The sequence below is a fragment of the Amblyomma americanum genome, chromosome 3 (genome assembly GCF_052857255.1).
Source record: "Amblyomma americanum isolate KBUSLIRL-KWMA chromosome 3, ASM5285725v1, whole genome shotgun sequence".
NCBI classification, from domain to species: domain Eukaryota; kingdom Metazoa; phylum Arthropoda; class Arachnida; order Ixodida; family Ixodidae; genus Amblyomma; species Amblyomma americanum.
In genome coordinates, this window is record NC_135499.1 from 141,222,930 (window position 1) to 141,331,062 (window position 108,133).

At 47.8% G+C, this 108,133-nt stretch overlaps 3 protein-coding genes across 7 annotated transcripts in view; 1 reads left to right on the forward strand and 2 right to left on the reverse strand.

The window, feature by feature from the left end:
• The window catches only part of Egfr (epidermal growth factor receptor), a 106,320-nt gene extending 79,506 nt beyond the window's left edge, over positions 1 to 26,814 (forward strand). For 2 of the 5 annotated variants that reach the window (XM_077658085.1, XM_077658084.1), the window contains 23 exons: positions 3,373 to 4,156; positions 5,527 to 5,650; positions 5,778 to 5,945; positions 7,315 to 7,514; positions 9,871 to 10,003; positions 10,574 to 10,643; positions 11,081 to 11,205; positions 11,383 to 11,470; positions 11,567 to 11,668; positions 11,994 to 12,245; positions 12,724 to 12,842; positions 13,901 to 14,036; positions 15,101 to 15,241; positions 15,332 to 15,430; positions 15,800 to 15,985; positions 17,452 to 17,515; positions 17,794 to 17,885; positions 18,005 to 18,080; positions 18,890 to 19,036; positions 19,392 to 19,672; positions 20,377 to 20,578; positions 21,228 to 21,407; positions 23,921 to 26,814. In XM_077658085.1, the coding sequence (XP_077514211.1) occupies positions 3,373 to 4,156; positions 5,527 to 5,650; positions 5,778 to 5,945; positions 7,315 to 7,514; positions 9,871 to 10,003; positions 10,574 to 10,643; positions 11,081 to 11,205; positions 11,383 to 11,470; positions 11,567 to 11,668; positions 11,994 to 12,245; positions 12,724 to 12,842; positions 13,901 to 14,036; positions 15,101 to 15,241; positions 15,332 to 15,430; positions 15,800 to 15,985; positions 17,452 to 17,515; positions 17,794 to 17,885; positions 18,005 to 18,080; positions 18,890 to 19,036; positions 19,392 to 19,672; positions 20,377 to 20,578; positions 21,228 to 21,407; positions 23,921 to 24,285 (4,134 nt within the window). In that variant the 3' untranslated portion in view covers positions 24,286 to 26,814. Of the gene's footprint in view, positions 1 to 3,372; positions 4,157 to 5,526; positions 5,651 to 5,777; positions 5,946 to 6,565; positions 6,626 to 7,314; positions 7,515 to 9,870; positions 10,004 to 10,573; positions 10,644 to 11,080; positions 11,206 to 11,382; positions 11,471 to 11,566; positions 11,669 to 11,993; positions 12,246 to 12,723; positions 12,843 to 13,900; positions 14,037 to 15,100; positions 15,242 to 15,331; positions 15,431 to 15,799; positions 15,986 to 17,451; positions 17,516 to 17,793; positions 17,886 to 18,004; positions 18,081 to 18,889; positions 19,037 to 19,391; positions 19,673 to 20,376; positions 20,579 to 21,227; positions 21,408 to 23,920 lie in introns of all 5 variants that reach the window. The other 3 variants (XM_077658083.1, XM_077658086.1, XM_077658087.1) reach the window with 3 other exon arrangements.
• A 12,387-nt stretch (positions 26,815 to 39,201) lies between these two features.
• LOC144123365 (beta-1,4-mannosyl-glycoprotein 4-beta-N-acetylglucosaminyltransferase-like) lies at positions 39,202 to 78,606 on the reverse strand. The gene is made up of 3 exons (XM_077656208.1): positions 78,454 to 78,606; positions 42,677 to 42,885; positions 39,202 to 42,376 (listed from the first exon to the last, which is right to left on the reverse strand). The coding sequence occupies exons 2-3, from the start codon at positions 42,815 to 42,817 to the stop codon at positions 41,156 to 41,158; spliced, it is 1,362 nt and encodes a 453-aa protein (XP_077512334.1). The 5' UTR covers positions 42,818 to 42,885; positions 78,454 to 78,606; the 3' UTR covers positions 39,202 to 41,155.
• Positions 78,607 to 84,685: 6,079 nt separating this feature from the next.
• On the reverse strand, positions 84,686 to 103,449 carry LOC144124162 (sodium- and chloride-dependent glycine transporter 1-like). Its single transcript, XM_077656820.1, has 14 exons — positions 103,332 to 103,449; positions 102,061 to 102,192; positions 100,667 to 100,836; positions 99,955 to 100,145; positions 97,280 to 97,412; positions 96,398 to 96,532; positions 94,098 to 94,201; positions 92,647 to 92,771; positions 90,422 to 90,534; positions 88,871 to 89,116; positions 87,787 to 87,886; positions 87,487 to 87,587; positions 86,387 to 86,542; positions 84,686 to 85,144 (listed from the first exon to the last, which is right to left on the reverse strand). Exons 1-14 carry the CDS (start codon positions 103,447 to 103,449, stop codon positions 84,686 to 84,688), a joined length of 2,283 nt encoding a protein of 760 aa, XP_077512946.1.
• Between the last annotated feature and the right edge of the window lie 4,684 nt (positions 103,450 to 108,133).

The window sequence follows — 108,133 nt, forward strand, 5'->3', positions numbered from 1 at the left end:
GCCATGGCCGCGGCCTGAAGCTCCGCCCCCCGCGGAGCTTATGGACGGGCCGTGCGGGTGGGGCCAGCGGGGGAGTGGGAGTATTAGTAGTAGTAGTAAGTGGTTTTTATTAAAATAATAATAAAAAGGAAGGAAAAGATGTTTGCTAGCCCCGGCATCTGCCATCGATACAGAAGCACCCGAGCTGGGGCAGCGGAAATAAAGGATAGCAGGCAGAATGGAGAAATGAAATGAAAGAGGTGAGGGGACAGGATAGAGGGAGAGGTAATATACACAAACTATTTACACAATAAGAAATGTGTACAGGTTGCGCGCGTGGTTAGTTCATATTGGAGAAATAAAAACACACGCGCATAGCACTATGTTGACTACAACTGGAGTCGGGCGTCCAGTTGCTAATCGTCCAAGGTAGCACTCGCGGAGCGTTCGGTCACTGCGTGTAACTACCTGGCGGAGAACAGTCGGGACGTCAAGCCCGTCTGTTCGAGGAATGCACAGAGGCTCACCAAGGTTCGCTCACGGGTGCGCGCACTGCACTGCGGCCACAATAGTGTCTTGAGGGAGTCTGGTAATATGCCCAGCGCCCTATAGGCCGTAAGCATATCGCGACGAGCGTCGGAGAACACGGCACAGCGAAGGAGCAGATGCTCTAGTGTTTCCGCTGCACCGCATCCGTCACACACATCACTCGTCGCGATTCCGTGACGCTCCCGTCGTTCACCGGGCCACACGCAGCCAATGCGCGCGCGGAGGATCATTACACGTTGCGACCGCGTAAGTGCGCGACAGACAGTGATGCTGTCGATGCGCTCACCTCCTGCGATGCGTGGGTCGGGGTTCTGCTTTCGGAGATGTACGTGGATGACCGCACGCACGTCCTCCAGCGCAAGTTGAAGATCGCTGGCAGGTAGATGATGTGCGGCAGTCGCGAGGTCGTCAGCTTCTTCGTTGCCGGCGATACCGCAGTGACCGGGCACTCACTGTGCACGCACGGCGCAATCTCTCTGCGCGAGGCGCTCGATGCGCGAGCGAATTTCCCGCACTAGTGGGGTACCGCGGCCGTTGGATTGCAGGCGGCTGAGTGCGGCGCGGGAGTCGCACAGCAGAGCACTCCTGGTCAGAGGGTGAGCAGCAGGTCCATCCCGAGCCGGATCCCCACCAACTCCGCCGTGGTGGAGGAGCCTAGGACGGTTGCGTGTTGCTGACTGTGCAGTCGCAGGGCAGGGATGGTAGCCGCCGCTGCAAGGGAGCAGGTGTCGCGGGCCACTGAGCCGTCGGTGTACACGAGGAGATGGTCCTGGAGCTCCTCGTGTATGACGGCTCTGGCCAGCTGCTGCACAGCACAGAGGGGTGTGCTCCGCTTTCCCGCGATGCCGACGATCTCTCGCTGAACCTCCGAGGCAGCAGGCCAGGGCGCGCAGGAGCCGTAGTGGTGTGGGCCTTGTGTCAATTGCTCATATTCGAGCAGCGCCGCGCCCATTCGTGAGCGCGGGTGCGAGCGCATACGCTGCAGCAGCGAGCCGCCGTCCGGTGCGCGGTAAGCCGGTCGATGTGATTCAGTGCCCTGCGCGCTGCTTGGAGCTTAAGTGGCAACGCTCCTGCCTCGGCCAACGTTGCGGCGCACTGCTAGTTTTTGGGCAGGCCTAGGCACACGCGCAGGGACTTGCGGTGCTGGAGCTCGAGTTTGTTCCAGCACGGCTTGCGCACCGTGACGAGCGGCAGCGCATAGAGCACCGCCTCCAAAGCTGCGGCATTGTATAGCCGCAGCGCGGCTTGCTGGGAGATGCCCCATGGCCTCGAGCGGTGAGCTTGTGCACGGTGGTGGTGATCCTCTTCATCTGCAGACAGGCTTTGGTCGCCGCGGGGCGGAAGGAAAGGCGCCAGTCGATGTCCAGGCCAAGGTACCGCACCGATTTACGCCAAGGAATCGGAGTCCCGTTCAGTGACAGTGGCGCAAGGTGCGAGCGCGAAACGCAGGCCATGGCCACCGATTTATCCACGCAAGCTGGCATCGATTGCGGTCAGATCTCCCTGAAGGCACCCCCGAACGCGGAGCGCCTCGCCCGGTGGTTCCCGGCACAACAGAGCTATGTCGTTTGCATATATGGACATGTACACATGGTGTCGGCCGCTCGTGGGGAGGGGGGCCGGCACCATCGACATGGCCACATTAAACAGAAATGGTGATACGACAGCCCTGCAGTACGCCAAAGTCCACCGGGCGAGGCTCGGAGAGCTTACCGCCTACTCGTACGCGCATGGTGCGCCCGCTCAGGAAGCCGTGTACGTATCGCAAAAGGCGCCAGCTCACATCGGCCCCTTCAAGCACCGCGATAAATGGTGCACAGTGAACGTTGTCAAAAACGCCCGAGACGCCCAGTAGAAGCAGCAGCGCAACCTGGCCTGCCCCCCTGGCGTGCTCCATTGCTGTAACAACGTCCGATATAGGATCAGCCGTGCACCGCATCCTACGGAAACCTGTCTACCGCTCGTCAAACAAATCAGCCTCCGCAGCCCGCTCGTTCAGACGCTGCAACGCCATATGCTGCATGAGCTTACCTGCCGCCGATGTTACCTGCCACTGGCCGGCATCCGCTCAGCTCCGTAGGTGCGTGCCCTGCCTTTCGGTTGGGACAAACGATCGCGGTTCGCCAATCCTCCGGTAGCTCCCCGCGTTCCCACACCAAGTTGATCTGCTGCAGGAGGATCTGTCGTTGCAAGCGCATCCAGGTTTCGCAGCATCTAATATGTCACCCCGTCCGGTCCGGGCGCCGAGCGGCGACGGCAGCGCTGCGGCGCATTTCAGTGCGACATTTCAGTGCGCAAAAGTGACGAGAGAGAGAGAGAAAGGGGCGAAAGTACGGAAATTCAAATTTTAACTAGAGATAACTCAGTTTCCTCAAAAGGAATTAAGGAAATTCTTGCTGGAGGATATGTGTGAAGCGGCGTCCTTTAATGTCTAGTCATACCACCACATTATTGAGAGCCCCTTTCATAGCCCCTTCTCGTTTCTGGTCTTGTCTAGCGTGTGGATCACGGCTAAAGGATTCTGCTTTGGTCATCATCAACAGCCTGACTACACCTACTGCAGGGCAAACGCCTCTCCCATGTATCCCCAATTAACCCTGTCCTTCGCCAGCGGCATCCACCATATGCCTGCAAACTTCTTAATCTCATCCGCCCACCTAACCTTCTGCCGCCCCCTGCTACGCTTACTTTCTCTTGGAATCTAGTCCGTTACCCTTAAGGACCAGCGGTTGTCTTGCCTTCACATTACATGCCCTGCCGAAGCCCATTTCTTCCTCTTGATTTCGACTAGGATATCATTAACCCATCGTGTTTACCAATGAATCTCCTGCTTTGCTTTCGCAGAACAAGAGCCTGGACCTGAGCTTCCTGCGCGACATCCGGGAGGTGACGGGCTACGTGCTCATCTCGCACGTGGACGTGCAGCGCATACTGCTGCCCAGCCTGATGATCATCCGGGGCCGCAGCCTGTTCAAGCTGAATGTGCACGATGAGGAGTTCGCGCTCATCGTCACCCTCTCCAAGATGGAGAACCTCGAGCTGCCTGCGCTGCGCGACATCCTGCGGGGCAACGTGGGCTTCTTCAACAACTACAACCTGTGCCACGTGCGCCACATCCAGTGGGACGAGATCCTGTCAGGCCCGCCGGCGCACATGGTGTACGTGTACAACTTCACGCAGCCTGAGCGCAGCTGTCCGCCGTGTGACGCCACATGTCGGGGCGGCCACTGCTGGGGCGAGGGCCCGCACAACTGCCAGAAGTTCTCCAAGGTCAACTGCTCGCCCCAGTGCCACCAGGGCCGCTGCTTCGGGCCGGAGCCCCGCGAGTGCTGCCACCTGTTCTGCGCTGGTGGCTGCGTGGGTCCCAAGCAGAGCGACTGCCTCGCCTGCCAGAACTTCTATGACGACGGCGTGTGCAAGCAGGAGTGCCCGCCCATGATGCGCTACAACCCCAACACCTACTCGTGGGACTACAACCCGGATGGCAAGTACGCGTATGGTGCCACCTGCGTCAAGGACTGTCCCGAGCACCTGCTGCGCGACAACGGCGCCTGCGTGCGCAACTGCCCGCCCAACAAGAAGGCCCAACAGGGAGAGTGCGTGCCCTGCGATGGACCGTGCCCAAAAAGTGAGTATAGCTTCTTTATGGCCTTCTCCTTGGACCCTCCTCCTCCAACTGGACCCTCACATTTCCTTTCTTCATTGTGTGTAAACATGTGACTTGCTTGACAATTAGTGGAAACTCTTGACATCCACTGAATGTCACAGGCTAAATGAGATCAGAACAGCCGAGAACACCGCTTTCATGGAAAAAAGAAAACCTGCAGGACGCTTACCACTGTGTAGCGTATAATTTACCAACAGCTGTTCGCAGCGGTGAATATAACATTGTTTAGTTCATATTATTTGTCTTCCTCTCAGGAACAGCTCGCAGGACGTCACTGTGTTCTGACCACTCAGCGTGGCGCGTTGCTGTTGCCTCAGGCGTGACGTCACTCCATGCTGAACAATCAGCGTGGTGCGATGTTGGCCTTCACTGATAGGGTACCGCGTACTAATTATGAAGGGACCACTCTCACCGAAAACGGAGTTTTTGTAAGGTATAGACAGATATAATAACGAGTCTGCATTGAAGCCCCACCCACATTCAGGACCGCCATAGAGAGTCCTTCCGTGACAGAAAAGTAGCTCTTTGTTAAATATTTTCTTGTTACCTTAGCAGAATGTAATCGCAAGAGGAAATTATAAGCTCAAAGATTTTTATGCCTCTGGCGTGTTTCATATAGTCGAGCATTAAAAATCTTGTTTCGGAGTAATGCAAGACGCCATGGGCTATGGCCTGGTACTACCAACAGCTGCTCTTTGTGTGTGTGTGTGTCCTACTATATAAAAAGACCAAAAACGAAATAGAGGTGGCACATCCACCGGTCGATTTCACGAGTAAAATGCGTACGTCAACACCGATTTTTATGCATGGATCTTAAGAGTCTGTGCTACGCCGCCATTAGCTTCAAAATGGTGGTAACTCATCCTTTTCAAAAGTAATGACGCCATGAGTTTTAATCGGCTGGCGGGAAGATTTTTAAATCTAATTTTCTTGGAAATAAATACATCTTTTGCTGGTGGACAGACGTCAACATAGCCAGAAGAACCAGAGAACAAATTTTTGCTGAGAACAGTAAAGGGAAGGAGTCTGTCCTCAGCATCTCTTTAACAGCTATCGCTGCAGGGGGGGGGGGTTGCTTTCTTGTGCAAGCAAAAAAAATATGTGGTTGTAGCAAACTATTTATGGGTTGGATAGATCCAGCAGCAAGCATGTGACTTTTGCTAAATCTTTGTGACCATTGCGTAATAAAGGAGTAAATACTCATCCACCTGAGTGCAGCCATATGGCTACAAAGGAAAGCTATACAGCTTTCTAAACATTTGACCATTGCGTAATGCTACACACTAAACAGCTCTGAGTGATGGACAACTTTTCTGTGCTTTGTCATGCAGACTGCCAAGGAGTGAGCGTCGTCAATTCCATCAACATCGAAGCTTTCCGCGGGTGCACGATAATCGAAGGTTCCCTCACCATCTTGGACTCGACGTTCAACGGCTTCCAGGAAGTTTATGCAGAGTACGTAACTTGGCCTTACCGCGGCTGATCCGTACACTAAGTTACAATGTAGTAACGTTGTTGCCGAAACACCTGTCTTATAGTTCCTATTTGTAAAGTTCACGCACTTTCCAAATTCTCTCTGCAGTTTCTCATTCGGTCCGCGCTACGACAAGATGGACCCGAGCAAATTGGAAGTGTTCAGCACACTCAAGGAGGTTACAGGCTACGTCAACATCCAGGCTTCACATCAAAACTTCACGTCATTGTCCTACTTTCGCAACCTGGAAGTCATCGGGGGTCGGACACTGACCGAGTAAGTTTCTTTGCTTCGAAAAATTCCGTGGGAAAACGCATGTGAGTTTGATGCACTGTTTTTTATAGGAGTCAATTTTTAACCGGTAGTTTAACGGTTAGCCGTGGATAATACCAAGTTGAGATTTGTTCCCTCCTTACTTGCACCTTATGCTTGAAACTTGCGTGTGTTTGAAAATGACTGTCTCATGTGTTAGTGATAAAGTACATTCTGAACAATTCAGCTGGCCCGACCACGTCTGGACTTTGTGTATTTGTGTTTATCCACTATAAAATCAGGTTGCGAAGGCCACTTTTGAGGGTCTGCACATGGTCTGTTTAAACGATAAATAAATGGATCTGCAATAGAAATAAAAGAAAGGGCGCGGATGGAAACTATGGTGTTCTTTAGAAAAATAAAGTGATTCACAGGCCTGTATGTATGGAAGTTCCGCTGTGAATAATGCGCCATGCTGCGTTGGGGCACCATCAGCAAATAGGCGGACGGTTTGAATGGAAGTGCACCAGGAACGGATAGTCTGTAGCAGCCTGTATATAGAGACCACCAAACATGTTTTTACGAAGTTCACATTGTGGTGAGACGGGTGTCGTTTGGCCTTCTCCTCTCCTCTCCTTCTGTAGCGGCATCCATGGTCACTTAGTTTCCCACCTCACACACGAGACCAAGGGGCACGTCGGCAGGTAACTCAGCAGTCACGTATAGTGCTGCATGCGTGTCGTCGTCCGCTCTGGTCACCTGTCCGGACTGCCTTTTGCTTGCCTGAGGGGGGCTCGTTAGAAGCCTAGGCTGCGGCATACCGGGAGTCCGTCAGTACTACGCCCGCAGCTTCGTTGCAAGTGCGCATGCGCGGAGCAACCACCGCAGCATTTGCTGTTGTGCCGCAGCGCCATTGGACTTCCTGTCTTGCTGTTTGTGTCGTTGTTCCTGGAGTACTCGGCGCTTGTTCTTTGTTTCCTAGTCTGTGTGTCACGTTTATGTAATGTTGCCAGTTTATTTCTGGCTCACACAGAGCGGTTCACTTGCTGCACTTCCCCACGAGATGTGCATATTTTCTTGTTTGAGTTGAAAACCTGGATCTGACCTTGTCCATTGTCATTATTGCTGGCCTATTGCGCGATTAGTGGCTTGAGTGCGCGATTAGCGCATTGCTGGTGGTGGTGTCATTGTCCGAGTAGGCTGTATAGGCAGGCACGCTTTTTGTCTCTTGATGTGACTTCGTGCCTGCGGCGCTGTTTGGTGGTAGTTGTAGAAATCACATGCCATTTGCTCACGTGATTCGTAGCTGTGGAAGTCGATCATGTCCCGTATTGTCGCACACATGTGCCAATATTGGCAACTATGACACTGGACCGTGGGGTTTTGTGTGCAGGTACTTCGCCGCGTTGTACATCGTCAAGAGTTCGCTGAAGTCGTTGAACCTGCGGAGCCTAAAGAAGATTCGGTCAGGGAGCATTGCCATCTTGGAGAACAAGGACCTGTGCTTCGCCGACAGCGTCGACTGGTACCAGGTCATGAAGTCCAGCGCCCACAATGTGCTGCTCCAGCGGAACGCTGATGAAGACCAATGCAGTGAGTTGTGGTCATGGACGATGGCTGCGCACTATGCTGCTTTTTTTTTTTGCAAGGATAATCTGCGAGAGCTTGTTTGTTTGTACTCTTACCTCATATGTGTTAATCCTGACACGGTTCCCTAGTTTTGTCTGTGGTAAAGAAGGTGAAGAGTGCGCGCCCGGTGAGCAGCTGTCATGCGTGTGGTGGTGCGGGAAATTTTGATGAGCACATCGAGGAGGTCGGGGAGGCCGAGGTCTAGTCAGTGGCATCTTATCGTAGCGAGGAGCGATGTGTGGGCTGAGGAAATGGCACGGTTGTTGCACGATTGAGCAGTGCGGTGTTCAAAATTAAGGCGAAATGAAATGACATACCTTTAGAAGGTGCCTTGAAGCAGGAAGTTTTAACGAAGCACAGTAACTCTGAGTTATACAGTCCTTATGCTTGCTTCTCTTGAGAGAAGCCATTTCTGAGAAAGACGAAAAGTGTGTGCTTTCAGGGGCTTAGCTCCTTGATCCAGTTCTCTAGGTAAAGAAATGCTTTATATGATCCGCATATAGTATTGCACTAAAGGAAGTACACCAGTAGGTGCCTGGAGACTACAGGTTTCATTTTATTAAATGCATATTAATTACAACAGTTTAATTGGAAAGTTTATTGGTATATGTTAGGTAATCAATTTTCCACCTTCTCAGGTACCCAGCATCAAAACTGATGCTGTGTCGATATAGCAGTTTTATTAAAAATGAGTTTGGCTGTGATCTTGACATTTTTGTTCTTGCGCCATCGTGTTTTCTCTATCATTTAACATCATTCTTTAAGAACTTACAGAATGGTTGAGATACTTGGTAAATAAAGCATTATCATAGCACAGCTGTTATGGGCGACTTCTACAGTTCAGTGAAGGTTTTTATGTCAATAGAAGTCTCACAGACATTTTATTAAGACATTGCACTTATTTGCTTGATCGTTTTTTATCTATTCAAGATTTTTCGATTTTCTTTTCAAGATTTGAAGCATGTCTTCTTTTTGAGGAATGTTCTTCAAACTGACTAGACTGCTTTGTGGTCTGTGAAATGGTCACCCACTGTTGTACCACATCCTTTTTTTGACGCTGTCTTGAGGTGGTGTTTGCATTTTCCAATGTCGTAATATTTTGCATTGCTAATGTTCATCGTGACATCAGTGCCAAAGGTCTTGTTCTCTCGGATATTAGCATTGAAATCACCAAGTAGGACTGGGGAGCAGCTGTCAGTGCTATCGTATATACATTTGGTGATGACGTCACAGCTTCTGAGAACCAATCATAAGCGTCTGTGAGGACACGTAAGTGACGACATTGTGATTCTGAGAACAAAACAGAAGCATTGAAGCGGTCATGTTAGTGATGGCATCATGCTTCCGAGAACCAGTTGGAAGCCTTGTATGAGCAACATGAAAGGGTCATGGTCACATGATCTGCGAGTAGTCAAATGATCTGGTTAGATCACCACCAATGCCGCTCTGCCGGCAAACAAGCCATTAATGGCTGCGCCGTAAAATCAAATTCGTGTTACATAAAACACTGCTTACAATTATCAGGTGCTCATAATATGTCATATCTTTCTTTTCTGTTGAACAGTCTGTCTGATCACGTGTTGGATTGCATAAAAAAGGGCAGAAGAAAAGAGAATATTAGCATGTCGAGCGCTTACTTGGGACCTTTTATTTTCCCAACATGGAAAGGGTTAAAAAGAAAAGAATTGGGAAGGGGGCGCCCACACTGACATTTTCTTCCAACAGTCACGTGGGTAATGTGTTGGGCATGTATTCCTTGTTGTCTTGGATGTCTAATTTAAGATACCACAATTTTTTCTTGGGAGTGCGATAACTGGGATATCACATATTCGTTCTTTCATTGCCATCATAAAAAAAGGCTTCGATTATTTCGCACACTTTCATGTTCTCTGATTTTTCGATTGCACTTGTTTTTCTGAACATCGGGTGCAGGACTTGTTTTTACTTTTCTATACACATCACCACGATGCACTATATCTTCGCACACATGTTTGTTCTCGTGCATCCGCTCATTAAGGCATCTATCTGCCTCCTTGTCCCACATAGTCTCTTTGCATATCAGCGGTTAGCAGATGCGTTGCACGCAGTCAGCGAACAGATTCTTGTGCTTCACGCCACACCTGCTTTCATTGTTGTCAGAGTTAGCGCTGTCCAATTAATTGCATGAGGTACCAATTGTCAGCCTGATCACAAATTTTTTTTTATTGTGCCTTTCTGTTTGCAGTTTTGCCATGTGTTCACTTAGGCAGAATATTTGAGAAATTCCTCATTTTGCGTATTCGTTTTAGTGCCAATTTAATTTTTTCATTGTCTCTTGCAGAGACACAAGGCCTAGTATGCCACCCCCAGTGCTCTTCAAGTGGTTGCTGGGGCCCAGCACCAAATGAGTGTCTTTCCTGTAAATCGTATCGACTAGAAGACACCTGCATTGACAAGTGTGACACATCCAAAGGGTAAGGCTATTGAGTAGAAGTTCATTTTTTTTTTTCTGCACCTACACCTGTCATGAACTGACAGTTCTTTGAAGCCAAATGCTGTCATCAAGGGGATTCTTCAGGCTACAATACACTCCAATGCAAATCAGAATAGAAAAAAGCAAGTGTGGGTACCCACCGGAGACATTGCTAGTAGGCAGTGCAACCAAAGAATACAATGTCTGATTGAACAGAGAGTGTTTTGGGTGACCTGTTCAGGGAGTTCATCTTGATGCTAGTAGAGGTGTATACTCGGCCGAGGAAAGGGGGTTAAACCCCTCATGTAAAGACCTCAGCCAAGGGCCCTTGAAGTATCTGTAATACTAAATAAAATAAATAAATAAATAAGCATCGCATTCCCTTGCAGATTTTCATTTCATTGATTTAAGCAGAAAAAGGCTAGTCAAGATACGTAATCATACTAGCTGCATGTTCGCAACAGCACCTTTGAAATGCTGTCAGTTCATTTCTTTTATTGTTGGCTCTTTGGTAGGAAAGTGCACCATACAGAAGTGGTAATTTTTTACATTCTTCCTCTCTGCTTTCCAGAATCTATGACAATGGGAATTATGTTTGCAAGCATTGCCACGAAGAGTGTCTTGGAGAATGCTCTGGCCCTGTGAGTAGTTTGGCTCTCCCTTGAAAGTTTTCATTGTGCTTTTCGAAACATACTTGGCCGTTCTATACGTCTGTTGCCATCCTGTATCAGTATCTCCTTCATTCACAGTTTTTGTGTTGCTCAAGTTCAGGCTGAAAACAACTTTAAACTTTGGAGTCAGTCCTATTTGAACATTTTGCCTCAGTTCGAGCATTTCTGAACTGCATGTGCAACAGCTAACGCTAATGAGACTGCTGCTTGCATCCTGTGAAAACTGACCACATGAACTGACAAGTCATGTGACAAGTCATTTTTACTGCTTTTTTCAGTTATTTTGTTTTCCTATTTAATTTTTTCTTATGTACCCTTTAAGACATTGACAATGGCACTGTTGCGCATCCCTTATGACAGTGGAACACTGTTCATTGCATCTCCTTTTCTCATTTTTACCTTAATAGGGACCCAGTAACTGCAGCAAATGTCGCCATGTTCGTGACGGCCCCTACTGTGTCAAGGAGTGCCCTGAATCAAAGTACAATCAGTCCGGCTACTGTATGCCCTGCCATGAAAACTGTGTTGGCGGGTGAGTACCCTCAAACTGTGATGCCGTTACCAACTATTGATTATCTACCCTTGGTGCGTAAGTGATAAGTTGTGCAGCTTTCCAATTTTTTTTTAAAGTTTTTTTGTGTGCTGTCATCTAAGGCTACAAAAGAGCTGCTTGCTCATTGGTTTTTCCCGTGTGGTTTACCTTGATTAGGTGCACTGGACCAAACAACACCGTTGGGCCTGGTGCTTGCAATTCCTGCGAGAAGGCGATCGTCAGCGCCTATGACCCGAATGTTGTTGTAAGTTGTGTTCTTTTTGAACAGGCAGATATTTAATTGGCTGAGATGAACTGAGCACGATGCCTAACCTTTGTCAATGTCTTTTGACAATTTCAGGAGCAGTGCTTGAAAGCAGATGAATCATGCCCAGAGGGATTCTACCATGAATACTTCGGTCCTCAGGAGGAGGGAGCACTCAAGTCCTTGACTGGAAAATCGGTACTTACTGTTAATATTAACACTGTGGGCTGTGTTGGCAATGAATTTATGCGTGTTTGTGTACTAGCTGATTGAGCTGTGCACTACTACCTGTATGATGTTACTAAAGCTGCTCCTCGTAGAGCGACACATATGTTTGAAGTACTTCTGTGAGAGTGAATTTTTCAGTAAAATTGGGTGGATTAACCTTTCATCGCAGTTGTAATGCAAAAATATTCTTCAAAGAACAAAACTGAACATCATGCATGGAAGGAAGAGCGAATTAGCACAAGCAACATGCTTCCAACTCTTCTTCAAGGTTGTTTTTATCTTTTCTTGCCTGCAGGTATGCCGCAAATGTCATCAGCGCTGCAAGAACTGCACGTCTTACTCGATACACGTTTCTGTGTGCGAGTGCCTGCACTACAGCAGTGGTGAACAGTGCGAAGACCGTTGCCAGCGAGACCACTTCCCCGACGAGGCTAATCGGCGATGCCTGCGCTGTCACGATGAGTGCCGAGGCTGCTATGGACCCACAGCAGCTCACTGCACCAACTGCCGCAACTTCCGCATCTATGACTCTGAAAACCGCACTCAGGTTTGTGCTGACAGGTCTTCATGTACTAACAGAGAGACTTTTATTCCAATTTTTTTTTTCTGTCCCAACATAGCAGTTTTTTTTTTGTTGCACTTGTAATTGTAGAATAATCTGCCTGTTCTAGCTTGTATGCATTGTGCACTAGCTGATTTATTAGTTGCCTAAAGGCTTGCACAACAAGGCTTTGACACTTCTTACCTGCATGATTCTGTCACTAGGTCAGTATGTTTGAGTCACTCATTTTTTTTTTCTCATTTGGAGCAGCTGTGAGTTTTTCATTGTCATCTCTTGCTTCTTTGCTCAGGACTAGGCAGTTGGTATTTTAGTTGGCTGCAACATTGGCCTTGTGAGGCAGATGTATTGACACTGAAAGGACCTTTAGTGGGAATTTGTGCTAAGCAGTGCTTATTTGAAAAAAACTTGGCGTTGTAGTCATCCTCAGTGACTAATACATCCTCTTGCTTGCTTGTCATTGCAGTTCAACTGCACAGCCACCTGTCCTCCTGAGAAGCCTTACAAGGTCTTTGATGACACCACCACCAAGGACCCACACTGTTCAGATGAAGACCCCAACCAGATGGCCTTGCATGGCAGGACGTAAGTCTTCATCCTCATTCTCCATTGCTCAGGCAGACCATTTTCTGGTGTCTGTCTTAGCTGATAAGGTGAGCAAGGAATATGTTTTGAGGAATAGTTTTACTTGCTAAACTCCTCTCTAATTGCCTTTCAAATCCATGCAAAAATGTCTGCTTAATGTGTTGACATACTGAATTTGTTAACAAATAATGCTGCTTGTCACTGCAGTAAAGTAATGGTAATGTTTCATTGATTTCTGGTTGCAGTGAACGGTAAACAGGGCTCTACTATGGCTTGACCGTTTCTACTGTTGCCCGCTTTTTGCCAATGTGTACACAAAGTAACTTGATGATTAAGCAGAAGTAAAGTCAGGGGGAAAAAAATGCCATACCTGCTCCACGGAAGAGCATCTCCCTACTACCACCACCGCAGCACGTCTCCCTTTATTTGCCAAATTTCCGTTATGTTTTACCGACCCAAATGCTTACACCATATTATGGTCAATAGATGGATGCTAGCAGCTATGCGGTGTAGTGGGCTTGACTCCCAACCATTGCCTGTGCATGCCGCCTTCAAGGTTTGATTGTGCATTATCAACAGGCATGATGCTTTTATTTAGATGCATCATACTTCAAAATCGACGCCACAGTTTTTTTTTTTGTAAGAAGTTTTTGAAATTATAAATTGAGCACATTATGTTCACCACACGCCTTGTGTTATTTCTTGTTGCAGCCTCGGAGTTTGGAAGCTGAAGCTGTCACTCTCTGCATTTTTTTCTTTGCATTTATAAGTTTGCAGAATGCTTACTGAAGATCACTTGGTCATAAAAGAGTTGTTTTGCTACATTAGCTCGATTGCACTAATCCCTTTATTCATGGTACTTACTGCATTGATTTGTGCAAAAACACATTTGTGAGGCAGGAATAGTCAGTCTTAAATCAACTATATTAATGATTATACACAATTCTTTGCTTACAACCTTCCATTTTTGACTTCACTTGCTGCCAGTGTAATTATTTGTGTGAGTTACAGTACGAATGTTATTTTACTGCTGTCATTTCTTGGCTTTTTGCTTGCAGGGAGGAGGACCACCTGCCTGCAATCCTCGCTAGTGCCGGTGGCTGCATTCTGCTGCTGGGAATTTTCCTGGCTGTGTTCAGCTACCATTGGTTCCAGAGGGCCAAAACAAAAGAGAATACCGTCAAAATGACAATGGTAAGGGCACTGCTTTGTCTGCATGTGTTGTCATTCCCTTTTCATACATGCATTAAAGTGCTAGCTCTGTTTGTGCTTAGGAAGCTGCAAACAAAAAAGTTTCATGTAACAAGGTTTCAGCATAGCAAAAGCTGGGTATCAAGAGTTCCTTCATAAATTGTACTGGTACTTCTCCTGCAGTACAGTTTTCATGGCTATTGTGGTGCAGTGTGATGTTAAATCTACTTTCCATTGTAATCCTTTAGCAGAGCTGACATCAGAGTGACTTCTATGTCTTAATTAGGATGCCTTCCAGTAAAACAGAACTGCTGCTAACTTCAGCACCTTCTAGGTAGTCTTACTTGTACAAACAACTTGGTCAGAAGCTGCTTACTTTGCAAATTGTGTGTAGTCGGAGCAGGTCAGAGCTTTTTTCTAATGCTTGTTGTTTGACCTGTCCGATGTTAAAACCTTGAATGACATAAAATTCATGGCGGATAGCAGCATACTGAACTGTTTGGCAGCATGTTACTTTTTGTGCAAGAATAAAACTATAGTGAAAGCTTTAAATTGTGCTGACTCTGCCCTTATCTCATGCTCTCTGTTCTTTTTCTCTCTGCTCTTTCCTCTTTCAAGAATTTGTAAGTGAATTCTCATTTTTTATCGTCTTGTTGCTTCTGCCGAGTCTTTCTTTCCATGCTAACTGGCACTTCTTTGTTATTGTGTTGCAGTGTTGCATGCTGAAAGCTTTGACCTAAACATTTGTTGCATTGACTGAAACCTATGTATAATTTTCTCATTGTGGTTTTTGCACACCGTTTTATCATTTTTATTCTTGCAGCATACAAAGTTCTAGTACACATCACGAGCCCATTTGTGACATGTTAACTTTTATGACAATGTGTTAAACATTGCACAGCTTAATTGTACATTTGCTGTTCACATTTTTGCGATTTGCATGTGCTTGAACATGATTTATTTGCAGTGTGACTAACAACGATCGGCGCTCGCGCTGTTTTGTGGACTGTGCATGCTAACTCGTGCTGTTAGATTAATAGCAAATTTTTTTCCCCTCTCCGCGACAGCGCATGAGTGGTTTTGAAGACAATGAACCTCTGAAGCCAACAGACATCAAGCCCAACCTTGCCCAGCTGAGGATTGTCAAAGAAGCAGAACTTCGCAAGGGAGGAATTCTTGGCTATGGAGCATTTGGCACTGTCTACAAGGTTCGTCTCTCTTCCACCCACTCTCCCAATGTGTTCGGTGTTTGACCAACTGGTCAAATGTGTCTTGACAATTTTTCGTGTCTCATCCAGGGTGTGTGGGTGCCTGAAGGTGAGAACGTCAGGATCCCCGTGGCCATCAAGGTTCTTCGCGAGGACACTGCACCCAACACAAACAAGGAATTCCTGGAGGTGAGTGCATTTGCTGGCTCGCATGCACAAACCCCTTCTAGAATTGAAGCCACATGTAGCTAGTCTAGAAACATTTCCTAATATTACCAAATGATTTTCCGAATATCCACAACAACTACAGTATTGCTTCCAGGAATGTCTTGGGTGGTGGTATTGAAGTCATTGGCAGTGATTACAAACAGTGGTATTTTGTTGCGAGTCTGCTTTGCTTAATTGTTCGGATTTTGTTTGTAACCTTCTTTTACGTGAAAAATAAGCTACGTATCATGCTTTTAACAAAGCATATGAGAAAATGTGTATCCGTTGTATTCTGTTTGCATACTTTAATAACGGAGTATAGGCTGGTTCCTGAAAGTGGTTTCTTTGCAGGAGGCTTACATAATGGCCAGTGTAGACCACCCCAATGTTCTGAAGCTGCTGGCAGTGTGCCTGACATCACAGCTGATGCTGGTCACCCAGCTGATGCCCCTTGGCTGCCTGCTCGACTATGTTCGCAACAACCGGGACAAGATCGGCTCCAAGCCATTGCTGAACTGGTGCACCCAGATTGCCAGAGTAAGCTATGTGCACCTTAAAGTTACGTGCAGTTATACTTTGTAGTGAAAATCGACCGTTTGGCTCTTTGTTACTGGTATGTTTGCCCAGCACCAAAAGACAAATTTTTTGGAAAAAAAAAAATTGGGTTTTGGAACTTTTTTTTTCACCCCTAGATTCAAGCTCAAGGTGTCAGTCCTGGATAGGACTCTGTGGTCGCCATTTGAAAGTGAATGGCAATATAGCCTAGCCCTAAAGACCCGCACATAAATATCTGTATTAGCATAATTGCAGTTTGCTTGTGGAAAAAGCTGCCGTGGTGGCGCAGTGGTTATGGTGCTTGGCTACCGACCCGAAAGACGCGGGTTCGATTCTGGCCACAGCAGTCGCATTTCAATGGAGGCGGAATTCTAGAGGCTTATACTGTGTGATGTCATTACACATTAAAGAACCCCAGGTGGTTGAAATCTATCCGAAGCACTTCACTACAGCGTCCATTATAGCCCAAGTTGCTTTGGGACCTTAAACCCCAAAAACCATAAACCAAATGGTCATGGAAGTGACCAGTGGTGACACGTGCATTTCATCTTTTTACCTTTTCGAATTTATGACTTCACCGTTTTCAGTGAAAGTAGCTCCTTTATTATCATACCACAGAAATCTGCAGTAGGTAATCCATAGAGAACCCAAAACAGGCCAGCTACTATTTGTCCTCATGTGTGCCTGAAATGCTATGGAGGTTAACTGCAAGTGTCAAGGAAGGTCTTAGCCTAGTCTTTCACGGGTTTTTGTACACAGGTGTGTGGGGAATGCAAAATTTTTGTGTTAGGCAACTACTGGACCAAGTTCTGTGGAATTTATACTGTTTTATAGAGTAAAGGAATACTTGTGTGACTGATGAGAGTAGGAGCTATATTCAGGACTCAGTTCTTCAGTAGGAAATCCGCTGAAATCTTTGTATTTCAATATTTTAAAACCTAACTTTTGTACCTGTGCAGCACCAACATAAACTGATATAATTCTGCACACTGTGCCCATTGCAGCATTCAGTGTGGGCAAAATTGAATTATGCTCTATGGAATATATGTTCATTGTTTAACCCTTTAACCACCAAATTAATTCCTGAAAAATGTGCCAAAATCATCAAATTTTTGGTGATTTTTGGTGAAAATTACACTTGTCGGGCTTAAAACATGCACTGCCCTGTAGCGTTGAAAATTGCAACCAGCGCAACTGCCAACTGTAGCTCGTCTTTGGCAGTGGAGCAACGAGACATTCGGTCAGACGCGTGTGACTCGTCATTGGCGATATTGCTACAGTCTCCCATGGCAGTACAGTTTGGGGTTGGTGGCTAAAAGGTTAAGATAACTTATCAAAAGTCTTGTATGTGACATGAAGTCAGATTGTGGAAACTAGAAGCTTGCTTCGTTGTCAGACATGCGTGTGGAACATCATTTCTGAACATCTGTTTGTGGTTTTTCCTTCAGGGCATGGCTTACCTGGAGGAAAAACGAATGGTTCACCGTGACCTTGCCCTGAGAAACGTGCTGCGTAAGTTTTTTTGGCTCTTCATGTCTGCCTTTTGAAGGAAGCTCCCTGCCTCCTCTTCAGTATAATAGAATACTCTGCATTGTAGTATTCCATTCCATTTTGATTTGTAGCACAACCAAGCAAAGTATAAGTGAAAGAGAGGAGATATGTTTCGATAGCACAGTGCTTGTGCCATCTCGGTGCTTTTACTGCTTCAATGGTCTATCATGGTGCGATTTTTAATTCTTGTTCATGTGAGATGTAGGATACTTACAGATTTGCACTGTATTTCTTTCCAGTTCAAACACCTGGCTGTGTTAAGATCACCGATTTTGGCTTGGCCAAATTGCTGGATAATAACGAGTTTGAGTACAAGGCAGCTGGCGGCAAGGTACATCATACATATTTTCTGTTGCGTCTTGAAACTTCTTTGCAAAAGCAGGTTGCAAAATGAAGAAGTTCATTTTTTGTTTGCCTTACACTTATTGCCATTCTCTTTATTTACTACAGATGCCTATCAAATGGTTAGCTCTTGAGTGCATACAACACCGCATCTTCACACACAAAAGTGATGTCTGGGCATTTGGTGAGTGCCGATTCCATTGCCTTTCGTGGAAGTTTTTTTACAGAAATCCGTCATGGGTGGGAATGTTCAGTGTGGTGTACTGCCCTGACTGAAGTACAGTTTATTCCTATTGAAAATCAAAACAAGCAAGAACCAACAGAAACCAGATGGGGTGTTGGGGCTGAACGGTCTATTGAGAAAATACTGCTGCTTTGAATGGTCACTTACTTTCTTCCGGGCTGTGTTGTACTCCTGGCTTTCTGTTTTAAGGTCAAGATGGGTGGAGTGGAGCTTTTTCATTATTCCAGAATGACGTTTATGATAACTGACCAGCAACTACTGCAGACACCCAGAACAGCTGTCGTTTGCACTGTATAGTATAGTTCAATATGAAAAAGTACAACCATGTTGTTCCCGTTTCAGGGAACACAGTTTTAACTTCAGTATTTGTTGGATGTCTCATGTCTAGCCCAAACCTATATGATGCATTTAATTACCAGCTGTTGGACGTTTCATGCATGGACAGGGCTTTCCTGGATGCCATTTGCTTGCTTAGCCTGGGAACACTGGTTACACAATTTTTCCCGTATTGGACATTGTTAGGTCCATGACGTTAAATCTTTCACTTGTGTAACTTGGTGCAATTTTGATGCTTTTTGAACATGAAGTATTCTCCCAAATTATTCACATAGTGCTGATGTACACTACTGCACCGTGGTGTTGCTATGATAGCGGGCTGCAAACATAGCATGGTATTGCAAAGAATGTAGCTTAAAGAGACCTACTGGCTACTTTTTCAAAGGTAACCATGGAATGCTCTTCGATTCCAGGTGTGACTGTGTGGGAACTGCTCACGTACGGCATGCGGCCTTATGAACACGTGCCTGCAAGAGATGTGCCTGACCTCCTCGAAAAGGGAGAGAGGCTCAACCAGCCGTCGATTTGTACCATTGACGTTTACATGATAATGATCAAGTGTAAGTGGTAACATTCACCTCCACTTGTTGAAGCATTTAATTTTACTTGGAGTGTTTTTTGCAGACAGTTTTTTGTTTCACTGTCTAACATTATGAATGAGCTCATGGATGTTGTGCCTAATATGAACCACTGTAAACCATGTTTCTAGAGCTATAAAGGGACATTCACTTCTTGATTACCTCTGTCTAGTTGCATAGTTTGCCATATAAATTGATTTTATTGATGTACTGCTGAAGGAAGATGAGGTGTAAACGAGGCTTGGTGCATAATTATTTTGTTTATCACTTCTCAAGTGAACCTGGGTTTTCTTGTTCAGTGTCTAACAAGTTTTGTGTCCATGCATTGTTTTTGCAGGCTGGATGCTTGATGCGGGGTCGCGCCCTTCTTTCAAAGAGTTGGCTGAAGAGTTTGCCAAAATGGCTAGTGACCCAGGCCGGTACTTGGTCGTCCCTGGTGACAAACTGATGCGGCTGCCCAGTTACACACCGCAAGATGAGAAGGAGCTCATCCGAAACCTTAGCATGCCCATGGAAGGCTCGGAGGTCATCATGGATGCTGAAGAATACTTGCAGCCCCGGGCTCAGCCTAGTATGCTCCTAGGTGCAGAGCAGGCCCCACCACCTACTCCTATCAAGGTAACCGAGTCAAATCAGTTAAAAGCTGATGGTGAATTTAATCAGATTAATTTGACATCAAGGATGTCAAGTTTTTAGAATGCAGACAGTAAACCAAAAGGAAAAAGTGGCATGATGAGCTCTGTGCCACTTAAAATAGTTGTTCGAACTTCTGCATGACCAATTAGCACAGGTCTAGTGTGGATAATTTTTTGGTAAACCAAAGTAAAAGTGCTGTAGTTTAGCCATTGTGATTGGGAGGTCATCATTTTTATACCATGAATATTGTTAACTTTAATTGATATTGCTGTGTTACTTCAGACGAAGAACATCTGTGACAATGATGTCACAGATATAGTGGAAGTTTAGTGTAGGACTGGAAAATGTCTGTAAACATTTTTTATGAAGCATATGCAACTCGAGGGTCTTGAGCCCACTGTCATGCATATTGAAAGCAGGCTTTTGTAAATGTATACAAGCATTTTTTTTTCTACGAAGGTACTTCCACCAGCTATCGCACATTCTTTAAAAAAAGTAGATGTCACAAGTGCCTGATGGTGTGAAGAATATCCGTAAAATATTTTCACAGACAGTTTGTCAAGGTTTCAATTTTAATTGATAGCAGACAACCATGCTCAAGTGTGTAATGTGTGATCTGTACTAATTCAGAAACCACTAAGTTGGAATTGCTTGTTGACCTGTGCTGTGCTGGGCTTCATTTGCAGAAATTCATGGATGACCGTGGATTTGAGGAGGATCCCACCGTTGGCGTTCCCAACCCTGCAGAGTTCTTTCCAGCCAACATGGTGCTGCACCCTGACATGAATGGCGGCTGCCACGCCAACGGTATGAACCCCCGCGGCCGAGAGAACAGCCTCAACCAGCGCTACTGCTCTGACCCATTAAAGCTCCTGGGAAAAGATGCCGGTGTGTCTCGCGCTCTTCCTAATTGCTTCAAAGGCATGCGTTGCTTGCATGCCACAACAACTGGGCCCACTCTGCAGTACTATTAGTGCTGCAGTCCTGTGAAAATGTTCCCGCACTGAGTGCACTTTGCTTTCGCATTAAATGGGAGCTGCCAATATACCACCAGCCCTGGCAAAGAAAGTGTAGATGGTAGTTTAAACTGCTTTCCCCTCCAAACTGCTCTGCATGGTGCTTTTTCCCTGCATGAAAGTACCTCTCTGACAGCAGGTGGAAGACACATGTATCAGCTGTAATCAGCATAAACTGGCGTTCACATGCAAAATGGACAGTCATGTTTCCAGCTTTTCCAGCCATCTAAACACTGCTTGTACTTAGTGCATTGAATGTGTTGAAACATGTTTCATTGCCGTTTGCCTGTCAGTTTGCTTGTTTGCTGCACAACCATGACAAGCAGCAGGACTAGATTATTAACAGGTCACTGTGCTATGCTTTTGCTGATTTTTGCCTAATGTGTGGTTCTTGGCTTCTTTGAAAACGGACCTTAATGATAACCATGATGCTTTCTTGTTACAATGGTGAACATTTGTCACAAGAAAGGTGAAATGCCTGCTCCGGTGACATTTTTCAATGGTGCTTAATTGTGTTGCAGAGGAAGGAGATGATGACGCCTTCATGCACAATGCGGCCACGCTTCCCAAGGGTGTCAAGCCAAGTGACATGCGCATGTCCCTACCTGTCGATGAGGATGACTACCTGATGCCCTCGCCTCGGTCCAAGGGCTTGTCAACTACCTACATGGACCTGATAGGGGACAGCCGCTACTCAAATGGTCAGTGCTTTTCATGATCTCAGAAAACGAAAGAAAATGAAATACAAGGTCAACGATGGCGTGTTCAGAGAGCAGTGGACATTGTGCCATTCATGTCTGTTTTCAAATTACAGTAAACCCGGCTACAATGAACGCCACGACAGCGAAATTTCCGCCACAACGAAGTATTTCCGATTCTCCGTCAGCATACCATACAAGGCAATGCAATTATTTTCCCCCATGACGGACAGTTTTCGGAGCGAGGTTCCCCTTCAACGAAATTTTTCTGTGGAAGCGGCCGATTTTCTTTTTTTTTTGGCACGTCCATACGTGCCGTATCGCGTTAGGTTTCAGCAAACACAGCTTCCAAAGACACTTTGCACTTTCAATAGCGCAGCTGACGTTCCGTGGAGAATCGGAATTAATGGGCAGCCATGGATGCATAAAGATGCAATGCGGCACGCGACTGCCTGCGATGGTTTTGCCGACGGCCTGGACTCCGCGCTTGTGAACCGTGATAGCATTTATTTTTTTTTCCCGCCTGGTGCACTCTGGCACTGACCGAATACAGCCACTGCGAGTGTCAGTGGTTCTTGGCAGATGTCTCAACAGAACGTCACTCCGCCGGTATGTTCGTGCCATGCATTGCAAAACGTAAAACGTCTTCGAAGAATTGGAGCAGCTGCATTTCTAGCACGTCATCGAAAGGATCGATTTCGACGTGCATGCGACCACTACTCAACACGCAGTGACCCGGGCACACGCGCGCATGGTTCACACTGAAATGCCTCCAGGCAGCATGGTCTAAGTATGGGTTCTCGCACGATGAAAGCAAGGGCGCTTTTAAAACGCGTTCAGAAAAAAAAAATTAGTTTTAATAGCAAATGTAGCGGATGTGTTTATTACGCGATTCCAAGATTTTAGAGTGCCAAGAAAATCGCCACAATGCCGATTTTGAAACAGCGAAAGACCAGAACAGACAAATTTTTGTCAAATAAGTGTTGCTAATGAACTATCCAGGCCAATCTGTCAATTTCTGGCCTGATTTCACGACAACAAAGCTTCTGCCTCTACAAAGTTTTTCACAGGTCCCGTGAATTTCGTTGAAGCGGGAATCAATTGTATTAAAGCTTTTTCCGCCTAATGTTGCTGTTCTGGCACTGCAGCTGGATCTTGCTACTGCTAAGTCCGCTTTGTTAGGGCCTTCTAACCTATAGAAATTTGAGCCATAACACAGTACTCTTGATTGTTGTTAGTTCCCCCAGCTTTTGTTACAAAAACTAGGTTTTCAAATTTTTTGTTTTAGTAAATTGTTCCCAGTATAAGTGATGTAAAAAATGTCCTCTTGTCCGTTTGAAAATGAAGCAAGTATGAACAATTTTGCAACCTAAAAGGAGCTCGTCGCGGTGACTCAAGATGACCTTGGATGTCCAGGAGCGGCCACTTGGGACCCACTCATGCATTGAATGGCGCCATTTTATTTAATGACCATCGCAATGGCAGCAGCTGATACTACGATGTCATGTGATATGAACTCATCCAGAGCACGTGTGTTTAAACAGTGTCATTACATGTGCACTTGGACCGACCCGAACGTCTATTTGACTTGAAGTGTGAGCGTAACAAGCAGCCAAATGCTGGCAGCATAATAAGTACACAGGGAAGGGCATTGTACAGTACCCATGAACTCAGCCAGCCATGCTTAATGTTTTGCAGATCAGACATTTGTGCTGATAGACTTGATTGTTGTGCACGATTGTTCTTTGGAGCTAGGTGGAACACTTGGAGTTCGTATCTTTTTGGTAGTGCGGCCGGATCTTAAAGAGGCATCGAATATTTTTTCGTATATGGAGAAAGTGACGTTCACGCACTCTATGCGGCTCTTCCGGTACTGACGATTTGTATGCACTCGGTCTTATATGTTTAAGATGGGCCACGAATAGTCACCCAAAGACTGAATTCTTGTGTGGTATGAAGAAAAGGGCCTTAAATCCTAGCCAGAGATGTCATCTAGAATTTCCAAACCTGCGTGTATGGGTGCTTCATTGCCAGCAGTCTTCTTCTCCGGCGCAGTAATAAGGATGACGCAAAAAATTTAGCATTATGTCTGTGAATCACCATGGAAGAGGGAAGCAGCAAACAAAGCTAACAAAAATAATGACAGTGCTACTGATTCTAAAACACTGACACTGCTCCCACACAACAAGGTAGCATGCGCTTCATTGTTGCCCATCAAGGCCAGGCTATTCCTTCAGCATCATGTTTTAAAAAGGCAAGCTGTTTTTCCAGTAACAGCACCAGTGACACGCTCGAGGCCAGCAAAAACAACAAAAAGAAAGGAATATGTAAGCATAATGGATCTTGAAGCTCGTTCGAAAGTTTTAAGACGTGCCTCTACATATTGTTGTTTGATACACTGATTAATTGTTTGTAGTATTGAAACAGCCTGTAAATTAAGCAGAGTCAGCAGGGTGTGAAAAGGCTTTGCGGGCTACGCTTTACTCATTGCTGTTACTTGTTTCCAATGCATGCAGGTGTTGATGGCCTCGACCCCCGTCTCCAAGGCTACGGAAGCTTTGTGCCCGACTTTGTTCCCCCAAATGGTCAGCCTCCGCTACAGGGTGTCGACAACATCGAGTACCACCTCATGAACCGCAACGGGCCGACGCATCCAGTAGCAATGCAGGTACCGCGCGATCCCGGTCCCCAGTATGTCAACACCTGCCCTCTGGGCTCTCCTACCGCTGTGCCACCCCAGCAGCCTGGTGTGGTGCCCGGCCGCAAACAGCACAGCTCGGACGAAGACACTGATGACCATGAGTATTACAATGACTACGACCGGCTCAAGCGGGAACTGCAACCGCTCAACCATCGTAGCCGGAGTGAGACAACGGTCTAGGGACAGTGCTTCTAGCTGTGCGTGTGGCTTAAGCGCATTGCGGCGGTCATCGTGGATTCCACCAGGCAGGCTGCTGGGAGCAGCCTTGCTTTCCTCGGTGGTGAGAGTGGATCCTACCAAGTCAAGCTGTCTGTTGGCACGGCATTCAGCTGCGTAGTAGACCAAAGTGGCGCAGAGGACAGCTAAAAAGTTTCTAGTTTTTAAAACTCGTCTTGAGATTCCCTATTAGGTCATTCATTGCGATTCATTTACACTTTGAACATTTAAAAGCGTGATTCTAAATATAGAGGTTTCTAGTGCAAAACTATTTATTTGGAAACATAATGGTAGATTTGTTAATCGTTTTCACAAAAGTTCTACAAAAGTAATGTGACAACCTGTATTGTGCAACTCTTCTGAAAAGCCATGAAGGCTGCAGAAAGCTAAATGCATAATGATCTTTGGCCAACAGTGGTGAACATGCTTGCCCCGGCATAACTGGGAAAAAAGAATATAAAGAATACTACTGTTTGCAAAGGCTGTGCTAAGGCAGCAAAATGTTGGGAAAGCAAAAGAAAAAAGTTTGTCATGAAGAAAAAAAAAATGCTTTTTGGAACTGAAACTGTCAGCAGAACACAAAAATGTGTTCATGCAAACGATTGAGTGATCTCAATTATGTCGCCTGTTAAAAAAATAATAGCAGCTGGCTCTCTGAAAGCGGGCAACAGCATGCAACTAGGAACTCTGCACCCGAGTGAATGTTTCGCTTTGTTCGATGGCAACTCCTTCACAACTGCCACCTTTGTCTGGTCTCTTCAAGTCGCCCTGTGAAGGCTTCAGTGGTCAGTGTGGACTGTGACCAGTGCGGACTATGTGCGGTAGCGCAGAACTCTGGCGAAGCATATGAAGAGATGTCGCCGTGGGACCAGTTATCACTCCCGGGAACTTGGAAGTTTTCCACGTGCTATTTATTTTTGTAAAACACAGAACACTGTGTGAAAGCAGAGCCAAGTGTCTTCCCCAAGAACTGTGCTTCTTTTCTTTTTGTTTTCAGAAAGGTCACGAAATTTCAATGCCATTTGGTGATGTATATAGTATACATAACTTTGGTGCATTTTTTTTGTTGCCCATTTTCTTGAGAAACGTGCATTTTATGTGTGAGCTGTGCCTAGAACATTGCTACTCTTCTTCTTCTGTCCTGACTTGCCACACTGCGCTGCTGACAAGCTGTTTGTCCTTCCTGCTGCCATCCTGAAATTGTTGAGCTGTCCTTGTCTCTTGTTGCTTGATTAGCATTTTTGTCTTCAATGCCTAATGACATGAAATGCTGCATGTAATGCGTAAGCTTTCAGTATTACAACTCATCCGAGTGCCATAAGACATTGCTGTGACTTCACTAACTCATGCAACAACAATTGGTTTAACTACTCATTGGATGTTTATCTGCATGACAATTGTTGAAGCGTTTTCTCGGTTTTATACACTGCTTTTAGTGAAGTAACATTAATTAAAGGTTGCCTATACAAGGACTTGAAATGTGTGTATGCAGGACAGATGTGTGAGATATAGATTGTCCAGTTTTATTCCAAATTATGAGTGACATATTTTTGTTCAAAAGTTTTGACTTGGAGCAGGGTTTGGTTTTCCTGTTTCTCCTTCTGTGGGGCATACCTGGATATTGCTACTCAAGCAGCTAGATGGCATGCTTGAATCACTCCAGCGGTTGTGACTATTGTGTAAAGACTGCACTCCGAAAGGATAGAGTGCAAAAGACGACTCATTTTTGTTTTTGAAGTTCACTCAGCATGATTGTGGAATTTTTTAGAAAATTTGGTAGGAAGGCATGTTTTGCCTCATTTTTTAGCATTTTTAACACATACATGTTATGTGGAACTTGCTGTTTATGTGCCTTACAGAAATTGTAGGCAAAGTTTTACAAACGACGTTTTATATTAGTTTGGGTGTAAAGATGCTGCTTTGAGACTTCTCCAGTGTGGACTAAATTTTAACAAAGAACTGAAGGCAAGATTTTCAGGGCAGTAGTTAAAAGACTACGTATGAGTCCTGTGAAGTAAACTTGGGTGCTTTTGGTGGCATCTACAAAGTAGCGCCGCTATTTCTCCTCTCTAGCTGTGAGCTACACTCATTAAAACCTGAAAAACTTGTTCCACACTGCCTCATGACTACTGTAACAGCATGTGCAATGCTACAATGCTGTGACATTTTACCTGTATATACGTACATTTTGCAAGTTTTCTACCAGTTTCAGCAGGAAAGCTTTGCTGGATAAACTCGCCTCATTAGGCTCAGCTAGCTGCATGTGACTGCATGTTGTGTATGTATATGTACAAAGTGTGTTTTACTGTTGCCTGTCAACCCTGCAGGCGTTGGAATTTCAGTTTATACATAGTCGTGCATAGAATGCTTGGGAGTACACGCCTAAGGCTCCACATGTGGTTATACCCACGAAGAAGAGAGTGGAAAATTTTAAAGATGAGAGATGTATTTGCTATATGGTGCATTAATAAAACTACTGGTCCAAAAAAATAAGGGTTTGCTGTTTTACTACGAGCTGTCAGTCTGCTGTGGATCAGTGCTTCTAGCTGTAGTAGGCACCGTGCATTTTGGCCGGAAAAATTCTATAATGTACACTTAAGCTCCACCTTAAGGGTATGATGCAATAGCATTATAATGGGTGAATTTACATATATGAAGAATTGGTCATTCTCTAATTTATATTCATAGATCGCTGAGAGTCCTCATACCATGCCTGGTGCAGCGGTTAAGCTATGCGCCACTACCCTGGCAGGTGGTTGTTTCAAACACGGCCACTGGTGGGGCTCGTGAGGCACTGATTGCTCTTCCCGAGCCTCTTGGGACCAGTCATTCATTTAGCTGCCATCTGCCAAGGCAGGAAGTTTGCTCACAATCCAGTAAGTAGGTTGCCACCTTCAGTGATGAGCAGTTTGTGATGAGGTAGCAAGGTCATTTGACCTAGGTGGCAGGTAAGCCTCCTGCTCTTTTTCTTACGCCACCACCGTGTTTTCCACTGAATGGGACCCTTAACACTGTTGCTTTATGATTGAAAATGCTACTCTACAAAGCTCATTGCTTGCATAGAAATCGGTATGTCACTGCATCGAAACAGAACGTTTGGCTTAAAATGATGCATTGGTGGGTTGCAATATGCCATTAACTATATACTCTCATCAGTCGGGTAGCTCACCCTTGTTTCAAACTATATTTGTGCTGTGCCTAACTACACAATTGGGTTTGTCGATGAGTAATTACTCCCTAGTCCACTATGCAGTTCCTAGTTCCTACCTTGAGTACAGAGAACATACTATCGTGATCAAAAGAAACGCGAACAATGCAGCGCCTACATGCTCCACTGCCCGAATTTCTTTTCATTGCGCTTTTACTTCGATGGTATTAAAAGGAGGCTAGAGTCATCCGTGATACATTCCAGGATGACTCCAACGTCTTCTTCATACCACCCAGAAAAAAGTGCGGAGAAAAAAAATTCGAACAGCGGAGCATGTAGGCGCGGCATTGTTCACATTTCTTTTGATCGTGATAGTACCTTCACTTTGTAGTGCAGAACTGCCATGCGAAATAAAAGGGGGGTCCCAGACTTTGCTCACTGCCCACAGGTGTACCTTGTCTGCTCTTCCTGTTAAAGCCCTGGAAGAACATCCATACAGATCTCAGTGGAGGTTCTGATCTATGCATTGGTGTTGTTGCATGGTAGTGAACCTGCATAGACAGGCTCTAGTGCCTTAAGTTAGTCGAGTTTAAATATGCTGGCAAAAATGTGTGTGCAGCGAAATATTTTATTTTTCGTAATTATCTGTTCATGGAGCATGTAATTTTAGCTTCAATGTAACGACAAAAATTTGGCCGCACTTCCAATGTAACGAAATCGCACTGCTGGCTCGAAATGAACCTAAAGTTGTACCGCGAGCACGAGTGGTTGAACGGAGCGCACACCAAAGCGGTCACATGAAATTTAAAGTAGGCACCGCCGGCAGAAGTAGTACTACAACTACAATAAAGGATTGTTGGGCGAGTTGGTGCATGATGCAAGAGAACAGCGGCGCAACTGTGCAGCACAACAAAGAACACAACTCATGCACACGCTAACAACTGTTTGACAGCAAAGAGGCATATTTGTAACACCAAACTCACGCACGGGATAGATTGTATGATCGCTTTACACACAGCCATACAGCAACACGGCTTGCAAACCTATGAATAACCCTTCTGATCGCTTGAGTATCAAAGCACTGCTATGGCTTTCTTAAAGAGAATATAAATCTCAGCAAAAGCAGTGTCAAACTAGCGAAGTAAAAGCAGTCAGAATACTAAAAAGCCAAAATGAAAATGAAAATTCCAGTAACAAAGGCAACGACAATAACAAATGGAACAACAATCAACACGTACCCATGTTTTTTGGCCTTGCAAGCCGAATAACTGCAAAGGAAGCTTTTTTAATGAGGCCATGTCATCGGAAAAAGGTTTCGAGGAATGCAATTTCATTGCTTCGCAGAGGTACCGTCTTCGCCAAAAGTAACCGAGCAGCCGCGGCGGCGCTGCGGTCCTCGGCGCTGGCCGCTGCGAGTGTAAACTGGGTAACGTAAGCCTGCGCTCTCGTCCTCCTTCTAGGATGATAAGAAGCATAATAAGTAAGCAGGTAGTATGTGCGGCGAGAAATTTCGTGCCTTTGGAGTGCTGTCATACTGAGCGAGGGCGCAGGCTGCCAGCGCCGAAGTTAGCGCCGTCGCTCGATCGGCTGAAAGCCCGTTCTGCCGCCGGCGCGGCTGCTCTGTTACTTTTGGCAAATACGGTCCATAAGTGTTACGAACACGTGCTGCCTTCCTTTTTAATAAAAAAAAAACGAGGGGACACCTAAGCTCCTGTAAACTGCTCGTGCAGCGGTTAAGACGTAGTTCAGAGAGGCGCCCTTGCCCCAAGGTTACTAGACTCCCCTGCCCTGCGATGGCAAGTGCTGCCATCGGTGGGGCTTGTGAAACCCTGGTTGCTCTTCCCGAGCAATCTCTCGCGAGCAATCATTAATTTAATTGCCACCTGCCGTGGTGGCCAGTTTGCTCACAATCCGGTGGGCAGAAACTTCGTTAACACAGGTTGCGATGACGCCGCAAGGTCACGTGATCTAGGTGGCCCACCTGGGTTGCCGGAGCGGCTGGTTCAAGACTTCAAATGGTCAACGCCGCCGACTGTTGCGTTGCAATACACTGCTGGCCTGTGGCGAGCTCCGGAAACTTTGTGCCGCGAACGCTCCTGTCCACCCTCGGCGCCGCAGGGTGCCGGCCTCGCCGCGGACGCGGGGCTCATGTTCGGCCGAAGACGCGCCCCTCTCGGACTTGACATGTTTATGAGGGTCGCGAAGCGCGGCTGTCCCCCACTCCTCTCGCGTCGGAACTCGGGTTGGTCTGGATTCGGCCACCAAGGACGCTTCCTTCATAGAACTCGCTGCTTGGTCACGTGACCACGCCGTTCGAAAACGCGACCGTCAACGGACATAGGGAGTCTTCCTCCGGCAGCGGAAGAGAGCAGCTGCTCGGGGAGCCAGTCTGTATCTTCCAAGGGCCTGGGGCCCTCTTTTCTTCTTTTGGGGCAAAATCTCTAAATAAAGACCCAATTCCTAACCTTCACGGAGTTCGCAGCCCGTACCTCACAACACGACGCCGGACAATTTTTTTCCGAAATGGGGGTACTTCAGCTCTCGCGTTAAAAGGCCTCCGCTATTTTCGTGCGCTACCTGATCGTGACTCATGCATGTCACCTAGCTCTGGCTCACACTTGCATTCCTTGCAGGGAGGTGGCAAATTTTACCCACCCGTGTTTTCTAGCGATTTCTCGTGCTCCCGCATCTGGCCCATGTAGACACCTCCACTTGTCGATGGGATTTCGTACACCACCCTGACCGCACAGCGAACGAAAGGCTTATTGCCGTGCCTTTTTTCGCACTGGGGTTTCTTTTGTCCGATCCGCGAGCATAGCCCGCTCAGCATATTTTTGGTGCGGAATACACGGCAGATACAGTCTTTGTCAAAAGTATACAGCCCAAGGTGTCTGCTTCTGAGCCCTGGCAGCACGGCTCCTCTTTTCTACTCAGGGACCCTAATCTCACGAAGGTGGGAGTCCCAAGCTTAGGACTGTCAAATGTGCTTAACAGCCGTGCTTACACGGCTTGAAAGCAAATCACTTGGGCTGTATACTTTTGACAAAAATTCTATCTCGTACCTGCTTGCAACCTTTTTCAGGCAATGTGACACTCGCCTGTATATATTTCCCAGCTTGACATTTGGCATTTCTTTTCATGTTTTTTTTTGAAGGAAGGTCTCTGCTACTATACTTATACGGAGCATGAGAGGCCATCTGATGTCTTTCAGTCCAGATGATTAGAGAAGCTAGCCTCTGCCATATGAGCACAGGACTTCAGCAGCGCAGATTCCAGGCAAAGTGAAACGGTAGCCCTTCCTACCGTCTTGGAATGCGCTGACACGTAAGAAAGCAACTGTTTTTTTTTTTTGCTTGGCGTGAGTACATCCTGCCCACTCGCCCTTCTACAAGCTTGATGTTAATATCTAAAAATTTCAGGCTCATATTGTCAGGTAACCCATGGGTGAAGGTAAGTCCTTTTCCTTGTTGTCTGAAGACGGATAAGGTGGATAAGATTATTTCCACTGTACTGTAGTGCGTCCTCTCCGGGTTAATTTTTAGTATCGTCAAGAAATCGTCGACGTATTCGCACGACTGAGCCACTGTCAAGGAACAAGCTAGGGGATGGCTGCATCGAAGGGGAGTCTCTAGTGATTAGAGCACAGGTGGAAAGGGAAATAGAGAGGGAAAGAAAGAAAGCAGCTGACGGCCAGTTTTACACATCGCTTTTTACAAAGGGGAGAAATCATTTTTAAAGGTCGTGGTTCGCTCAATTTATGTCGCAGACCTGACACAAACGATCCCCACATTCTGCCAGTGTGCTCGTTGTTACTGTGTAGCCTTGGAGCTTAGTGGCCAGCTCTGGACTGACTCGTGGAGTGAGGGAGGGCACGGCTTTCACCTTTTCATCCACCCTTTGTGTAGTGCTGCATACATTGCGTTTTTCTCCGTCTCGGTTTTCTAACTAAAAATCACAGCGAAATTTTTGAAACGATACACAAACGTTCCACCTACCACTGAGAAGAATAAAAAATGGTTGCTTGCTTCGGATTCATGCAGGGATCGGAGATGGGGGTGTCTCAGATCCCTTGTCAATACTGGTACAGGGTTTTGAGACCCCCCCTCCCCCCCCCCCCCCCCCGGCCCACCTGACTTTAAGCACTGAGCATGGTCAATAGATAAAAATATGTTACACAGCACTAGGGTAACGCAGGAGCTGATACAAATTACTGTTTTTCGAATATACATTTCTGATTCAAAAGAGACCTCTGCGGACCTGTGGTAGATTTAGAGAAGCGGCAGTTCCATTAGATTCAATACACTCCCGTACGGATTTCAACACGTCTGCACGCGGAACTGAATAGAATAAATGTTCGACATCCACAGAAAATAAATAGCCAATCGAAGCCTGCTCTTTTAAAAATGCTGTCACCTCTGTCGAATTCTTGGCGCGCCACCAAGAATTCGACGGAGGTGACTCGATCCAGGCGCGCGGTTTTCGAATGGCGTGAGAAATAGCCCAAATTAATCGATTCACAACGGCGAAATGGTGATGGTGGTTACAACTTTATTGCCAAAAAAGGGAAGGGATTAGATGAGGCTGGGGCGAGTCCAGAGTCCTCCAGTCAGTGGCGACCTCTTGAGCTCGCGCGATGTGAGCCAGCTGCGTTGTTTTTCTTGAACTGGCCAATACATGGTTTTCATAATATACGGGCATGCAGAGTCGTATTCACTGTTCGTAATTAAACATAATCGGCTGGGGCTAAGAATGGCCTTTGTTTGTAGGTGTCGGAGTTTGCGCCCTGTCCAGGTCGGGGAGTGGGGGGGGGGGGGGGGGGGGAACGTGCATCTTAGCTTGCGATGAAAGTGTAATTTCCGCGTACGAGCGAGGCTCCTTGGCGGGGGCGTCTGTTTCCGAGTGGTCTCCCGTCCCCCGTTTGGTTAAACCTCGGGCTTGACGGTCGACCCCCTCGTTTTCAGAGTTATCCGCCTGAGCCGGAACCACTGTGTAAGAATATTTTAAGGCGAAAGGTGGTGGTGGTGAAAACTTTAATGGACACAGGGGAGTTTAGGACGCGCATGTCCTTGGGCCCCCGCACGGCCCCACTGCACTCAAACGTTCATGTCCCGGAGGCTCATGACGCTGGCAGCCCGGCCTGTGGCGATGGCTTGCTTGGCCGGGCCCTCGGAGCGCAGTAGGGTCTCACAAGCTTTCCAAGTGGTAAGGTGTTCCAGGCCCCGCGGGGGAGGATCCGCCGGGCAGTGGAAAAGAATATGGTCGAGAGTGGCATTGAGGTGGTGGCAGAGGGAACAGGAGGGGTTTGTGTGGACTTGGTGATAGCGCGAGCGTATATAAGGGGAGGGTAAGGTGCGTGTTTGGAGCCGCCTCCAAAGTGTCTGGTAATTGTCGACGGAGATCCGGATGGGGTGGGGGGTAGAGCCGACGCTCGGCTTTGCAGGCCTGCGTCAGTTCACTGAAGGAATGGATGCGCTCCCGTGAGAACCCCAGATCGGAGGCCGCCGGTGCCCGGTTGAGAGAACCTCGGGCTAAAGCGTTGGCAGCCTCGTTTCCGGGATTCCCGGAGTGGGCAGGCACCCATATGAGCTCCATGTGGCGGGGCGACTTTGCGGCGAGGGAGTTCAGTATGCGAAATGCAGGGACGTGAACTCTCCAGCGAGCAAAATTTAGTATGGTAGCTTTAGTCTGACAGTATATACCGGGCCTCCGTGCGCGTGTTGGCTAGGACAATGGCGTCCTCTTGAGCCTCTTCCGAAGTGGCTGTGGGGGATATGTGAAGGGTGGCAATCGGTGGTAGGGAGGGGTTCGTGATGGCTACAACCGCGTCCTCGCCTGTGCATGCGGCGGCATCCACCCACACGGCATACGGTTCCGTGCCGCAGTGTTTGTGGAGCGACCGTGCGCGAGATCTGCGGCGGGGTTCATGGTAGGTGGGATGCATGTTTTGGGGGAGAGGTTTAATCAGTAGTTCGAAGTGAATGTAGTGGAGGACCTGGAGCTGTGTGGAATCCGTGGCTGGTATATCCTGATACCGAGGGTGTGTAGGATGTGTCTGCCGGTAGTGGTTCTCGCGAGACGTATGTATTGTGTCTGTCGGTGGGCCTCGATAAGCTCACCTATCGTGTTGTGTAGGCCTAGCTGGAGGAGTTTTTCGGTTGAGGTATTAAGGGTAGGTGTAGTGCTGTCTTAAATGCTGTTCTGATCAGGGCATCCTGGTGGAGATTTCTGTGCCCTGGAGTTTCAGGTAGGGGAGCGTGTAGAGAAAGCGGCTGAGGACGAAGGCATGAATGAGACGACATAGGTCATGCTCCTTCATGCCCCGGTGGTGTCCAGAAACTCGGCGGTCTGCTTAAGTTAGTGGATAGTGAGATTGTTTTTCCCGTTGTTCTGGATGTGGAGGCCCAGTACCCGGAGAGTGTGTACCTCCGCTATGTACCGGTTTTCCAGTGTCACGGTTATGGGGGCTGTGAGGCAGTTTCGGGTTGCGGGGCGGATTAGGAGGAGCTCCGACTTCTCCGGAGAGCATGAGATTCCGATACTCCGCGCATGTGATTGGGTTAGGGTAGCTGCCGACTGCAGAGTATTCTCTGTCTCCATCACTGCCATGGGTGGTCCATAGCGTTATATCAGCAGCATAGAGTGTGTGCCGAAGGTGATGGATGGTTTGCAGTTTGCGGGCAAGGGGGATGAGGGTGACATTGAAGAGAAAAGGGGAGAGGACAGATTCTTGGGGGGGGGGGGGGTGCCAACCCCACTAAGGGTGTAGGGGCGAGATGTGTGGGGACCGAACTTCGAAGCCTTTAAGCGCTCATACTCGCGATGACGGTGTCCGTCCGGTTCATCTTGGCGCAGTGCCAGCTGCTACCCTCCCCTCACCGGCGCGCATCCTCCTCGCACCCCCAGCAGCAGGCGGCGCATGCGTGCATAGCAACAGCATAGCACAAGCAGCCGAAACTGTAACAGTTGAAGTAGCAGAGTAACACAGGAAGGGGCAGTCGAGGTGACACAGTAATCAGGGAGGCTATCGCCATGCACACTTTAGGCCCACAAAGTGTCCCCGTATAGTTTTGTAGCGATAGCTACATTACGGTAGCATTTCGAGCCTTCAGCGTGGTGGCGCCGCCACCCTGTGGCTGCCCGCCACGCCGTGGCTGATCACGTGGTTCGTCACGTGACCAGCCACCTGACCAGCGGCGCGCCGGTGAAACCGAGCTGCCACAGATGTGCGCATGCGCCGTGTCAAGTGGGACGAAGTTGAAGAAGGAACGCCCAGCGAAACGGAGCGGCGAAAGACTGGCTTTGCAATTCAACTGAGCAAGTTCCACCCGGCCATCTGTAGCTATCGCGTCACTCCAGGTTTAACCAGAGCTAAACCACCGACATTCTTTTTTAGGTGTTGACACTGTCTGCCCACCGCGGCGGAGAGCGCGCACAGATTATGTTCGCCCTCTAGTACATGCGCCGACCACAGCAGCGCGGGGGCGCTGCGGAGAAGAGGCCATTCGCATGCGGAGTGACGGACGCGACTAAACACTTTGCACGACTTTTGATGCTGTTTAGGCTGTGTTTGTCGGTGTTTTTAGTTGCCACAGTGCGTAACAAGGTGCGGACGTGAGGTTCTCGGCTTCCATTGTGTGTCGTGCACGAAAAAAGTTTTCTAGAACTAGCTTTTTGCGTCGCGGTTTGGGACCAGCCGCAGTGATAGTTGTGCAAACGCACATGGTGACGCGGGCCGACGCCATGCATGGTCGTCGTGGCCTATATATGTACTACATAGTGGTTGTAATGTGTTGGCTGTTGCGGTGGCACACCTGATGGATCCAGCCGGTTCCAGAAGCCAATTAGACGCGATTATGGGTAAGAAGTGCTTCGTAACCAACTGCACATCGGCCTGACAGAGTTGTCCGCACCAAGCGTCACTTTTAAAGCTCCGTCAGAGCCTGATCGCCTAGAACATTGGCGCCAGGTAGTCACCGGAGCAGTTAGAATATTGCAACCGAGCGACCACGTCTGCGTGAAGCACTTTCCGGAGCATACGATATAAAATCGCACTACGCCAAGTTCAATAGCACGGCGCTTTTAAATTCACCCAAGAAACCGGTGCTGTCTTGGAATTTTGTGCCCAGTATTTTTACCGAGTGTCCCAAATCTCCGACAAAAGAGGTAAGTTCAAGAAAGCCTCCTAGAAAACGACAGTCTGCGACCACGTGTGCCAAGCAGGCAAGCTAGCGGTCCGCACCCGCCGCTGCCGCAATGCCCTCGGGGACAGCCTGTGAAAAAAATTGGTAGTGGTTTAGCGTTGGTTAAACCTGGAGTGACGCGATAGCTACAGCTGGCCGAGTGGAACTCACCCAGTTGAATTGCAAAGTCAGTCTTTCGTCATAGTGTGGCGCCATCTGTTCGCGTTCGAGAGAAGCACAAGGAGCAGCGAACAAGATCCGGTCGCGTGGCCGGGCACAGTGTCAGCGCATAAATATATTCTTACGCCGTGGCCGGAACCCATACGAGGCTGATGTTGTGACCGAGAGTTCGGTTGCGCGGAATTCGCACTGCGGGTGCGCTTACCGAGTTTTTGGCGAAATTTTGGTGCGTGGATCTGCGATGGCCAGTGCGATAACTACGTCCTCTGCCTCGCGTATAGAGCTAGCGTGAAAGGTCGTACCGTTAACAAGGGCTGACTTTGGAGTGGCCATACATGCCACGACAATGGCGAGGGTGATCGCGTTTTCGAAATTCTAAGAACTGATATGGCTGTTACTAGCGGCCGGCTACAAATCTCTAATTGCACTGGTTAGCTTCATTCGCCTGTTTTTTGACGTCCGCCAGCACTGGCATTACTATGCCGCTAATAGATGCTCTTTACCTCAAAAACTTTATTTTTTTTTATAAATGAGTGGCGGGCTTCCCTGAAACACCTGGTATACTTACCACTTGAAGGATATTGCTAAACTGCTATTCGTCACCCGAGAGTGCCTGCCAAATGCACTCCATCCGATTCTTGTTCTCTTATACTCTGTTTCATACATCAGATACAACGCTGTCAAAGCTAGCGCTCTTGTTTGCGCTGCCTGCATCCGCGACCAGAAAGTAGTGCGCTCCTTGAGGTAAGCGCAATATAGTAAATCCCTTGCCTGCAGGCTTACTACATGACACATTTGTCATAAGGTTGATTGAATGCACTCTTATTGCTAACGACACGCCGTCGCTTTCTCATGCCTTAGACCACTCGGCCACAGAACAAGCGCGGAGTAACACGCCGCCCTTTATTTTCCCGTTCGGACTACTTGCGTACCTTTCACAGCGTTGCATGCACCTGATGTATGAAACGGAGTATAGTTATTTCACTCTCGTGGTCCGAATCTGCGGTCTAAATGTATTCCCTTACCACTTAATTATGCTTCGCTGCCTAACGTGAACTGTTATTTCTTTCCCAGACCGTTGAACATTACTTTAAATTCATTCATAAACATTTTTATACCCACCGCTCAGCATGCTTTGCCTCTCTAGGTCCTATAGATCATGCTTCGAAATTCCGTCCCTTAGTTCTTTATCGAGGCAATGTCAACCTCCCTGCCTTTCCTCTTCCTCCTCCACCTCCTCAATGTCATCAGCAAATTGGAGATTGTTAAGGTATTCGCCATCAGCTTTAATCCTTATAGCTCTTTCCAATCCATTCTTTGGATACCTGCTCTAAACACGCGGTGACTAGTACCTATAGAGACCGTGCCTCTGTGCTTGACACCCGTCGTGATTGATGTTTTATCACTTTCCCCGTGAAGGACTATGGTCGCGGTGCAACCGCTCTGGATAATTTCCGGTACCTTTACATATGCCTCTTCTACACCATGGTTGCGCATTTCTTGCATGACTTGAGGTTTATACTGAGTCAATTCGTGCAAAAAAAAAAGCCCTTAGATCTTTATACAGCAGCTCAATGGACCGCTGCCATGGAGTCGCCGCAGTGTATAGTTCTCTGCAACTGTCTACGTTGCACTTATTGGCGCAGTAAAATTCATTGCCGGATTAATTCTGTTTAACTGCCATCTGGCGTCTACCAACCTCCACATTCCCGATTTTTTAAAGCCACAGAAGACGGTCGGCACGCGCAAACACGAACATTTCACCTAGAACATGAAGCACGCTGCGTTCGAAACCACTGCGCGCAAAATTTCCAGCAGCTGCCACGCGCAGTAGCTAAGCCTAAGCCTAATGTGCTAAATATATATATCTTCATCAGAAAGAAAGGTTAGACAAGAAATTATCCAATATTTCTTCCATTCCGACGGCACTAATACGGCTTAATGTTGGCATAAATATGATAGCATATGAGCGTAATAAAGAGCTTCGACCGTCTTTCAGGAGAATCTAACTGAATTGAACGCTTCAAACGACTCCCATCTTCATGCCTTTTCGTGAAACATCTGTGTTTATTACTGAAAGTCACAAAAAGGAAGACATTCCCTGAGTCGTATTTCACCACGCTGACGAACTGCGAGCAACCATTTCGTTTTCTCGACATCGTCAAAAATGCTACATTCTGATTCCAACAAGCCTCTGCCATCGTTTAGGCAAGGCCGCTCGAGTTCCTATTCTACATCACGTGGGCCTGCCCTATCACCCGCTTCCACTTAATCACCACTGAGGAGCAATGGAAGACTGCGCTGCGCAGCTCGGAGCCGGGCCTTCGGGCTCGGATCGTCCAATGGGCTGACTAGGTCGCCGAGGCTCATGAGCTCTTCTTGGCCATCCGGCGCGGTTGACCTGCTGCGTTATAAGGGGCTCCGCCCTTCTCACTCAGCTAATGAAGTTATCTGTCCCATAGTTTAGAGGTGCGAGATAGGAGTATGCAGTTAACAGAGACGCCTTCCTGACTTTATGGCTTACTTTCCCTGCGACGACTGAATATCGGCACCCCACCAAACACAGGCGAAAACTCTTATCTTTGAAGGGGCTCTGAAACATCTTCTGACTAGGAGAGCACATAAACTCGCCCAATCACTGCACTGTGTCGTCATAAACACGTGAGTTAAATTATACACTTTCACACGCACCATAGAACCCATATTCACGCGCGAAAATCGGCGAGTCCTTTCCGGTGTCATTTTCATGCTCGCATCCTCCTCCATCGCACGATCCTGCGTAATTGTGTTTATAGGTGGCTATTGGTCAGATTCTTTCAGGCGTCGCGCAGTTACCGTGGCCGCGGCCAGTCAGCAGCGTCGCTCAGGAAGCTTCGCCCCCAAAGGAACTCTCGCGCCCGTCGGCGGTTTGAGCGTGCAAAAAGTGGCGAGAGGAGAGGGAAAGGAGTGAACCACGCTGAAATTCAAATTTTCACTGCAAATATCTCAGCTTCTGCAAAACGTATTTAAAAATTCTTGCTGAAGGATATTCTTGAAGTGGTGTTCTTTAACACTCCAGGAATATCGAGCCCTTATTGAGAGCCCCTTCCTGAACCCCTTTAACCCACTTCAACTAGGTTTCCTGGAGAGCTTGCGCAGGTACTAAGCCTCCCCCCGCCCCACTCCAACTCCGAACAGGGGAATTTTTCCTAATTGGTTTCAATTTTTTTACAACAAAAAAAGCAAAAATAATGCATTGCGCAATAAAATCCCCTTGTGCCACTGTCAAGAGCATTTAGTCCCGAGTATGCAGCTCTTTGAACCTGCAACATACAGCAAGAATGACAACAGCGCGAGTCGGACTTGAAAGACAAAATGAAACGTAGCCATTAGAAACCCGTTTTCGGAATTTATTCGACCGTTGATGAGTGATTACAATGCGTACAATACATCGAGAAAATTATAAGGCTTTTCATCACCGGCTCACAGCTTTGGGTGGCAAAAATCAAACATCGATGACACTATAGCTTCCTTTTTTCGGACTCGGTGCGTTTGATTATATTATCTGGCCCAACCTGCATATGCTCTTTTCTGAATTCGGCACATGGCTTGAGATTCGCTTGCTTGACCTCCGCTTTGGGTACAACATTGGTCGGCCATACCTTTCTAGGACGGTGTCAGCAAGTGGCTCAATTCGCGTGCGTCCATGATTCCATTTCATCTTGCAAGACAATCGCTGGCGCATTAATGGCAAGTGCGGCGATTGCAGTTTTTTATTTTCACGACAACGATATTTTGTGCAGTCGTAACATCGATACCTTCACGCTGCAAAGCTTTCACATGAGGCAGATATAATGAGAATATCAGTAGGGTGGGGATTGTAGTATGACATGACATGCCGCGAGTTTTTTTTTCTGTTTTTATTGCTATCAATACTTTATTCTTGAAAGCAAAGGCTGCGTACAAAAAACTACTGGTTCACTCAGCTCAGATATGTTATAAGTCGTTCCCCAACCGACGTAACTGTTTCACTAGTCATTTTCGCTGGTCGTTTGATATGATTAACAATGCTCAAAGGACACATGCATCCCGATAGCTGTGATCGCGATGACGCGACTGTCCTTAAATGTTTTCGAACAGTGCGTCGATAGCGCTTTTAAAATTCAATAAATTTGTTTTGACGACAGGAAAGACGTACAGTAACTCTCTCACTTCTCGTTGTATACGTCAACCATGCAGTGAGGGAAGCGAGGAAGAAGGAAATGAAAGAATGGGAGAAGGAGACACGCCGTATTGGTGGTGGTGAACCGTCGTGGTGGGGTGCCCTGATGGATCGTCAGATCAATTTCGGCCCCTTGGGGTTGTTCACCGTGCGCACGGGCGCCGTTTGCATTGTTCTATATGTAAACAACGTACAGCTCTCCAATTTTTTATTAATATCATGGGAGCGTCGATCAAAGGGTCGTTCAGCGCCTCATGCAAAACCGCAGTGGCGAAACGGACGAGAGCACGCGCATGCGCACACATTTCCAGCGCCGTCTGCTTGGCTGTTCTGTTGACGTAACACAACCCCTACTAGCCACCTTCTCGCGACGTCAATATGGTCCCGCATAGGATGCTGAACGACCGCCTAGTCGACGCTTCCGTGATATTAACAAAACAATTAGAGAGCTGTACTAGAGAGATACACAGAGAAAGAACTAAGTAAAGGCAGGTAGGGCTAAGCAGGCATATTCTTTGATTGGCGATTGACGCTCGGGGAGCTCGGGTGTAAAGGCAGAGAAAGAGAAGAGAGAGATAAGGAAAACTCTGTCAACGTAAATAAATTCAGTAGGCAACTGAGAAAGTGTGCATATAGGTATACCTTACCACCTTGTTAAAGTGTGAGCGCACTAAGTTTCAAACAACCACACACCCATACCACAGCACGTATATCGAGATGCGAGTTGACAGAAATATAAACAAGCGTGGTTGATGAAGCGTGTGGTGTTGTGGTAGTGGCGCAGCGTGCCAGCGCTTGCGTAAGATAAAAAACTGGTACAAGATACCAGCGTTTGAAGACTATGCTTGCAATATTTATACATGATATGAAAACGGCGGCGCCTTCCGTGTCCAGCACGGAGATGAATACTTTCTTCATGTTTGTTGTTAGCAGGTAACAGCTAGTAGACATCGGCTCCAGAGACTTGTTAGCGGCGCTCTTAGAAACAACCATAGAAAAGTGAACAAAAAATGTGAGACAACACGCGTTGGCGAAGCATGACTTCTGCAGTCCAACTCTACAAACACTCTTAACGATGTGCTCCCGGGTAGTTAAGCCTCACAAAACCAGCGATGTGACCGCAAACTATTGCAACTCCGGCCTAGACGCCGTCGTGTTTTCTGGCGACAGGAGATAACGATATTTCTCGTCGTCCATCACGCAGGAAGGCACAGTGCCTCCGCGGGTCATCGCGCTCGGCTTAGTCACTTTCTTCCCATCGAACCACAGGCCACGTCGAACAAGCGCACTCAAGAAGCGGGACGAGGTCTTTTCGGGGAAGTCTCCCCACCGGATGCCGTCGTCCTTCTGCGCCGACTTGAGCTTCACTCGTAGCCCTTCCACGTCGAAGCACCACGAGCAGTGCCAGCCGGCGTTGAAGTCGGCGTTCTGGCCCAACGTCCAGTCCTCGAGCTCCCCTCCGTACAGCTCCTCGGAGTTGGCCGGGATGTCCTCCCGGCGCAGGCGTGACGCGTCGTTGCGGAGCACTCGCGACAGAAAGCGCATCGTGCACACAGAGAGCACTTGCACGTGCTCTTGCACGTGCTGCCAAAAGAAGCCGTACAGAGTCCAGCGCAGCCTCAGAAACATGGGTTCGCCGAAGCCCTCGTGCGTCTTCAGGTACGCCAGCGGTCCCGCCCTCGGTATCTCGTCGGCGTCCGTCAGAACGAAGAGGTCGTCGTCCCTGAGTCCCGAAAGCTGTTTCTTGGCCTGTCGCCAGAGGAAGCTCCGCTGGTAGCCGTCGGCGAACCAGCCGTCTTCTCGACCTTTCTTCGGAAAGTGGTCGAGGAAGACGTGCACCATCTTATCCTGGTACGGCGCTAGGAAACCCCTCTGCAGTTCGGGAAGAAGGTGCAATGGCTTGGGTTCGCCCCTAGCGCTGTAGTTGGACTCGCAGACGACAAACACGTCGACAACGTCGTACAGTTCTCTCAACCGCACTTCCAAGAGTTCAAGCTCGTGGTTTATGTTGATCGCGTTAACGAGGCGCCGCGCAAGGTTGCTTCTGCGATGCACTTTCTTGTTGGTCCAACGCCGCCGGAAACGCTTGGATGAACTGATGGCTTCAGGTAAACTGCAGTCGTCCGAGGACCACCCTGGCCTGCAGGTGCACGAACCTTGGCTTGCGCGAAGATCGGTGCCCAGTGCAAAACAGGTTCTGTTGCCTACGGTCTCGAAGTACGAGAACGAGTCTCTGTTTCTGACTTTGTGCCTGGGAGGCATCTGGGGATCATAGTGTTTGAAACGGTACTTTGAACGTGGTTGCTGAGATGCAGGTCTCTGGGACAGCTCTAATGGAATCGTCACCTGGAACGACAAGAAGGCAGCGATTATGTTAGGACCGTTTTTTAATTTATTAAAATACCTCCGCAGTTCTAGCATTGTACGTAGCTTTCGTTCTGATCGTCACTAATGACTATAGAAAAAATCGTCATATCAATGAAAAACTATAGAAGATACTAGAAAACACAGCAAGTGTGGGAGTGAAATGTAAGCCATACAGCTATAAAGGATTGGTAACGTGGCGTGACAGGCGCAAGAAAGGCCGAGATATTGTTTTTGCGTACGCGCACTATGATGATCGCAGAGAGGGCGATGTTACTATACCTGCAGCGCCTGCTGTCCCGTTCGGACGACGGGCGCTGCCCCGCCTCCGAGCTGCGCCCGGTGGATGCGGGCCACGAGGAATCCGCTGGCGAGCAGGGCCAGCACCAGCAGCCGGGCCCGGCGGTACGAGGCGGCCGCCATGGTGTGCACGGGTGGCCATGCCACGAGTCCGCCCACTGCTCCAGCACCACGCTGCCGCCACTCTCCTCCTGCGTCGATGCGTGTGCAAGGTTACCCAGGAGGAGTCACTGCGTCAGGTGAAAAACTTCCCTCGCGGTCAGATACGGCTACCACGGGGAGCGTGTGCTAAATTAAAATGCTCTGTGGTACAAGAACAAAAGCTTCCCTGCTATCCTCGGAGAGTAATACTGAAAGATGCATTCTTGTGTACTACTTGAGCATTAAGGAAATAAAAGAACAGCACAGTTCATAAGAATTTTGCATTCGAGGACTTGAAATTGGGGCCCTGTTTTAAAACAGCATTGTGTTGTGTTGGGGTTTAATGGCGCATAAGCAGCTAAGGTTATCATGTGCCAAGCTCATGTTTACAGCAGCATCTCAAAAAAGTTCCAGCGCTATGCATGGTACGAAGGATGTATTTTTCGGAAGAGGCAACCAAATAAGCTGTATTAGAAAATAGAAAAATTAGTGACAAAATAAATAAATAAATAAATAGCCCATATAAACGTGTTTCTGGCCGCTTTGTGGGCGAATAAAATTTTCCTGCCTCTGCTAACACCGCTATCCCTATTGTACAATAAACAGGCCAGTGTTATGTGCTTTCTTCAACGACAATTAAGGTCAGCGAGTAAAAGAGACAAGGTCCAGGTGCTATCGGCCACAAAGTGTAAATCACAGGAGATGCCCTCCTGCGGCGTTTCTTCTTTTAAAGTATTGAGTGCTTTTAGCTCCCTCTGTCAGGAGACTATGGCGAACACCGTGCGGAAACGCGGCGAGTCAGAAGTCGCGAACACGAACTTAGAAACCGAACGTGAAGCCGAACCTTCCAGAAACATTCCGAAGTTTTCGATCCGAAGTCACAGCGGGGGCTGATGATTATGCCGAATCGATGCCAAATTAGATCCGGGTATATCCAGTGGCACCGCGCGAATGTGCTATAGGTCAACTGAAGGGCCGAGATGAAAGCCCGCGGGAATACGAATTTGCACCTGCGTGGCAGAAATGAGCGGGAAACAGTTAGCACGGGGGTCACTGAAACAAAACTAAGACGCTTCCTCGTTCCGCACTCGTCACGCTTCAAAGGCGTCCGGTCACCATGACGACTTTTCTTTCACGAAAGAAAGCGCGCATTTCTCTCCATCGCTCGGGCCCCCTTACGGTACTGTCTTGTCACCTCTGTGCCTCTTCCGCATTCGCAGCGAACTGCTACCGCCTCTGATACGACGCCGTTTCCTGGACACACACTTGCGCCGAGATGTGACCCGCAGACAAGGGGCAGCCGAGGTGCTCGGCGGGAAACGCGGTAGTAGCTGCGTGAAGCGATATTTCAAAGGCCACGCATATTCGCGCCGCTGCAGTACGCGCGTACGCGCGAGAAAGTGGCTAGTGCGTGAACGCAGTACAAACAAGCCAAAAAGATCGAAACAACGATAGGAAGTCAGAAGAAACGAAAGGTGGAAGTGAAGAAATAAGCGTGGAAGAAAAGAGAGATGGAGAGATAAAAAGAAGAAACGATAGAAACAAAGAAAGAAAGGAGAGACGAGGGCCTGTCCGCGGCATACGCCGGGAGCTCATTCGCGCCCCGGGGCGCTTGAAAAGCCCCGAGGCGACGCTCAGCAGATGAAGGGTCGGGGCATTGTGGACGTCGTCTGCACCGCGCGAGCTCCGCTCAGAAAAAAGAGCGACCCTGGTTAGCGTGGGAGGCCATGCGTGTCGCGTGCTCTGACAGGGCGCGTCTCCGCTGCTGCTACTGCTACGAAGGAGAGCGTCGGACCAGGCAGGCTCAGAGGCCCCGTGCATCGGACGTCCGGTCGCTTCCTGGCATCTGGGCCGCACACAGGGGCGAGCGCCATACGGACCGGGCAGGCGCGGAAGGAGCGACCGCGTGTGGCCCCGTTTTGTTTCTACCTTCCTCTCAATGGCAAGATCAGCGAGGACCGGAAAGATCTCCGACGGATGCTAGTACACAACAACGTAAGCCCTTGTAACGTTGTCGCAAAGTCTGTCTTGAGGAGCGCCGCTTAAATGTTTCTAAATAATTTATCGAAGTATGCGTCGGGGTAAAGAAACAAGACAGACGCGAAGTTTTCACGGTTGTCAACGCAAAAAAATAAAGAAAATAAAAGAAGGGACAACAGCGCAACTTTCAAAGTTTTGTACATGTCCACCCGATGCGTCATCAGAGGACGCATGTTTTTTCTTCGCACTCTTTCGCAGTTTCACCTTTATGATTGCTGTTTTGCCCGCCGTACTCTGGACATAATCTAAGCAGCTCCTGCGCTGTGGTGCTACAAACTAAGAGAGGCTCTAGCTCTCTCAGCAAGAAAGCTGTGCTGCTGGTCGTGGAAGCAAGGGCATGGCGTGGGCCGCTGCCTGTGCTCAAGCCTGCCCCGCTTTCCCCCTCGCCCATGAAAGCGCTAATCCCCGCATAAACATAACGTTTTCCATTCAGACTGCGTCTTCCACAAATGCCAGACCGGTGCCAGGTTCCTCCTCATAAAAATTTCTGCCCACGCGCCACTGTGCGGAGGCCATTGTCATGCAGTATGGTGCCTTGCACTCCTGAACCAAGGCACTTTCCTAAAAGCCGTGCGGCTCCTCTCGTGAGCAGCAGCGCCTCAGTAACATCTGTAGTAATAAATTATCTTTCTGGCTTCAACGTGTTATGCAGCATTGAATATTTGTCTTCAAAAGCGAGCGCACATCACGAACTCCCCAAGAGTCCGCGGCCATCGGGGTGCTGGCACAGAACCTGCCGGACCTCTTCCCAAAGTAGGGGGAGTGGAGGTGGAAACACGTTACGACGCCGTCTTCCGAGCGGCGCCGCTTTGTTTCGCACTGTGGGAGGGCGCGAAAAGGGAACAGCTGAGCGATGTGCCGCCTTGTGCCACGGCGAAGGTCGTCCGGTGTGCAAGCCGGTCGCGACGGCGTTGAACTCGCTGACCCGCGAAGAAGCCTTTCTTCTTCGCGATATTGCTGCACGCGTGCCCATCCGGTACCCTCAGCCCGCGCGTGGTCAGCTCGTGGTCGGCGCGCGCGCACGTGCGCGTCATGTCTGATGTTCCCATTGTCCGCTAAGTGGCCCCACTGCCGCGGCTGCCACCGGCGAAGCCTTTGTCGCCGCACCCGCACCACGCACACACGTACTCACGCACACATGCATGCGCAGAGAGAGATATATGGAGGGACAATGTTCATTACGCGTAATGAGCTGGAAAACCTCACAAGCCCCGCTTTGTCCTGCTTGGCTGAGTTATGCACCAGATGCCAACGCGCGTTCTGACATTTAAAGTATCCGTTCGTTGAAAGGCGCAAAGCATGTTTGCCGTCCCCCGCCGCGGTGGCTCAGTGGTTAGGGCGCTCGACTACTGATCCGGAGTTCCCGGGTTCGAACTCGACCGCGGCGGCTGCGTTTTTATGGAGGAAAAACGCTAAGGCGCCCGTGTGCTGTGCGATGTCAGTGCACGTTAAAGATCCCCAGGTGGTGGAAATTATTCCGGAGCCCTCCACTACAGCACCTCTCTCTTCCTTTCTTCTTTCACTCCCTCATTTACCCTTCCCTTACGGCGTGGTTCAGGTGTCCAACGATATATGAGACAGATACTGCGCCATTTCCTTTCCCCCCAAAAACGAATTATAAAGGGGGCTCAACACGCCGGTTGACTCTGAAGGAGTGTGCAGGCAAACGAGCTAGAAGGCTTGTTGGATGAATTAGAAAGAACGAGATAGCTATTTATTCGGAAATTGAATCGCTGACTTCTGTACGCAACAAGTTGCTGACGCAACGAACACGCAGATGATTACGGAGGTAACGAAAGGCAGTTTCATTGGCTGCTTTGTGATTGACTGATTCTGACGTTGCTGATGATCAGTATAAAGACCATTTCTGACCTGAAGGGAAAGTCATCTGGTCACAATATTTCTTTTTCGTTGTAATTATTGAATACGAATTATTATTGCAGAAGACAGCCAGAAATTGTGAACAAACGCATTTTTTTTTCAACGACCAGCTGTTTATGAACGCAATTTTTGTCGCATATCATAAGATTGAACCATAACAATCAATTATATGTCCGCAGATCCCTTCCCGGGACGGGACACCACCGCAGCGGTGGCCGAGTGGTTGCGCATCCGCCTCGCATGCGGGAGGTGCGGGGTTCGATCCCCAGTGCCGCCGGGTACCCACCGCTGGTACAATGGGTACAAGCTTTCCCCTGGCCTGTTGCTCGGCTAGTAAGGGCTGAAATGCTTGGAAAATGGGTCTTTGACCCCACCTTGAGTAATCGAAAAATACCTTGTGCCATGGCGCTCTTTGGCCATAGACGCCCTTGCGCCATAAAAATCCATCATCATCATCATCACCCTTCCCGGGACACTTATTATTTTCTGGTATTTAAACGCACCCTATTGGCTTTCTATGGCACTCTTAACTGCTTGGTGCGATCGCTGGATAAACTTAGAGCAAGAATTTTCTTCGCATAAGAACGTTAGACCATTGCCATCAATATGTCCATAGCAGTATCTTACAATATTTCACACTTGCCTTACAGTTACAGTCAAAATCGCATCTCATTGATTTTTAATGGCAGTCTTAACTACTCGGTGAGAGCGCAGGACAAACTTTGAAGAAAGGTATTGCTACGCGTCGGAACGTTATACAATTGCCATCAATATCTTCATAAAAGTATCTTACAAATATTCCACAGTTGTCTTGGAATTAAAAGTGACGTCCAAGAAAGATGGAATTGTAACTTCGTAGCATTTTTAGCGTGAACACAGAAGAAATACCAGAAATGACGTGATATCAATCATGTGGTACCCCCTGACAAGCGTGCATATTATTTGTTCGTCAAGCCAAGGAACACAGAGTGTCTTTGAAGTTACACAGTGCATTTATTGGCTTCTTGGCTTACTCCGCGGCGTTGCTACACAACACTACTGACGATGAAAAAAAGAAAGAAACAGACATTGTCTGTTAGTTCACCCCTTTCATCGTCAGTATATATATATATATATATATATATATATATATATATATATATATATATATATATATATATATATATATATATATATATATATATATATATATATATATATATATTTGCAGTATAGAGAGCATGGCAGTGCGGCGACGGAGTAACCGCTACATCTTGCTCTACACCTTTGCTATTATTAAAGAGGTCGAGGAAGCATTCCACTACTGCAGTCTCCCACGAACACACGAACGGAGGCGTTTCACTGACATCCGAATGCTACAACATTCCGTGCCCGGGAGCATCGGTCCCGGAACTTTTGCAAGAAATTGCACGTCATCTATTGGCGATACAGTTTAAATGCCATATTCAGAGGTGACTTTTTGAAGTTTTGCGGTGCTGTAAAGGGTGAAACGCGGGAATATTGACACAGTCAGCCCGTGACACGAATGTACGGCGCGTATCGACACCGAAGGTCATTTTTTCTCGGCCACTTGACATTCCTTACCGTTGAGGTCATCTTTTCATTAACTTGCTGGCAGGCGATGACAGGAACAAAATCAGCAAAACTGGGTGGAAATTTGAGTCTCGCTCTTGCAGCTGCTGGGATCGTTTTTTTTTATGAGCCGCTGCCCCTTGCACCCCTTAAGAGTGGGATGGAGGGGGGATAGCCTATAATCACGCTGGGTCTGTTCGCACGTGAAACTTTCCGTTAATCCTTGACTGTTAACGACAAAATGGACGATCTTAGGGACAACGTAGAAGTGAGTTTTCTAGCCGTGCAATATAACTTACCTGCGTCTTTCTGCCCCATAAGGATGCAACATAGCATCTATAAAAGGCACACCTACAGCTTCGTGTATATGCGCAAGACTGTTATCGATCCAGGTGGCGGAGTGTGTACATTCTTTGCACATAAATAGCGCAAGTAAAATCGTTGCCACTTAATATGCACCCATGCATGCGTGTGGGATATGAAGCCAGTTTGGCAGAGATGAATGGGCGCGAAACAGTCGACATGCTGGCTTCTGGGCGCGGTACTACATGTATGCAGAGATCTACACCCACAGGCTTCCTGAATATCGATTTGCTTTCAACAAAAAGAAGGCATCCTAATGGTGCCGTTTTTTCATGCACCAGCTATTCTTGTAGTTTACATAATAAGGCTTGGTATATGAAAACAGCGCTGTTTTGTAAACGTGCAAACATATTTTGTAAACATATTTTCAAAGCATTAACTTTTAAACATATACGTGCATGTTTCACCTATTAAAAATGCCACGTTTGCAATCATTTTCTTGAACTGCCAGAGTACGATTAGTAAATAAAGCCGATTTTAAATGAAAACACGCTCTATATAAATGTTTGACATGTAACTTCAACTAATATATCAGGTATGAGAGTTATCAAAGTTCTAGAGGAGAACAGTTAACTAGAATCCTTCAGTTTAGGATTTCATGACCAATTTCACGTCTGTACAAGGAAGAAAGCTTGACTTAAAACCTATACCTTAGGTTAGAACCTCAATCTCTGCCGATGTAGCTACCAATATGCAGACGGATGCCGCAAACCGTACTTGCCTGCTTTTCAAGTTTATCGTGAATTTCTCTTTGGAAAAGTAATATAATACCCCTGTCACACAGCATTCCTCGAAGGCCTTTCCAGCAAAGTCACACTATTTCACCAAAAGAGCGAAACCTTAAAGGAGCAGCGACGCAGCTACACGGTGCATCCCAAAAGTGAAGCAGTCGTTGAGGCTTATCACCCGCTGCTGTGCTCGAGCCGGCTCTAGTGAGCGTTTTAAAATTAATGTGGGAAATTCTGTTCATTCGTTGAACTCAGACATTTTTTTTTAAATTCTGATTGCTTCCTTAAAAGTACTGTAACAGCTACTCTCATCAGCAGCAGCAGGTTTTGTGTGCTGCCGTAGCCACCAGGGGCACTCAGTGTTGCTGCAACACTTTCACTGTCTTGAAATCTGGGCATAAAATATAAACACCCGTAAAAAAAAAAGCAAAGCCAGACACACCTCTCGTATTTTAAAGAATGTTTTCGAAGATTGTTGACTATATCTATTTTTTTATTGCTTTTACCTTTTGACGTTGGATGGCACTGTTATCGCAGGTTCTCGAAGGCCGCGCCTCTTGGGCTCCAAAGGTCTCTGACGAGAGCCTAAATCTCTAATACAGGTTCCTACTCTCGAGCAGTGGGAGGCCGTGTTGGTCAGCTCAGACTTGGGAGTTCAAACCCGGGTCATTGAATGGGCTACCCAGGTCGCTGTCAGCCGTGGACTGATAGCCACCTAGCACAGATCGTCTGCATTCTGCCTTTTCTGACGAATTAAATGTTTTCCAATCCAATCGCCTCCAAGGCCCTTAGCGGCAAAGGCGCCACAATTGTGCCGTGTACCTACACTCGTTACGCCTTTGGATATAGGACCTGATTCTCAAAGGCCTTTGCGGTGCCCGTGTGACAAGGGTATAAGTTTCTCTTCTTTTCCTTCACGCTAACAGCGCACCCCTGACAAATTTAGCTGCAACGCCACTATCTCCAGACTTTCCTCTTTGACGCAGGACACCACCGCTCCCCTTCACCCCACCTCATGGGCGAGATTACAGGGTGCCTGTCTTCGCGTGGCTTCCGCTTAACGTGCAAACCTGTAATAAGGAAGAGTGGCGACGCGCGAGCAGCGCTGCTATATCGCAATCCAGCGGATCTGTACAATGCAGTTACAAGCCACTACCGCGTGCTCCGCCGCGCGCCCAGTGTATCAGTGTATCCCAAATATACGGCCTCTGACTTCCTCGAAGCACTCTATACATTATGCGCGACCGTACAGGAGCCCAGTTCGCTCCCCCGCGCTTGTTCGTCTCCCTGCAGTTAACGTGAGACGTGATGCACACAACGCCGTTGAACGTGTGTACATTGTAACGAAGCTGGGAGACAGTCTTATTTTGACATCTTTGCTTCCGTCAGGGGAATCACGATTTTTCCTCGCTCCATTCTCTTATGCCCGCGGCATTCCAATGTACGCGTCCTTTCGGTTAGAAGTTAGCATCTGGAGAGCAGAATCCGACGGGTCGCTCGGCGACGTCCCACAAGGGGAACCGAACGATGGGAAATCCCAAAGTGCACCTTACTAACCACGGACCATACATGCTTCAAAATAGTTTACTCCGACTTCTGAATGATTAAAGCCGGTTAGGAATCGATCCTTCTCAATAAATTATCTCTCAATTTAAAGAATTGTTAAAAATGTAATGCACAATTTTTTTTCATGAAATTTTTATTTTCATGAATAAATTACACGTTGGCATGCACGTGTAGTAATATATTTTTAAAAGTGCTTTCTTTGAAAAGCATAAAGATGTTTTATTTGTATAGCATAAGGCAGTAACCAATAAACGTTCCTTCGTGCCATCGCTGCCACAGTGGACCAAGGACTCCTAAAGGCGTCGTGGAACGGCTATCTGCTTGTCTTCCTGTACGTGTTCGTTCACGAAATAAAAGGGATTGAATGAATGAATGAATGAATTAATTAATGAATGATATTAGCTTTCACGAATCCACGTGGAGCTTTCAACAATGTCCCTCTTCAGATATAAAGCGCTTGCTTGTGCACTCACCCTGACTAGGTTACCGCGGCCTGCAGCTTTGTTTTACGCTCAGGGCACTTCCCGGGTTCCAACCCGACCGCGGCGGCTGCGTTTTTATGGAGGCAAAACGCTAAGGCGCCCGTGTGCTGTGCGATGTCAGTGCACGTTAAAGATCCCCAGGTGGTCGAAATTATCCCGGAGCCCTCCACTACGGCACCCCTTTCTTCTTTCACTCCCTCTTTTATCCCATCCCTTACGGCGCGGTTCAGGTGTCCAACGATATATGAGACAGATACTGCGCCATTTCCTTTCCACAAAAAAATAATTATTATATACTTCCCGCGGTAATAAGCGCTCTGGAACGCGCTGTAGTGTATACAGCGCGAGCTACTCGCGCTCTATTCGCCGTTACGCGAACAATGGACGCGCACAGGCGGCCTTCCACGTGACCACTCGCGCGTGCTGGCAGGCAGGCAGCGTTCTGTCCGGGCAAAGGACGCAGCCCGCAGGCTTGAAATTACGTATACAGGGGGACGCTGTCTGTCGCACTCTGACAGCGAGCGAATTAAGGGGCCGTGCTGCCTCCTTTAATTTGCGGCCGCGCTGTTTCGCTCCTCGCGTAGGCACACAGCACGCGTGCACGCGATGGCAAGCAAATATGATTCCGTGACTGCGCGGTGCTTGCCTTGCGTCCCGTCGTTGTCTCGACATGGCCCTCGAATAAAGAATTCACAGGCCATTCGGTGTTTAGCTCTCGCTCGCTGCTCTTACCAGCGCTGCGTGTTTTGATTCATTCTACGCTTAAACAGAAAGGAGTAAAAATGGGGTAAGCTTTCCACTAGCCCATTCCCTTCTATAAAAAGGTGTGCGCTATAGACGACAGCTTACCCCCTTTCTACTCCCATATAGACGTATTTATCTTCAGAGTGTATTCGAAACTGAATCAGTAATAAAGAAAGAAACGTAGGAATTCAACAGACGTACCGGTATACCCAGATACCATCGCTTGTGTGTATTTTTGAGCTCAGTTTATGTAAGAAGGGCCTGTGGTCGTCGCAGTTTAGCCACTAATCACGCTCTTTGTTAATCAACCTTTCAAGCAATGACGTCGTGGCAGCGTGGCAAATGCAGTTTTAGAGGCAGCGATCGTGGAAGGGTGATTTTTTTACACACACACACACACACACACACACACACACACACACACACACACACACACACACACACACACACACACACACACACACACACACACACACACACACACACACACACACACACACACACACACACACACACACACACACACACACACACACACACACACACACAACACACACACACACACACACACACACACACGCACACACGCACACACACACACACACACACACACACACGCACACACGCACGCACGCACGCACGCGCACACACGCACGCACACACACACGCACACACACACACACACACACACACACACACACACACACACACACACACACACACACACACACACACACGCGCGCGCGCGCACACACGCGCACGCACGCACGCACGCACGCACACACACACACACACACACACACACACACACACACACACACACACACACACACACACACACACACACACACACACACACACACACACACACGCACGCACGCACGCACGCACGCACACGCACGCACGCGCGCACACACACACACACACACACACACACACACACACACACACACACACACACACACACACACACACACACACACACACACACACACACACACACACACACACACACACACACAGGTCGATTGATTGATTGAACCCAGGACTGTCATATTCCGAGTATGCATGCAACCCATGGGCCTGAAAACCGCTTTTTTAACATGATATTTATTACACTGTAAATATGTTGTATTTACATGAACTAGTCACAAACGTTTTATGAAACGCCACGAAAAACATCTGAAAAAGATAGAGCAACAGAGCACTAGAAATGAAGTAAGGTTAAGCACATCACCGAGACGAAGTACCACTCCGGTTGTAAGTCGGTCTGCTCATGCACTTCCTTCGGATGAACAATCATTTGGTAGTAATGGGATTTCGTCGAAACAACTGACTCACAGTTCCGGTCCATAATTGTAGTTATCCATAAGTAGTTTAGTCCAATCAGAGGTTCATCAAGAGGTTCATCAACATATATTACACTGTGGTCAGGCATTGAATGGTATGAGAAGTCAATAATTTCGCTTTTTCAAGGTCCGTTACAAGACATCCCTGAACAGAATTGCGTCCTTACAATCGATGGAGTTGCTTTTGGCCTTTGGCCAGCAAAGGAGAACCTAGTATATGCGGTGCCTTACGGCTGTATGCTAATGAGTAGGTTTGTCATCAGGAAGAGGAAATCGTTAAAGATACCTAGAAATAAAATAGTGAGAAATAAACAAACAATGATTTCGCATTCAAAGCGCGTAAGTAGTCATAAGCGCCCTCCGTAATTTTTATTTATTTCGCCTTGTTTAATGGTGGACGCCTTCTCGCCAGAAGGAAGTTGAACTCAGTGGTGTTCGTCTGTTCTGTAACCTGCAGCACGTGTCTCGTGTCAGGATTTTAACCTACACTTCTGGTCTTCATGACCCATTTTTCGTTTTCTTCTTCATGGCTATTCACATCCTGGAGCCGTGCGAAGATCGCCTGCTTACTTTTACTTCTATTTACTACTTGAGACTGGCCTATTTTCATCAAAGGTAATAAGATAAGAAAATTTTTGCAAAAACAAAAACAGGAGAATGCCGCGACCTGGAGCCTGCACGTCTGAAAGACGTGCTTGAAACGATAGACGCAGGCACTTAACCCGGCGGCCAGTTATCGTCCTTGCTCCCAAGCGGTTATAGTTTCCCTACGCTACTAAACTGATAGGTGCAGTGAAATTGCTTTAGACCTTTTCTGTCTTGTGAAACAGGGTCCCCAGTTAAATAGGGCGGTGTTGAATAGGAATGAACAAAATACGCGCCGGCTGCACTCAGTTTTAGAGAATAAAAACAGCAACCGGAAAATCGGAGGATTGTGAATAATTGTACCCAATCAAAACATTTATTTATTTATTTATTTATTTATTTATTTATTCAATACTTCAAACGTTGTACACGTCCAAGCAGGGTTGCTAAAACTATAAACAAAGCAAATATAAACAAAGTTAATCAAGTATCGTAGTATTAAAGAGTGGCGAAAGGCAATAAAGAATCGTTCCAATTGGTTACTGTGCGAGGAAAAAATGAAAATTCGAATTAATTTTTTGGTGCAAAATACGGCACCAGCGAATTAGGATGATGCTGGCGAGTGTGCCTCGACGTTGAAGGAGGCAGATAGGCAGATGGGTTGGTTGCTAGATTCCGGTTCCAAAGCAAGAAAAGAAACTGCAAACGTAATTTTTCCTTCATTGTTCGAGACATTGAGTGTGATTAGCCTGCATTATTTCAGAGGGTGAGTCATATACGGTGAAAATTTTGAGTAAACAAACCTTACAGCTTTCCTCTGTACCTTTTCGAGACGGGTAAAATTGTTTTTAGTAAACGGGTCCCAAACAACCCATATGTAAATTACAAGGTGAAGTATTAATAAATGACACCTAAGTACTTATATATCCCGACCGCGGCGGTCGAATTTCGATGGAGGCGAAATTCCAGAGGCACGTGTGCTGTGCGATGTCAGTGCACGTTAAAGAACTCCAGGTGGTCTAAATTTCCGGAGCCCTTCACTACGGCGTCCCTCATAGCCCGAGTCGCTTTGAGACGTTAAGCCCCCATAAACCAAACCAAACCTACGTACTTATATACAGTGTATTCCAGAAATGGCGACGAACCTAGCGTGCATATGTAAAGGGAAGTGAAGCTTATGGCGAGAGAAATGAAGAAAGACGGTCTTATCGTTATTAAGCTTCATATCCCATCGTTTCGTACCATTAACATTTTTTTGCAAGAGCGGAGTTAAAATATTTTCGATAGTTAGTGTGAGTGATTTCCTGAAACAACACACAGTCATCCGCAAACAACCTGATTTGTACGTTAGGATCAAGTACTGTGGCGATATCCTTGACATACAGCAAAAACAATAATGGTCCCAGCACACTCCCTTGAGCGAGCCCGGAGCCGACCCGAAGACAGCCTGAGTGTCGCTCATTAACTGCTACAAATTGATAGCGATTGATTAAATAGCTGGGTTATCTATATGATCAAATTCCGGAAAGTCAATGGGTCTGAGTTTTAGTATTAGTTTGTCGTGTGGAACTCTATCGAAAGCTTTGCTGAAATCTAGAAATATTGCATCAATCTGATCATTCTTATCAAGGCATGAAGAGAGTAATGAATTACTGTCACTAATGTGTGATTTTTGCGTAGCTTTTTCTGAACCCATGCTGGAAATTAGAGAGGACTCACTGTTCACCCAAAAATTCATTAATCTGATTGTTAATAATGTGTTCGATTAGATTACAACATGCTGATGTAAGATATATTGGACGGTAGTTTTGTAACAAGGTCCGGTCACCTTTTTTGTGTACTGGCACAACTCTGGCTATTTTCCAGTAAATCGGTAATTCCTCTTGAGCTAATGAGATAAGATTTATAGTGACGAGAAACTTTGAAATGAATTCAGCACATCGCTTCAGAAACACGTTAGGAAGGTTGTCAGGACCACATGACGATTTAGTTTTTAAATTTAATAGCATAGAATTTGCGCCAGGGTATGGAATAAAATTCACATCCGAGGGGTGAAATACTTTGTCACTGTATGGACCAATACCAAAATTAGAAAACACACTGTGAAAATTGTCATTGAAATGACGCGCAATGTCACCGTGATCAGGTAGCTATCAAACCATCAACATAAATTTGAAACACTACTTTCGTTTTTCGCTCACATAATACCAAAACTTTTTGGTTCCCCTACAATGAACTTTGGCAGCACTGTATTAAAGTAGTGTTATTTCTAAGAGTGCACTGTGCAAGGATTTATTTTAATTCATTTAGATGACCGGAATGGCAGCACCGTTTCTTTAACCTTTTTATATTTCGCTTCAGGTGGATTATTTCACCCCTTTTCCACGGTGTCTGTTTGTGAACTAGTTTACGTTTGCTCAGCAAAGACTTGCCTATAGAGTAGTGGCCCATTTCTCTAAAACGGCATCAAAGTCTGTTCACATCATTATCTGCGAAATCATAAGGCATGTTTCCAAATGGTCTATAATGGATGCACCGTCGGCACGTGGTCTTTGAAAGAACGCTTCACAGGGTTATTCAACTGGACAAAAGCGACAATGGGTAAGTAAATACTGACAATGAGGCCATCCGAGATACCTACCCCTACTTCAACAGGATATCCAAGTAACACTCCAAGCAAAAACACCAAATGCAGCAGAGATTTGCATGTTCCTTGCATACGTGTCGGTTCCTGAACTATTTGCATTAGTTTGAGCGTTAACATTATGTTAAGTATTCTGCTTAAATGACTGCTGTTGCGGGGAGGTGATTCATGGCGTTCCCAATTAAGACTTGGTAAGTTAAGGTCACCGGTCAGTAGGTGTTTGTTTCTCTGGAATTGAGACATGTGCTCTTCGAGCTTGAGTAGACAGATACTCAGGTGCGGCATTAGGAAGTTTCTAAATGGCGCACAGTACAATGTTATGGCTCCAGCACGAAATTCTTATGCAAAAAATTCTTGTCGTGAATGTCTTCCAGGAGAACAGCCACCATTTTGTATTTAATAAGGACGGCCACGCCACCTCCCATGAAAGGCCAATCCTAACGGAAAACTTTATAAAAAGTGAGAAAACATCCTCGTCACCTATTCCAGACAGCGGCCCGCAGCAGTTGTGTCGGCTATGTGCGGGTCTAGATTGCTCTAGTAAGGAAATCTCAAGAGGTTCTGTTTCGTCGATTATGCCACAAGTGTTTATGTTGATTATACGCAAGCGCTTGCCACAATCTTAGGAAAGACCTGATGGAGATTGCTGATCATTTTAAAAATATATATATAGACAATTATCGCACTCCATTCACCCCGAACTGCGAATCAGCAGGAAATCTTGGCAGGTAAAGTGCGCGGTGTGGATATCGACATTTTTGTGCAAATTTAATTTCCCAGAGTTTGACATAAGTGGGCCGTATGTATACCTTACAGATTTAACTTTAAGCACTGCCACTAAACTCTAATCACTCGCAACATGAATATGTAGTAATGTATACATTTCCCACTTTGTGACCTGTTTGACCTTATTTTAGTTCGTCATATTATATTCGTCATATTATCGTGAAGAAAAAAAAAAACTTGAGACGCGAGAGGACAGAGGCGGCTTTATCATTCTGCCGCAAAACTTTTGATCTAGCGCTGACGCGTTGTTGCAATCATTGCTGCTAAGGAATTCGGCCGCGTCGAAACAAGGGCGTTTTCCGTGGAAGATTATCAACATCGATAACAGTTTCACACGGTGGAAAGACCCCTACTAGGTCTGAAGTTGAGCGTTGCAGTTCTTCGATTCAGTCTACTAAAAGCGAAATAAATCTCTGATCTCTGTTGCTCTGAGGCGTATTCTGACGGTCCTTGAATGACCGGCTCAGTCTCCAGAGCAAGCTTAATGATTTCAACATGAATGAAGGTTTCTGCTTTCTGTTCCCCTTTTCATTTTTTCCCCTTTAGCGAACACCGCTTGGCATCGCCCCTATCTGATCTTTCAACCACATTAGCACTTCGTCTTGGCTCAGAAATCCGCAAATGCGCAAAGCGTCGCGCTTACGTTTGCTGAGTGGGTGTTTCTCTCATTAAGCTGCTGGAAGCTCGAAGGCGAGTGCGCAGAGCCAGACTTGATAGCCGCACGTATAAGAAGTTTCATTCCAGCACATTGTATAGAGCTCTTATTGGGGCTTTAATCCTAGATATTCGGATTAATACGAGAAGGCGAGCTATCGTTAAAAAATAAAATTCAACCGCCCTAAGGGTATACACTCACTGGTCGCAGCCAAGAAAAACGAATTTCTGCTCGGGCTTTAACATTCAGCGCACATTCGTGTGTGGCGCTAAACGCACTACGCATATATTATTACTGAAGATTGATACGGCATTCTGTGCACATGAGCGTTTGCGTGCGTGCGTGAAGGGTGCATGCACTCTTCGTAGGCGCTTGCGCTGGCATGTGCGGCCGCTCTCTTCCGAGACAGAGCACACTTGAAAGTCGTTTCCGGGCCGCCTATAAAGTAGGGCGCGGCCGCTCGGACCGCTGGGAACTGAGCTCTCGCGGTGTAGAGGCTAATTTGGGCCTAGCCCCTGCCCGCGCGCTGCGGCCGCTTTTTCAATGGCCTCCGGCTTGCAAACGAGGCCGCTTCTTTCTCGTTCTTCATTCGCTCCTGGCTGTGATTTATAGCGGCGCCCGCGGGAGAACTGCGCAAGCCAATCATGCGCGCGCCTGTATATCGGCTCCTATCAACTCCATACAGGCCGGCTAATGACGCGGAAGGGTGTATATACACGAAGCGGAGATGATGACGGAGCCGGAGGACTTGTATACGTGTGTATACTTACCTATAAGGTGGTTCTTTGTTCTTTTTCGTCTATAGCGAAGTGATCGCTCATGCGAACAGGCTCTTGTATATGCATAGGTGGAGCTATCTTCTCCTTTTGCATCTGTAGTGATCTGCTCACTTATGCTAACTAGCCGGCCAAGCAAGACATACATCTCGTTAACGTTAACGTGAGGTATATGCATGGGGCACTAAAAGAAAAGCCTTGCGTCGTTCGAAGAAGTTTAAGAGAAAAGAAGAGGGAAAGGGCCCCTGTTATCGAGAGGTGTTACCACTGCACTGTGGAAAAGAGAGAAGTTGTCACACATTGCAACACTGTCGCTTGGTACAGGCCAGGTCATATTGTTCGGCTCTGAGGAGCAGAAAAAAAAAAGTAGCTGAAATGCGCGTGTACACGAACGTCTCCCGTGCTTTTGAAGCGAGTTTTCGACCCAGCTGTATAGCTATACCCGCGTGGGCTCACACTCTATCGCTGTGAGAGAACGTGGGTGCCTTTACGAGGCCCATGAAGACTGGTACAATGTCGATGTCGCGTGGCGACTGTGTAAACACGGCTGAACGCGAGCTGGCAGTAAAAGCGCATTCCCGGATATGCGTACGCCTTTCTCATTGCTATATTTCTTTATCGTTTCGCTCTCGTTGTCCGCTGCTATTTCAATCTGGACAAAGAGGAAACGGAGAGTGGACGCCGCCCACTCCCCCCCCTCTCTCTCTCAACGTTTCCGAGCTCGGTGAACCGTGCGGTACCGATTCCGCGTGCTCTGCTGGCTGCCGGCGAATTTGCACACAATGAGTCGTCGACGCCGTTCGCCGCGACGAAGCAAGGAGCAACGTCCTTGCCTTTGTCCTTGCGGCCGCAGCTTTCCTGCCGCTCAGGACTTCGAGCACGTTCGCCCGAAACGTCGCGCACCGTCTTTCCTCTCCGCTGTGAGCCGTTATTATGAACTGGGGCAGCTCATGAACGGTGTGTGCCAACCGCGAGTCGCCGCCAAGCGAGACCTTTTTCGGCTCCACGGCTGTCCGCTGCCGGCTGTTAGCACCTCGGCCACATATACTTCCTGCATCTGCATGCTTCCTCTCTGTATACTGGCCAGCAACCGGCAGTTCCGGAAGGGTCAGCTGACGAAGAACGTCTTCGATACGTTGTGCCGTATCGCTATAACAAATGTGATCTCTTTGTTTAAATAGTCCCGGTGGTCGGAGTTGTTGCTGGCTATTGCGAGGCTAGCATATAAAAATATATATTGACTGCAATTGATCTAGGCACACAGAACAAGAATGGGCATTTGCTCCAGGAACAAGCAACGCACATGAAACAGCAGTCGTTCCAGGCACCGGCATCATGAAGCGGCAACTGCTCCCGACACAGACATCATGAGAGGCAACTGCTCCAGACACAGGGAACACGAAGCGGCGACTGCTCCAGACGCAGACATGAAGCAACACTTGCTCCAAACACGCACACCACGAAGAGCAAAATTTATCGACACAGACGGCATGAAACGCGTCTTGCATAGCTCCCCCATTCTGTTGTCTAATTCGTGGTGTAATCATTAGCTCAAATGTTTCTATTCGTCTCACCAGCTATTCCACTGCCAGCTGTTCTGCCTGGTCCACAAAAGGGCCATACAGGGAGCATATACGCCACCGAAAGTCGTGACAAAGCCACTGCGTGCACCGGATGTCTGTCGCAGGCACCCGGCTGTCACTGAGCGCCCAAGTCTCCATCGTCCGTGGACTCTGAAGACAATTACTCCTGTATGAGTGTAAAAAGGGAGTAATCTGTCCTCTAGCACACACCCTTTTATAAAAGGAGGGGCGCTAGAAGAGAGCTACTCCCTTTTTTACTCCTTTGTGTTTAAGGTGTTCGGAGAAAGCGCAAGGCGCATGAAGATCACCTGGTGTCTCTGATTCCACGATCATGTCCCGTGCGTATGTGCTCTGTGTATATAGACAGAATTGAATAGCCGAAGCAAAAAAACCAGTCGTGAGCGTTCAATAATAATTGCGGTTCTCCTTCACTTTGTCTGCGTGGGCAGCAATTTGGCCCCACAGCTCGTTGCATCTCGGCTTCGACTACACCAGCTGCGCGACCTTGCTCCCCGGAAAAATGCAGCCATACACGAACGAGCGCTGAGATTGCAGCCTTCCGGTACGAGTGGCCCTGAGGTTCAGCGGCTGCATAGAATCCTGCCTCTCCGGTGTTTTTCCCCGCGCGCCCTGTGAGAGACGGTCTGAATGCACAAAGGTTAAGGTTGCAAAGAGCGTGCAGGCGTCTTTCGCTACATTATCTGTCCCTATTGCCCTGCTCTCGTGTCAGAGAGCACTGTGCAAAGACAAATATACGTGAACCGCTGTCTCGGTGTAATCTAGCAATCGCATCTCGTATTGCGCTGGCCTAACAACCAGCACAGTTTGATCCCCCCCGTAATTCGTATTCGTTCGTGGAGGCACATTGCAGTTTTGTATTTTGTAGTTTCTTGCCTCCTGTTGCTATGACGCATTCGTAAACAGCTGTCCTGTTTTCAACCGCCAGAGCAGCTCAGCCCAGCGGCTATGACGTTTCGCTACTGACCATGAGGCCGCGAGTTCGATTCCCTGTACTTCGGCACGACGGGCACAATTTAGTGGAGTATAAATAACGAGTTTCTGTACTTGTTAAAGAATCTCAGTTTGTCCATACGTTGTGCTTCATAACTTTGACACGTGAAAATGCAAAAAAAAAAATGTTTCAAGACAAGTAAAAAAATTGTAAAACTGCAGCGAGCTGGTGTTTCTACAATATCTCGACAGAGTGTGAACGCGGAAAGCTCTGTATTGACAGCTCTGTCATCGCGGCTTAGTATCTCTCTTGTTGGGTGCACCTTGTTTTTGTTATTTCTTTTTATAGCCTAGAATTTAATTCGCCCAATTTCTCGCATAAGAACGTGACGTGAGGGGCTCGGACAGGAGCGCTATCGTTTTAATCGCCAATGAGATAATCGCTAAAATATGGGAGCTGAAAAAAATTCACAGGGACACGTACCTAATTTCACTATTTGTTGGTAGTGCGGTAGCATTAACAGCTATTGATGCCTTGACAGGAAGTGACACCACTTCCGGTCTGGTGACGTCACAATTCCCTTCAGCCAATGGTAATCCTCTCGTCGGGTGACGTCACCTCTCCAGTCAATGGAAATGCTCCGGTCTGGTGACGCCACTTCCCTCCAGCCAATGGGCGAATTTTAAGACCGGAAACGCATTTCGGCCGCCTAAGCTCCTAATTCTATCGCATTAAAAGACGCCAGCAACACGGTAGTGGTTTGAGCAAGTTGGTAAAACATGGTGCACTGTTACCGCGTCTTGTTTGTTCCGCGCTGTGTAGCTCTTACGGGGCCTGCAAGCCAAGAACCACACTCACGTAAAATAGTGCAGCTACGCGAATCTGGCCCCTGTTTCGCTTAGAAACAATAGAAGTATGCGGATGGCGGGGAACTGAACTAAACATTGTGCATCAATATCTTCAAAAGAACCGGCTCTGAGGCTACCAAATATTTGTTTTCCATAAACAGTCGTTGCCCCGCCGCGGTGGCTCAGTGGTTAGGGCGCTCGACTACTGATCCGGAGTTCCCGGGTTCGAACCCGACCGCGGCGGCTGCGTTTTTATGGAGGAAAAACGCTAAGGCGCCCGTGTGCTGTGCGATGTCAGTGCACGTTAAAGATCCCCAGGTGGTCGAAATTATGCCGGAGCCCTCCACTACGGCACCTATTCTTCCTTTCTTCTTTCACTCCCTCCTTTATCCCTTCCCTTACGGCGCGGTTCAGGTGTCCAAAGATATATGAGACAGATACTGCGCCATTTCCTTTCCCCAAAAAACCAATTAATAACTAATATTAATAAACAGTCGCATCGAAGTTTGCACGGGAAGACAGCCCGCACGCGCATATACAGAAGAAAAATAGGAAGAAGAAAAGGAAAGCAATAAAAAAATAACTAGGTTACTTCCTGACTTTCAGAGTTTTTTCCTCAAAGTCTGCGTGACCTTTATTCACCATGAAAGCGTTCCGCTGTGTGTGTGTCTTTTTTTTTTTTTTTCGCCGAAAGTCGTGCCTTCTTTTTTGTCATCGTGACTGGTTGATCAAGAGCAAACATGAGCGCATGTAAAGTGAGAGCTTTAAAACTGGGGCGGAGCCAAGCGGCTTCGGGACGCCCTTCTTCCGTACTACAGCTCTACAGCGTACTACAGTGAGCTGCGCTGAGCGTCGCAACGTTTCCTGCATTTACAGGTGCAAGGATTAGAAAGGAAGTACCTGATTTTCACGTCAAAAGCGGTTGTTCACTATGTGCATAAGTGAAGAACAAACTTTTTATTTCTACTAAGTGGCTTTCCTCTGGAAAGATCATCCAATAACGATTTCTCGAGAATCTATGCTGAGGCAAAAATATGCCTGGGTCTTGAAAGTGAGCTTAGGGTGCTCTTAGATGTCGCCACCCTTTGCACATTTTTGAACAATGCAACAAACGCAACGTTGCTGGGCACACCCACCGGTTACCCACCGGTTACCCACCGGTTTCCTCAAAATGGGTACAGCTATGCTCCGGCCTGGTGCTCGGCTCTTCTAGGGTGAGATGCTTGGGAAAAGGGTCTTCGACCAAACCGTTGCTTTGACGGATCAGAGATCAGTTGCGCCGTCAAGCAACCCTAAATCCGCCTCGTGTGGTAGAAGCCCATTTTGTGGCCCTTTTTTTCAATCCTGCGAGTCTACTTGTACTTTTCTTCCAAGCCCACAGTGACGGGATTCGAAGGCGCAGGCTCCTTTACCAAGTCATGCAACCCTAGCAAGCCGAGCACTATGCCGGGGCATAGCTTGTACCTATTTTAAGGAAATCGGTGGGTAACCGACCGGCAGCGGGAGTCGAACCCATTACCTCCCGAAGCCGAGGCGGGTGTTCTACCACGAGGCCACGTGGGCCCCGAGGTGGGTGGGTAACGGACTGCTTTTTCTGTTTAGAGGTCAACTTTGCGAACGAGCCAACGGAATTGTAAGGTATAACAATCAAAAGTTTGAAAAATAACGATCACTCGGACTCCTGCTCATGAGTCGGTTCGTGGGAACTGTAGCGCCCATGCCGCTGCCCGAGAACTCGCAAACCGCGATCCAAATGGTGAAAAAGGAAACATTACTCTCATATTGTGACATACTAAAACATCACAGGCTTAGTGGATGAGTATACCCCTTAATTCACAAGGAAGGAAGGACCCGTCAGAAGACTTCAAACCAGTACAGTGCAACAGCCCATGTACGGGAGAAAGTGCTAATTCTGCAACGAAATAGAAAGCCTATATTACATGGTATGGGCATGTAAAAAAGGATTTCAAATATAGACGCTTTACAGCGCCGTATCATGGGGGCTGCCATCTTTGGTCACGTGAGCACGCCGCCATTGCACGCCTCCTGACTGCTCCGAGCGCGCCTCGTCGCGACGGCTGCCGCGTCTGACGGTTCGGTTCCAACAGGCTGTGTTTCGGCTGATACGGTTGTAAAATAGTGGGAAGGAGACAGTATGGTTTGGCCAAAGATTCGAGGGGCACGTGAGAACTCTAATTTGATCTCTTGTGGCCTTGAAAACGGTGTCCGGTTTCATAGCCAGCCAATGGATCGATTTCCTGATACTTGTCTTTGCGTCCGCAGAAGGCTTTGCTGAATGTTTTTTTATTGTTATTATCTTAAACGGCAAGGTTTAATGCTTCTGCGGCAGCGCAGGTCGTTGTAGTATTCTGTGCATGCACGCAGACACCGCTCTAAAACGCTCGCATGCACATCGTACGCATTTGTTTACAACCTGTTAACGGTGCTTAGGAAACCGAAAATATTTTCTATTGGTTTGTTAAGCACACAAAGGTGACAAAAATAAATAGACACACAAATGTTAACTACCATGTATAGCAGTACCATTCATCAAGCAGCCTTCACTATCTGGAGCGCAATCGTTTCGAAGGATTATGCGATATAATTGTTATAACGCGCACAGCAACGCATTCACACTACACGAAGTTCATAATTATGTCAGTCTCACATATGAAATTGCGGTACGCTCCACTCTCGATATGCGGACATGAAAATGCTCGAGGTCTCGTTGGTGGTAAGTAATCAGCTTCTCTCTGAGCGCTGGCCTGCGGGGTAACATTTAGTGGCTGTCTCGCATGGACCGCGAGGAAGTGGCAATCATCCAGCCCAGCAGCCGTAACGCAAATTCTGTATTCCGAATCTGGTCCACGAAAAGCGCTCTACTTGGAGCGAAGTTCAAGAGTAGCACCAAGACGGCATACAATACACGGACGGTAAGCGTTGTCCGTTCGTACGGCTGTGCAGCGCACGATCTACAGTAGCGGCATGTAGGAGCATAAGTCGTCCTTCTTTTCCGTACCTGATCTGGCCTCCGGCGCTGCTGTTACTACAATTGCCGAACACCTTAACTTACGAGCAATGGGGCCTCACTACACACGTAGGCGCAACTGCACAGCAACTGAAAGCACGAAGTGACGGTTTCGGTGGCGGAACACTTTGATCATGAAGCAATGTTGCGCACTTACCCTCGCAGATTTTCCAAGATCGTAACCTTTCTTTCTATATTGGCCATCTAGCACTGGCGGACGTGTTTGTCGCGTTCGCCCGTTCGGAAATGATGCATGGCAAACGGGCGCGAACAGGGGCAGTACTTCCTTGTGCAGTTCGGTTCCGTGAGGCTCGCAAACGATCGCATCCTGCACCTTTAACTCTCTGTCGCAATTCTTGCAATCCACAATAAAGCACGTATTTACTCTGCCTTTCCCCATCTTCGCAGAAAGAACACTTCGGCAGCCACCCGCGATATTTCCATTACTGCATCGAGGCGTACACTCCGGCGACTTACGAGGTGCGTAATGGCGCCGTGTTCCGAGCGCGTCTGTGGCGCCATCTGGTCTCAAACGGAAGAACTGCGCGCTGTAAACGGTCTATAGCTAGAATGCAAAGTCCTACGCCTGAGCAGTGGGATGATGTGCTGTCCAGCTCGGGCCCAGGCTGTCAGCAACAGCTGGCGGAGAGGGCCAGGTCAGCAGCAACGTCCAATGGAGACCTGGGCTAGGAATTTCAACCACATCCTTAAGAATCCTGCTCAGTAAAGCATTGTATATTAATTCTGATCTTAGGCTCGCCCACCGTGGTAACATTTGATCAACTGGTCGTCTTTTCTTCCGCGCCCAGCATTAAGTTTGCGAAAGCAAGCTGTGTGGCAGCATGTGTCCTGCAAACTTGCGGGGAAGCGAGCTTGCAGCTATCTTTCGGAGACTGCATCATTCCCACCAGGTTGAAACAACGACACGATAAGATGAAATTAAGAAACGGAAGCACTGCATGTACATAACGCAGGAACAATAAATGAACACTAGAAAGGACTGCCTTGTCTTGTATTCACCATAAATTTTGCCACTGCTACGTCACGTGGGCAGCATATATCAGCGTGATACACTGACCCCGGGAACAAGACAGCTAGTAAAGTCCGATATGAAGAAACACTGCAGATACTGCGCTAAGTACTGCAGCCGTAGAAACTGCACTGTCTAACTGCACTGTAGAAGCTCGCACAATGCGAAAAACGCGATACCTTCGGTTGTTCCCGTTAAAGCTGAGGATAGCTGTACAAAACAAAAAAACAGTTTAGGCCCATCGCCTCCGAAATCAAGTGCAGCCTCCCCTCTAGTCATTTGACAGTGCTAGCTGCCAGCATCCCCCCCCCCCCCCTAGAAGAAATTATCTTGAGCCCCTCCCGAAAAAAAAAAATCCTGGCTACGAGCCTGGTTTAGGCGCCCTGATTGAACGCAGGTAACCGCAGAAGACACCTTGTTCGCGTGTGTCCCTAGGCGCCTTAACACTCTTGGATGTGGCCACACGGCGATACCGCAGCGGCATTACAGCACCTATAGGCCTCGCAGACCTCGAGACAATGGCCCGCCCCACCCCGCGCGTGCCCCCATGGAGCGCAGCCACAGCGGGGTACTTAGCGAAGCCGATCAACGCTACCCTGGGAGAGCGCATTAGCCTACTTGCAAGGCCGTCCTCACAAGCAGCCCAGGGAAGGCCATTGTTCTCCGTCGCGCCGATTTAAAACGCGGTAGCCGACGGGCGCGTCATCAACGCGGGACCGGTAGGCGCTGCACGTCTGCGGCTTCGTTTGGTCGCTCCTGTTCGCTTTGTTGGCCAGCAGATGAGGCGGGTAATGCCGGCTGCGTATATATGCCGCGTTGGCGCGTAACTGGCGTCGGAACAAATGGACTGGGACGGTTGGATAAGGCCTTTAAGGCGAGCCTCTCGGTGAGGCCTTGCCGCGCTGCTGTGTTTTGTTCTGTCTAGACTGAGAAGCGTGCAATACAGGGGAGGCTGCAGTTGACGCCGGCTAATCAGTGCTTGATTCAGGGGTTCTTTATGTGAAAGAAAGAACTGACTGTCGGGAACAGCGAGTGCATGAGCAATAGCGGACCGTTAGCTAAAGCCGAAATTAAATGAACTGTGCTGCTTGCAGTGTTAAAACAGTGGAAGCAACCTGGCTTGGCTACAAATCTCTTCGAGATCCGCAAGTAAGGCCCCCCGACTGTTAGCAGTGAAGTGAATGGCGCGGTAACTGCCTCACCTCTTGGTGGGCACGTCAACTGCATCGCGAGGGAACGGAGGAAGTTGGAAGTGAAAGAATAAAGAGAAAGATCTGCCGTAGTAGAGGGCTCCAGATCAATTTCGTCCACCTGGGGATCTTTAACATGCACTGGCATCGCACAGCACACGGGCACCTTTGCGTTTCGCCAACGCCTTCTCCATCCCTTCCTTCACAGCGCGGTTGAGGCGTCCACCTATAAAGCGAACAGAGATTAAGAAAGTTCCTGCGCCTTTCCTTTCCTAAAAACGTGTAAATACTGGTGTGTTTCCCGCCTACTGTCTTAGTTAACGTCGTATTTTCTTTCTACATCCATACAATCACGACAAAGGGCTTTCATATTTTTTCACGCGATTTGACGAATTTAGTAAAGAAGTTATCTATAAGTTGGTGGGCTGCGTGCGTATACTTACGACCCAGTCATCGCGCGCGACCTTACGACGGCCACCTTCTCGAGTCACTAAGGTTCGTGCTCGTTATCTACAGTTTGTCGACCCCGAGTGGAAACAAGGAAGGAGGGACACAGGCAGGAGCAACCGAAGGTTCTGCGATCGCTGCTCTCTCTCTCTCTCTCTTTCTTTTCTCTCTTTCCAACTCTCTCCACTACGGGACCAACGCGCGCGCGCGGCAGCGCTGGCGGCGTCGTCCACGTAATCGTGTTTCCGGTAGCGGCTCTGCTTTATTCCTTCGTTCTTCGTCTTTTCTGTCTTTCTTCTCGCTTTCCTCTTGTTTGTGCTTACTTTCCTTCTAACCTCGCCACGCCAGCGCCTCTCGTGTAGCTCGGGGGCAAGCGTTCATCCGCGCAGGAGCCGGTTTGGGTCCAGATGAGAAATAAAGCGCAGTTAGGGAAGACGCGGCGGTGAGAGACACTGGCTGCCTGCGCGACCCGTCCCCCTCGGTGCTTGGTGCCGGCGCACGACTGAACTTGACCTGGGAGCCGCGACGGCCGCTGACCGGCCGTGGCGCAGCAGAAGCCGCCTCTGCTCGACGAGGGCGCTGCTGTGCGCGGGAGAGAAGCTAGACGAACGCGGGTGTGCTGAGAACCGGGAAGGTAAAGTGGGTAAAGCGCCCAGAAGAGGTCGTTCTAAATCTCTGCGGGGCCCCATCATGCTAATATCAAGCGCGCTTGCATAAAAGGAAGCTCGAAGTTAACGGATCACTGCTTTCTCTGTATCTCTCTCAGCAAGCGTCGAATTCTGTTTAACCGTGTGATGTCCAAGCACAGAAAACGTCGGATAAAAGGAAATAACTTCCAGGATTTGATGATGATGACGATGGCTTTTTTATGGCGCAAGGGCATCTGTGTCCAAAAGAGTGCCATGGCACAAGGTATTTTCTTCTATTCAAGGTGGGGGGCAAAGACCTATTTCCCAACCAGGCCAGGGGAAAGCTTGTACCAGAGTATCCAGGAATCCAGCGGCACTGGGGATCGAACCCCGCACCTCCCGCATGCGAAGCGGATGCTCAGAGCACTAGACCACTGCTACGGTGAACTTACAGGATTTCATCACTAATAGTCTTTTCATTGTAGAAATGTAAAAAAGAAATGGGAGATTTAGCGAGCAAAAGATGATTGCCGCATGGTTAGATTTATCTAACTTTGATGATTTCTGAATGGCCAACGACGGTAAGACTCGGCACAAGTACGCAGGCGCATAGAGCAAATAAATAAGAAAATTTAGAGCTGCTTCATAGCCCGCCAATGAAGCATGACGACCACTGAAATTCTAGGCTGCTCGAGCATTTGCGACTCTCCAACTTAGGGCAGTGGAAGTCTGCGTTGTCCAGCTCGGACCCCGAGGTACAACTCCGTGCGACGGGCACGGCCAAGGAGGTCGCTGCAAGGCTATGCTGTGTAGCCACCTGACGTACAATCTGGATGAGAGCCCATTATGACCTTTAATCCGAATATCCCGTGATTACCCTCCTATTGTTGAGTAGCCTTTACGAAAGTATGCCTGATCATTTGTTTGAATAAAGTCTAATATTGCCCTGACGCTATTAGCGGTTACCTTAGCAAATAATTTGTAGGCAACAGAGAGTAAGCTGATCAGTCCGCAATTTTTCAAGTTCTTTACGTCCCCTTTCTTATAGATTAAAATGTTTGCGTTATTGACATTGCGTCTAGAGGGTGGCTGGTTTTTGTAGCACAATCTCCCATCCGTCCTTCAACGGATCTACTGTTACCGGATCGTCACCAGCTGCTTTCCCTCTCTGCATTGCTCCTAAGGCTTTCTTTACTTCCTCTTTCGTTACTGGAGGAATGTCCCACTGCTGTGCTCTACTGGGTCTCTCATAAACGTCGTGACTGCATTCGCTATACTGTACAGATTTGTGTAGAACTCTTCGCCTACTGTAACTATCTTATCAATATCGCTAATGACATTGCACTCTCTCTCTCTTAACGCATACATCTTCTGTTTCCTTTTCTCCGCTTTTAGGCTACCTTCGTTCTTTAGAGCATGCTCGATTCTCTCCGTATTAAACTTCCTTATGTCGGTTACCTTGAGCTTATCGATTAGCTTTGATAGCTGCGCCACTTCTTTTCTGTATCAGGGGATTAGAAGATTTCATTATCTGGCGTTTCTTAGTCACATCTGTTTAGTTTAGTTTAGTTTATGGGGGTTTAACGTCCCAAAGCGACTCAGGCTATGAGAGACGCCGTAGTGAAGGGCTCCGCAAATTTCGACCACCTGGCGTTCTTTAACGTGCACTGAAATCGCACAGTACAAGGACCTCTAGAATTTCACCTTCATCAAAATTCGACCGCCGGGGCCCCAGATTCAGATCTGTCGTCTCCCGAGAGAGTTTGCCGGTGTCCAATCTAACCATCTTACCACCTACTTCTACTGCGCGCTCGGTAATGATAGCTGTGAGATTAGCGTTCATTGTTTGAGCCTTCAGGCCGTCTTCCTCAGTTAAAGCCGAATATCTGTTCAGCAGCGATATCCTCAATTCCTCTACTTCGCCTCTCACCGCTAACTCGTTGATGGGTTTCCGCCTCACTGGTTTTTCCGTTGCCTGTTCAAGTCTAGGCTCTCATACTCTGATGTTCTCATGGGAGTCATCAAAGTGATGATAAGGAGCGCCCACTCAAGCCATTTGTGCCTACGCTGGATACGCACACCGCACTTTGAGATTAAATTTGTCTATACGCAAACGGCGCTCGAACAGCTAAGACAGCGCACACAGTCATCGTCCAGGAGAATCGGCGAGTACCTCCACGCGGGCTGACTGGAACGAACGAACAGTTTCGTCCACGAGGTCCCATCACCGTGCGGCTTCGGGCACCTCGAGGCGTTCGCTCGTTCGGGAGAACGCTAAGCCAAGGTCATCGGGGTCACTGTGTTCCTCCTCGAACGGCGTTCTCTTTTCTGTATTCCTATCTCCGCAGCCGCTTCTCCCCCTGCTGACCCGCTTGTTATATGCGGCCGCCCACAGAAACGGCTACGAACGACGGAGGCGCTCAACCCAGCGCCGTTTGACTCCGGATTGGGCACGCACGGCTATTGAGCGGCTTCGGCGAAGCGAACGTTCCTCGCTGCGAGCTGCCAGGCCGTTGTTGTGGCCAACTACGGCACACGCTTCGAGGGAGATCCCCATCTCTCTCGCCGTCCCTGCTGCCTTAGGTGGCCGCACTAAACGCTCTCTCTTTTCTGGTATTTTTATTTTTGCTTCCACTAGATTTCATCGCTTGGCTCTTGAGGGCGTAGCAGGTATATATCGAGAGGTCAGTCAACCACCTGGGAACGGGCCAACGCGTGTCATTTCGTTTTCTGTCTTTATCTCCCCGGAGAAATTTTTTTCACTAGAGGAAGTCGCCAAGGGATAGTTTCGGGGCCGCCGTTAAGAGGTCAATATGACTGGCACTTCCGTCGTGCGCTTTGCCGAAAGCCTTGCACTTCGAAACCTCTGTCTGGCCAGAAGACCAACACAAACAAGCAAAGCTGTGATATGTTCCTTTTAATCTTCGCCTTTCCAGCTCTGTTTTAAAAAATCAGCAAAGCTTAAAGTTTAGGTTTTAGGAAGAGTCGAGAGGTCATTCGCACCAGCAGTTCGAGAGCGTTGTAAGGATTCGCGGTGCGCAGATCCGCATAGCCATCAAGCCGGAGAAAGGACGAAGGATTTTCTCTCTTTCGACGTCTAATTATGGCGTAGATGTTTAGGAATGGTCACCCACTCGCACGCATGAGCGAAGCACTGAACTCAATGGAGCACACTTTTCCTCAAAGGCCGAAATAAATTAACGTTTTCAGCTCACTTCCGCATTTTCAGCAGCAAGTGTGAACCTTGCACGCTAGTTGCAGATGGCGTAGCGAGGCAGGTATACCAAAGCGGCGGTGTTATTTCAAAGCGAAGCGTGCTGATTGAAGCAAAACTGGCGGCGAGAGGAACACGGTCGTCCTATATATAACAAAAGTCGCTGTTATTAGCAACCAAATAGCACGAACTCGAGAAAGCGTAGCTTCCTCAGAGACGGCTATTCCTTTATTTATGCTCTGCGTTGGTTTTCCGCGTTTCCACACCGTAGGTGCGAACGGCCTCTCAGAGCAGATGTTCCGTTAGGTCATTCGGCGACGCAGTCTATGGTACGCAGTGCAAGCCGACACAGCAGCAATTGCCGAAGTGCAACCTACTGACTCACTAGGGCAATGACGGCGCACAACACGGTATTAAGATAACGGCGCACAACGGAAGACACCGGGTCAGAGTTGATCATTAGGGTCTTTATGGCGCAAGGGCATCCAGTCGAATTGAGGAGCGCAACAAGTGCGAAGATCTTTTCCCCGTCAAGGCGGTCACGGAGCATGGAGAAACCGATGTCATCCTTCCTCCCAAAGCTATAAGACCCCATGCCTTCAAGAAACACAAATCAGCGGCCATGATTCCTTCGCCTATAGTTCTCTTCTGTCTCTCTCCTTTCTATTTATTTTTTTTTCCAAGTGTGCTTTTGTACCGCGGAGGTAATTAACGAGCGAGCAGGTTTTCTCTCATCATCCCACAGTTGATCCGCCTTGCTCAGTCCTGATCTACGCCCTCGCATGCATACATCAATTCTGCTATGCTGCTACAAGCCGCACGTCGCACGCTATGGACCACTCTTCTCCGCTGGATGGCCGGAAGCGGGACAAAAGGGGCGCGAACTCTCGGAGAAATCTCCGCCGCGTGCCTTCTCGTCAGCGCGTGCGTGCGTGGCCCTTGTCGTTTTCTCGCGTACAACGCGGCATAACGGTAGAAGAGGAACGGGAGGTCCTTGGATGAAGAGGGTGAGGAGGATGCACGCTCGTCGGGTTGTTTTTCCGGCTCGCAGAATGCGCTCAAGGAAACGACCGCTGTCAGGGAGATGAATCGTGACTCTACGGGCGCTGCCTCCAAGCGCGCGCGCGCGCTCGCGTGAGCGTAATAAGCCTCACTGGACGAAATCGCAAGTATATAGCGAGCCGGCCTCGGCCACCGGAGAGGAAGAATCTGGAACGGGAGCGTAAGGAACACAGCCCCATGTGTACGGCGCCTCGCAGGCAACAACTCTCCGACGAGAACTTTGTTCACAGCGGAGCCGCTGACGCTGGGCCTCCCCTTTATCTCTCATCGACTTTCTCGTTCTCGGGTTGTGTGGTTCGAAGGGGATCGGCCAGCCGACCGACGCCAGGGGAACGGCGGGCCGATCTCACGAATTGGGTGCCGTGCGCGCCCATGTTGTTGGCATGCTGCGCGCGTCCGCCGCCGCTTGGCCAACTTTGCCGCGCCCTGAATCACCGCGCTGCGCTGGTTGCCCGGTTCGGTTCCCGCGCCGTTGTGGGCGTGGCTTCGTTTTCGCCGCGCGGGCTAGTAGTACACGCACGCGTGCGTGCGCGGCAAACGATCTTCGCTGTTGCCCACTGGACGGGCCTGCGCGTCATTCTCCTTGCTGTTCTTCCCGCTCGATGCCTACAGGCTCCGGTGATGTTGCAAGTGGAACAGGAACTGACCGTTCGGTGAAACGCGTGGTCGCTGCCTGTAAGGTTCATTAGCTGGGCAGCATGGAAGTTATGGTAACGATTACATCGACTTTTTTTTTTTGCAATTAGCTGCTGCGACACGCCCGTCGAAGAATTTTGCCTGTGGTGGAGGGTGTAGATAGGGCTGGCGTTCCTAGCGTTGGTCTCGAAATTCTCGTCTTTTCGTCCTACTGTGGCGCTGCGTTAGACACACTTAAGTGTCAGTGATCACACTCTCTTTTTAGGTGTTCTGCTTTCCAAGAAAGTGGTAGCTGATATAAAAAAAGAGTGTAATTGTGACTCCCTTTACACTTTAAGACAGCTGCGCGGTGACTGTCTTTCCATTCCTTAAATGAGTGGTTTTGAAGATCTGCTTGAAAGACCTTCCCTAGGTATGGATGTAAAGGTATAAATTGCACAACGCGTTTTTTTTTTTAAATTGTAGCTTGCCAGTCTCATGAAGAATCAGTGGCCGAAGTGTGTCCACCGCAACCATTTGCGATGATCTTGATTACAGCAGAGACGCCCCCCCCCCCCCCCCCCACACACACACACATTTTCTTTCCTTCTGTTTGATTGCTGTCAAAGCCACAATTATAGATTTACCTAATCAGTCTTCTTTATCTGCTTGTCTATTTTTGTTTGGTGAAACCAAGCAACAGTATATAACTATCAGGCATCCGCTGCTATCACTCGCACTTGTTAGTGTTCACATCACTTTGCATACCGCATCCTGCCTCATTTATGAAATAAACACATGCGTTATGCTAGCAGCATGGTCGGGGACTTCTTGCTACAAAGTTAATCGTTACAAATAACTGGCCCTGTCGATGCCACACTGCCACTTCATGCATTCTGCCATGCCTATTTGCGCGTGCATACCTGTGAGAGGAGAAATACGGCATTTCCGACCGCGGCCTCAGAACAACGTAGCGTAACGCTGTCTCCACTCGGTACAGACGCGCGCAGCGGCACACTCGTTTGCGTGCTGGGAAAAAGAATTGCTCGCGTTCAAGCCTATGACCGATGATTTCGTGTTCGATGACACAAATGATAAGAAACTGCGCTCCCAAGCCGCCCTTCTGTCATTTAGAACGCGCTCCCGCATACCAAGCACCGCTCCTCCAGAGGACAAGGCGAAGACAGCGGGGGCATTTCTTTGTGATACGTCTAGTCGCGTTGATGTAGATAACATACCGCCGCTGCCTCTCCTCTCGTCTCCCTCACCCCTGATTTCGCCTTTGGCGTTCTTTTTGACTTTTTCATACAATGCGTCCTTGAAGTTATAGGGCGCTCTCAGACGGTACGAAACAGAAAGCCGGCGAGACAGTTAAGAAAAACTGAACGCTTCGCACGAGAAAAGCGCTTCGAGATGCAGTGAACGTCGCTTATAAATTATTAAAACCAAAATTTAAATGCAGCAATAAGAGACGAAGGCTCGTGCACTCTATATACTGCGTGTAACATCGGAGAAGCACTCCCCGCTCGCGTTGTTATATCACGTGATCCTCTTAAGCGACAACGATCAGGCTCAAATGGAGGGCGGATAAAATGGCATGCATGTCCGAGATCACGCTCGAGTCCATTACGCTTAGAAAAAAAGTGGAGCACAGACAAGAAGTGAAATGGAGTGCTTAAGGCCCCGGCTATTCGCGCCAGTACAGGAAGGTATCCATTTGGGACTATGCTGTTTTGCTTGACTTTCTAGGAAGAATGGAACGCCCGTGTCTTGCGACACATAACGCTACATAGAGCCTATACGTATGTCCATGAGGACGGTGAAAGAACCTCGCATCGGAACAGTGGGGCCTTTGTTCCTCGGACAGCCTGTTTCTGCGCCCGGGATTTACGAGTGCGCGGAGAGAACGGGGCCGCTCCGGTTGCGGAGTCGTGGATCGCAAGATTACCATGAGAATCGCTCCGCTTCAAATGGCAGTGCGCAACTTTGCATATGCAGCCTTTGAATGCGAACGCGAGTGCGGGAGTGAAGGTGGAACGACGTCCTTCCACTGTCGTCACAAGGCTTGCCACTGTCTCCTCGGTTGTGAATGAGAGCGTGTTTGGCGGGCCTGTGGTTATGCGGCACAGCATGCAGCTGATTTCACGTGCGCGTGTTTGCAGCACAGAAAAAAAAAGAGAAAAGAATGAAGACAGTGCAAACGGCGATTGATGATAGTACACTCCAAACTCGAATACGCCTGTACAGGAGTAAAATAAGAGTAAGCTGTCCTCTCTAGCGCATACCCATTTATAAAATAAAGCGCGCTAGAGGACTGCTTACTCCATTTTTTCTCTTTTCTGTTTAGAGTGTTGTGATTTGCTTCGCCTGATCATTTATGCAACATGATTGAAAGAGAAACGAAAAAAATTGGGCTGTGATTAGAGCTGCGGAAACGTTACCTCAAATAGAAGTATTTTTGCCACGGAAGGATAATGAATGAAAATTTTTGAATGAGGGCGCTCACGCGTAAATATGCCTAGGCGCGTGCTCAGAGGGTTATTCGCAAAGGAACGTCACTGGGGCTACACTTGCGTACAGAGATCTAAGTAAAGAATTCCTGTGTGTATGAAGTGAGGAGCAACGGAGCGAGCGCACGTCTTGCATGTATAGCTACTCTCTGGTCGAGGTAAAGCATGCAGAAATCATAGCAAGAACGAAGTGCTGAGATTCGCCTCAAAGGAGGCCCTCCAGTCAATGGTGTCGACCGATTTTCGGGACGCCACGGTTAATTTGATTAAACCGTGGTGGCTATCAATTCAAAAGCGTTATATGCCTCATCGGAAACGAAACCCGGCGTCGGCATTGACCAGCAGCAGTGGTCCCAAAAGTCTAAAATTACATCACCATGGCTTCTAAAAAAAAATAAAATTTCTTCCGAAGAAGCGGGAAATTCAACCCAGGACTGTCGGATTGTGAGGTGAGTACGCAACCCATGGGCCACAAAACAACGCTGCATTTTGGCGAACAAAGGTGAACTTATTACGTGCGTTATCTTATGACTGTATGCTAATGAGTAGGTGTCTCGTTAGAAAGGAAGAGCAAAAATAAATAATAAAAAAACAATGCTTTCGCATTCAATGCACGTAAGTATAGTCTTAAGTGCCTCCGTAATTTTCTGCATTCATTTGCCATCCCCTGCAATTTCACGCTAGGAGGTCCAAGGGGATCGGTCAAGGAGGAGAACCGGTCGAGGCCATTGGCTGGAGTGTGCTGTGAGGGGCATTTTCCGCTTCGTTCTTGAGTTATATCCGACTATAGTCGTGAAGAAAAATACAGCAGGTTACTTGTATAGTGCTGACAACTTCATTCCAACACGTGCGAAGGCAATAATGACGAGGTTTTTGTTTGGAACGTTGAGTGATTGTTATAAATAACTAAGGTAGTCATTAGTTTTCTTCTCCAGCTGTAGGCTGTGTGTTAAACGACTGCATTTTAAGGAGTAAACTCCCCAACTGCGCGCGTATTGAAAATTCATTCCGATAGAAAGGATTAAATTGGCACAAACGCAATGAAATTAATCACCTAAATGATGCGCTATTTCATTGAGAGTGGTGATAAATTTAATTAATACACAGCTTGATTTAACCGCGTATCTCGGCTTTTGCATAATGACTTCTAAATAAAGGTTAGAGCGGCCGTAGCGTGAATGAAGCCTGATGACAAGAGTGCTTGCTTCTGTGAAACGAATGGCTTCTGCACGTCTGCTGACAAAACGATATAAGCGTGGACTCGCGTACGTACAAATGACGGATAGCTGGACAGAGGGGAAAAATAATTGCGCTGTGACTAAGGATCGATGCTGCTATTAGTTCAGAGCAAGAACGAGGTACTAATTACATCGTGCTTGGAAAAAGGCTGATATATTTAGCAGCATCCAAAAGAAGTTTGATACATTCACGTGGACAACGTTACAACTAGAACACACGCTGGTAAACGTTGCGGCTTCGCATACTTCTAGCGCTAACCAGAAACGCTCTCTCATGAAGCAAACCTGTGGCCCAGAGCTCTAAAGCAGCGCGGGCCCTTAGCTTTGTTCTTTGGGGTCAGACCCAAGGCACGCGCTTCCTGGGTTCCGAAACGCTAGTATGACAGGAGTAGTTCGTTCAAAGTACACGTTTATAAACCTTCATGCGATTCTGATGTCGCAACCCAATAGCCCTTAGACAGTTTGATAGGTCATTGCGATGTTTTAATTGAACTTACTTATGTATTATTGTCCGGGCTTAAAAAGAGTGACAGAAAAAGAAGCTACATCAAGTGACTACAATCAGTTTGATTCAATTAAGCTGTTCTCACTGTAAGCACCATTGACAATGCCTTAGCGATAGTTTGTTATTACCACTGAAAGAACTCCGCAAGCTCACCTAATATTGCGGACAACGGCAGTTAAAACTGTACCACGCAACACTGATATAACACGAATCAAAGTCGTATCGCTAGCAGTCAGCTATATAGCGGTGACGAAATCAGTAGTCCGGACATGCACTGTAAAGATATAGTAGGCTGTTACAGTGGAAACTACACACCCTCTGAGACAAACCATTGAAAAGGACCCCGTCAAGCCTATGTTATTCTTTTTGCATGTCGTCCTGCACATCACAGAAGCTAGAAGAAACTGGTTGGACATGGAAAATTAATATATGTCTGGTAGATAACAGCAGTGCGAGTTCTATACATGCACTGCGTGAATACAGCGACTGCGCCAACTCCGAAACCAAATGATCTACGCAGCCTATTTCTCATCCAAAAAATTAGTTGTGTGGTTAAAAAAACCCGGACTGCCGGCACGCCGAAGCCAACTGCCTACCTGAGTTGGGAGGAGGAGCTGGCGGCGGCGGGGTGTGTCTGAGGACGTCGGCGTCTATCCACAGGTGGCGGTGGTAAGGACAACATCGCGTTGGTCGCACGGCACACAAGCGCTGAAACACGCTCCCGAGCTGACTTCGGCGGACGGCCGCCGTTGTTTGGGAGCCGCCGCTGGAACGCCGTCGGCGCGCGGGGACCGGAGCGCTCCCCCTTTCCTCGACCTGCCCTTTCTCGCCCTCCGACGGCATCCTCCTCGCCCTCCTCCTCGTGGCCGCGCTCTTTTCACCGACGTTGCTCTTCGACCGACGCGTTTGTCACGCTTGTATGCAAATAACTCCCGGTTCTTCCTGCTTTGAGACATATAATAACACCGCTACTACTACTAGTACTACTACTACTACTACTACTACTACTACTACTACTACTACTACTACTACTACTACTACTACTGTTATAAGGGAGCAAATTACTCATTGACATCCGCCCAAGCGGAGTCATACGGCAGCAAAGGAAAGTTATATAGCTTCCACATAAACTTAGTAGGTCCCGGGGTTCAAACCCGGGACCACCGCCTGTCCGGGGCAGTCGCTCTACCAGCCGAGCTAACCAGGGCGGCTAGTATGCTCCCTTATTACAAATTTACTCCACCTTGGGGGATTCCCCTAAATATTTAACCGACTACTACTACTACTACTACTACTACTACTACTACTACTACTACTACTACCACCACCGTTACTACTACTACTACTACTACTACTACTACTACTACTACTACTACTACTACTACTACTACTACTGCCACTGTCACTTGTACTACTACGACTGAGCTACGAGCGGTAGCTCAGTGGTTATGAATTTCCGCCGCTGGGCCTCCGATCCCAGGTTCGATTCCCAGCCACGGTGGCTGCACTTCGATGATCGCGAGATGACGGAAAAAGGACTTGCGTTTGAACCTCGAATTATTTAATGTTCAGAGCTGCTTTTTACTGTCTATTCGCTTGCAAAATTTTTTTAAAAATGATCAAGCAGCGGTAAGTGGAGGCGAGCGGCGGCCTCTGAGTAAAGCGAGTTCAAGCTTTCTGCTCTTGGTAATCCTGTACAGAAGCGATCTGCCGCTTTTATAATGAATTCCTATGGTGTGAACGCAACGTCGTTGCTAAGAGTACGCAATGGTGCTATTCTGCCTGGCACAAGTGTTCCCGATATCTCTGCTTAGTTAGCGAAATAATTATGGCTCAGCGGTTAGGTTTTGCGAGCGAAAAATTATTTCAAACATAATGTCACTCCGAAAGCTAATAACAGGAGCAAGATTAACACAGAATGCAAGACAGAATAAAACATATAAATATTCTTTTCTGTTATTACGGTAGCTCATTCACGGCGATGAGATGAGCTACATTTTCGCACGCTCAGATTACGTCATGGAAGAAGAAAAGTGATGTGATTTCGAGAAATAGTTGTGTCGTGGCTTCATTTGCTATCTGTTCTCCCCTTTACCTCTTCGCTGGCTGACACTCAAACATGTGGCTTATAGAAATGGAAAGGTGCCTGTGAACCACGAAGCGTGTATGACGGGCAAGGCAACTATTCTGTAGCCCTTGTGTGGCGGCAAACTGCTTCACTGCAAAGATGCGGCATAGAAATGTCGCTTCCGCATTGGGTTTGCGATGTGTGGCGCGCCCTTTGACGAAATGTAAGCTGTCATTGCGGCGCATACTTTAGCCTAAATGGACATTGACTTATTGCGGTAGTAAAACATCTTGATCCACCTTTTCTTCGGGTATTCACGCGTCGGTGTCTCAGCTTCTACGTTTTATTAAAAAGAAAAAGAAACGCTTGGAGGCTGATCCGTGCTATACGCCGGGAATACTGTACTGAATGAAACACATTAGGGTATTCGTTTACGTAGTATAGGGCGCCTTCTTGTTGCACTTGCATTGAAGGAGCTCCCGTAGACGCCCATGTACCGTCGACGTTATCATCTACGCATGGGTGCTCCTCCATTATCCAGTTTAGTTTAGTTTAGACCTGTATAGGAGAGGTGGACTCCCACTGATGCCAATGCCTTACACCTATGCTCAGGGACGCAGAGGGGCACAGCAGAGTATATAGGTGAAGCTTTGCATAGGAGCACTTGCATACCCATGTGCGGATGAGCGGACGGTTCAACATTAGCGGATACGGCAAAAGCCAAAACGCAACTGCAGAAGTGCAAGGCGTTCTCCTAATTGGGACCCCATGCATTTGGGGCTCTTAAATGTACACCGATAACTACAAATACGGGCATGCTAATATTTGCAAACACTGGGATGCAAACACTACGGCCGCCACGGTGGCTCAGTGCTATGGTGCCCGCGGCTGCTGATCCTAAAGACGTGGGTTCGATCCCGGCCGCGGCGGTCGCATTTCGATGGAGGCGAAATGCCCAAGTACTGTGCGATGTCAGTGCACGTCAAGGAACCGCAGGCCATCGAAATTATCCGGAGCCCTCTACTTCGGCGTCCCTCATAGCCTGGGTCGCTTTGGGACGTTAAACTCCATAAAACCAAACCAAAGCAAACACTTCGAATGGACCGAAGTGCTTTCGTGTGTCATCCGTACGAAGTCGCTTCGACACAGAGTCTAACCCGCGATCTCATTCTCAGATCTAGAACGCCACACAACCACTGCGCGTTCCTTCCAAGGACTGCGCACTCCGAGAGCCGTCGCACTTCGCTGCTGAAGGCGCGCTTTTCAGGGCCCGCGCTTTGTTCTTGCTGCGCCCCCGAAAACTCGCGGCACAAGTTACGCCAACCGTCGCGCTACTTACCCCACCTTCCATTATCGCCGGTCGACTGGTCGGCCAACACGCGGCCACAGCGACTCGGCCGCTTACAAGCGCCCCTCTTGTCCTCGCCGGCACGCGAGAGGCGGCCGCCGATATATTTATGTACGACAGGTCTTGTCTGATATAAGCTCGCTCGTTTCGTCTCCTATCCGGGGCTTCGTTCCCGACAGCCATTTTTTTTCTCTCGTTCTGACCGAGCCGTCGGCGCGCCGAGTGCGGGCATGCGCGGCCGGCGCAGCCTCCATCTTTTCCGCTCAAATTAGCCGCAGCGGACCGTGCGACCCCGAATAAAGCTAACGAGCAGCAGCGGAGGAGGCTGTTAAGGATTGGACTGCGGAGCTGTCTCTGCTTGAGACGGGCGGGGAGGTGGGTTGCAAGCTGGCACTTTAAGGGAGGAGGCTGTTAAGGATTGGACTGCGGAGCTGTCTCTGCTTGAGACGGGCGGGGAGGTGGGTTGCAAGCTGGCACTTTAAGGGAGGAGGCTGTTAAGGATTGGACTGCGGAGCTGTCTCTGCTTGAGACGGGCGGGGAGGTGGGTTGCAAGCTGGCACTTTAAGGTGGCAGTTTTCCGAGGCCCCGTTCGCGCACTGTGACGCGCGTACACACTACAGGCTGTAGAGTTAAACCGTATTCGCACGAAAGCTGTGTCGTTTTTCTTACAGAAACATACCCAACGATTTCAGACAAAAGCGCTTTTCAACGGGAAAGAGTTTACCTACCCAATTTTTTTCAGGTATTGTAAGATTTCACTATAACAATCAATATATCCGCAGATTTGCCGTGAGAAGGCTTGCATTTATTGCTATTAACGTTTTTGCTATCGTCAAAAACGTTCCCCATTGGTTTTTTTATGGCAGTCTTAACTGCTAGATGCGAGCGATGGAAAAACTCTCAAAAGAAAGATTTTCATACGCGCCGGACGAATGGACCATTCCCTTCAATAATTTTATAGCGGTACCTTACAATATTCCAATATTCAAAAATTTTGCCCATTAATGCTGGACATGGCGTATAGTAACACCAACGTGACATCTGGTGACAACGTGACAATAGGAGGGCTTGCAGCATGGCCAGCGCTTAGAGGTCGGTGCATCACATGGCTTGTTTCGTTCCTGCCGAACACACTCGTCGCTACAGGGCTCCAAGAGAGCTCGAAGACCTCGGAGTAAACATGGGTTGTTGTGCAACATCACAACACCAGTGGCGTTTAATTTTGGGGCAGTTGTGGCGCTTTTATTTTAACGTAAATACGTTGAAGGACAATGGAAGAAAATTCCACATATTCATTCATTAGTATACGACGAAAAAAAGAGGGAGTAACAACCGGACGCCATGCATATCGTTGGAAGAGCGCCGACTTGTATACAAGCAGCACTTTTCTTAACGGCATGCGTATAGATTCCCTTATAGTGCCTTTACTTTCGCGACAAGCGCCATGAGAATACGCCACATAAGAAGCGTGGCGCGGAGGTATTTTTTTCTTTTTTCTATTTGTGAGCCGCAGCACGGCTGTGAGCATCTGCTAGCTTCGAGAGGTGCATGAGACGTAACAGAAAATGAGAATTTTTTTCGAAATGGAGCCAAATCCGGAAACGAAAACTGAGCCAAATTTTTGTTGTAATAAAATCCTCATCAGTAGATTTTTGTTTTGCAAGAGTTGTTAGAACGAAAGGTGGTCAGTAACGCCTAGAAAACCTGCACGCAAATTTTATGTAAAAAAAAGACCTAGATTCTGGTGATGTAAGGATACAAATGAGCCACTGGTGAGAGCCCTCTGTCAGCTTGAGCCTCTTTGGTCGGACTGTTTCGAGCGTGGCTTCATTTATCCCTTTCCAGCGCTACTTTGTCATCGACTGCGGAGGATATGAAGAGATCGGAGGAAGACCTGAATCCGGAAGACGACGGTAACAATGAGATCATTAGCCCCTTCGCCGATGAAGCAAGGATATCCGCCTCTGATATACAGTGAACATTAAAGCGTTTAGTTGGGATATTTGGCAGTCACTTTATCAATTCATTATTACAAGCGAGATAGCAGAGGCAGGAAGGAAACGGCAATACTAGCCGTTGCCCTGCTATTTTGAGTCCTGTGCATGTCTACCATATCGCTACTACTCATGAAGTTAGAATGCTACAGTGAAGTGAAATATGTTCTAGCTCATACATTCTAGCTGGTTTACTTTTAAGCTGCAGAAGTATGAGCGGTAAAAAATAAGATTGTCCCGTCAGGATCGCCCTTCGTCTGCGCTGGCAGCTAGTGCAGAGGCGCGACGGACATTGTTGTCGGGGAGAGTCACGCGGGCGCCTCCACACAACACATACGTAATCGAGCGTGTTTACGCACACACAGCAAGTGCCGAGCCTCGAGGCGGCCCGTCTCTCTCGGAGGGCGTCGGCATTGATCTCATTCTGTCACCGTGCAACGCTGCAGGGCGGGTGTGCGTCCGCAGCACGGGCTGCAGGCAGCCGGCTAGCCAACTCCGGTAATGGCGCCGGGTGCGTTCAAGACGCATCGCGCACCAAGAGAGATAGTTGGCCGCTCTCGACTCGGAGCGGCGGTGTGCCTGGGAACTGGCTCGCCCGGGCGATCGTATTGCCGGCTCTGCTGCCCCAAAAACGGCTGCCCGCCCGCTTCACGCGATGCATCGGTGTGTGGCAGGCGCGGCGCGTAGAGAGAGAGAGAGAGAGAGAGAAAAGGCGCGGTTCTCTTCCCACGCCGAAAGAATTGCCTTTCTCCTTCGGAGCGTACATTTTTCCTCGTCCTGCGGCCCTCAGCAGAGGGCGTCTTCAGCGATACTTAGTTTTGAATGTCGACGGCCCAGGGCATTTAAGAACAGAAACGATGGCGTAGAGATCGTTTTCGCGGGTCTCTTTACGATATTCGGGGTCGAGTGTTATATACCGCATATATGCGGGCTAGTTCTTCGTGCTGCACGCGGGTATTTGAACCAAACCACTTCGCAAAAAAAAAAAACAAACTAAATCACGAATAACGGGCCTATCAAGGACCACTTTTTGAGGCCGAGGTGCGTGCTGGTAAAGACACGGCGCTAAATGGCTGTCACCATTGTCGAGCACTACCACAGTCGAAGTCACAGACAGCGCAACCATACCCCCCCCCCCACGAGAAAAAAAAAAAAAAACGGCCAGCACCACTGGCGAGAGAAGTGGAGGGCGCCTTCAGTCAAGTTTACGTCTGATGTGCTTACTGTCAGGGTCCTCTTTCCTCCATAATGCAATACTACTTTTAAAAAATTGCTGGAAATAGACCAAGGCAAGTGGTAGCATGACATAGTTTGGCACAATTTCAAGAGCCGAGATCACTCGCTTAAGTTCCATTGAATAAAAAAATGTACATACACGAAAAATAAACAAAAGCCAATCGACGCTGCGATACATTCGTCTACACGTCTTCAACATCGGGCGGCTTGTCTCCGACGTCGGTCAACGGCGTCGTGACGACGGTGACGCCAGCATCGGAGATCACCAGCGTTCGCGCGGGTCCGAAGCTCTGGCTCCTGTTGATGTTGAGGCTCTTCCCGCTGATGCGACTGCGGTCGGAGCCTTCCGGCTGGGCATCGCTCGTCGACAGAAATGCAGTCGCGAGCGCTGCCGCAACGCCCGGCGGGGTCTCCTCGGCGTCCGGATGCTGGAATGGAACAGCGACGGCTTCGTCCGGTGGCTGGTCGCTGCCGTCGCTGTCACGTTCGGAGGAGGAGGACCCCTGGCTGCCGGTTGCCTCTCCGCTCGAGGGAGCCACTGCGCCGAAGCCCTGGCTCTTGAGGAACGTGTGGTAGCGCAGCCGCTCGTCCGGGTCCCGGGGACCCCAGTCGTCGCTGACCTCCAGGGCGGCCTCGCAGTCCTGCGCGGAGGGCGGCAGCCGTTTAAGCTCACCCCGGTGCTTCCTGCCACTGACCGATCTGAGCTGACTGCGTGCCACAAGCGCGGGTAGCGCAACGGTGGCCTTGCAAGGTTCGGACCTGTTATGGAAGTCTGTTAAGTACGGGGTTGAGAGCAACGTTTGACCTATGTCACAAAAGGCTCATTGTTCCAATAGCTCTTTTGAAGTGCTGGTTTATGGCCCCACTGTGGACTTCTCGATGTGAAAGTTGCTCTCGTAATGATGGCGTTAAAACTTATCGCACCACAGGTCGGTTTAGGCACTGAGATAGTGGCGAATGCTTGCTTCGTTTCTGCGGTAAAAAACAAACAAAAAAAACAGTCGAATAAAAGCAGTCGTATAAGTGGCGAGCTCTTAAAAGAAAGAAAACTGCAGATATGGGCACAAACTTCGCAAGAATTTCACGAAGGTGCTGACACTTCGAAAACAGCATGATGTTTGATTACTTATTCTTATAATAAAATTAATGAGATATCATGAGCGATGGACTAATATGCGAATAAAGGACGATATTATAAGCCAAATAATCTGGCCCCCTCTTCAATAATTAAGTACCCTCTTCACATTCAAAGGAGAGAATGATAGAGAGAGGAAATGGGAAAGAGTAGACGAAGAAAGGTTGGGAGGACGAGTGACGGGTGGGGGAGCGCGGAAAGGGAGTACTTTGTGTCCTACTGTGATTGCTGGATTGGATCGGGAGAGTGGAGAGCAGGGGTGCGCCGTGTGACATGGTGATTGACGGACTGGGCCGCGCCATCAACTCGCACAATTTGAACCCGTAAGCGGCAGCGGCTGCTTCGTCCGGGAGGAAACACTAATGCGACGCATACTTTGCCGCATCAGTCGCATTTGGCCTTTATGGTTTTTAAATTCAATTTTTTTTCAGCCATAAATGTACATTTTGCTGCCGCACAAACATTAATATACCTAGAAAGAGCCAAAGAATGAAATTTTACTGAGAACAGTAATTCGAGGGTGTAGTCTCCAGTGTGCCTTTGATACCTGTGGATGCAAATCGATGCTTTGAAACACTGCTGTAGGGTTAGGGGTTGATGGCATGTACTTGCTCCCTTTAATGAAATGAAATCATCTCAACAAACATGACATTTAATATATCCGTCAGTTCTATCGAGAGCTGCCGGAGCGGTTAACGTCACCGGCATACTGATATGACTGCGGCTTCGGCACATTCGAACAACTCACCCATTCAAAAACGTAAAATTGGTAGACGCAGAAAACGACGACAATTGCCAGGCCTATAAGTACGAGCATAATGCCGACACAGATTGTCCATAGAGGTAAGTCATATTCTGCTATCTGAAGTTGCCGGAAAAATACAGCGTTCGTAATGAAAAGGCTCTGAAATGGAAATGCAATGGTAATAAGCACGGAGTTGTAAAATTGCAATAAAAAAAAGATAATGAAGCAGAAAAATACAGAAAAAAAAAACACGCACACGAAGTCTATGGCAGAGAAAAAGGAATCAAGTACAAAGTCAAGCTCTGAAGTTTCGCTTCGAAATGTCGTTACACCACTGCATTATTTTCTTCACAGTGAAGTTGCATTAGAAGTATTGCAAGCTAAATTCAAATGCATTACAGTATGATTATTTCTGAAAAGCAAATAAATGAAATTCGGATGTAGCATTTCTGCTATAATATGCGACTCTCTGCGGCCTTGCAAGTGACTTCTTGAATTTCTTTTGCAAACAAAGAAATGAATAAGCAAGCAAGCACATATATTTTTATGAGTGATGTAAGCATTAGAGGCAAGAAAATTCGTCTGTTGTAGCTCGAAAGTCACCAGGCCTCGTAGCGGGTATCCGAAAGTTTTCGCCCTTACCTGTTCAGGGGAATTAACGGATTTTTTGCAAGCTTAGAGAAACCTTGTCAGTTGTCTCCGGAGTGGACACCACGGAAAAGCGAACACGGGTCAGTACTCTCGAAAATTAATGCACTATACACTACATAATTCCTCGCCCGGAGAAGTAACCTATTTAGTTGTCATTACTTCGAGAAATATCTCATCTGTTGTAAATTTAATTGCTGCGCCTCCGATAATGTCGTTACTTCCACGTCTGCTCAATTGAGATCGTGTCGTATTCAAAAGACAGAAAAAGAAAGCTTTTCTTGGATGTTAAAAGGAGCCCAGCGCGTACTCCACGCTTGTTTACGAGCAGATGCTATTTGAATCGTTATGTGCTTGCTTAACGAAGTGATGGAGCAAACAGAGGCGGGTCATATGTTGTAAAAGGTCGCTACTATGTAAAAGCATTCCAAGGCAACTGCAGCTCTACAACTCACCAGTAGGAGACCAGGGCAGAGGTACTTCCACAAAAATTTCATAAAAAACGTCGGCCACTTCTTGAGCATAAAACACATGTCGTGAGAAAAGCGAATAAGACCTGCAAGAGAAGGATGCGTATTTTCGTCGGTTTCCATTGTGCATACAAGCGAGTATGCACTGCACATTTTCGCAGAATTGCAGATAACAAACTCATTTAATTTAACAACGTGCAGGTCCCAAACGCGAACACTTCATTGGATGCTTCTTCGTTACTCTTCTCACTACATGCGAGCGGAGTTTCCAGCGTGCCTTCTCACCGTATCCGTGTACGACGAAGCAAACTTCGAGCAACGCCAACGCCGGCAGCAGCAGCTCACCCAGGTAGGCGTCGCACATCTTCATTGTGTAGATTCCGTCCTGCAGGCAGGTAGGCATGCGGTCAACCCAAGCTAATCATGTTCACTGATTTTATCCCCAACCATTTCAGTCTAGCTGATCCGCTACGCATATGGGTTGAAGTAACGTCCTCCTGTTGTTTCGAGTACTTCGCTATAGAGATGTAAAGAATGCAGGATGGTTTATGTTACCGGAGGCAGGAGCTAAATAGAGAGGTTTATTTAAGAGAAAGGAAGAGAGGTCCGCGGCCTGAGGTCTCATCAGCTGGCCTGCTACTCCGCGCACTGGAAAAGGGAGAATGCATACCGATGCATAGGGAGTATGCACTCAAGCCACAGCGCCAAACATTTTCTCCTCCAATTACCCTGCCCTTCTTCATCGAAGGGGTGGGATTGGCCCACCTTTGAACAGCTGGCGGAGCAGCAGACTTCTGTGATTCTGGCACAAGACCTGCTCGCGCTGAGCTGCGCTACTACTTTTTTGGTCCATGCGGCCAGTCCCCAGAGAAATACAGTTTAACCTCGTTATAACGAAGTTGAAGGTGCCCGGCGATTCCTTCGTTATAGCCGTAGCTTCGTTATAGCCCGTGTTGACCGAGCTTCCAAGGGGAATCTTCATTCCTTCGTTATAGCCATTATTTAGTTATAAACCGTTCCTTTATAACGAGTTATTGTGAAAGCTACCTTAAAGATGGTACGCGCTCGCAGTCGCGCTCAATATGGCCTGCAACACAGAGGTTGCGGTCGACAACATTGCGGTTTGCGCTACATAACAAACTGCGCGCACTGCACGAAACACGGCGGGATACAGCAGAGAACTCCCCGCCCTTTCGATATGCAAATAGTTGTAAAAGTTTCCAGTTTCGCTAGGTCCACATAAAGTGCCCTGAACTGGGCGTCGACCAACTCATGCGTGTTGCAGATCGTAAAGGTTATTGCGACATTACATTTGTAATGACCACAACGACCATACCCATTTGTTCAAAACGTCTTCCGCATGTATTACATTACGTATGTGGGGTGGTGTATTTTCATAAGCATACTCCTGAAATGGAGCACAACGGCAGACCAGCGGATCCTCCACAGTAACCAATAAGTGGGCCGTATCTATGTGGCTCACGTGTCGCGTCATGGGCATCCCGCACAGCATCATCGCCAAGCATCCGGCGGCGGCCAGCAGCCAGCGGCGTGGCCGCAGCTCGGGTGACAATTCGTCCCGCACGGAGCTCAGCACGGCTTGCACGGCGGCGCACTGCGGAGATCCGGGACAATGGGAGAACGGGTATATCGGGGCTGATCCGTTACGTCGACAACGGGGGCACTGCACGCACGCGAGAAAGCCCCCAAAAGTATGCCAACACTGAATCGTGCGCACAGTCGTGCCTCATCCAAACCAGGGCTACAACGGCGTTTCAAATGAGTTCGAACCGAATGTCGTTCGCTTCTCGTCACAGCCCCGGGTTCGAACCCGACCGCGGCGGCTGCGTTTTTATGGAGGAAAAGCGCTAAGGCGCCCGTGTGCTGCGCGATGTCAGTGCACGTTAAAGATCCCCAGGTGGTAGAAATTATTCCGGAGCCCTCCACTACGGCACCTCTTCTTCCTTTCTTCTTTAACTCCCTCCTTTATTCCTTCCCTTACGGCGCGGTTCAGGTGTCCAACGATATATGAGACAGATACTGCGCCATTTCCTTTCCCCCAAAACCAATTATTATTATTATTCTCATGACAGCCGCTTGTTGGAGACAACCGAATTCTGATGCCTCCTGCTACACTAATTGACAGCGTCTATACCACGCGTAGGCTAATTATGCCGAATGTCGTTGGCTCATAACGCACAGTGTCCCACTTGTATCATCCTACGAGGAATCAGTTATCGCATTCTAGCGACAAAGACGCTACTTGCACCGAAAACGAAGCTTTTATTAGATATAGAACAGGTGTTATAATGAAATGCAGTCGTCATAATCAACGGCCGATTTTTAAAGTTTACTGCGGTGCTGCGACACAAATTTTCGTCGATCCCAGAGGCTAGGCTATACTGCCATTCATTTCAAAATAGTGATCTCGGAGTCTCTTTCAATGCGGACGTCACGAGTTTGAATCGACTGGCATGGATCCATTTAAGTTCAAAATTTCTAAGAATAAATACGTCTTTTGCTGCCATACAAACGCAAAATAACAAGAGCCATATAACTAACTTTTTGCTAAAAACCATAATTAGTTGTTCAATAATTAGTGTTCCCCAGTGTCCCCTTAACAACACACTATGTAATTTTAGGAATTATCAGTATAGAGTTCACATTATAATGGTAAATGCAAAATTTCGTGAGCAATTATTCGGTGATTACGGGGAAGAGGTGCTGCTGGGAATATCTGAACTACATTCACGGATTAGGGAGCAGGAAGGGATTAGTATTACGACACTGGGATGACAGTGTAAACGGCGGAACGTAAATGGCGCTTCAGAAAAGAGCTGCACTGGTTGAGACAAGAGAGCAACCGTTTCGCATATCTCTTCCGGTCAAATAGAGCCACAGATAGAGTGAAGGCCCGCACCTGGGCGTTGAGTGTCATGCAGAGAAGCGCCACGTAAAAGAAAACCAGCCATAGGTGGGCATTTCTGATGCGGCTCACTGCTTCCGGATAGGCCACGAAGGCAATGTCGAAGCCTGCGAGAAACGCGTGGCAGCATTAAGATTTTCCAACTCACGTACGCTGACAAGCTAGCAATCACGCACATTGAAAGTACAGCCGAGCTCTAATATACAGAACCCGAATATTTCGAATTATTGGGCATATAGAACACACAGAATAACTTTTTGAAAATTCTGAGTAAAAGTATAAAAACTTTGCATAGTATACCGTATTTGTTTTCCACATCTCATCGCTATTATGCGGTGAAGCCAACCAAACTATACAAAGCCTAGTGAGGTCCTTCGCCAGGCGCGGTTCGGTGCCGAAGCCAGTGAAGAAACCAAATGTGCCTTAAATTTAATAAGATAAATCTATTTTTGGTGTACTGGTTACCGGATCAGACATCTTTTGATGATAGTGGCTAGTTCGAAAGTACCGTTCGCTGTGGCTTCGTTTTCGGAGCAAATCAGGCTTAGCGAGCAGTGCGCTGCCGGCATGCGGCGGGAAGCACTTCGCTGCAGGAAGCACGTAGCTAGCGTTGGTGAAATGGATTTTCGATTCTAGTTTAAGGATAATCTTGCCTATTGTCATTTTTATACATCGAGTTATCGATATATCGAAATCTTTCGTGATCCCCTTGATTTTGATACATCCGGATTCGACTGCAGTGCCCAGTCCACTCAGCTATATTTCTTTCTTCAAACGTCAAATGATTTTTTCGCTGATGAAAGTGAGGAGTAAGAAATTGACAAAAATAAGTCCTCAATAATGCAGCAATATGCTTTAACACACGCTTTAGTCACTCAGTGTTGGCACTTTTCTGGTGCTTAAAAAGATTATGAAATGGCTTTTTTTTTAAATTTGACCTTCTTCGAGAAATCAAATCTATCGAGCTCTTAGGTAAAGCATGCGAAATAGTTTTGCGCTAGCGTTCAAAATTGTGACGTAATCGCCGAGTCAAACCGCAGCAATAGTCGGGCTTCCCCTCACTCTGCTCGAGAAGTGCGGAGAAACTCGTGATGACGTCATTGTGCCGAAATTTCAGATGTCCGCTGCCTTCGCCCCACGAGCTGCCGTGTGTTTTCGAACACCGCCGTGGACTTCACCTTCGGAGCCGTTGGTTTGCTTCCTTGAAATAACAGTTTCTTTACAGAAAACGCAGCGCCACCCCACGTGACGTCATCATTGCGGCCTCTGCCAGTGACTGCGCGCTGTAGAGAAGTCTGAACGCCCATGCGGCTTTATTCTGCGATTCCGTCACCATTTCAAATCCTAGCACAAAAAACTTCGAATGCTTTACCTGCAAGTTTCATACATTTCACCCATTAAAACTCGTAAAATTCTAAAACCTCTTCACTTGCCCTTTAATTTCCTTAAAACCTGATGCCTAAACCTCCTCAAAAGACCAATGATACGGTTCGATGACCAGAACCGACAACGCACTCCTCCCAAGAACAAGGTTTGCCCACTCTGGTATAGCACTTGGCCACAACGTCCTATATGATTGCGCCAATTAACCCTCAGCCCTCAGCGGCTGCGGAGCAACTGACAAACGCGGCTGTCAGACCTGTGACGCAGTGGAAGGTGCCAAGAAATCTCTGGATTTGGACAGGCCGCCATTGGAAACTGAGCCTGGCAACGCTTAGCGCTACGACATCCAGTGAGGCTAGTCTAGCAGGGCTGGTCGAGGAACTAACGGGTATATATGGCATGCCATAGGATTTAGTGAGGTTAGGACAGATGAAGCGTATACAGAGCTAAAGGGCGGACACGCAATATGCTATCGTGGATTAGTGGACAGACGAGAACTAGGTACGGGATTCCTCATCAATCAGGATTTAGCTGGCAACAAAGAGGAGTTTTGCAGTACTAACGAGAGGGTGGCAGCTATGGTAGTTAGGCCTAATATAGTAATTAGGCTTATTAAATACCTCTTTTATAGCTATCCAATTAAGACTGTCCTGTGCCAAGTCCTACGCGCAGCATATTGAATGCTTCGCATCGTCAGTGTAGTCTACACGAGTCTTCTGTTTAGCGACCATGCATGTAACATGATCGCAAGATGTATTACATTTTTTCATTATTGCCTTCTAGTAGCGAAATCTTTTCCCGCAGAATTCAGCATACGAGAACGTTACGGCCCGTACCAGATGAGATGACGTCTTCAACGTGCACTTGGAGAGAGGCTGCCATGAAACCTAGCACGGAGAACACGACGAGGCCGTAGCCAAAACTGGCGAAGAATTGCGTGGCGATGACTACTTCCACGTCACTGAAAAAATAAATATACAAAATACTCATCAGCACATGGCCCAGGACAGTGCGCTGGCAACATCGCAGCAAGCAAGAACTCTTTGGCAACCTGAGCAAAAAAGAAAAAGTAAAAGAAGATAAGGTGGAGCACAAATCCCGTCCAAAGCCTGCTTGTTTCTCCTCATTCCTGATAAACTAGTATCAGCAAATTATTTGTTTGTAATATCTTTGACAGGTGTTAGTACTGATGAATTAATGTATTTCCACGTTTGTCCTCATGCGCCTCAATGAAAAATTGACTACTGGATAAGCTCTCCGGCTTGCGGACAACAGGCGAGCTAAATCGTAGCAATCTTCTTAAGTGATTTTCTGCGCCGGAACGTATCGATATGATTTGACGATCGATGTGAAGGAGCACAGCGCAAAAGAACGGGACAGACGTGGACAGGCACAGAAGAGAGCTGATTGGCAACAGGATGAATTTATTGAATCATCGTCGTCATCATCATCGTCACCAGCCTGACCACGCCCACTGCGGGACAGAGACCTCTTTTATATCTATCCGATTAACACTGTCCTGTGCCAGCTACGGGAGTTGATTGCGTGAGCGCAATAATGTCTCGGTAAATAGCCAAGTTTATTCCTCAGCAGAAGCTTTCAAAAACGCACGCATCTTTTAGAGCGGACGCTTTTCGTGCGTCGTAATAAAACTACAAGATTTTGAACATAATATTCGTTGCAAGGTTCAAGAATACCTGGCTTTGTAATCACTTATGAGTGTGCTCTACTAGCAGCCGAAGAACGGCAGCCAATACGCAGTCTTCACGTTACGATTCATTAGGCGATAGAATCGCTAGATGTAGAAATTAATGTTTGCGTAGTACTATTTTCTAGGAAAAACGTCCCTTATTTGGTCCCTACGTAAAGATAAACTCGCACGCCACCGGTACGCCATAGTTTCTGGATGCCACCGTGGAAGATTTAGGGCCGCTATGGTAGACACTAATCGCGCACTGCACTTGTGGCTCTTTATCGGACGAAGAACAGAAGTCAAATGACACGTGGATCAGATTTCAAGCTAGACGAAGGAAAAAAAGAACTGCACTCCTTTTTCTACGACTACAGGCAGCGAAGCGCATCGCCACTAGTAGGGACCATATCGAAAAGTAATGTGCTCTCTTTTATTTTGAACATCTTTCGGTTCCTTCGCTTAATTGAACATACCTCGTACATTAACCGAGCCACGTTTCTCTTGATGAGTTGTTGTGCCATCTCAGTATAATAGGTTGAGTGTTCGTTGCATCCGTGCAAATATGGTGCAAACACAAATGAAAAGAATTCTTACTTGGTCAGTTTGTTTCGGATCCGGCCGAAACCGGCGTAGCAGATGACGGTGCCGTAACCCAGGCCTAACGAGAGGATTACTTCCTCGGCAGCTCTCCTCCATAGCTGGAAGATCGGCGGTAGGGTATCGTTACTGACCGCTCACAGCGTACTGTTCAGCATTGTCCAACACGCTGTCCACGCATGTCACATAAAAGGGCTTAGAGCAGTTGTCATAAAACAAGACATATCATACTTTATAGCAAATTAAGTCTACGATCCGGCATAAGAGCAAAGGTTGTTATTTACTTTAATTCCTTCGCGTTCCTTATATGTACGAGGAAAGTCGAACGAAATAAAAACATCATTTTAACAAACCGTTACTGAGACAGAGAATATATAAGGGCCTTGATTTCAATTCTATTTAAAAACACCCTGTTATGTAAGTTATGCATTGATCTCAGAATATTTAAGTTGGTGTGTCAAACGATACTGTATTACAAAGGAGAAGGCTGAAATCAGCAGCCAGTCGAGACAGCGTGACTAAATATCTAAAAGTGTCGTCTACTCCGACTTCGTTCAAGGTCACGCGTCCGTCCTTATGCTTGAGGAACACATGTTGGTCTGACGTTGTGAAACTGCGTTTACACACGGGTGTTTTCACGCATGATTAGAACAAGCTGCATGCAGCCGAATTGACGATTTTTGCACACACTCTCATCTGATACGGAAGAACTTTGGCGGGAACTTGGGGACTTGAAGTGAACCGTGTGCTGTCGCCATTCGGGACATTCGGTAGTTTGGGGCCGCCTTAAAAAAATTAATTTATTAAGCCTCAGTATGTAGAGATAATATCAGCACAACAGATTTAAACCAATACCGAATGAAAATGAACGTATCCAAAGGAGGGCAATTATATTTTTGTACACCTGTTGGCGAAATATAAATGAAAAGGGAAGAACTAAGGGGTGCAACGAAATCACATTGCCACGAAGCGAGCTCGAGAAGACTTCCCTAATCTGCCTTGGGAATAAGTTGGTCGGATGGAATGCGGGGAAACAAGAATTTGGTCGTCAGGAGCGAGTTGCGGGTATTTTGATGGGAGTGGGGACAGCGTGAGTGTTTAAAATGATACTGATAGAGTCGAGCTCCTTTTCAGGCCTTCGTAATGGGCGAGGACTCGCTCTTCGCCCAAATATGCAGCCCTAACGTCGTCTAAGAACACTTCCACTCAACAGCGCGTTTGCCGTGTTCTTCCACCCTCAGAGATAGTGTTGTGATCGGAGGCCCCGACAGCGGGAACAGACGAGCCCGGCAGGCGTCATCGAACTATGTTTGACCCAAAGGTGCTGTCGTCCTGAGAAGAGGATTAGGAACGGCTCCTGGCGACGGTGAGCTGTGACGAAAGGCCTCTCATCCCTTCGTCCGGAGTATGGAATGCGGCATTGCTCCCGAACTGCGCCCTCACGTGGACCGGCAGAAAGACGCGAACAAAGGCGCCGGACCCGCCTCGCTCGCTTGCACGTGCGGCCAGACAAAGCGGGGGCGGACACGGCTGATTCATCTTAGCCTCTGGAATGCCCGGGGCCGTCAGGACGCCTCTTTCCCACGGAGGGCATCACCGCCTGCTAAGCCAACGACCTTATGCACATGATCAACCCGTCGGAAACCACATTCCAGGACGCCTCTTTCCCACGGAGGGGGTCACCGCCTGCTAAGCCAACGACCTTATGCACCTGGTCAACCCGTCGGAAACAGCATTCCAGGACCTCAAGGCGCCAGGATTCCTTATCGCCTGCGCACGTGTTTGTGAGGGCGAAGCGGTCACGGGGTTAGGGCGGAGACTATGAAGAGTGTGTCTGCCCATTGGACGCTTGATCAGCCACCGGTTTCCCTAGCTAGGTGCCTAGGGAATAACCACTGTATTTCAGCCGCGATTTGGCTGGTTTCACGGCACTTCATCTCTGACTTTTGGTCTCCCTGCTTCTCTTGTAAATATGTAAATAAACCTTCAAGTTTACCAACCCTCGTGAAGGCTTCCCTCCGTCGTCTGCAGAGTTCATCGTCATGCGGTGAAGACCTCGGTCCCGATACCCAAGCATATCAATAGGAAAGACTATAGGGGAGAGATCTGGGGTTCTTTCTCTCTTACAAGCTAGGTCTCCATTCCTCGATCTTGTTCGGTTGCTAGAGGACTTTGCTTTCACGAATACAGAAGGTGTTTGACGCCTACTGCAAAGTATTCTAGTTCCTCAGTATTCTAGCTGTCCTCAGTGATCCTTTACACAAATGAACGCCACGAAGCGACTGTATAGTGCATACCGTGACGGACAAGACTTCCGTCCACTGGGGCACGATGTAATACTTGAGTCCAGCGGACGCTCCAGGGAGGGTGAGCATCCGGGTGAGCAGGATGAACATCAGCACGAAAGGCACGACGGTGGTGGCATAGATGGCCTTGAGCACACATTGGTCGAAAGAAAGAGGACACCTAGGATATGTGAAAGCCCTTATGGAAGTAGAAGCGATTAGTTCGGTGCTAGGAATAGAGCTGTTTTTTAGAACACACTGACTTCCTTCTCCCATCCGAAGCCATCCGTATTCGCACCGCGTCAGCACTGCGCGCTGATTGGGTTGCCTGGCCCTATGTTAATTCAATATAGTGATAAACTTAGCTGATTCTCATGTCTTTTGCGTTTGAGGCCGCCACATGAAAGGAACAGTTACAACTGAACTTTTGTGCTAAGATGTGCGGAAAGTTGATTCTCGGTTTATATGTCAAAACAGCGTAACCTGAGGCTCAAACTGTTTTAAAGTCACATTCCAGTTAGCCGCAATAGACAGAGTTCATGCAGCAGTAAAGATCAAACAGCGAGGAGTAAGGTAGAACAAAGACCCGGAGTTGAAAAAGGTACGCGCCTGCTTGGGGTGATTTTGTGCATCACTGGGTGACCAATAATACAACAGTGTCCTCTCAGAAGAGTCACCGGGCAGCGGGAATAACGTTCTAGTTGTGAGCAACGTTATTCTGACAACACAATGACGCTTTTCAGGGGAAAATGGGTGTCTGAAGTATGGGGTCCTGGAGAGGGCTCAGTAGAGGCGAACAGGAAAAGCCTTTGTTTGGCAGCGGATGTAACAAGGCTGACAGCGATGACGATTATGGTTATTATTGATTGGGCATCCACACAATGAGTAATTTACCTTTGTCAATGACCTGATGCCGTTGTGGACGCAAGCGAACACGCAGCACCATCCGACAGCCAGAGCGAGCAGAAGGTGAGCCTGGTACGAAGCTTGCTCCCGGCTTTGCGGGTTGAAACCGAGCACTCTCTTGCTGAGTTGTGGAGGTGCAGAGAGAAAATAAAATTAAGATGATTAAACATACACGCCTTCAAACTCAAGAGTAGCAGGGGAAAAAGAGACATGGCTACTTAATAGCCAAGACAGGCTTCAAGTGAGCTCAGTGGTGCACCACTTCTTTCATAACAGTAATTGAGGAAATACACTGCATGCTTAAAATGGTGCAATCATGCGTGTAAGTCGGCCACCTACTGCTTTTTTATTGTCTTAAAATATCCTACTTTGACCATTCGTAATGCGGGGTGCAGTTTTTTTTTCCTTTTAATGCAACAACCATTATGCGCTGTAGAAGAACTTATAAAAGCTCCCTTTCTTGTATAGTACTTTATGGGTGGTCACCTGCGCAAGCGAGTTTTTTTTTTTTTCAAAATCAGCCAATTCTAGAAAAGGAAACTAAGTCAAATAATGATGTAATGACCAGCAAATCCATACATATTCCCTTTGAAAAACAGTGATAACGAAAGTGGACACGTAACGCCTTTAAAACCTGAGCGCCAATCATAATTCAAACCAAAAATGAGACAGATACTGCCGATGTACGGATCAAAATGAGCCAAATCCACTCATGGGAGCCTTCTTTGTCTGCGTGAGCTTCGCAGCTTGGACTGCTTCGAGAGTGGTTTCAGTTATTCCTCATTCAGCGCTACGTTACGACGCACTGCGTAGGATAAGAAAAGATCGGTGGAAGATCTGAACACAATAGACGACAAAAACGAAAGAATGATTAGCCCACTAAACAAATAAATAAGGCTGCGTTTCTGAAACTAGGTTAGTTAATTGGTATTGACCCCAAAAGTTATTATTATTAGCAAAATTGCACATGCAGGCAGGAAACGGCAGGACTAGCAGTTGTCCTGTCGTTTTGAGTCCTGTCTACGTCTACCATTTCGCTGCTAGCAAGGAATTTAGGATGCTATAGTGAAGTAGAATAAACTCTACATCCCATAAATTCTAGCTAGTTTAGTTTTCCGCTGCAGAAGTGGGAACATAAGAGAAGGCTGTTATATCAGCGTTTGTGACAGAAGTCTGCTATTCACTGACTTGCCTGTGTTGGTGAAATGCTCGTTTGTTGAATTCACAGTAAAACCATTTAACCGTTATTCTCATAACATAGCTTGAATTGCTACTGTAGTAACGAATTTTTTAGGAAACTGGTTCAAATCTGGTGTCACATCGAAAGAGCCAAATATAGAGTATACATGCTGATATTGACCAAATTTGAATAATTTTTTTTCAGGACATGGTGGTGTACAGTTGCTCTAACTAACGTGTAAAGCATATCATGTAATAGTTTGGATAGCACTACTGTTTATGAAGACGAGAAACTTTCGTTTTTTTTCTCCGTTCCTGTTTAGTTAAATTTGGCGCATTTCAAAAAATAAAATTCAAATTTCAGCTTTTGTCCATGAGAGAAACTATCTCCGTCTATTTGGTTGTTTCTGCTTTTTTCTACTTTGTCCAGACTTCGTAAGCTCTAACAAAAGCTTTAATTCGCACTGGCGGTTTCATTACATATGATGGTCAAGAACGATAAATTACTCAAGAGAGAAAAACGCCTACGCCTTCAGGTATCGGTGGACGTCAGCGACCTAAGGACGCAGGAATCGAAACGTCCTAGTTTCCTGGATAGTCACATTCCTTCAACCCTTTTAGACACAGCTTGTTATTTCAATTCAAAACAAATATTTTTCTCCGTCGAAACAGCATCTCTGGGCCTCGAGAAAGCCACTTCGATAATTTTCCAAAGCAGAGCGACGACAGTTTTTTTACACTCGTGTACAAGATTTCCTAAAAGGAGTCACGCTGGTAATAAAGTGTAGCATTGAAATACAGGATTTGTCAGATAAACAGCTGAGGTATTCTGGTATCACTTTATTTTTTCGATGATGCACGTGGTACTAGAAATTCAGGAAAGAAAAAGATAATATTATTGGTGGTAAAACCTGCCTTCATGAAAATGGCGGAGGATGTTCTATTACTGGTGGTAAAACCTGCCTTCATGAAAATGGCGGAGGATGTTCTACCAATTAAGCTCATAATTTTGATAAGTATTACTGCGTTAGCTAGATGTCTAAAAAAAACAGTACGGTTAAGACTACGTAACGCGAGATTCAGCGACAGCTGTTTAGGTCTGGGGATACTTTTGAGGTAGAAAAGATACAGCGACCTCATATCGCACGGGTGTAGTGGTCACGTGATGTCTCCCTGCGACGACGACGCGAAAGCCGGGGACGGGCGCCTAACAGCTGTAAAACACCCTATCTGTGACATGAAGGATTCTGAATTTCCCTGAAACAAGGAAATCACTGCCACGTGCAGCTCGCTCCGAGAAGAAGTTGCGGGTTAACTGCGTACACAATTGTGTGCATAGTGCATAATTTTCAGGTCATGTACTTTCATCCCCTGCTTCACTGAGTGTAGATTAACACTCGAAGTGACGATGTTAGGCCTTCCACAGGCCTAGGTCGTAAACTGCAGGTGAGCGGTAATAAACGAAGAGGCAAAACGATTCTTACTAGAAGAACTGGTACGAGGACAGTTGGCTGGCATTGATGCAGTTTGTGAAGAACGTGATGCCATGAGGGGTCGTGTCGTTGTCGGTCTGGTTCACTGCGTCCAGCTGGATAAACTTCTGCGGCGTGGTTCTGTGCAGCCAGTCGTGCTTGTACTTGTTCAAGGCAATCTGCTCGATGGTTCTGCATGGGAACTGTACGCCGAAAAAATAGAATTGAACACTCAATGGAGGCTTCTGCTGCTCGTAACATTAACTTATGGGTTTGCATGGTCCACTGAAATGGTAGTCATATGTTAAATTTACAGCAGGTTTATTTGCTTTTCTTTCCACTTGCAGTTTGCGAATGCTTCTGTGGCAGTATTTAAAGCGCTGGCAAATTAACTTCGTGCTGCCGACGTGGTCCGTCTTATGAATTGGCAATGACGTCAGTACAAGGTGGACCAAACTTAGCGGGAACAGTTCAGCACATGGTTCTGCAGCTCGCGGGTGCACTGTCACAGTGTATGGGCCCTGCCACATTGTGTGATCACCTTGAACATGCAAGGCGGCTGCCGCTGACGATGCGTTAGCAGAAAATCAAGGCACTGAAGCGTTCCCGCTACATGTGGTCCGGGCTGTATGCCTCCGCTATGATCTCTTTCCCAGCCAGGTATCGACACTAGCCCACTTTCATCCCTTCGCTGGTCAGCCGCAACCCATGGACACGTCCTCACAATGCCCTCCTTCTTGACGTAGCAGTCATCGTCGGCCCAGGCGCGGTCGCACTGCGTCCAGGGCACCTGTTGCCACAGCGAGTAGTAGAGGAAGACGAGCGCGTAGGCCAGCACCAGGCTGTTGAAGGACGCCAACGACACGCACGCGTACACCATGGCCCAACCCACGCCTGCACGAAGCCGCAGACAGCGCCACATGAGACAGGAAATGGTCCAAGGCGACGAGAAGATGGTCAGTGCATGCGCAGCCTTCATTAACGCAGTATTCATGTGCGCAGTATTCATGTACGCAGTATACGCAAGCAGTCTCCGTCAATGTCCGGAGCAGCTTTCGACCCCTTCAGGTGTGTCTTTTCTTACGTCCCGCGTCAATGCTCTGTTTTCTCGTCGTGTTCGTAAACATGCCTCAACCGGCCCCATTACGCACTATCGTCAAATGAAGACCAGTGCTTTGGTCGCCGCCCAGTGTGCACGGGGTCCCTGGAGTGGCAGTAAAGGCGAATGGCCAGTCAACTGCTGTGAAGTGTGCTGGATACACGTACGCACGCCCTAGACCGTCGTGGGAGGTATGTACAGTCACGGACAGAAAAATATGGACCACGCTTCGGCGGCCAGTCTTCTGACATGCTTCTTAAAGCGAAAATTAATGGGTGTTTGATGCATATGAAAGTAAAATTCAATTTAGCACTTGCACATAACGGTAGTAAGTATTTCTCTTTCAGCTACGCAACGCTACAGAAGAGTTCGAACGCCCAAGAGTGGTATATATACTATTTTGTTCGCTAATGTAACTGTACTTTTATCTCTAGCCCGCCTCCCTCCTACCTCTTTCTGTTCACATCACCCCATCCTTCAAGGCGCGGTTCAGGTAGCAGAGCTGCCCTGGGGCTGGAACAAGTGAGATCCTGAGAACTTGAGATACAAAAGAAATACAAGAGAAACAATCGCGCAATTGGAGCACATGGGTGAACACATTTTAATGTGCGAGAGCATTAGGAGGGCCATGACGACGAATACTGTCTGACATCGACTTCTGTGTGAAGCCTCCATCTGCTATATATAACACTGGTTAGAGATAAACGCCGGCTCTGATGACACACCGACTATAAAGAAACAGCTATAATGAATGACACACCGGCTAACATGAAAAACTGGCTCTAATAAAACGCAAGCGATAGCAACTTGGACACTTCAGTGACAGGCGATCTTGATTGGGTTATAGTGATGATAGTGGCTTAGTGAAGTTACATGAAGTGGAAGGGGTCATTGTGGTACAGTTCGTGCTTCAGACTGCAGAATGATAACGCAAAGCTAGGAAGCCAAGTTAGAGAATAATACTCTCGCATTTCCTCCGCATCAGTCCAATTGAACGCCCCTCGTTTTTTCCAACTCGCCTTTTGCCAGCGGGTATCCGTCGAAGGACTTTGTCTGAGCGTAGCCGGAGAACTGACCCAGGAGGAGCTCCAACAGGTACATCGGTCTTCCGGCGATTATCGTGAGCATGATGTATGGGACCATAAATGCTCCTGGCGAAGAAAGCATGGCGCAAAGCCGAGTTGGAGAGCTGCTGTCTTAAGGTCGGAGAAAATGGGGTCTCAGTGTGTGAAAAGTCTTATCGGTGCCTATGACCCCCTACTGAAGCGTGATCCACATCACTGAGGAAGAAATAATACTCGCATATTCAACGCACTTCTTTTTTTTTTTTTTGCCAGATAGTCCAAAAATTAGGAGGGGCCTTTATGACGTCGAGGAAAATGTTCAGAAAAATGTACTTTCTGGCAGCTAAAGTAGGGAGTGCATTTATACGGTACATGTGCACTCAAAAGAATCGCAAAATAAAAGAACAAACATAAAGACACTGCAAACTGCTCGAGTCTTGACCGTTTTTGAATGCAAGCGTTAGAGATTAAGACAGACGTCTCCTCCAAGAATTTATGAAAATTAGTACAACGAGTGCCTAAAATATGGTTAAACGACCACTTTAAACGTTCTCGATATTACGTCTACTTCAGGAAAAGAATGCCGCAGTGCCCTTTAGTCTTACTGGCACAAAAAGCAAGCTTGGGTTCTCTTTCAGTTGCATAGTCTGCGAAATAAAGTTCGCTGTGATTAAGCTCGCACGCGATGGGGAACCTTGGAGAGGCAGTTATAGCGTATACGAGGATGATTCGCTGCCCGACTTTTGTCGGTTTGTAGATGCTTAATTGGTCGTAGCCACTGTCTATTACTCTTCATAGTAGTCCGAAATCTCGGATTAACACAACGACAGCTATTAAGAGCGCTTTTATGTGGACTGGACCAACTTTCAGACAATAAGGATTCATAGGTATGAAGCACGGTGCCGTGGCGGGAAGAGAAATGATTTAAAGGTTAACTTTTGACGCGTAGCTGACAGCGGACACTTTGAAGCTTTCATTCCTGCCTTTTCTCCTTCGTCGTTCAAATAAGCAGTGAATCGAAAATTGCGTAAGAGGTTATTTCTTAAGTGTAAGGCTGTACAGAGGAGCCGCTTCGCTGAAAGCGTTCGGACCGACAGGCTTCAAAAGTAAAAGCTGGTGAGCGTGTAATCGCGAAACCAAACAGTGGCGCCATCTATCAATGCGACTGAGAAACGCTGTACGGTTGCAGACAGCTATGCCGCGGAAATGCCGACAGGTGAACACACCTCCGCCGTTGTCGTAGACGACGTATGGGAAGCGCCAGACGTTTCCCATTCCAACGGACATTCCGATGAGGGAGAGGAGGAAGATGCATTTGCTCCCCCACTGGTCGCGCTCCGCCATAGCTGCATCCGGCAGGTACCGAAATGAACGCAACCTTTGACGCGTGCGGAGAGCATTGGCCACGAAAACAATCGACAGCATCGTACCATATGCAGAACAATAGTGACTGATGAGTGCATTAGCTGGCGCGCCAGTACTGTTGTATTTCTTCATCCGATTGCTGCCAATAAGTGATGCTCAGCGAAACAAGCAGTTTCAAAACCTTGCGGCTACTTTTAGAGCTCTAGGTGGCATTGTGGAAGCGTTGAGTATGTGCGGTTGCTCTTGATGTAGTTTACACATAGCATGCTACAACTTAATGAAATCACTAGCCTAACAGTGAGATTAGCAGTGTTTTGAACTGAGTGCTATTACAAGCTAAATGGCTAAAATTATTAATAGGAGCTGTTATTTAAATCGTTTACTGCAAAATTACTCTGTCGCACATGCACACAAAATTTGTATCCTGCTACTGTGACCGCAGCGTTATTACGAAATCTTTTAGCCCGAGGCGTGCACCCCGTGAACCCTTCTCATCAGGCCCGATGGCTCTTGCGATTCCATCCTTTGTTCCTGAAGCGTCAGGCCAGTAGCGATCCTCGGTTTCTTTTCAATTCATATCTCATCTCTTTTTCTGTGTTTACGGTTTGATTCTAACCGATTGCTCGCAGTGTCTTACAAGCTAGACATGCTCCGAGTAAGAATAATATGGTAGTAATTAAGTGACTAGCTTCGCATGACTGCTGCGCTGCCTTTTTCAGATTCCCCTACTTTCCCTTTTCCGGCTGCCAGGCCCGCGGGACACCAAGATTAGCCAATGCGACCCGTGGCCAGACGAGTTAGAGAGCCCTACTTTAGGCTATCGTTGTGATGTCAAGTTGGGCAACTAGTAAAAGATAACACGCTGCTTTCAGCTGTGCTCAGTACCAAAGCAACACCACAGCGTGCCATACGTAACCTAGAAAATTGTCGAAACCGCGTGTTAGTAAAGTGCTTCTCTGAGATCGGCTTAATATAAGGTCACAAATTTCGACGCATCGGGTTAGGAAGAAACAGGTGCGAGCTTACTTTCGAGCAAGATTACTTGTGGCGGACGCGTATACGATTGACCTGGCGCAGCTTCTTGTCTTCTTCTTTTTCTTCCCAGTGTGAGTATCGCACGCACACGCGCAATCGGAGAGCCATTATGCCAATACAGGCCATGGCTTAGTGCTCGCTAATTCTCTCCGAAACGTCTGCATTGGCTTTACTGTTTGAACTCCTTAAAGTATCTAGAGCGCTATTAACAATTAACAGCTAGCTGCAGTAATTGTGATTCGAATACAACAGGAAGTGATGTTAAGATAATATACAACAGGAAATGACGGCAGGACAACATACGCATTCATCGGGGTCCCCCGCCCCAAAGAAGAAAAAGAACTGGGCGAATTGCGAGGCACCGCAAATCGATTAGTACTATGGCGGAAGAGATAGCCCTGTGGACAAGTTTCATTTGTGCCTAGCTGTAAAAACAGCAGTTCTTAGGGTTTCAACTCTGAAATCTCCTCTCTATTTTTGCTCACCTCTCTGTCTGGCCAAGCAGCATGTGCCACCGCGCGGAAGCTAACAGCGGTGCTTGTCGACTCGTAGCCATTTTTTTTAGAGGCCACCGCCCTCTACTAGTTTCGCGGTCAATCGTGTCTGAATTGTGATAACAGACTGCAGTAAATTAATCCATTCATTAAAAGTATGGGCTGTGTACCAGAACAAGATCGACGGACTGAAATAAAAGAACATATTTGAGCCGATGTTAGTGCACATCTTTTTTTGTATATCCTCTATACTTAATCTTCCGTGCCGAAGCGTTGACATCCATTACGTGCTATGATGGTAAATTGGTGACATCACCGCCTTTCCCAGAGCCAAGTCCGAACATTCTCTTTCTTCTTCTTCTTTCTCTTTTGGAGAATCGACAGGTCGAAGGTTCGCCTCCCTACTCTACCACTGATGCATGATTCCTTTTTATTTTTGTAAGGGTTGGAAGGGGGGGGGGGTCTGCACAGTGCGAAAATTTGGCCGACGGAGCTTGTGGTTGACGCCGCCTGTACAGACAGACATTTCATGCCTAATCGATCGGAAGCCTTATAGATTTTTCTTTTCGTGTTCGGTGCATCCCGTAGGCTCGAATGGCCTTGGCTCGAGTAGCGATCGGTCAGCGTTGCACGCAAGGCAAAAAATTGGAAAGCGTGCAAGAGCACGTTGCGTTATTAATGCGAAAGCATTACATGGCTCATCGGCAATGTAACCAGGCGTCGGTGTTGATCAGCAGCAGTGGGCCCAAAAATCCTAGGTGACGTCATCGAGGTTTCAAACAAAAATAAAATTTCTTCCGAAGATGTAGGCAATTGAGCACAGGAGTTGCAGAACGCGAGGAGAGCACGCAACCCATAGGCCACAAAACTGCGTTGCTTCTTAGCGAATGAAGGCGACCCTACCAGTACTATGCGTTGCCTTACGACTGTACGCTAATGAGTAGGTGTACCATTAGAAAGGAATAGAAAAATAAAAACAAATAAAATTAAAAAAACAATGCTTTCACATTCAAAGCACGTAAGTATAGTCTTAAGTGCCCTCCTAAATTTTTCTGTAGCAATTTTCGTTGCAGGCATTGTTGCTGACAGAGGTTTTTTACTTCACAAAGTGCATGGTCATAGTCGAGCGGCGAGTAATGAATCAAAATCTTTTTATTAAAGCCCCTTGCGAAATTGCGCATTGGCTTCATATATGCTTCCAGATAAAGCCTAATAATTTTCCCAAAAATACGGAAGTCGACAAACTGTCGCTCCGCCGATGGCACTAAACAATTGTACATCGCGCCACTGAGAGTTGAAGCCATATGTCATAGGGGAGCATACATTTGTTATCTTCCCAAACTTGGCTGCAGAAGGCGTGCGCAAATTCCCAATTGGAGTTTCACAATTTAATAAAGTCCAAAGAACGCTACTCTGGTATACACGTGACTTAGCACAGCACAATGGCATGCGAAGCTTGATCCAAGCGCTTGTGCTCTGGCGTGCGTCGGTTAAAATTACCGACCTGCTTCGTACAAAAGTGCGCTGGACTGATCTCATCTTTGTTCCTATAGAAGCCCGCTGACAAGCACTTGAAGGCATTTTTGATTGACTGAACAACTTTTATTTCCACCAGAAAAGACGTTTCTCCTGGCACGTGGGCCTGGGAGACGGGAAGTTGCGCGTCCGCGGTTAGAGGCTGGCCGGCAGTCCTTGACTGGTAGCGTCCTCTTCCGCCAGATGGATGGTGGTGCGCTGGAGCTCAAGGTCCGAGCTTCTTAGCAGTGTCTCCCAGGCTTCTCTACTGTCAACATTTTTGCCCGGCTCGGGAGAATTTGTGCACTCCCAAATTATGCGGTCAAGGGTCCCTCTCGCCCCACTTGAAGGCATATCTGCTGTGACACTCTGGCAGACCAAGTGAATTCTGCGCCTCGTGTGACAAAAAGCATTTCTCATTTCCGTATACCTACATTTCGTTTTGCTCTACTGTTTGCTTCTTTCATGTCTGGTGTCGAGCCTGCTGTACACTTATATACTTATCTCGTACCATTGAGGCCGTTGCTGAGTCTAGTGGCGAGGCTATTGTCGTGTGTGCCTTCTTCACGTGTGTCGTCTTTTTTTTGCCCTGCGCTGTCCATCAAAATGAAAGTTTTATTTTGAAAGGGAAGGCACAAGGTAACTCTGAGTCAGTATACTGATTGTTATTATCAAATGCACGATTTTTCCATTGTTTTAGTAGTCGATCGTCTCTCTGCAACAACGCTTCTTCCGGAAAAAATCCATGGCTGTGATTTAGCTCTGGTTAAACCTGGAGTGAGGCGATAGCTACAGCTGGCCGAGTGGAACCAGCTCAGTAGAATTGCAAAATCAGTCTTTCGCAGCTCCGTTTCGCTGGGCGTTCCTTCATCTTCGTCCCTGGACGTGGATTTACACTCTCTCCCGCTCTCCACTCCTCCCCCACTCGGTTTCGCTAGTGTTCTCCGGCGCGCCGCGCCGCCGGCAGCTGCCACAGTGGTACAGTGAACTAGAATATTGGGTAGCGTGCTCACTGCGCCGCGTCTCCATAGGCCGAGGTGAAGCCGCCGGTGTCGACATTTGTTTAGTTTAACGCTTGTCCGCTAGGTGCCGCCGCCGTTCCGAACACTGTAGTCGCCGCGGCACAAGTAGGCCCGGTCATGCGCTTTAGAGTCACTGGAAAATTTTTTTTTGCAGTGACTCTAATGCGCTTGGGAGTCGTATTTTTGGTCGTTGTTTGTAGTGCTCATTTTGTGTTTGCTTTGAAAAATTCAGTGGCGTACTTAGAACAATATTTTGTCTCCCACGAACCTGCAAAGCAAGGTTTGGTTTGGTTTATGGGGGTTTAACGTCCCAAAGCGACTCAGGCTATGAAGGACGCCGTGGTGAAGGGTTCCGGAAATTTCGACCACCTGGGGTTCTTTAACGTGCACTGACATCCCACAGTACACGGGCCTCTAAAACTTCGCCTCCATCGAAATTCGACCGCCGCAGCCGGGATCGAATCAGCGTCTTTCGGGTCAACAGTGGAGCATAACCATTGAACCACCGCGGCGGTGGCAATGCAAGGATGTAGCATCCTGGATAGATTGAGAGAGTGTTCCGTAAAGGAAAAAAAAATGCCGGGTCGCCTGCAGAAC

Coding starts and splice junctions, on each gene's coding strand:
- LOC144123365 (XM_077656208.1), bottom strand. CDS start 42,817: ATGGCGGCCGCCTCGTACCGCCGGGCCCGGCTGCTGGTGCTGGCCCTG. Junction 42,377..42,676: donor CGGGACAGCAGGCGCTGCAG/GTATAGTAACAT, acceptor TTGTCGTTCCAG/GTGACGATTCCATTAGAGCT.
- LOC144124162 (XM_077656820.1), bottom strand. CDS start 103,449: ATGGCGGAGCGCGACCAGTGGGGGAGCAAATGCATCTTCCTCCTCTCC. Junction 87,887..88,870: donor CACCACCCCACATACGTAAT/GTAATACATGCG, acceptor ACCTGCCTGCAG/GACGGAATCTACACAATGAA. Junction 85,145..86,386: donor AATTTTACGTTTTTGAATGG/GTGAGTTGTTCG, acceptor CCCTCCGCGCAG/GACTGCGAGGCCGCCCTGGA.